Source organism: Schistocerca piceifrons, chromosome 5 (genome assembly GCF_021461385.2).
Source record: "Schistocerca piceifrons isolate TAMUIC-IGC-003096 chromosome 5, iqSchPice1.1, whole genome shotgun sequence".
Lineage (NCBI taxonomy): Eukaryota > Metazoa > Arthropoda > Insecta > Orthoptera > Acrididae > Schistocerca > Schistocerca piceifrons.
The window spans coordinates 469152872-469297050 of record NC_060142.1 but is presented as its reverse complement, the minus strand read 5'-3'; positions in this window follow the sequence as shown (position 1 = coordinate 469297050).

Here is a 144179-nt window from a genome sequence, read left to right as displayed (position 1 = left end):
GTTCAGCATTCAGCACTACTACACGGTATCGGACATCACGGCTCCCCTGAGGGGACAACGTACGCAGTGATCTGGGAGGAATCGAGAACTCCCCAAAATTGCGGGTGAATCAAAATACACTCATCATGGTCACCACCATCTCCTAAAGCAGAGCTATCGGCGGAACCTTCCTGCCTCGTCAGCGGGCGGCAGAACTGTCGCATTGGAGAGTCATCCACCGATTTCCAATCCAAATTAATGCAGCACCTCCTGCAGCCGTGAGTCCGCTACTGAGTCAGCGCAACCTTCTCCGTATTGTGTAGCCACCAGTTAGCGCAGAAGAAGCAGCAGCAACTTGTATTTTCAGTAACACATGACATAATTTTGAATAGTGTTCTACTGCGTCTAACGATTCCACACAGGTCATCGGTCTAGGCGCTTCAATCTGGAACCGCGCGACCGCTACGGTCACAGGTTCGAACCCTGCCTCGGGCATGGATTTGTGTGATGTCCTTAGGTTAGTTAGGTTCGAGTAGTTTTAAGTTCTACGGGACTGATGACCTCAGATGTTAAGTCCCATAGTGCTCAGAGCCATTTGAACCATTTGAAGTCATCAGTCGGCATCTTGAGGAAATAGTAGGGGTTTCCAGACTGGCAGAGTGTAGCCCATACACTGCTTTGTTCTATACCCTTCTTTTCAAGTACCGTTGCGTATTAACCTTTTCAGGAGATAGGACTGCTGCGTGCTCCAGAAGATACAGGAAACAACCCATATAGAAGAGTGATTAGTTGCAAACGACTCAACTGTAACAATTTGTCACATTGCAGAGAGGGCGCACACAATAACAATTATGTTATACTTCCGCCTTACCTCACACAAACGTCTCCCAAGGGGACATCTATCCTCCAGAAGTGAATATAAGCAGTTCCACTCAGCAGTTAATACCTCAAGACACTAACACAGAACAGCTTCATTGCGAGTGACTCACAACTCATCTACAGTCGCTGCCAAAGTACAGCCTATAACAATCCACACCCAACACAAAAGCTTCGTTCTGTCACGGGAACAGAGCAATACAACGGTTATGCTACTCCTGTGAAAGCATACTTGTCTGTCCTTGATCGTGCTATTGGAAAGTTATCGGACTTACTTTGCTTCTCTTAAGATTTCTACAGAAAGCAAGCAGTAGCAGAACAAACGGCAATCGAACCGACGACCTACTAGTAATCAAGTAACTTGTAATTACATAAAAAGAAACAGTCTTCATCCCAATAAGGTAAAGTTGTACAAAGGTCTAGGATGATTCATAAAGAAAGTTAACTATTTAGATTGACTTTGCTTGACACTGAAATTTTGTTTTGCTGATAAGATACAAGACAGTAGCGCAATTTAGCAAGTAATGTAGCAATGAATTGACATGAACTACATAGGAGGAGCAATAATTCGTCTAGGCAACAACTGGCTCTCAATAACATTTACTATCTGTACATTACAGCAGGAAGCTAATGATTATTGTCGGTAAATGATTACTAATGGTGGAGCACTACTTACTTGGACCAGCGGTTCTTTTGTCAGTTTCATTATTGGAAATTATTACCACTGATATAATTATTAGGTAATTGTATCTTTTGCACTCATTATTACTTGTATTCTCAAACAACTTTCACTTCCTTAGCCGATTTAGCTCAGATGGAACAAGTGATACTTGAATCTAGTATAGTTTGAATAGTTGTAGCCATTTTACCTGGCTCAGCTACTAGGATGGGGTGCCAGAAACTAGTCTATCATTAGACTCGGATATAGGTTGAAAATTTTAGTGACAATACAATATTAGAAACACTATTAAGTATATAGCACATGGTATGATAAACATTGCCGTCTAACTAAGAATAATCTTTAAACTGAATACTTGAAATCTTCTCTTAGTAATTGTACTTTTATGAAACTTTAACTACCCTTTAAAGAAAATTACGGGGAGCATTACAAAACTTCTGCTCACTAAATAATTATTTACTTAACAATTCCACAAAGTTTATTAAATTTTGTTAAGGAAGATAATTCCTTTTCAATACAGCACAGTAGTATACTCAGAATTATCGTGGCACTTGGGATAGGACCTTGTCTAGGTAAACTACTAAGGATAAAATATGGTGGATCATCACAAAGTTTACAGATGACAGACTTGTTATTGATAAAGAAACCGCATAACTGGTCCATGCAATTATACAGTACTCAATCGTTAATCTGAGATTAGGGTGCTATTGTAAAAACAGTGGCAAAAGTATCCGTGACTCTTCTGTGTAACAAGCTCTGAAAATTCTTTTTTCTAGCGTCGTGTTTTCGTAGTACAGAGCTAACCAAAGTACGGCATAAATAAGAAGCCAAATTATTTCCATATCCAAAGCTGTATTACATAATCTTGCAGTTCTTCTCGCCCCCTTCAGTTCACAAGATGCACCAACTTTATCTGCTAGCCACCGACTGACTCATGCAGCAAAGGAACTTTGCAATTCAACCACCAGATCCACCTTTACTATTCCCTCCAAGCGAGTTTCGTTGCAGAGAAGTACAAACGGACAAAGAGGTTAGATGAGACCGTTCATCTACATCTACATGGATACTCTGCAAATCACACTTAAGTGCCTTGGCCGAGGGTTCATCGAACCGCCTTCACAACAGTACTCTGTTATTCCAATCTCTAACAGCGAGCTCTGGTTTCCCTTATATTATTATGATGATCGTTCCTCGCCATGTAGGCCGGCGTCAATAAAATATTTTCGCAGTCAGAGGAGGAAGTTTGTAATTGAAATTCCGTGAGAAGATTCCACCGCAACGAAAAACAACTTTGTTTTAATTATGTCCACTCCAAATCCTTTATCATGTCCGTGACACATGCTCCCCTGTTTCTGGATAATACAAAACAGGCAGCTCTTCTTTGAACCTTCTCGCCGGCCGGAGTGGCCGTGCGGTTCTAGGCGCTACAGCCTGGAGCGGAGCGACCGCTACGGTCGCAGGTTCGAATCCTGCCTCGGGCATGGTTGTGTGTGATGTCCTTAGGTTAGTTAGGTTTAATTAGTTGTAAGTTATAGGCGACTGATGACCTCATAAGTTAAGTCGCATAGTGCTCAGAACCATTTGAAAGATTTTTTGAACTTTCTCGATGTACTCCGTTATTCGTATCTGGTAAGGATCCCAGACCGCGCAGCAGAACTCCAAAAGAGGACGAACTAACGTAAGTAGGTAGTCTCTTTAGCAGATCTGTTACATTTTCTAAGTTTTCTGCCAATAAAACGCAATCTTTGATTTGCCTTCCCCACAGCGTTTTCTGTGTGTTCTTTCCAATTTAAGTTGTTCGTAATTGTAATTCCTAGGCATTTAGCTGAATTTACGGCCTTTATATTTGACTGATTTATCATGTAACCCAAGTTTAACGGATTGCTTCTAGCTCTCATGTGGATGACCTGATGCTTTTCATTATTTAGGGACAATTTCCAATTTTTGCACCATACAGATATCTTTTCTACATCGTTTTGCAATTTGTTTTCATCTTCTGACGACTTTACTAGGCGATAAACGACAGCACCATCCTCAAACAATTTAAGACGTCCAGTCAGATTGTGTCCCAGATCGTTTATATAGATATGGAACAACAGAGGGCATGTAACACTATCTTCAGGAACGACAAAAATTACTTATGTTTTACTCGATGACTTCCCGTCAGTTACTACGAACTGTGACCTCTCAGACAGGAAATATCGATAATAGGGTTACAGGCCGGCTGGACGTCACAGTTTAAAGATGGACCAGTGCAAGTGAAATTAAGCTCAGTCTACACACTCTGGTGTGCTGATATATATATTTGCCGTAGCCGTTGCCTTACCGTTCTTCAACCTATGACTACTCAGTATACTTGCTGCGTGCAAGCAAGCCATTTCATAACAACAATTACTCGGTGGTAGAAGGGTTCTCTTCCTCCCACATTTTTATATTTAACATCAACTGAATTTGGTGAATACAACAACAACGATCAGCGATGCTTACCGAAAATAATACCTAATTTATGTTTTGGAAATCGATAAGAATCCACTGTCTCGTGTTCCTATTTTTTTTTTTGTAACTTTTCAAGGAAGCTGCATATTCTGATATGAATAGAGGTGTATGATCTGCAATGCTCATCACCAGAGCCCCGATTTTATGGAATTATATATACTGTTCCTTTATACGTAGTCATAACAAAAACTGTCGGCAGCTCGTGGTATCGCGGTAGTGTTCTCGCTTCCAGAGCACGCGGTCCCATGTTCGATTCCCGACGGGATCAAGGACTTTATCCTGCCCCGAGATTTCCAGGTGTTGTTGCGTCATCATTATTATTTATACTCATTACGGTCGGAGGAAGGCAACGGCAAATTACCTCCATTAGGACCTTGCCTAGTACGGCGGTGCGGGCCTCCCACCTCGTTTCCCTACCCTCTGTCACGACGTATGGGACTTCATTTCCATTCCATAACAAAAACTAAAATTTCGACGAATTACACTGAAAGGATCCCTATTTCAAAGTTTTTAATTGTATATTTTTACATGGTTTGAGATAAGACACATATTTCACACTATATCATGTAATTTTACAAATTTTAATATTATCGCGGAATTATTATATATTTTCGTAAGTCTCAAACATTTTCGTTGTATAGAAAGAAAGACAAAAACATTAAATTTTGTTACTGTGTTTCTTATACTGTCGTCAGTCCCGTCACACTTGAAGAGGAATTGCACAAGTTCGAGACGAACTACAATGACTTGTTTCAAGCGCTTTCCTTTCTTCTTCTCAGATGCTTCAGAATATGTAACAGTCAATTTAATTTAAGTTAATTACTGCACCAGTTGCGTCTTCTTTGTCATCAATTCTGAAAACATGTATTTCTATAAACAAGTGATTCAACCGTTGATGGTAAAATAGTCCTTCGTCAGACTTGTGATAAACGAATAGTATGTACGATGAAATCTCAGACTCAACAACTTTTACGAAGCAATCAACACATTTCTTTAAAGAAACAGTTTCTAATTACATAGTTGCAGGGACCGCCTACATCATCTAATTGTGAATTTTACACAGAACTGTGATTTTCATTGGTTGCAGGGAACATATCCTGCAACAAACTACAGGCACTGAAGTTAAACAATTCATACAGAAATACTGGAACCGCAATATTCCCGACGAGTCCACTCTGAGGAGGGATTACGACGATTCTTGCTGTGTTGACACATAACAAAAAATCGTGGCTCACATTTTAAAATCACGTATAAGGTTTTATCTTAATGAAACGACGGATTCTATAGGCCAGAGCCGCCACTGCGTGCCAAATTTCACAGGTGTAGCATCTGCGGGCCTGCCACTTGACTTTGCTCGGTCCTTCTCTGGAGTACACAGAACAGCGCGACATTTAATTTAGCATTTCGGGGCCGTATTTTGCGGTCTGCACAACTCTTTGAGTTGGGCAGAATCGTGGTGTCAGTGCTGTTTACCCTTCGCTGTTTGTTCGTGGTATGAACGACGTTCACAGGTCCAGTAGCTGTTATCACAAAAAGAGGCAGTCTAGCGATCTATCCTCACAATCATTTAAAGTGAATGAATATAACAGAAGAGAAGGATGAGAATTCTCAATTCGCGTAAGCGACATGTACTGCTTATTTGCTACTTAACAACATCATAGTATCAAACAGAAAAAATTTAAACTTTTACATGACAATGAAAGAGCAAAAATTTACAGCGATCGATGAATGGGATTCATTGTTATGCCAATTGCAACGTTTTCAATGGAAATGAACAAAGGGTGTGGAAACTTTATCTATTACTTCAAAGTGCGCTGGCTAAGTCAAGGGGCATGCCTGGAACGATTTTTCGATTTACCTCTCACTATTGCTGAATTTATCAAGGAAAAAGGAGTGGAGAAACGAAAATTAGAACTTCCTGAATGGTTTACAGACATTGCAACTTCTTTCTGGTTGGATGTGACTTTATTTAGAAAGAAAATCGCGTTGTAGAAGGGACACATTCTGACAAGGACAATCCAATTCCCTAAGCTCAATGGCGTTAAAGAAAGCACGAGGTTTGAAGACTTCAATGTGGCCTTGCAAGAATTATAACTATAGTTTTATAAATGTTTTGAGGATACTGTCACTCATATATCTGTTTTCGAGCTGTTTTGGGGAACGTTTGGCATTTCAGTTGGAAGCGGCGCCCCTGTACATCTGTAGATGTAACCGATTGACCTGCAATGCAATCCAGTTTTAATTACAAATATTTTTACGTTGGAACCTTCTACAGGACGTCTACAATGTCTTTCTAAGGTAGAATTTCCGGTTCTCCATATTGAGGTTGCATATTTGTGCGAAAGACCTTTTTTTCGATTATGAAACTAAATAAGTCACAATTACGTGGCAACTTCAGTACGAAACTCTGTGAAAGTGTCTGCGTGTGTTCGTATGCCGATCGTTTGTGCCACATAAAAATTACATTATGTTTTCACATAATAAATAATAAAATAATTAATTGATACTGAAAACTTGTTTCCTTAGTGATACGTGTTGTTGACAAATGCGAAATATAAAATCAAGTCATATGCAGTATGACTGCACTGCCATTTAAATGCGGCACGTTTGCTGTCCCCCCCCCCCCCCCTCCCCCCTCCTCCGTATTCCCTCTCCTCGCCCTCAGACAACGAAGTATGGCCGAGGGGTAATGTGAAGTAAAGATGAGTGCTTCGGCACTCGGGCCCGGGCGTGGCCCACTAGCCGAAATTTTGGCCATCTCTGCTATAGGTCGTTTCATTGCTAATCTAACTGTGGGCAAGTTGACTCAGAAGCTGCATCTAAGCCCTATTTAATTTATTGTATACCATTAGGGGCAACAGATAGTTCAATAATTGAAAGATTCATTAATGATAGACATACGTTGCTATGGCCAAATGACATAAATAAAGATAGGGTTTTACTGATATACACAGATGCAACTCCATCATATTGAAAGCGGGGAAATCTCTCAACATATTTTATCCAAACTTAGTGTATATCATATGGAAAGCTCATGAATTACAACGAGTGGCAAAGACAGTTAGATTTCAATTCTCCGAAGAAATTACACTGATGTCAGCAATAAAGAATGTTTTCTTGAAATGTCCTTATCGTGTACAACGCTATAAGGAGCAGATACCTCGTGTACCTCTGCCACCTAGAGTCAGTTCAATCCCTGTGAGCAACATGGGCTAAAGCTGTGGTTTTCTGCAATAAGTACTTTGAAGCTGTGAAGTCAGTGATGTAGAACTTTTCTTATGATCCTGCAGAGTCTGTGAGTGAATCCTTATCAGCATTCAACAGTTCTAAAGTGCTCAGTTCACTTTCATATATGGCAAGTCACTTCAGCTGGCTTCCCTACAGTATCAAGAAACGTTTGCCTCTACAAAAGTCCGTGGGAATAATGGAAGCTACAGCTCGTAAGGTCAGTGTTGTACCAGGTGATGTAGGTGGCGTAGTTTACGGTAAACAGAAGTCAGTGCCGAATAGGAACCCTGTATACACAAACCTTCTTTTTGTGTTGCTCGTTTAACGGTGAAATTGTAGAACCCCTTGAGAATATTATTTTTAGCACAATCGCTGCGTATAAATGTGCGACGTTGACTTCTTTCAAAGCTGAGCGATCTTTCCCTATTTACATAAACATAATGTCAGACAGAAGATTGTGCATGGCAACAGGATATTTGGAAAAGTATATTACAATAAACTCTCTCCCCCGTACAGTGTGACTAAAATACTGGAGTAGGAGAGACTTCTACTTCAGTACTTGGAAGAAGGAGTGAACTCGTTGAGAAATAAAATAGAGATTTCACTAACGTAACCTGTGAACTTATGTTTTGTAACAAGAGAATATAATTTTGTATTTTACGTATAATTGCTTCATTACATATTTATTTACATATTTCACCAATTTTGGTTACATATTTATATTGTTGTTGTTGCTGTTGCGGTCTTCAGTCCAAAGACTGGTTAGATGTAACTGGCCATGCTACTGTATCACATATTTAAGTTGATATTTTTTAATTTGATATTACATAAAATCCAGGCTCTACTTATCACTGTTATATCAGAAAGTGAAAACAGTGGGGTACCACGACAGCCAAGAAAGCAGACATGAAGTAATATTGGCAACGCTTGGCATATGTTTGGACACAAATGGGTTGTACTCGGCAGGAGACAAGCACAAATTGAAAGTAACTAGAACGTAAATTAGCAGCATCAAGTTATTGTTACACCTGGTTCAGTACTTTTCCAAAGGAGCATATGAAGACACTTAAAGTAGATTGCTTGCCCCTTCCCTCTGAGTTGATGGATTTTAAAGAGACTCATCGCAATTCAAAACCGAAGAATGCTTATTCGCTAATGCTCTATGAAAAAAAAAAGTTTCTTAGTAATGAGACCAGAATCGTTTCTTGAATGTCAGAATGTGACGGAGATTTTCTTCTTATATAATTGCTATGTGTCAGTTTGACAGTACTATCTGCTTTGTTATTGTAAAGTTACTCCGTGAGTGTTCATCGATTTTTGTTAGTCAAATGTGTAATGTAAATGTACTCCTTTTATTGTACTTTTGTGTAATGTTATGGAATGTAAATGTTATGTTACACGTAATCAATACTACGCCGTCAAAGTTAATTTCTTCGTTTTTAATCGAGAGAGGAGGGGGAAGAGTTAATACTGAGTTAATGGTGAACAGAGTTTGATGAGAGTACGTTAGTGGAAGAATGAGAGAAAAAGAAATATTTTGAAGCAATGTCGAGACTTCGAAGTGTCAAAGAGACTGCTGAAGGAAATACTGCAGCAAGAAGAAGTTAAAGCGAAGCTATTCTCAGAAACTGCGTACTTATTGAAGAGTGTCGTTGTGGACGGTAATGGTGTAGAGTTAGTACAAAGTGATATTCTGTTAGCTGTCCGAAGCGTACGTAGAAATCATGTAAATAATGAGGAGGCCGTTTCTACATCTTCAGCTACATGTATATTCTGCGAACCACTGTTAAGTCTCTGGCAGAAAGTACGTCCCACTGCACCGGTTATTTAGGGCTTTTTCCGATCCATTCACGAATGGAGCGAGGGATAAATGATTGTTGTAAATGCCGGCTGCTGTGGCCGAGCGGTTCTAGACGCTTCAGTATGGAACGGTGCGACCGCTACGGTCGCAGGTTCAAATCCTGCCTCGGGAATGGATGTGTGTAATGTCCTTACGTTAGTTAGATTTAAGTAGTTCAAAGTTCTAGAGGACTGATGACCTCAGATGTTAAGTCCCATAGTGCTCAGAGCCATTTGAACCATTTGATAGTTGTAAATGGTTGTGTTCATGCTGTAATTATTATTGGAGCGATTTATAATGAGTTGTAGCATATTCCTGTAGTCAAAAGCCAGTTCTTGGATCTTTGTTAATAGACTTTCTCGCGATAATTTCTCGCCAACTTGAAGAGTCCGCCAGTGCAGTTCTTCCAACACTTCAATGATATTCTCCCCCTAGTCAGCCAACCTGTGACTATTCGTATTGCCCTTCTCTGTATATATTTTCAGTATCCCCTGTAGTCCTATTTGGTACGGGTCCCACACACTTGAACAATATTCGAGGACGGTTCACACGAGTGATGTGTTTGCTATCTCCTCTGTAGACTGACCGCATTTTCCTAGTATTCTACCAATGAACCGAAAACTGCTACCTCCTTTAACCATGAATGTGCCCACGTGATCGTTCCACTTCATGTTCCTATTAAATGTTACATCCACATATTTGTATGAGTATACAGATTCCAACCGTAGATTGAGAGATGGAGGAAGAAGATGAACTGATTTGTTTGCAGAAGATTTTATCAAAGAGAAGAACAGAGGAGATCAAGAATTCTTAATGGTCGACGACAGTTTGTCGAGTTTGAAGAATTTTGAGTAAGTATTCGGACTCAGGAAACTAGTGGGTGGGAGAGGTGAAAGAAGACTATAACGGCGAGCGTAGCCAATGAAAAATTTTATTTGGCAACAAAGCGGAAGGTGTGCGAAGACTGCGTCAAGTAGATGGACTGCGAGAACTGTATGGACTGCATTTGTGAATTAGTGACTGTGATTGATCTTTTATGCGGAATTTCGTATTGGGAAAACTAATTAGACTTGGCTTTATTATTTATGAAGGCATAGTACAGATATTGTGGAAGGTGAAGTACAGAATAAACGTGTACCGCGCCAGTCAAATACATATAATAATGTGGGTGCTCACTGTTGCAAGGAACGTTTGTATTTCTACAATATACTTCATCAGGATCAGTCCTGAAGTTTTCCTTGGTTTATTCAAGACAATTAATGTGCACGAACTATTGTTTGGAGCGGGATATTTACATCTACATCTACATAGACGCTCCGCAAACCACTGTACGTTGCGTGACGCAGGGTACCCAGTGCCACTACTAGTCATTTCCCTTTCTGTTACACTCGCAAATACAGCTATAGAATAACGACTGTTTATATGCCTCCGTATGAGCCGTAATTTCTCGTATCTGATCTTCGCGGTCATTTCGCGCTATGTATGTTGGCGGCAACAGAAACATTCGGAAGTCAGCGTCAAATACCGATTCTCTAAATTTTCTTTATAGTATTATTCGAAAAGAACGCCACCTTCCCTCCGAAGATTCCCATTTGAGTTTCCTAGGCTTCTCCGTAACACTTAATTGTTCTTCGAACCTACCGGTAACAAATCTAGCAGCCCGCCTCTGAATTGCTTTGATGCCCTCCTTCGATTCGACGTGGCAGGGATCCCAAACACTCGAGCAGTATTCAAGACTAGGTCACACCAGCGTCCTATATGCGGCCTCCTTCACAGGTGAGCCACATTTTCCAAAAATTCTCCCAGTAAGCCGAACACGACCATTCACCTTCCCTATATAATTCTCACATCCTCGTTCAATTTCATATCACACTTCAACGTTATGCCCAGATACTTAAATGACTTAACTGTGTCAAGCAGGACCATTAGTAATATCCGAACATTACAGGTTTGTTTTTTCTACTCACCCGTGTTAACTGACATTTTTCCACACGCAGAGCTAGCTATCATTCATGAGAAACTAAAAAAGTCATCTTGTATCTTCCTACAGTCACTCAACTTCGACAACTTTCAATTAACCACAGCTCATCAGCAAGCAAACGCATACTGCTGCCCATCGCGTTCACCAAATCATTTATGTATATGGAGAACAACAGCGGCCGTGTCACACTTCCCTGGAGCACTCCTGATGATACTCTTGTCTCTGATGAATACTTTCCATCGAGAACAACATACTGAGATCTATAACTCAAGAAGTCTTCGAGCCACTCACGCGTCTGTGAGCTTATTCAGTATGCTCCTACAGCCGTTAACGGCCTGCAATGGAGCACCGTGTGAAATGCTTTCCGAAGATCTGGAAATATAGAATCTGCCGGTTGCCCTTTATTCATGCTTCGCAATATATCATGTGAGAAAAGGGGAAGCTGAGTTTCGCATGAGCGATGCTTTCTAAAATCATGAAATTAAGGATATTGGTCTGCAATATTGCGGCTCGGGTTTTTTACCCTTCTTTTATATAGGAGCCACCTACACTTTTTTTTCAGTCGGTTGGGACTTTGTGGTGGGCGAGAGATTTGCTATAAAAGCAGGTTAGTAAGGAGTCAATGCCGTAGAGTACTCTTTGCAGAATCGAAATGGGATTTCACCCTGATCTGATAACTTATTTGCTTTCAAATCTTCGAGTAGTTTCTCTACGCTAGTGATGCTTATTACTTTGTCGTCCATACAGGAGTCTGTCCGATGGCCAAATGATGGTATGTTTGATAGATTTCCCTGTGTGAAAGGTTTCTTGAACGCGAATTTAAAGCTTCGGATTTCGTTTTGCATCTTCAACTGACTGGTCAACGAGGAACTGAATGGAAGCCTTAGAACTTCTGTCTCAATATTAAAAGGATTTTGTATAATTGAATTGTATACTATTTTTTGCCGACATCTCAGCTCAGCGATAGTAAAGCGATCCAGCGGTTTGATGTGACAACCCACTGCCTTTCAGCCAGAGGTAGGAGCTTCATTCAGATACATCTACGACAGCAGCCGGATCAGTAACGAAAAAATATTGTCGGCGACTCCTAACGTCGTGATCAGCACTAAATTATTTCAGATAAGTGACTTAACTGAACTTCAAAATGCCTGTATGAAGCAAAAAATGAGACAACAAAATAAATTAAAATTTGCCGTGTAAAACATTGAAAATATACTCAAGTTAAAGGAAGTCAGTCCAACTTAAGTTTAACACAGGCTCACTATCATTTCGCCTCCTGTCGAGCACCTTCACACTCTCCTATATGTATATCCAGTTAAATTCATGTTACTTGTGAGAAGTTCTGGATACAGTTTTGACATTTTTCATCTTGTTGTAGATTAAAAAACAAGTAATAACGCTACTATTTCTCGATTTAACTTTGACATCACGATAACTTAAACTGGCTATAAATGATACGAAATAATAAAAGACCTACACATAACATATGTTCTTACTTGACGTTAATGCGTTAAATTCAGGCATTGATTAGTAAATGGTACACACTATACGATCAAAAAATGGCTCAAATGGCTCTGAGCACTATGGGACTTAACATCTGAGGTCATCAGTCCCCTAGTCTTAGAACTATTTAAACCTAACTAACCTAAGGACATCACACACATCCATGCCCGATGCAGGATTCGAACCTGCGACCGTAGCAGTCGCTCGGTTCGGGATTGAAGCGCCTAGAACCGCTCGGTCACAGAGGCCGGCCCACTGCCTTCTTAAGATGATTGCTTAGCCTATACCAAAGATATTGAGCTGAAATTTTCAGGGTGGGTAATTCAAATACGGAGGTATCGATTTAGCACTTTGACGGAAAAAAGGGCTTACATCCAATTACGCCCATAGTCCATCACACTCCTCAAGTGAACACCTTTGGGATGAGTTAGAGCGTCCACTTCACTCCAGACTAAAAAGTTCCTTATTATTTCTATTTTTCTCTAGTTTCTCTGTATTTCATTGATGATGTGATAATGTATAAAAAGAGAAAATAATTTTATTTATATAAGAAAAGGTAAATATCTGGTGAAAGACAACAGTCACCAAATATCCAAAGAATATATCTGATACATATTTCCAGAAACTGTGTGGGTGGTGAATGTAAGTATATTGAAAAAGCTGAAAGCGTTGTAGCTTTTTGCCAACTTCTTAACTTGTCTCTTGGTTGTGCGAGCTCAAGCTGAGCATTAGTAAGTTGTGTAATCCTTAAATGTTTGGTCGATTAATGTTATTTATATCTGTATATTTTGTAGAGTCCATTATTAAGCAAAGCCAGCACTTTGTCTCCTTACCATTTATTCAGTTTACGTTGTTATTTAAAAATGTTTTAAGGACCAAACAGGCGACGTAGGAGGCGGATTGTTCAAATACGAACTATGGGACATTCTTGGTGTTTTTTCGTCAGTTGCTTTTCTGTTAAGAGCCAGAACCGCCTGATCTACTTTATCCGATCATTTTTCTGCTGCACGCTGTATTTTATAGCGAGACTTATGCCGGTCTGATCGGTTACCATTCACGAAAAATGATTCCTCACAGCCTACTCATTCACCTGGTATAACGAAAACGAGTGTGAAAAGTCAAAGGATGGGCTACAATAAGGTAATCCATTAATAAAAATCACTGAAACTTCGATGTGCTGCACTGCGGCGTCGTTTTCATGCACAAATTGTCTGTCCTCAATGTGGGCTGCCTCAGTGTCGCAAATCTCGTAAAATACTGAGTCACATTATTTGAAAATTGTTAAATTAATGTTGCACCTTTCAGAAAACTTTACAGTAATCTTCTCAGGAGGTTTTAAAAAGCACCACAAGACCCCAGTGTCCAATTTCCTTATCTTCTTTGATTTCTGCTCTTGAGGAAGAACGGACTGCCATTCCTCAACATACAATCAAATACCTTCTTGAAAGAGTCCCCTGCGGAGTTCAAGCGGAGGTAAAGGGAGGACACAGCCCATATTGATGTTCAGTAATAGATGTTGTTACTGTTGTGGTCTTCCGTCCAGAGACTGGATTGATGAAACTCTCCATGCTACTCCATCCTGTGCAAGGCTCTTCATCTCCGAGTAACTACTGCAACCTCCGTCCTTCTGAATCTGCTTACTGTATTCATCTCTTAGTTTCCCTCTACGATTTTTACCCCCGCACACCATCAAATGCTAAACGTGTCCTATCAACGGATCCCTCCTTCTGGTCAAGGCGTGCCACAAATTTCTTGTCTCTGCAGTTCTGTTCAGTACTTCCTCATTACTTAAGGGATCGATCCATCTAAACTTCAGCATCCTTTTGTAGCATCATATTTCGAATGCTTCTATTCTGTTTTTATGTGGACTGTTTATCGTCCATGTTTCACTTCCATATACGGCTGCACTCCAGACAAATATCTTCAGAAAAGACTTCCTAACATTTATGTCCATATTCGATGGAAACAGATTTCTCTTCTTTTCATTGACAGTCTACATTTTATATCCTCTCTACTTCAGCCATCATTAGTTTTTTGCTGCCCAAATAGTAAAACTCATCAGCTACTTTAAGTGACTCGTTTTCTGATATGATTCCCTTAGCAGCACCTGATTTAATCCGGCTACATTCAGTCATCCTTATTTTGATTTTGTTGTGTTCATCTTATATCCTCTTTTCAAAACACTGAGCATTCCGTTCAACTGATCTTCCAAGTCCTGTGCTGTCTCTGACAGAATTACGATATCATCGGCAAACCTCGCACTTTTTATTTCTTTCCCCTGAATTTTAAGTTCTTCTTCAAATTTTTCTTTGGTTTCCTTTACTGCTTGATCAGTGTACGTATAATAACATCGAGAGTAGGCTGCAACCATGACTTGCTCAATTCTCAACCACTGCTTCCCCTTCATGCCCCTCGAGTCTTATTACTGTTACTACTGTTGCAAATAGCCTTGAACTTACTGTATTTTATCCCTGCTACCTTCGGAATTTCAAAGAGTGTATTCCAGTCAACATTGTCAAAAGATATCTCTAGTCTAAAAATTCTATAAATGCGGGTTTCCCTTTCCTTAACCTGTTTTCTAAGATAAGTCATATGGTCAGTACTGCCTCGTGTATTCCTACATTTTTCCGGAACCCAAACTGATCTTCCCCGAGGTCTCCTTCTACCAGTTTTTCCATTCTTCTGTAAGGAATTCGTATCAGTTTCTTGCAAACATGATTATTATACTGATAGGTCTGTAATTTTCACATTTTTCAGCAACTTCTTTCTTTGGTATTGCAATTACCACAGTCTTCTTAAAGTCTGAGGGCATTTCGCTTGTTTCATATCTCTAGCACACCAGATGGAAGATTTTTATCATACTGGCTCTCTAAAGGCTCCTAGCAGTTCTGACGGAATGTCTTCTGCTCCCGTGGCCTTGTTTAGACTTAGATCTTTCAGAGCTTTGTCAACTTCTTCTCGCAGTATTATATCTCCCTTCTCATCTTCAGCTACGTCCACTTCCCCTTTCTATAATATTATTTTCAAGTTCATCTCCCTTCTATAGACCCTCTACATACTCCTTCCACCTTCCGGCCTTCCCTTCTTACCTTAGAAATGGTTTACCATGTAAGCTCTTGATATTCATGCAGCTGCTTCTCTTTTCCCCAAAGTCCTCTTTAAGTTTTCAGTAGGCAGTATCTATCTTTTCCTAGTGAAATATGCTTCTAAATCCTTACATTTGACCTCTAGCCATTCTTGCTTAGCAATTTCGCACTTACTGTCAATCTCATATTTTAGATGTTTGGATTCCCTTTCGCCTCCTTCATTTGGTGCATTTTTAAATTTCCTCCTTTCATCAATTAAATTCAATTGCTCTTGTTTTATCAAGCAATTCCTACTAGGCCTTGCCTTTTTACCTATTTGATCCTTTGTTGGCTTCTCTATTTCATCTCTTCTGCTGTATTCCTTTTGCCTGTTGTAATCATCCGTTGCTTGATGCTCCCTCTAAAGGTCTCAACAACCTCTGGTTCTTTCAACTTATCCAGGTCCCATCTCCTTAGGTCGTAATCTTTTTTCAATTTTTTCGGTTTTTATCAGCAATTCATAACCAATAAATTGTGGCCAGAGTCCACGTATGCCACTGGGCACATCTTAAAATTTAAAATCTGGTTTCTGACTCTCAGTTTTATATAATGAATCTGAAACCTTCCGATGTCTCCAGGTATCTTCGACGTATATAGCCTTCTTTTAGGATTCTGAAACCAAGTGTTAGCGGGGATTAAATTATGCTCTGTGCAGAACTCTACCAGTCGGCTTCCTCTTTCATTCCTTTCTGCCAGTCAATATTCACCTAATACGTTTTCTTATCTTCCTTTTCCTACTATCAAATCCCAGTCCCGCGTCACTATTACATTTTCCGCTCCTTTAACTATTTGAATAATTTCTTTTACGTATCACACATTTTTTCAGTCTCTTCATCATCTGCAGAGCTACCTGGTATGTAAACTTGTACTACTGTGGTAGGCGTGGCCTTCCTATCTATCTTGGCTACGATAGTGCTTTCACTATTCTCTTTATTGTAGATTACCTGCATTCGTATTTTCTTGGTTAAACCCACTCTGCATTACCCCTATTTGAGTATGTATTTATAACGTGTATTCACCTGACCAGTAGTCCTGTTCCTCCTGCCACGAACTTCACTAATTCCCATTATATCTAAATACAACATAATCATTTCCATTTTTAAATTTTCTAACCTACCTGCCCGATTTAGGGATCTAATATTTCACCCGCTGATCTGCTTTGTTTCTCCTGACGACGACATTCTCCTGAGTGGTCGCCGCACGAAGATCCGAATGGGGGATTGTTTTATCTCCGGAATATTTTACCCAAGAGGATGTCATCAGCATTTAATCCTACAGTAGAGCTGCATGTCCTCGGGAAAAATTACGGCAATAGTTTCCTCTTCCTTGCAGCCGTTCACAGTACCAGTACAGTGAGGCCATTTTTGTTGATGTTACAAGAGCAGAAAATTAAAGAGGCCTTTGAGGAAAAGAGAAGCAGCTGCTTGAATACCAAGGGCTCAGATGGTAAACCAGTTCTAAGCAAAGAAGGGAAAGCTGAATTGTGGAAGGAGTATGGAAGGAGTATGTATGTATGGTTGTACCTACGGAAAGGCTATCTGTATCGCTGAGGCACACAAGCCACCCCATCGACGGCAAGGCCCATGGTTCATGGTGGGGATACTTTTCATCACATCGTGTATAATAACATAAACAGTAAATGATAATATATTGTAATTATTATTATTTTTCTGGGGCCATCTGGGACCACATTAAGTCTTGTTACATTTGGCATTGAACTTTACTCTCTTTGGAATCCAGATTTCCTTCATTCTTTGTGAGTGGATTAGCTTGCACTCCTCCGTCCAACGAGCACCGTGTCTTCTTTTTGGTTGTTCATTCCGGTGTAGCCCACTCGTAATCATCGACTTATGGAAGAGATCCCAGTCACAGACGTCTTCGGGTTTGATTCGTAGAAGATGTAGGTCTCCTTTGGCATTTATAAACCAAGGCATTATGGTTTTGATTTGAATAAAAAAAGGTATAAAATCTTCTTAGTCAACCAGATCCCTGCCATACGTTTTAGGTAACTGTCAAATCGTGCATTTCTTTTGCGGAATGCGTCTATAATTTTTTCTGTTTTGTCAAAGACTTTCTTGTCTTTTTTTGTGGTGGGTGCCATTCTTGTAATTGTATCCCACGATTGCCCTGATACTACTGCGCTCTTTTTCCTGCAGTTCTTCGAAGAGCCCTTTGCTTGCATTTATGGACAATGTTTCGGCTGTATATGTAACTTCTTGTTTCAGAATTGTTTCATAGTAATGTATCTTAGTATTCTGTAGCAGACATTTTATGTTGCATATCGTGCGTGACGTTGGAGAGCCCACTTATGTTTTATGTATTCGTTCATTAAGTGCTTCCTTGTTCAGTCAGTTTTCCTTTATTATCTCACAGAGGTACTTAATTTTTTCTCGTGGACTCATATCTCCATAAATTTGTCTGGGGTGAGAGGCATCTTTGACGTTAGACATTACTTCCGTTTTTTTCAAACGATATTTGTAGGCCAGATTATTTGGCACTTTCCTTTAACAATTCAATTTCAGTCGTAGCAGTTTCTACGTCATTTGACAGAATGCCTGTAACATGGGCAAAAGCTAGACTGTCTACCATTATTCCCTTGGATTTAGCCCCAATTCTCAGCAGGCTATGGTCGGTTTGACATTGCACAACGCTTGTCGTGGAAGCCCAGCTAGACCGGTCAACAGACTGCCGAGCGAACCGCAGTGAGACGCTTGGGTACACATATATTTCAGAGGGTGTCCGCCCCTGGAAGTGATACCGAGGGCGGGAGGGACAAACCCAAGACATCATAGCCAACAACACGGCCGTACTCCCACGATTCCTCCCAAACGGCACCAGCTACCAGTATCGCTAAAACCACCTTACTTATGCATGACAGTAGCTAAGATAGGCCTAGTACAGAGCAAACAATAAAACCAAGACATGCAAGGTGTAATACAACTGTCAAGAAATTAAAAAAATGGTAAAATGTGTGATGAAATTGTAAAGAAATGAAATTAACAAACCAGAGTACAAAATATATGTGTACTCAGGCATCTTATTGCGGTTCGCGCTGTAGTCTGTTGATCGGTCCTGCTGGGCTACCACGACATACGGCAGGCTGGACAGCTACTATTGAGGTTCACAAACTGTCATTTTACAGCTTTTATGCCTTTATTTTAATTTCTGAAGCCCTTGCTATGTGTCTAGTCGTCTGAAGTTGGTCCGTAGGTTACATTAGGTTGTCTGTGTGTGCTTCTTTGCTGTTACATTCATTGTTTTTTCGGTTATGTCCCGTTTATCGGTGCTCCAGGTCCACTTGCTCCCCAGTGCTGCTTTGAGGTCCGTCAACCTTAATGCCTGACGGTCATTACTCACTGCATCTTAGTAGAGCGCGCAGTCCCACAATGTGTATTCCGCTGTTCCCACACTGCCGCAGGCGTAGCTATCATTCCTCTGCATTTTGATTTTGTACAGATACTTACCATGCGGCCCATGTCTAATCAGGTAACGTGTCAGTCCACTCGACGGATTAAGAAATCTCATTTTTAGCATGTTCTCCTGCCTGTGCCTTAAGTGTGCCATTCATTTTGCCTCAGCTGTAAACGCGATCTTTTGTTAACTTTCGCGTACTGGACTCATTTCCATGCACCCTTCGAGCTTCCATTTGATTACATTTGTTTAACCAGTTAAATTTCCTAATTTCCAATTCCAGTAGGCATATCCCTAGAATAAATAATAAAACATCATTCAGGCTAGCAGCAGGCGCCCGTTAATCTTAATAGCACTCCTCGTTGAACCGTTCTCGCTATGAAGCTGACTTCACTAGTTGCAATCTATGAGTCTAGATTTTTGCACCATATACTACTGCTGATGCTCACATAGATTGGTGGTATGCTCTGATTGTTTTCAAGGGAAGCCTATATTGCCTGTTTGCAGCGGTTATAATTTTATTCATCACGTTTGTAGCTTTTCTGCCTGTTTCCTCTATAAGATGTGCAACGTTACCACATTCGTCCAGAAAAATCCCTAGACTCCTTACAGCACTTCTTCTAATTGTTACGTGATTTACATCGTAGTAGAGTTTGGTTTGCTCTCTTTCTCCACCTTGTTCTTGATAATTTGCAGTGCGCCACTGGGAGCCACACAGGTTTAAAGTACTGTGTGCGCTGAGTACAACACACACTCCAAAAGTAATTACTGTGTCCCAAAGTGCGGTCGTGCATGTTCCTATAGATCTGTTTTAATGACTTGTTCGTAAGATTTAGCATTATATCGAAGCATTTCATTGTTTTGGACATAAGTCCCTCATTGGCCCTGCGACCACGTTTGGCTCTTTAATACGGTCTTGCCTTGGTCACTAAATTCTTTTTATTGCTGCTCTTTATAATACGTATCTCTTCAGGGCATCATCAGATCTGTTTTAGTAAGAACTAACTTCAGAATGGATGTAACGAACCTTTATAAATTGACTATATTAGGGTAATTATGTGGCACAGAAGCTGAATACATAGCTAATGGGTACACAGTGACTACTCAAAGCTAAACATCTTACTCAACATCAGAGGCTAAACTTGCTCTCGCCGTGTGCAACATTGCAAAGCAAACATGTTCGTCCACCAACTGGCTGAAACGAACGGCGTATATTGACTATGATCTTCCACATAATTTTAGCGTCACACAATTATTCTCTACGGTAAATATTATATTTACATTCTAACACACATTATTATTTAATAGTAAACGTTATTGCGCTTCATAAAATGTGTAGCATGAATGTCATTTTCTTAAAAGTAACCAAACCTGGAGAGGTAAATGACTGCATTATAAATACGATAAACCGTAGCTAACGGTGTTAAATGTATAGAGGATAAACGGACGTTATTTTGAGACCATGAGAAGATTCACTTCGTGGTACTAGATTTAATATCCTGTGAACCTGAACCTGGTCTAGAAGAGTCGCAGATGTTTCAGGTAACTTTTGAAAAATGCTCCGAAATAACTGTTCGTATTATCTAGTACTTATCTGACAATGATAATCTGCACCGCCTTTGTGCCCAAGAAAATACAAGCACGGATTTTGCACGAACTCCTCTTCATTCTCATGTTTCCACTGTACAATTATCTCTCTAGAATGGGACGTAGTTTGGATCCACGTTTCCTGCCAGTACATTTTTTAACGCTTCCCTAGTGATAATCACACGTATTATTAACACATAAATCATATTTTGTTTTCATCGTCTTAATTTTCTGGTACAATTCCAAATCTCATAAGTGTAGTAAATAACCTATAAATTTTTCGGAAGTTTGTTATTTCCGGTTGGCGCTCCTCTATTTTTATTTACTGTTCGATTGTTTTGCACCATGACTTGCTTTTTGTTGAATGTTCTGTATGTGAAGCTCAATATCTGAATAACATGCTATCGTTTCTTACTTACACTTCATTTTTAAACTTCTTCAATGCACCAGCTTATCTTGAACACTGCTTTTCCGCAAACACATGGAATTCTTGAAGTTTCTTTCTTACGCCACCCAATGTAAGCACAATCTCTTTTTCCGTGATACTCTCAATATACTCTTGAGATTAGGTTCACCTTACTTTCGCTAATACTGAGATAACCATCAGTTCTCTTAACTGGGTTTGAGAATTAACTCTTTGCGCCATGCATCTCTCTTCTTAACCCTCAACGTCCCAGGTGCGGTCTCACAGACCGCTAGCGTTTATTGCTACTCCGTTGCTAATGCATAAGGATGGGGTAGAAGATGACAGCCTTGTCAAATTGTTCGTCCCCAAAGATGCCGTAGTTTCCTTTGTCAGTAGTTACTCGAATGTGAAGTAGACCTTACTATTGATGCTTCTTTCGTGCTAGCGGTATTGAGACCGCACCTGCGACTTTGCGTTATGGTTTCAGTAGCCAAGTTTTTATCTGCTGACCGTTTTGAAATTATTTGAGGGCAGTTTAGGAAATGATGTCAGATTAGACAGTGACAACGAAATTGAAAGTGAACATAATTGAGAATATGAACAGTGCGAAAGTGAAGACGAATTTGTCTTGGCACCTGTGAATAGCTTGAAAGAAACAGGTGATCAAAGTGATAAAGACAGAAGTGTAGAGACAGAATTTCCAGCTAAGGGCTTTGCTACAGATATATTTAGTTGAAACAAATATCGCTGATCGTCGAAGCTTCTTCCGACAATGGTCAATGACATTATTTTTCCACATGTTGGACATACGTGGGGTGAATGCGTTTGTCTTTCACAATTCAGACAAAGACGATACTCAGATGAGCAGCATTAATTTTCTGAAGAAGGTTGCAAACTCATACGCACACATAAAAAGCGAGGCAATAACTATCACATACCCTGCGAACTTCGTGCAACGATTCGCGGTGTTTTCGGTGTAACAGAATCCAGAATAAAAGTCGTTGCAGAAAGATTGAAAAAATGCAAAACATACTCCACATGTGACCCAAAAAAGAAAAGTAAGACCCAATGTATTTTTCATTGTTGCAAGAAGCCAATCTAACTTGATTTATCTACAAAAAAGTTTAGTGAGTACGAACAAAACCTCTGAGAAGGAAACTGAAAACCTGAAAAGTGCTAGTATAATTTTCATTTTTTAAAATGTTTTAGGGGAGATTTTTAGTTTTTTTATTGTTACATGTATGATAAACAATAAAGATACAGGGAAAGTAAAATTTGGACTACAGAGTATTTGAGTTTGAATAGCATTAACATTATTATGCAATATTATGTTGATTTTGTGCATTTCTTGTTTAAATACTTGTTTTCCTAAAAATAAACTTTAAAATTTAATTGGATATATTTTTTGTCTGATAGTAACGTAAAACATCACATAAAAAACTAAAACGTTTCACTGAATTTACTGAATGCAGTTTTTATGGCTATTTAAATATAGCGGTCTATCAGACAGCACCTGGGACGAGTGTAATAAAAATAAAAAATGGTCTCGAGCGAAGGGTTAAGCACGAAACTGATCAAACGGCATTTTTACACCAGAAGGAAATACAATTAAATAAAAAATATCCAAGGCAGTACATTTGTCACTCAAGTGACGCCAAACGTCGACGCAAGGGAGGCGACAATTATTAGAGGGAAAATACAGCTCTGAGATTCGTCATCATAGCATCCGATAGCTCGCGTTCAAGAGTACGCAAAACAGCCTCATTAAATACCTTATATTGGCGCCTTAGACAGGGTTATGTCCACACAAAAGTAACAGCTGTGGAAGACAACAGGAGATCTCGCATTAACACTTCTCATTTAGTTTTATACGTTTTAATATAAAGCGAATAATAACAATACACATCCGCCATTATTACGGAAGAACGACTAGCAGGAAAGCAACGAAAACCCGGTTGTAAACAGAGGAGCATTATATCTTTAAACTGTGCACTTGACATGCTTCACGAAAATACTGTCGTAAGTCCGTGTCTCTCCGGAAATGACTGTTGCCAAAAACTGCCCGCAAAGCACGTCTGTATCCACGTATGTCGCCACTCTTCATTCAAAATATAATATACATATAAGAAAGAAGACATTTCCAAGATTCCGGACTGGTGCCACATTTCATGTTATAGAGACATAAAAGGAGTAACGGTCAAACATTATGCCTTGGATACTGAATGGAGTCCCTTAGTTTCGCCAGTGTCATGTCGCGCGTGGTCTCCAGTTTACAAGGGAGATTACGTCTTAACATTGTGTCGACGACAAGGATTGATCAAGGAAATTAGCCAGCATTCACCTTACGCGATTTAGGAAATCATGTAACCTAAATCAGGATGATGGGGTGGTAATATACACTGCCGTTCCCCCCAATACGTTCCGGTGATACAACTGCGCCGCCTCGCTTTTGATTTCCCGTCTACTCGCAGTCCACTGCTCCGGCGCCAGAGTGCGTTGCAGGCAGCTCCAACACCAGACGCCTCTGTCGCTGAAGCGGCGAACTATTTCCACTTTGCAGCCAGCTGATGGCGGGGAAAGGCGCGAATTTCGAAAAATGCGAAGTATGTTGAATAACACGAAACACGAAGACAACATTAATTGAAATTTTACAGTTCAGTGAAAATCGGTGTTCTATCAAGAATCAATACGACAGGAGCTATCGCGAGACTGCACATGCAGTATCCTATTTAACTGTAATGGAAACTGCATTACAGAAGCCCATGTTCTTCGTGTAGAGTAAGGTGGGGCTAAACAAGTCTTTTCAACATTTTGAGCCCCAAATGAGTGGTAAATATTTTATCAAGCATGTTAAATTGTAATGGTGAGTAGATTGTAATTGTAATAGCTGTATTTTTTGTGATACAGATACATTGCTTCCAGATCTATTCTTCTTCATTGTAGAGAGCGAACTTTGATGTCGAAATAACGGAAAAGTTACAAGTTTTTGTGGTTATTTGAATCGTTAATGGGGCTACGTGAACCACCGAAAATGTCATACAACTATACACAATATGGAAAAATTCACTTTTTGACTGCTCTGGTAGTTGTTACATGCATTTCCCATAACGGAACTGATTACGACCAGCAGCCCGCACACAACTTTCCTGAAATCACACCTTGTGCTTACTACACCCGATCCATTCGGCTTCCTTCGCAGACCTAGGTTCGTAATATTTTATACTGTAGAGGCCCTAAGTTATGGTTTATTCCTCCGACTCAGCTTCAGGTGATGATGAAGATGAATCCTCCTCTTGATTTGAAGGTTTCTCTTGAGCATCCACCGCATTTCTGCAACCCTTGACCTTCTTTCTCTGGTATTTGTAAAATGCAATTTTCTCTCCCCTCTTGTAAGATTGAGATGAAATGGTAAAGACAGATGGTAAGCTGAACTTTTCTCTTTTCTAGTACGTGGAATACCAGTGGGCTTGGTTGGGGTTAGCAAAATAGAAGAAAGTGATGATGATGTTGCTGACCTCTGACGTCCCGACTTTCTTGGAGGATTAGAAGGAGTTGCAAGACTTGGGTTTACTTCTGATCCTGAGGTAACAAAGGAGGGCTCATCATTCATGAATGTCGACGAAGGAAGGAATTTGTATGATAGTACTATGCTAGAATTCAAAGGAAAAATTCCCGTACACTCAAATTTTAACAGAGCATTTTCTACATTAGCTCCACATCCCTAGACGACGTCGATAATTCTACGAAAAACAAATTTTGTTATGGAGGCTAACTGATTAGTGTGTATAATTTGGATACACAAATACTTCAATAGAGAAGAAATAGTACACGTTATATTCCGATTCAGAAAGCCCCGTGAGGATTAATTCACATAACACTGTGCCCTTATTATTTTTTAAATGTAAGCAGTTGCTCAAATTTATAACAGATGTCTCTAGTTGTTCTGTTGACGGATCTGGTGGATGCTGTACAATTGGTACTGGAAAGGATTCATATATTCCAACAATACACATAATTTTAAATAGTCTTAATATCGCATGGTGGATTGTTTATGCTCAACATCGTCTTACCTGTTCTGTTTCCTTGTGGGTTGCTGTCTGGAATAAATATATCTGGAAAAAGCGTGTTGCCGCTTGTGCACAACTTGTCTAGCGTAACTCCTGTAACACAATGATGTCCGAGTTGCGCATATGTGCTGAGCTGCAGAATATATTCTTATTTCTACCCAAGTAGCCAGCCCCACGATTCAGAAACCTCCACCCTACCCTACCAGCGCAGATCAAATCAGTGTCAAAATTCTTTAAGAGCTGTTGGTAGCGATGTTATTGACATTGAGTCAAAAGCCTCCTCGGAATCTATGACCCTACATGAAGTGTTACCATGTGAAAAGTCAGGCTTTCATGGAGAAATTCTTGTGAGCCGAGCGGTATCGCCGCCTTAAAAAATTTTCAGCTTCTGCTGAAGGTGGCTGATACGAAACTCTTTGAAATCTTATTTCAAGACAAACCATTAAGGCTTCAGTTCTACAGCCAACTTGTATCTTTCGCCCAATCGGTATCAAGTATTCCGTCTATGTTGCGATGTTCGTTTTAGAAAAAAAAAGTGTTCGGAACAGACAGGTGTCTGATGGGTGTTTAGTGCTATACGTCTTCTCCTTTCTTATGTAGGAGATTGTCTGAGAACCTGAGCATTATAGCCGCCACGAAAATACCTCGCCTTTGGCAGACAGCCTCTTCATCTCAGAGCATGAATCGCCCCCTAAGTCCTAAATTATATGTTGGATGTATTCCAATCTCTGTCTTCCCCTGCAGTTAGTATCCTCCAGTAACATGGAAGTTAATTGCCTGTGTCTTAAAACATGTCCAGTCATCCTGCAGCTCCTTCTTGCTAGTGCTTTCCTTATATTCCATTCTTGGCCGATTGTGCGGAGAACCTCTAAATTCCTTATCAGTTCATAGAAGTTTCAACATCTTTCTGTTGCACCGCACCCAGTGAATACAGTGCAGGGAAACCACACTCGAGAAATGAGAAGTAATCAAAAAAGAAATGATCTTCATAGGAACTTTATGTCACACAAGGACACATTCAGCATATACAGCATCCCAGGAAGAATTGTCAATATTCAGGGATGTGACAGGAACGAGCATTGGAAGCAGGGAAGTCTAGTAAACATGGACTCTAAAATACATACCTTAAGAGCTATGAGTACTTGTTCATCTTCGCTACTTTCTCACCCACCTTTTAACGAACAAGTGCTGATAGCTATTAAGGTGTGCATTTTAGAGCTCATTTTTACTAGACTTTTTTGTTTCGAATGTTCGTTCCTGTCACATCCCTGAGTATTTATCATTGCTCCTGGGACACGATACATATTACACTGCAGAGGAGATAGTGGATAGATGGACAGAGGGGATAGAAATTGGATTATTTTATTTTCCGGTTTTCTACAGTGCATGACTGACACCGTAACATCTTGTGCTCCAAACGTACATTATCAGAAACTGATTCCTCTACTTAAATTCTGTGTTTGATACTCATGGACTTCGATTGGACAATTGGACAGGATGCCCTGTTTGCATTCCTTTTATGTTTGTTATACCTTGTCCGTCATGTGTTATTTTGCTTCAAAGGTAGCACAATATCTTGACTTCGTCATCTTTGCAATCGCAAATTTTTATACTATGTTTCTCGCAAATCTCACTTATGTTACTCCTCATTATTTCCGTGTTTCTTCTCTTTGCTGTCAATTCACATTCTTTACGCTGCAGAGTCCTCATTCCATTCATAATGTCGTAATTCTTCATTTTCACTGCGGGTAGCGATGTCATCAGCATATCTTTTCAGCGATATCTTCTCACCCTGAATTTTAATGCCACTCTTGAACTGTTACTCCCTTTTTAATCCGAGTATTTTGCTTTTCGTCTTCCATTCTTATTCATCCTTCTTGGTTCTTGTACATGTCGTGTATTACATGTTTACTAAGTTTTTGTCCGATGTGTGTAACAACTAGTACTCAGAATAACTGCTTTGTAATCATATACATTCCTTTTTAATACGCTGCGTACAGCCAGTAATAGAGACTGTCTGACAAAAAAAGGGGAACACACAGAAGACATGATCGGATTTTGACGCAACCTCGTACATGTACACACTACAGGGTGAAAAGTATTTAAACCGACAAACTCTGGGAGGCTGTAGGGGACATCAAAACAAATATTTTTCCCTAATGTCATTTTTTCCTATAAGGAGTATTTAAACCGGTAGAGGAAGATTTCTCTGGCGGCAAATTAATTAAACCAACAAACACTTCACTTTTTTCTGACCAAGAAACAAAAATTTAGCACAACCCAAATTCAATTACACTAGATTTTCAAAAATGCCTCCATTGACACGTAAACAAAGGTTACACCGTCGGCTCATGTTCTGTCTGACACGGGCAAAAACTCAAGGAGTATCCTGAATTGTTCCTGCTTCTGCTACTATCCGAGCAACCAGAACCTCTTCTGATGCAACAGGGGTTGCGTAAGCAAGGTTGCGCATCTCTCCCCACACAAAAAAGTCCAGAGAGAACATATCTGGGGATCGAGCAGGCCACGGTACAGGACCACATCTGCCAATCCACGTTTCTGGGAACCGTCGGTCCAGGAATCGACGCACACGACGACTTAATTGTGCCGGCGCCCCGTCATGTTAGAACCACATGCGTTGTCTTGTAGGGAGCGGGACGTCTTCCAGCAATTCTGGCAATGCTCTGGCGAGAAAAGAAAATTGTAATAGTGTCTGCCATTTAATGGCCTAGGTTTCAGATACGGCCCAATTAAACAGTCCCTAACAACACCGATCCACACATTAACGAAGAACCGCACTTGAGCGCTAGTAACTGTGGCATGTGGGTTATCCTCACTCCAAACATGCGAACTGTTATGTTGGAGACTCCATCAGGCCCGAACGTTGCTTCATCGGTAAAGAACACAGAGGGAAATGTAGGATGCATTTCACACTGTTCCAGGTACCACTGCGGAAAGTGTTCTCTGGGTGGACAATCAACTGGTTCCAGATTGTGGACACGCTGTAAGTGAAATGGACGTAACAACTGCCGTCGAAGGACTGTTCTTACATTCCTCTGATTCGTTCCCATGTTACGTGCAATTGCACGAGTGCTGATTGAAGGATCCCGCTCCACATGCTGCAAGACAGCTTCCTCAAATTCCAGCGTTCTTAACCGTGCGACGGCTTCTCTGTCCAGGTAATCTGCTAAATGACCCGGTCTTACGCAGACGTTGGTACACAGCAGCAAAAGTCGTATGAAGCGGGATACAACGATTAGGATATTGTTGTTGATAAACGCGCTGTGCAGCTCGTCCGTTGTGGTGCGCTACGTAGTACGCACCAACCATATCAGTGTACTCACTCCAGGTGTATCAGTCCATTAGTAAACAAGACAATGCACTACTACACGAGTGGACCGCAGTTGCCTACAACTGAAGAGCGTAATACGCCCGCTAATAACTGAAGATCGTAATCCGGCCTCTAACAACTGAAGAGCGTAATTCGGCCTCCACCGGTTTAAATAATACTCATAGGAAAAAATGATATTAGGGAAAAATATTTATTTTGATGTCCCCTACAACCTTCCAGAGTTTGTCGGTTTAAATACTTTTCACCCTGTATACGTGGGTATGTAAATGATTAGAGCCGCAATTGTCTGTAACAGGTGGAACGGCCTCGGAAGTTCATCAGTGTTGCTCGTGATTAGTGTTGTTACCATGCTTCGTAGGGTCTATAGAGGGCGTGAACAGCATCAGACGTCGAGTGATCAGTGTGAACGACACGGAAATTCCGCGTACGCCTGTGAGACAGCGATATTAGCACCTGACAAAATTTGAGCGGGACCTCATAGTAGATCTCCCTTTGCCGGCATGTCAAATCCGACAATGTGCAAATATCTGGGGCATTCGTATGTGACAAGGCCCGATAGTGGACTGCATGGGAACGCGAGGGTAGACATACCCGTAGTCACTGTACCGATTGAGCAATCTGACCGCCATGTGGCAGGATCGTGGTATAGTGCAGCAAGCACTTTGTAACCACTTCACATCTGCGCCTGCCATCGGAGAAGAAGTAAAGAAACTTAATGCAACTTTCTGTGTCGTCCCACACCTTGTCCCCAGATTGTTAATAGCCCGACCAGCTCATTACTGCATGCGTAGGCTGCTGTTTATACCACTACACAACTTGCTGCATTTTGGGCTGTGCTGTGACCGGGAAGCATCGACTACTAATGAATGGCGTCGCATTGTGTTAAAGCCAGGTTCTGATTCAAATGTGCAAAAAGCAGGCAAATTTTGTACTTTTTTATTTTATTTATTTGTTTATTTATTTTATTTATTTATTTTTTGAGGCAGTGGAAAGACATGCAAATGATCTGTTTGGGGATTATGATTGATCATACTTTGAAATTCGTTTTAGATTTTTCATACAAAAAAATGACACCCACAATTATGGTTTGATCAAGGACATGCGAGTTTGAAGTAAACAGACTGCTTACGATGTAGCCATTCAGGAGCTACTTGAAATCAAAAATGGATAACATCAGTCGATACTTCATTAAATTTACGGGAGCTTATATCTAACCACAATCAAATAACCTGAAATCTAAATATATGTTGCTAACTCGATTTTTAGCAGTTTTGTTTACTCTTTATGGCTTTATGAAAGACAGTTAATATTTAAAAAATCATATATTATTGGTATAAGCTTCCAAGAAAAGCGCTTACTTTTCATGGGTCAAAGGTAGAAGTTAAGACTTTGAACCGTTTTTACTTTATGCTGCACACAATTTTGACAAGTTGTAAGGTGTCCGGTTTTTATGGCCCTTACATGAGCTTGATCCATAATGACAGTATGATACAGTATGAGATACTCAGAAAAAATAATTATATCAGCTAAAGATAATTGCAATAATCTCATGTACCGAACACTAACAAAACAATAGCTACAATTATACGGACAGGGGCATGAAAACAAGCTAAAGTGAAATGAATTTTCGAGACAAACAGAGCAGGTGGTTAATAGAATTGGAAAACCCCACTTAACAATAGAACGGCGAGCTTCAGTGCAGACAGGGATAAGGCCAGAACAACACATTATTCCTTTTAATGTAAATATGGCGCCGGCCAAAGTGGCCGAGCGGTTAAAGGCGCTGCAGTCTGGAACCGCAAGACCGCTACGGTCGCAGGTTCGAATCCTGCCTCGGGCATGGATGTTTGTGATGTCCTTAGGTTAGTTAGGTTTAACTAGTTCTAAGTTCTAGGGGACTAATGACCTCAGCAGTTGAGTCCCATAGTGCTCAAAGCCATTTGAACCATTTTTTGTAAATATGGCTGGGACCAAGGGTAAGTGGCTGTATGGCAATAACAGGGTTAGGCTGTGAACCAGCGAGAAAAATAAAATTCACCTCTAGTGAGATGGCGATTGGCTGAAGCCTTACTGGGCGATGCAGACGCGACACAGTGGGGAGATCCCCATAATATAAAAGAATTTTGAGAACTAAAATTGCTAGATATCTCTCTCGTCTTGCGGCGGACCGCACATGGGTGTGAAAAATAGCAAGGGCATTGAGAGCTTTGCTTTCTGTGAAGTGTGGACGATACGCCGTGGCGACAGATAGCAAAGAGATAGTTAATTATTCCTGTGGGAATTTTCGTGGACAAAGAAATTGTGCAAGTCGCTCCAACCCTTAGCGGGTGTGCAATAGATATTATTTCGACTAGGGAAAAATTAACATTCTACAGAACATAGGAAAGTTGAGACTGAGTGAATTGAGTCAAGTCCAAAATAGGGAATTAGCGTTTCAGATCCAGCACCGAGACAACACTGTTGCAGATGCCGCTTGGTAAAGTACCATTGTGCATCACGCCACAGTAAATGTTGAGTCGAGAGTTTTCTCACTACAGCTTGCATACGGTTTGACCATTGAATATCAAAAGCTTGGATACCAACCTACCCTCACATTGCGTACATGAGAGTTTTTCATTGGTTCAAAAAGTAAATTTACTCTCCACCAACTCAGTACATTGACCAGCTATGATAATGTAGATATAAATGAGCCGACGAAGAATTTTAATCATTCATTGCTGTGATAAATTTTTTCATATGTAGAGATAATAATTTATAATCGTCAGTTCAATACATCCGAGAGTTAAATATTTTGGTACTGAGTGTCAAAAGTAATTGAACATGATTTTTGTGTAGCACTTGACCCATGAAAGCCCAGTTGATAAATTACATGTACAATAAAAACGGGAATAGTTGTTTTGTTTTTCTAGAATAGATCCCAAACTTTCACTTTTGTTAATTTATACATTCTAGTTACGTAACAGCAGCATTTCTAACGACTTTTGTTACCACGTGCTCCTAATATTAGCTGCCTTATAGGGCAAGGTTCATATTTATTTAGAATATCTGTCTATCACCCTGGGCTTGAGAAGACAGTTCAGATGTTTTATCCATTTGAGCGCTAAGTGGTAAGCTAAGTTGGCACATATTTGTACACTCACTGTGCAGACACAGAAAGTGCAGTTGCTGACAAAATCGTTTCTCAAGAAAAACTTGTTAAAGTTCATGGAAAATTTTTATATGTATTATTACTCCATTTTGCACAAAAAGTGCTTGTTGTTATATATTTTTGATGTCGCCGAACACAAATACGAAGTTATATTTTGGAAATTCAAAGTATCTAGTCCAATATGGCTGGACTAAATATTATTTTTCGACCAATTTTGACCAAAATTTAAGAAGAAGTGTTGTAGTTACTTACATTCAGTCTGAAATCCTGGGACCGTGTATAGACCTTCCTCTAGCTCGAATTGTTCTGGGAGAGCAATTCCCTCTTTCTTCTTGGCTATAAAAACCGATCTGGGTGAGGTGGATTTGCTGCATTCGGCAGCCTGTGCACATTGTTCGTCACCTTTTCCTGCAGTATAAACCATTCTATTGAACGTGAGTCACGGCCCAACAAGTTTCCAGTTAAGCCGGACATCTCTGGCTGAGAGCGTTCCATGGCGGCCATGATACTGCTTCGAACACTGGGCCGCAGAAACTTTTGAAACGCACTGGTTAAAAATCCTTATCAGCCCAACGTTCCAGACACATACACCTTGTAAAAAATCGAATTTTCAACCATTTTCAGTGGGGATCCGTCCTTAAGAGATGAATAATCGTTCTGGACTACTCCGCATGACCGTCCTCGTCGGCTAGCATGGCGGCTACCTGGTCGGAGATCCGATTCTTGGAATGTCGTGGAGACACACAGAGGTCTTACACTTGGTGTCATGCCATTGAGTCACGGCTGGCAGTGACTGAGGGGACCTTTGATGGCAGTACGGCACGTCATGCACATCTTGCGTCCTCATGTCTTGCCTCTCACGCGACGGTATTGTGGTACCACCTTCCCACAGACCGACACTCGTGCACATATGGCACATATCTGCATGGTCTCTATGTGACGTCCTTGAAAGAATATGTGGCGGACCAGCTCAAACTCCGTCCCAGTGCCAGTATCGAGGATATCAACAACCAGTTATGATTGCCTCAAAAGGGAACACAACGGTGCCGTGACACACTTTTCAACCGAAACAGTACCTGCACCAAGGTCAAAGAAGGTACATCATCATAATGATAAGTGGCCTCATACAGCCAAGTTCTTTGTACTTTGACTAGATATTTTTAATCACTGAAATGACATCTTGTACCTTGTCATCACACGAAGTTTCCTTTCGTTTCCTCCTGCACTTGAGGATGTTTCACTGTTTTTATCACGTAGTGTGTGTAGGAAGACGTCCTCTTAGGTATTTTAATTTGTTGTTTCTTCTGCACATCTGTGAAATATCGAACAATTCCGACCGATGACAGAGCCGTAGTATACTATAGTAATGGCGTCTAAGGAAGGTACTTTTTACAAGCAACGTGCTGCAATTGTATTCTCGGTAGCGAAAAAGTGGTATACCCTGTAAACGTTTGTGTGCAGTGTATGGTCATATACATAGTAGACAGTATTGGCGTGTTAGCTGTCGTCACACATCAACAGCAAAATGAGACGGTGTCCTGTCACTCCGGTGCCTTGTTCCCCGGCTAAGTTTATATTTCAGATACATCAGTAATACGTAGAACAATATTTTATACTGAAGTCAGCAGTGGCTCATAACAAGACACTTGCAATGTTGCAAACAGCACGTTTGAGGATGCATGTTAACCACAACGTTTTTGTTTTTCTTGTCGTGTGATTTCAGCTAGTCAGTTTTCACTATTCATTTGGTTCACCCTGTAGAACGTTCTTATGTTACTTTCATGTTAATTACAGGATAAGACTATGGAAACAGCAGAAACGCACTCTTTATACAATAAATAGATGTATATTAAGTGGTCTAGACAGTACTATTCCAAAACGAGTTTATAATTGTCATAGATTCAATCAATGAATTTATTTCCATCACTAATTAGCTTAATAGAATATGAACCACATATTTGGACAATGCGGTCTCCTGAAGACAACCTGGGGTGATGAAACTCATCGTTATAAAAGGAAGGAAGATTAGGGATTATCGCCCCATCGATAACGGTGTCATTAGAGATGGATCACAAGCTCAGACAATTTCAAGGATGGGGAAGGAAATCGGCTGTGTCTTTTCAAAGGCATTTGCATAGAGTGATTTGGGGAAACATGAAACTTTAAGTCAGGATGGTTGGACGCCAATTTGAACCTGCACCCCCCAGAATACGAATGAATCAAGCGAGCTGAACACTGCGCTACCTAGCTCGGTCTCATCATTATAGAGAGCCACTGAAAGTTTAGTCTCCATAAATACAAAGAGCCAGCTCTCCCTCGTTCAACAGAGAACTCACAACGTGCAAATAGTTTTAGACAGGGTGAGGCAGATAAGACAGGCCACTCCAAATCTATCTGACAGCAAGAAAGAGTAGTGACCCAGAAACAATCAAACATTATAAAAACTACAGTGCTATATTAAGAAAAGTTATTAAAAAATCCAAAAGTATGTGTATCATGTCTGAAATCAGCAACTCTGATAAAAAAATTAAAACAATTTGGAATATTATTAAAAGAGAAACAGGTCAACCAAGAGCACAGGAAGACAGTATTACCATCAAATTGAATGAAAAATTTACGAACAAAGTCAGAAGTTGAAAATATTTTTAATAACCATTTTCTAAATGTTGTGGATATAGTAGGATCCAGGTGTTCATTAGAAGATGCTAGGCTGTTAATGGAAGGGGCCATACCTATGCAATTTGATACAATTGAAATGTCACCCACTTCTCTCTCTGAAATTAGGAAAATAATGAACTTGCTTAAAAGCAAAAACTCACATGGAATTGATGGCATTTCCAGCAAAATACTAAAAGCTTGTTCTCAACAGATAAGTAAGATTCTCAGCCACCTGTGTAATAGCTCTCTGGAACAGGGCATTTTCCCTGATAGACTGAAATATGCTATTGTTATACCTTTGCATAAACAAGGGGATAGATCTGATGTCAATAATTACCGTCCAATCTCCCTTCTAACAGCTTTATCCAAAATTTTTGAGAAAGTAATGTATTCAAGAGTAGCTTCACATGTCTGTAAAAATGAAGTACTAACAAAATGCCAGTTTGGTTTCCAGAAAGGTTTTTCAACACAAAATGCCATATATGCTTTCACCAATCAAATGTTGAATGATCTGAATAACCGAACACCACCCATTGGGATTTTTTGTGATCTCTCAAAAGCTTTTGATTGTGTAAATCATGAAATTCTGCTAGACAAGCTCAAGTATTGTGGCATGAGTGGGACAGTGCATAAATGGTTTAATTTGTACCTAACTGGAAGAGCGCAGAAAGTTGAAATAAGCAGTTCTCATAATATGCAAAGATCAGCACATTCCTCAAACTGGGGAACTATCAAGAATGGGGTTCCACAAGGGTCTGTCTTGGGTCCTTTGTTGTTCTTAATATATATTAATGAGTTGCCATTCTATATTCATGAAGAGCCAAAGTTAGTTCTCTTTGCTGATGATACAAGTATAGTAATCACACCTGACAAACAAGAATTAACTGATGAAATTGACAATAATGTCTTTCAGAAAATTACTAAGTGGTTCCTGGTAAATGGACTCTCACTGAAGTTTGATAAAACACAGTACATACAGTTCCATACAGTAAATGGTATGACGCCATTAATAAATATAGACCTTAATCAGAAGCATATAGCTAAGGTAGAATATTCCAAATTTTTAGGTGTGTCCATTGATGAGAGATGAAATTGGAAGAAACACATTGATGATCTGCTGAAACGTTTGAGTTCAGCTACTTATGCAATAAGGGTCACTGCAAATTTTGGTGATAAACATCTTAGTAAATTAGCTTCCTACGCCTATTTTCACTCATTGCTTGCATATGACATCATATTTTGGGGTAATTCATCACTGAGGAATAAAGTATTTATTGCACAAAAGCGTGTAATCAGAATAATAGCTGAAGTCCACCCAAGATCATCCTGCAGACATTTATTTAAGGATCTAGGGATATTCACAGTAGCTTCTAAGTATATATACTCTCTTATGAGATTTGTTATTAACAACCAAACCCAATTCAAAAGTAATAGCAGTGTGCATAACTGCAATACTACAAGAAACGTTGATCTTCACTATTCAAGATCAAATCTTTGGCACAGAAAGGGGTGAATTATACTGCCACTAAAGTCTTTGGTCACTTACCAAATAGTATCAAATATCTGACAGATAAGCAACAAGTATTTAAGATGAAATTAAAAGAATTTTTGAATGACAACTCCTTCTACTCCATAGAGGCATTTTTAGATATAAATCAAGAAAAAAGTTGTTATATTAACTTAACCATGTTGTTAAATTAACTTAATTATGTCATGTATTGGAAAATTTGACTCGTTCCACATCATTACGAAATATCGTATTCATGACCCATGGAACTACACTCCTGGAAATGGAAAAAAGAACACATTGACACCGGTGTGTCAGACCCACCATACTTGCTCCGGACACTGCGAGAGGGCTGTACAAGCAATGATCACACGCACGGCACAGCGGACACACCAGGAACCGCGGTGTTGGCCGTCGAAAGGCGCTAGCTGCGCAGCATTTGTGCACCGCCGCCGTCAGTGTCAGCCAGTTTGCCGTGGCATACGGAGCTCCATCGCAGTCTTTAACACTGGTAGCATGCCGCGACAGCGTGGACGTGAACCGTATGTGCAGTTGACGGACTTTGAGCGAGGGCGTATAGTGGGCATGGGGGAGGCCGGGTGGACGTACCGCCGAATTGCTCAACACGTGGGGCGTGAGGTCTCCACAGTGCATCGATGTCGTCGCCAGTGGTCGGCGGAAGGTGCACGTACCCGTCGACCTGGGACCGGACCGCAGCGACGCACGGATGCACGCCAAGACCGTAGGATCCTACGCAGTGCCGTAGGTGACCGCACCGCCACTTCCCAGCAAATTAGGGACACTGTTGCTCCTGGGGTATCGGCGAGGACCATTCGCAACCGTCTCCATGAAGCTGGGCTACGGTCCCGCACACCGTTAGGCCGTCTTCCGCTCACGCCTCAACATCGTGCAGCCCGCCTCCAGTGGTGTCGCGACAGGCGTGAATGGAGGGACGAATGGAGTCGTGTCGTCTTCAGCGATGAGAGTCGCTTCTGCCTTGGTGCCAATGATGGTCGTATGCGTGTTTGGCGCCGTGCAGGTGAGCGCCACAATCAGGACTGCATACGACCGAGGCACACAGGGCCAACACCCGGCATCATGGTGTGGGGAGCGATCTCCTACACTGGCCGTACACCACTGGTGATCGTCGAGGGGACACTGAATAGCGCACGGTACATCCAAACTGTCATCGAACCCATCGTTCTACCATTCCTAGACCGGCAAGGGAACTTGCTGTTCCAACAGGACAATGCACGTCCGCATGTATCCCGTGCCACCCAACGTGCTCTAGAAGGTGTAAGTCAACTACCCTGGCCAGCAACATCTCCGGATCTGTCCCCCATTGAGCATGTTTGGGACTGGATGAAGCGTCGTCTCACGCGGTCTGCACGTCCAGCACGAACGCTGGTCCAACTGAGGCGCCAGGTGGAAATGGCATGGCAAGCCGTTCCACAGGACTATATCCAGCATCTCTACGATCGTCTCCATGGGAGAATAGCAGCCTGCATTGCTGCGAAAGGTGGATATACACTGTACTAGTGCCAACATTGTGCATGCTCTGTTGCCTGTGTCTATGTGCCTGTGGTTCTGTCAGTGTGATCATGTGATGTATCTGACCCCAGGAATGTGTCAATAAAGTTTCCCCTTCCTGGGACAATGAATTCACGGTGTTCTTATTTCAATTTCCAGGAGTGTAGTATTAATCTAATCTAATCTAATCTAATCTATCCAGAATGAACAAATATATCCAGGTGTGGTATATATTATCACTGCTGTTATACCAGGTGCTCAAAATGTTGACCTTAAGAATATATAAAGTGAGTCCTGTGTAACAATACTGCATGTACACTTTCCTATGAAGTTTAGCGCAGCACAGGCCCGTTTTATAACGCATTTCATGCCTTCGGTAGTCTCCGCTGTTCCCTGATACATCTCTTGCTTTAATTTTTTCCATAGATAAAAGTATAGAAGAGTTAAGTTTGATGCGTGTGCAGACCGTTTTTCGTCTCCTGAAGAACCTTTCCAATGCTCTTCAAACGTTCTCATAAGGGGGGTCTGCCTTTTGATATGCGGTCTGGACATCCGTCATATTCGTACCGCAGTGATTGCCTTATGTCCAGTGGGATGTTTTCCGATAACAGAGGCAGCAGCATACACTGAGGCGACAAAAGCCTGACAGCAATATGCACATTTACAGGTGGCAGTAGTATCGCGCACGTAGGGTATAAAGGGCAGTGTTTTGGCGGAGCTGCCATTTGCACTCAGGCGACTCATGTAGAAAGGTTTTCAGCTGGCTTATGACCGCACGACTGGAACTGACATACTTTAAGCGCAGAATGGTACTTGCGGCTAGAATATGAGACATTCCATTTTGGAAATCGTTACGGAATTCAAAATTTCGAGATGCACAGTGTCAAGAGTGCCGACAATACCATATTTCAGGGGTTATCTCTCACCTCGGACAACGCAATGGCCCACGGCCCCCACTTAATGATCGAGAACAGCGGCGTTTGCGTACAGTTGTCAGTGCTAACAGACAAACAATAGTATGTGAAATAACTGCAGAAATCAAACACGACATCGTCTGCAGCGCCTTTCCTGGGATCGTGACTCTTTCGGTTGGACCGTAGACAATTGGGAAACCGTGGCTTGCTCAGATGGTAAGAGTTGTGGCTTGCTCAGATGAGTCCCGATTTCAGTTGGTAAGAGCGGATGGCAGGGTTCGAGTGTGGGGCAGACTCCACAAAGTCATGAACCCAAGCTGTCAACAAGGCACTGTGCAAGATGGTGGTGGCTCTACGATGGTGTGGGGTGAGTTTATGTGGACCGAACTGGGTACTCTGGGCCGGCCGGAGTGGCCGATTGGTTCTAGGCGCTAGAGTATGGAACCGCGCGACCGCTACTGTCGCAGGTTCGAATCCTGCCTCGGGCATGGATGTGTGTGATGTCCTTAGGTTAGATTTAATTAGTTCTAAGTTCTAGGGGACTGATACCTCAGAAGTTAAGTCCCATAGTGCTCAGAGCCATTGTGCTCAGAGACTCTGGTCCAGCTGATCCGATCCTTGACTGTTGGCTACTTGGAGGCCATTTGCAGCCATTTATGGGCTTTATGTTCCCAAACAACTATGGAATTTTTATGGATGAGATGCACCATGACACCGGGAGACAATTGTTCGTGATTGGTCTTAAAAATTTTCTGGACAGTTAGAGCGAATCATTTGGTCAGGTATCGAACATTTATGGGACATAATCGAGGTATCAGTTCGTGCACAAAATCCTGCCCCAGCAACACTTTCGCAATTATTGACGGCTGTAGACGCAGCATGGCTCAATACATCTGTAGGGGACTTCCAACGATTAGCTCAGTCCGCGTGAGATCGAGTTGCTGCACTACACCGAGTAAATGGAAGTCCGGCACAATATTAGGAGGTACTTCATGACATTTGTCATTTCAAATCAAACGGTTCAAATGGCCTAAGAACTGTAGGACTTAACATCTGAGGTCATCAGTCCTCTAGAACTTAGAACTACTTAAACCTAACAAACCTAAGGACATCACACACATCCATACCCGAGGCAGGATTCGAACCTGCGACCGTAGCAGCAGCGCGGTTCCGGACTGAAATGCCTAGAACCGCTCGATCACAGCGGCCGGATTTTGTCATTTCATTGTATATGTATACACAGGGTAATTCTCATCAACGTTTGAAAATCTCCGAAGCGACATAGATGACGGTGAGACAAGTAATTTAGTATAAGAGACATGGGGCCGCAAAAGTTGGGAAATACCCGGAAAGTGGAAGAGAAACGTCGAATGTGTGATGTCACCAGGTGGCATACCTCGCAGCACGTGCGGTGGTTGAGACTATCGGTCTGTCGTATCTTATCATCTTAACTGAAGTATTTACGTCGGTGTGGCCCTGGACCCACTTGCACGACTGAAGGCCGTGGGCTTTACGATTCTAATTTTATGCCCGGCAACCATTATTTTTTTCTTTGCTTTAGACAGTTATGTGCTTACATTGTCCCGTCTTACGGTTTCCGCTGCTTTATTGAAAAGGAGAACACAACAAATACCTGTCGTACTGCGTCACAAGTAAATGCGAAAATTACCTACGTTCTCTTTACTAAATAATGTCTGCAAACAAAATAAGAAGGGACAGAAGGAAAGAAACACAAACTAAGAACAGCTTCTGCTTGATTACAGCGATGACAATAATTTTGTAAATTCTATTTACAAAACGTGTTCGAAATTTGCAGCGTTTTCTCGAATGCAAGTAGTGTACGCTATCGCTCAACCATCCGTTCACTCCAGAGCCCAACCGCGGTACATATGGCGACGTAAGTCATCTGGTGACGTCACATGTCCAACATTTCTCATCCATTTTTGGGGTATTCCCCGAATTTTGCGCCCCTATGTGTCCTATATTAAATTACTTGTCTCAGCGTCATCTACGTCGCTTCGGGTGTTTTTAAACTGTAATAAAAACCACCTCGTATATCATATAGTTACTTGAATTTCATATTTTATTGTGGTAGTGCATATCGCAGTTGTATTTTTTGTTGAGTGTAACGTCTGAATTCACTTACTTACCTAAGTTTTTTTGTGAGAGCATATCTCCAAAAACTTAACACCGTCTTCTTAGCAGATTCGAATGTTGGTCGTCGAAGAAAAGTTCATCACAAATATTTGGGCGGCAAGGGTGGGGGTGTGGAGGAGTATAGTTTCTGAGCAATAGACTAAGCTCCAATCTCTAGACTGAGAATTGAAGTCTCTCCTCACTGTCGCATGATGTGAGGACACATTGCAGAGTGTGTGTGTTTGGGGGGGGGGGGGGGGGAAGGGGAGGGTCAGGCGTCATTCGAGGGGGGTAAACGAAGTGGCGGCTCTGGGTTCAAAAACATGGTTCAAATGGCTCTGAGCACTACGGGACTTAACATCTATGGTCATCAGTCCCCTAGAACTCAGAACTACTTAAACCTAACTAACCTAAGGACAGCACACAACACCCAGTCATCGCGGCTCTGGGTTTCGCCTCCTCCTTTCTACAGTCATCATACAATTCAAACATGTTATCGCTCTGTACATCGGCTATTGAAGACACGTATACTCAAGATACAACCACGTGGAAAGAGGCCTTTGTGTGAAAAGGAAGAAAAGCTTTTCCGGTTAAGAAGCTGAACAGACCTTCGGAATCGGTTAGCCCAGTACCGTAAGACTTTCCTTTTTTTCACGGATATTGGTTTTTGAGCTTTCAACAGGAGTCACGGAGCACAGCTTGAATCGTAGTAGTAATATAGGCCTAAGGCTGCTAACGTGTGGTAAATAGATCGGGCAGATAAGGACGATAATAGGGAAGGCGAATGCTTGCTTTGGTTTAGTGAGAGAATTATAGGAAAGTGTGCTTCATCTGTAAAGGAGACCACCGGCCGGAGTGGCCGAGCGGTTCTAGGCGCTACAGTCCGGAACCGCGCGACCGCTACGTCGCAGGTTCGAATCCTACCTCGGGCATGGATGTGTGTGATGTCCTTAGGTTAGTTAGGTTTAAGTAGTTCTAAGTTCTAGGGGACAAATGACCTCAGAAGTTGAGTCCCATAGTGCTCAGAGACATTTGAACCATTTTTTTGTAAAGGAGACCGAATACAGAACACTAGTGCGACCCATTCTTGAGTACTGCTCGAGTGATTTGGATCCAACTTGGTCGGATTAAAGCAAACTATACAAGGAATTCAGAGGTGAGCTGCTAGATTTCTTGCCGGTAGACTCGATCAACACGCGAGTATTTCGGAGATAATTAGTGATCACAAGTAAAAACTCCTGGAGGGAAGACGGCGCTCTGTTTGCGGAACACTATTCAGAAAACTTAGAAACCTGGCATTTGAAACTGGCTGCAGAACGATTCTACTGCCGCCAACATACTTTTCGCGTAAGGACGATTAAGACAACCGACTTAAGGACTCGTACGGTGGAATATAGACAGCTGTCTTCCCCTCGCTCTATTTGCAAGTGGAACAGGAAAGAAAATTACCAGCAGTGGTACCAGGCACCCTCCGCCATTGACCATACGGTGGTTTGCGGAGTTTGTAAGCAGATGTAGATGTGGACATGGTTTGACTAATTTAGATACTCGATATGCAGTAGGAAGTTTATCCTGCAAATACTCAGTTCTTCTCAGGTGCTTCCCTACTAGGTTGAATCGATTCTGCACACATTTCCGAAAACGAGACTTGCGTCTTTTTACTTACTCGCTCATCTAAAACAAGCTTTGCAGAGCAACCGGCTCGTTACTATCCGCAAGAAAAGAAAAAAATAGTCGCTGCACTCTTTCATTCAACAATTGCGACAGTACTATCTACCAAAACTTGGCAGTGATCTTACAGACGTCCAAAAACGATACAGACCGGATGTTTGGAAACTTACTGTAGTGATTAGAATGGTATTTGCTGTGTCATGCAGTACAGTGTCAGGTGAGTCCTTAGGAGGACATCGCAGTGTTTTCTAGTGAGGTACACAGATGGCTGGTGTCATCTGTGGATGTCGTAATCAACCAAGCGCGTGCAGTGCGACATCTTAAAGCAATGTAAGTTGCAAGGGCGGTCTGTTTGATCCAAAAGATATGGACCTTCCGTCATGTTGCTCCAGATGTCAATGTCTCTCCTCCATCTGTCATCCACAGGCTGTAGACCCACTACAGGGAGAAATGTCCGTACACGAGGCAAATTGGACAAAGTTGCCGACGCATTACAACCCCATGTGATGGTCAATGGCCAGCCATATCTTCTTAGCGGCTTCGCAAGGATACTGCCAGAGCACGGAAGGACCGTCTCAGAAGGGGCACTGGAGCCTCTGTGAGCGACCAGACCCGCCTGACACGACAACATCTTGCAGCCTGCCTTCCTCATGTCAACTAGCAACTTTGTCACTGGCGAAACCTGCTATTCACTGATGAGTCCAGATGTCCTCTGGTGCATGGTGATGGCCGTATTCGTGAGTAGAGACACATGGTGAATGGTAACTTCCAGATGTTGTCCACAGAGGTCCTAGTTTCTGTGATTCTATGGAGAGGCATCGTTGTTGATAACGATGCAGATAGTGTCAATGTCCATGGTCGCCTTGCCGCCACGCAATAAATCAAACAGATCCTGTAGGACCATGTGGTGGTGGCCCTGAATTCCATCTAATGCCAGAACTCAATCTCGGGCGTCAGCAGGGATGTGTTGTGAAGTCTGGGCATTGACGTAATGGAGTGGCCGACCATGAGTTCCGACCTAAATCCCATCGTGCACATGTAGGACATGCTTGTTTGTGGTCATACTGTTCCACAACTAACTCTCCAAGAATTCTCATGGGCTCTCATTGAGGAATGGGAATGGGTAGCACAGGGTGATCACTGTATACTTATATGGAACATTCCACGAAGGTGCTGGATAGTGATAAATACTCTCGCAACCTCTCAGAGTCCAATATCTCAAAGTTCAATGAAAAGCACCCGGAACAACGGACTGATTCTTTGCACTTATGTTTCGACACCTGTCGGACGTTGCACTTCTTTTCATGTAAACAATCGAGCGTGTAATGATGTTTTGTTGTGTACTTAGTTTGTGAAAGGTAAATATATAATGTGGTATCATACTCAGTTCTCAATTATTTATCAATGGAATAAGGCAGGCGCCGTAAGTCATGTCCCCCTTTTCACTTCAGCAGTGTAGCTTATATGAGATGCATGATTGATTGTTGAGCTAAAATTATGAAGCATGTGTACTGAAACCAGGTGGAAGATTAAAACCAGCGAACTTGACGCTGGGATCTAAGCCAAAAACCATTGGACTCTGTTAAGGGAAACTGCCTGTTTTGTCAGCTTCTGTAAATCGTTCACATGTTCGGTTTACACACTAATTTTGGAACCATTAACCTATACTTTAAAGAGCTCTCGTTGTTTTAAAATTGTTGAGCTGCGTTTTTACTATCGAGAAGCTTGAGTATTATTTGTAAGTCTTGTTTTTGCTGTGACAACGGCCTTGCCGCAGTGGTAATACCTGTTTCTGACAGATCACCGAAGGTAAGCGCTGTCAGCCTTGGATCGGTGACGTCCGGTCTGCCGAGCGCAAGAGGGTACACTCAGTCCTTGTGAGAAAAATTGAGGAGCTAGTTGCCTGAGACGTTGCGGCTCCTGTTACGAAAGCTAACAACAGCTGGGAGTGCAGTGTGCTGACGAGTACCCCTCCAATCGGCATCCAGTGAAGCTTATCTGTGAGGATGACACGGCGGTCGGTCGGTTCCGTAGGGCCTTAGGAAGCCTGTACAGATGGAATTTAGAGTTAGTTTTGTTATTGCTGTAGTTTTAAGGTATAGTTACTTGAACTGAAATTACGTGTTTCACAAGTTGTGTCGGTGTTTGACAAAAATCTGAAATTACAATGAAATGAACACCCTGCTCATAGGCGTTGACATACGTCAACGGGGACAGATGAAAATGTGTGCCCCGACCGGGACTCGAACCCTTACATGGCAGACGCTTTATCCATCTTTATTTATTTACTTTTTTTTGCATTTTGTTCGTCATGGCTCGTTGTTTTTCGCCGTTGCGGACGTCAAATGACATCCGTTGAAGTTCGTTGTTGTTCCTTTTACTCAGTTTTTTTATTACAGAGGGCAGCTAACCCTCTGACCGAAGACGCTGAGCTACCGTGCCGGCGTCCATCTGAGCCACCGAGGACACACAGGATGACGCGACTGCAGGGATTTATCTCTGGCGCGCCTCCCGCGAAACCCACATTCTCAACGTATTGTCCCGCACTACATTCGTAGTGCCCCCGCCCATTATACTCATTACTCGCAGCGCGTTGCCGATTCCCGTAAGAGTTCAGGCACTGTTTGCGCATTCGCACAGAAGAAGAAAATGGTCAAGTGGCCGGTGAGCCTTAACGATATATATATACTAACAAGGGAACATCCCCATCGCACCCCCCTCAGATTTAGTTATAAGTTGGCACAGTGGACAGGCCTTGAAAAACTAAACACAGATCAATCGAGAAAACAGGAAGAAGTTGTGTGGAACTATGAAAAAAAAGCAAAATATACGAACTGAGTAGTCCATGCACAGAACAGGCAACATCAAGGCTAATATCAGCTCAGGAGCGCCGTGGTCCCGCGGTTAGCGTGTGCAGCTGCCGAACGAGAGGTCCTTGGTTCAAGTCTTCCCGCAATAGAAAAGTTTAATTTTTTTCAGATAATTATTATCTGTTCATCCGATGCGATCACTTTTTTTTTTGGGAGTGGTTATCACATCCACAAGAAAACCTAAATCGGGCAAGGTAGAAGAATCTTTTTACCCATTCGCCAAGTGTACAAGTTAGGTGGGTCGACAACATATTCATGTAATGTGACGCACATGCCGTCACCAGTGTCGAATAGAATACATCAGATGTGTTTTCCTGTGGAGGAATCGGTTGACCTATGACCTTGCGATCAAATGTTTTCGGTTACCATTGGAGAGGCACGTCCTTTCGTCTACTAATCGCACGGTTTTGCGGTGCAGTCGCAAAACACCAGACACTAAACTTATTACAGTGAACAGAGACGTCAATGAACGAACGGACATATCATAACTTTGAGGAAATAAGTAAAATTCTCACTCGAGGGAAGACTTGAACCAAGGACCTCTCATTCCGCAGCTGCTCACGCTAACCACGGGACCACGGCGCTCCTGAGCTGTCATTAGCCTTGATGTTACCTATCTCCCATGGACTACTCAATTTGTGTATTTTGCTTATTTTTTTCATAGTTCCACACAACTTCTTCCTGTTTACTCGATTGATCTATGTTCAGTTTTTCAAGATCTATCCACTGTGCCAACTTATAACTAAATCTGAGGGGGGTGCGATGGGGAGGTTCCCTTGTAAGATGTCCGAAAGAACAGATACCATCTTACTATATATATAAAAATATGAACGGTTTGTAATTGATTACTTAACTATTTTAACTCGGTCCTAACCTTCTTCCACTCCTCTCAGTTCCGCCACAGCTGTTGACATTAAACAAAGTCCACAGTCGAGAATGAACTAAACAAAATTGAAATTGCGAGCGTTGACAGCGCAGGTGTAATTGCCCTCCGAGGTTTTCTCCTGACGCTTCCTGATCTTTCTTGCGCTCGTGCTATTGCTTTTTTTTCTGTAGGTGAGAACTCGGCACTTGCAAAAAAGGGAGCATTATGCAAGGCGTGATGTCACCTTCTCCACAGAAGGAAATCTGCCGCGCCGTGAGTAATCGTTGACGCAAAGGAAAAGAGAAGAAGCGAACTCTGGTTGCAGTCAGGCCGCGGAGACCGTTACGGCGCTGAGGTAAACAACCCTCTTGGCGCACAGGTTACAGCTGGTACAGGCGCCACAAATAGCGCGCACGAATGTGTTTTTGTGTTTATGTAAGTGTTCGCCTAGCTGACGCAATTGTGGCCATTAGCTGCACTTTTCTGAACGTTCTCGCTGCCGTTAGGCTGACGGCATCGTGCGGCGAGAGCACCTTCCCTCTTGCAAGTGACGTGTTCCCTTTGTACACTGCAAGTCATTTTTTACGGCTCTATGACACGTCTATTTACACTGGAGCATTCATTGAAACTACGAGAATGCCAATTTCCTACCTGCGAAGCGTTGCTATCTTCTCTCCCAAACAAAAATATGAGTTGCACTTCTTCTGACTCATTGGCGCAGTGGTTAGCACACTGGACTTGCATTCGGGGGGACGACGGTTCAAAACCGTGTCCGGTCATCCGGATTTAGTTTTTCCGTGATTTGCCTAAATCACTCCAGGTAAACGGTTTCTTTGCAAGGGACGACCGATTTCCTTCCCCATCCTTGACACAACCCGAGCTTGTGCTCCATCTATAATGACCTCGATGCCGACGGGCTGTTAAGCCCAATCTTCCTTTCTTCTGACTTATAACCCTAGCACTATCTCCAAGTTCCTTAACACTGTGCACGCCACCTCTATTCTACACCCGCTTAACCTACCCTAGCTGTTTCCTTTCCCACCATTACACTTTTGTCTATCGTCGCCAACATTGACCATTTATATACAGGATATCATCCATAATTAAAATTCCAGTTTCAAAATACTGTAGAAAAATGGTTGAAATGGCTCTGAGCGCTATGGGACTTAACATCTGAGGTCATCAGTCCCCTAGAACTTAGAACTACTTAAAGCTAACTAACCTAAGGACATCAAACACATCCAGGCCCGAGGCAGGTTTCGAACCTGCGACCGTAGCGATCGCACGGTTCCAGACTGAAGCGCCTAGAACGGCTCGGCCACAGAGGCCGGCCACTGTAGAAAGGTAACCACTGCTCAGAATCATGTCAAATTTAAACTGTGTACTACTGATGCAGAGGAAAACGTTATGAAAAAAAAAAAAAACGAAACTTTTACCAGCAGCTTATGCTGTAAGCATCTTAACGTAAATGGGATCGACTACAAACGACAGACGAATCGCAGTACGCCGGCTATGGCTGGAGATGCACAGTGCACCATCGGTACTGGTCAGCGTGCATTATTGCACGAACTCGGCAGTCAACAGTTGTGGCACTGTTAGTTTGGCAAGCCCATCCACTACGGGAAGGTCGTACCATATCGGACCGCAAAATTCGGTTTTTTATTGACTAACAGATGGCGCTGTAAGCGTCGAAATATGCACGCCGTCAGACGCTCGACTTAATGGGTGTTCCTAAGTTTGCGTCCGAGATGTCCAATACGACTCTCTCCATGAAGGATTGCGCGCTGCTTGTAAAACTCTCATACGAGAACGGTGACTGTGTTCCAGTAGCCTTATAGAAATTCAGGAAACTCATGAGAAAAAAAAATGCCTAAAAAACAAAATAACATGGTGTTTTAACTTTTTTGTGGCTAAACACAGCATAAAAAGCTAAATTACATCTATTTTTAGCTTTCGTGGCACTGGCGCAAGCCAGAAGCTGAAATCGAGAAACAGCATGTTCGACAACGAATCGGAATGCCTCGGGGGTCACTTTCAGATCGCGTTGCTCAATGCATACCCTCAATTAGGTTCAAATGGTTCAAATGGCTCTGAGCACTATGGGACTTAACATCTCAGGTCATCAGTCCCCTAGAACTTAGAACTGCTTAAACCTAACTAACCCAAGGGCAGCACACACATCCATGCCCGAGGCAGGATTCGAATCTGAGACCGTAGCAGCAGTGCGGTTCCGGACTCCAGCTCCTAGAACCGCTCGGCCCCAGTGGCTGGCCAGCCGTGTGCTGCGAGTCTGATGGCGTGCATATTCCGACGCTGACAGAGCCTATTGGTCAAATTTTCGTTGATTTTTTATTTATTTTATTTTTTTGTTCCATGACGTGTCCCCCTGCGTCAATATTATCAATATTATGCTGTCCAAATCTGACGTCATTCTGTGTAGTGGTTCTCTTTTTGCAGCGTTTTGAGATTGAAAATTTATTTACGGACACGATGTGTATTTAACACATCCAAGAACGTGGAATCACCACCACCACACTTCTCCTCCCTAGCTTCTATTTTCTAATCCTGGCACACTGTCACCTCTCGATTCTAGCCTGCAAACACTCCACATCGTCCTGAAATACATCTTCGACACAGTGCTTCTCCCACACTATGACATAACCTCTGATACGCATTCTCCATGTCACACCCCGACCCATTTATTCTCACTAGTCAACAGTACTTACAACTTTGATCCCCTTCTTTTCGATATATTCTTCATGGTCCTTCAGTGTTTTGTGGATGCGTACTGAATTTTACACTTGCTGATGCTGATGCTAGTGCACATGATAGTGGTTGGGTTACTGTGGCTCTAGTTCGTGGTGGTAAAGTGGAGACTGTATCAGGGCTGGAGACTTTTATAAGCCGAGAAGTTATTGCTTATCGTACATTTCAGATATGTGAAGTGTATAGCAGAGATCGTGGTTCATCTTACTATATGTCTATCATGCCGTTGGTTCACAGGACAAGGAATCGTCGTAAAGTAAATGAATCAAAGTCTGTGTCCGTATGGGTTAAAGGTGCACCGAATTGTGTTAAGATTGAAGTTGTTGGTGATGTGACACATTTCTGTAGAAACTGAAATAAAGTACCTGTACTCTCCTTGAGAAAATAAAAAAATAATAATAAATATCACACAACAGCAGAAAAGAAACCTATTGGGTCATGGTAAATGACCCATCCCAAGTCATTCAGATACTGATTCACCAACAGACACTGACATCTCAGAGGGGGGAACCATGTATATGGGGGGGAGGGGGGGCGGCTGTGTTCCTATCTTTGATTATATATATATAAATATTCATTTGCTGCCACTTGCTACGACATATATCTTCGATATTCTAGTGTACTATGTGCGGCGTTCTAGGTACTTTGCTGGGTATGCCAGCGGGAGGGGCCGCGCAATCCGTGACGTGGCGCCTCTAACCTCGAGGCACTCCGCGCAGCCTAACGTATGAGTGCTCATCTCACAAGCCAGTAGCCAGCCTAAAGCAAACTGAAATTTATACAGGACAGTGAAATAGCAATTATTCTTTTTATTTCGCAATAAAACGATTACAATGTAATAAATAAAAAGGACAGAGGAAGGCGATATTTGAGCTTCTACCCTAACGAAAATGTGTTAGTTTTAGGCGTTTCTAAGTAAGGGATTTATATCATTGAAGGAACTTCTATTACGTCGCTGCAACTGTTCATTCAGGATGAAACCGTCATTAAAAGACACGTTTTTAAAAATTTCTAATTATTCGAGGCTGTTGTCTCAAGCGTTTCTTCTCTGTGTGCAGGATTCTGACGTCATGAACTTCTTTAGGCTTATGGTCTGTAATTAATAAATGATCAACAAAGGACTAGTTATTTAAATTTGTACCTTTTTTTGCTAAGGGAATTTCCTTATATCTAAAAGAAATTGCTTGTCCTGTTTGTCCTATACTAATTTTATAGGAAGCTGAGTTTTGTAAGGGAGAATGCATTGGTTTCAAATTATGAATCAGATTAATTTTCAAGTTATTATTAGCAGAAAATGACAGTTTGCAGTGGGGAAGACGCTGGATGTTTAAGATACCTGGCAGAGGGCTTATCGAACCATCTTCACAATTCTCTGTTATGCCAACCTCGTACAGCGCGCGGAAGGAATGAACACCTATATCTTTCCATACGAGCTCTGATTTCCCTTATTTTATCGTGGTGATCGTTCCTCCCTATGTAGGTCGGTGTCAACAAAATATTTTCGCATTCGGAGGAGAAAGTTGGTGATTAGACTTTCATGAGAAGATTTCGCCGCAACGAAAAAAGGCCTTTCTTTTAATGATGTCCAGCCCAAATCCTGTATCGTTTCTGTGACACTCTCTCCCATATTTCGCGATAATACAAAACGTGGTGCCTTTCTTTGAACTTTTTCGATGAACTCCGTCAGTCCTATCTGGTAAAGATCCCACACCGCGCAGCAGTATTCTAAAAAAAGACGGACAAGTATAGTGTAGGCAGTCTCCTTAGTATGTCTATTACATTTTCTAAGTGTCCGGCCAATAAAAAGCAGTCTTTGTTTAGCCTTCTCAACAACATTTCCTGTGTGTTCCTTCCAATTTAAGTTGTTCGTAATTGTAATACCTAGGTATTTAGTTGAATTTACGGCTTTTAGATTAGACTGATTTATCATGTAACCGAAGTTTAAGTAGTTCCATTTAGCACTCATATGAATGACCTCACATATTTCGTTATTTAGGGTCAACTGCCACTTTTAGCACCATTCAGATATGTTTTCTAAATCGTTTTGCAGTTTGTTTTGATCTTCTGATGACCTTATCGGTCGATAAACGACAGCGTCATCTGCAAACAACCAAAGACGGTTGCTCAGATTGTCTCCCAAATCGTTTATACAGATAAGTAACAGCAAAGGGCCTATAACACTACCTTGGGGAACGCCAGAAGTCACTTGTTTTACTCGATGACTTTCCGTCAATTACTACGAACTGTGACCTCTCTCATAGGAAATCACAAATCCAGTCACATAACTGAAACGATATTCCATAAGCACGCGATTTCATCACGAACTGCTTGTGTCGTACAGTGACAAGATAGTATTAATTGATATTTGTTAATGACGACTGTTGTCGATAGTTGAAACTGTCACCTTCTGTTCTTCAAAAATTTTGTTGTAAATCGTGTTACGTTATGAGTTCATCACTCATGTCATGTCGCCATTATCGTGGGGAGTATACATCACTTTATACATAGGTTTGTCAAAAGTAAAACTATTCAGATACAATAGGACATGTATATGGGTCTACTTTCGACAAGCCTACGTATAATGTGCTGTATATTCTCCACCATAATAACGACATTGGATAACTGATAAACTCATAATATAACAGGATTTGTAACAATTTGTTTTGGAAGGTGAGCCATCGAAACCAGTCGTCCATAATAAATACTAATTAATGCGATACTTTCTACATACATTTTTCCGAATTAAATACAGGTCGCTCCTTCCATTTTCTCAGTATGAGAGACATCTGTCAGTTGTATAAAACTATAGCTCTTACAGCCTTTCTTCAAGGGAGGGAATGCTGGCTATATAGATACTATTAGTGCAGAAACGAAAATTGTAAGAAGATCAAGAAAGCGGCTCAGGAACGCCACATAAAGAAAGGACGAAACAGTGCGACAAGAACTAAAAGTAGAGTGCATTTGATACAGAATGATCAAATACCACAACACCTGATACTAACAAGTACAAGGGACTGACAGTAACCGACTTCCCAAACTAGCCTTAGTTTACGAACCGGTAGGAAGAAGAGCTGTTTGGAGACCTAAGAAGAAATGGACACACAGTGTGAAAAGACGAAATAGGTTCAATATTGAATCCGCGAAGTATCGAAGAAGGAGAATAAGACTCTCCCGCTCTCGAAAGAGGATAAGTCGAACCAATCACGTGCCTTCGGAAAAGTCTGTTCTGGTCGGTGGTGGGGGACGCGGTGTGCTCTTGCAGTTGGCGGTATGCCTGTCCATTCAGTCTACTGGCTGCGCCGCTCTTGGCTGGGAACGTTCTAGCGGCTTCTGCTAACTGCAACCTCCCATGAGATTATTTGCGGGAAAGCGCTAATCGGGTTGACAAAATTTCGCTTACTTTTTTACACAGCACCTCCTGGAGCATAGAGTCCCAGACCCCACTGACAATACGGACTTACTCTGCCAGTTCATACAAAACACGGGTTCTCCGTTGTTACTGTGCTCTGGAGCTGCAAACTAGTGTGTCTGGTTCAGGCGAATGTCTCTTAAGCGATCCACGCATTACTGTCAGATGCAGCACCGTGTCTGCCCAGCAAATGACTGTCACAGTCGCACGCATAACTTTAACCGCCATGTGATGGTAAGCGTAGTTGGTCCTAGAGGGAGCCCAGCGTTTCCTTACTGTAACGTGATCGGCTGAGTATGATTTTTACGTGCTTTATCTACAGGGTCTACAACGCCAGACTGTTGATGTCTTCTTTCGCCTTCTTCTCGTTCTTCATCTTATGTATGTTTTTACTGCCTGCAAATGACTAGTAGGAACTTATCGAAAGCCGGCCGCTGTGACCGAGCAGTTCTAGGTGCTTCAGTCCGGAACTGCGCTGTTGCTACGGTCGCAGGTTCGAATCCTGCCCAGGGCATGGATGTGTGTGGTGTCCTTAGGTGAAATAGGTTTACGTAGTTCTAAGTCTAGGGGACTGATGACCTCGATGTTAAGTCCCATTGTGCTTAGAGATATTTTGAACTTATCGAAACAATGCTTCAAAACGACTGTATTATTCGGCTCGTAATCCAAGATATTTTCATTGAAATTTTCCGAGAACGCCTCTATTCTTGTAGATTCATCTTAAGATATTCTGAAAAAAAGGAAGATTGCTCTTTAACATCCGCCGATGTCGCGGCCATTTACCCTGATTGGGGAAGCACAGGGAAGGAAATCGGGGATATCCTTTGCAAAAAAAAACATCACAGAATTCGTCTCGGATTCATGGGAGCCATGGAGAACCAGAATCTGCGTCATCTTGTGTGGTCTAAGCTTCTATATACGATATTGCAGTGCCTGTGTTGTTCATAATTACAGCGCAATGTTTCTCCGGGCGCATATGCATGTCCGAAGGAACAGGTGCTGTAGCGACTACATCTGTTATTAAATACTTGAAATGTATTCGCAGTTGCGAATATGGTCAACCATCAGCTGTATAATGAAATGCCGACAAAGAAACTTTGTGCCAGACAGGCACTCGAACACGGATTTCCCGTTTATCGGGAGCGGTCGCCTTACGTTAGGCTACTATGCTGTAGGGCAGGCCCCAAACTTCCATATGTCATCAACCATGTGTCTACAGCCTGCACTCGTACATCCATTTATGTACGGGGGTTGGAACTTTAATAGTGGCAATTATTTACACTCCTGGAAATTGAAATAAGAACACCGTGAATTCATTGTCCCAGGAAGGGGAAACTTTATTGACACATTCCTGGGGTCAGATACATCACATGATCACACTGACAGAACCACAGGCACATAGACACAGGCAACACAGCATGTACAATGTCGGCACTAGTACAGTGTATATCCACCTTTCGCAGCAATGCAGGCTGCTATTCTCCCATGGAGACGATCGTAGAGATGCTGGATGTAGTCCTGTGGAACGGCTTGCCATGCCATTTCCACCTGGCGCCTCAGTTGGACTAGCGTTCGTGCTAGACGTGCAGACCGCGTGAGACGACGCTTCATCCAGTCTCAAGCATGCTCAATGGGGGACAGATCCGGAGATCTTGCTGGCCAGGGTAGTTGACTTACACCTTCTAGAGCACGTTGGGTGGCACGGGATACTTGCGGACGTGCATTGTCCTGTTGGAACAGCAAGTTCCCTTGCCGGTCTAGGAATGGTAGAACGATGGGTTCGATGACGGTTTGGATGTACCGTGCACTATTCAGTGTCCCCTCGACGATCACCAGTGGTGTACGGCCAGTGTAGGAGATCGCTCCCCACACCATGATGCCGGGTGTTGGCCCTGTGTGCCTCGGTCGTATGCAGTCCTGATTGTGGCGCTCACCTGCACGGCGCCAAACACACATACGACCATCATTGGCACCAAGGCAGAAGCGACTCTCATCGCTGAAGACGACACGTCTCCATTCGTCCCTCCATTCACGGCTGTCGCGACACCACTGGAGGCGGGCTGCACGATGTTGGGGCGTGAGCGGAAGACGGCCTAACGGTGTGCGGGACCGTAGCCCAGCTTCATGGAGACGGTTGCGAATGGTCCTCGCCGATACCCCAGGAGCAACAGTGTCCCTAATTTGCTGGGAAGTGGCGGTGCGGTCCCCTACGGCACTGCGTTGGATCCTACGGTCTTGGCGTGCATCCGTGCGTCGCTGCGGTCCGGTCCCAGGTCGACGGGCACGTGCGCCTTCCGCCGACCACTGGCGACAACATCGATGTACTGTGGAGACCTCACGCCCCACGTGTTGAGCAATTCGGCGGTACGTCCACCCGGCCTCCCGCATGCCCACTATACGCCCTCGCTCAAAGTCCGTCAACTGCACATACGGTTCACGTCCACGCTGTCGCGGCATGCTACCAGTGTTAAAGACTGCGATGGAGCTCCGTATGCCACGGCAAACTGGCTGACACTGACGGCGGCAGTGCACAAATGCTGCGCAGCTAGCGCCATTCGACGGCCAACACCGCGGTTCCTGGTGTGTCCGCTGTGCCGTGCGTGCGATCATTGCTTGTACAGCCCTCTCGCAGTGTCCGGAGCAAGTATGGTGGGTCTGACACACCGGTGTCAATGTGTTCTTTTTTCCATTTCCAGGAGTGTATTTACAGTTCGTACAAAATAGATAAGTGTTTCAAAGTTTTGTTGACATTCAAAATAGTCACAAGCATTGTGTAAAACCTAACCCGTTGCCAGCGATGTGGAAGTCGTAGGATACTCTTAGCAGTGACAGTTGTGCTGACAGTTCGAGCGGTGCGGTCTATTGCCCGACGAATTGGAAGCAGTTCTGAAGCGAATGACGTGAAATGTTTCCTTCAGTTTAGAAATGGAGATGAACTTACGGGGTCTTAAGTCAGGTGAGTGCAGTAGCTGGTGTAGGACTTCGCAGCCCCACCAGTCAAACAAATCAGTAACAGCTTGCACTGTACGTGCTTGAGCATTGTCCTGCAAAATGATGGTCAGGTACTGCAGAAAGTGTCATCATGCCTGTCTGTATGCTGGTCATTTTTGGAACACAACCTACGACCTGCTTAGAGACTGAAGGGATGACACTTTCTGCAGGACCTGACTATCATTTTGCAGGACAATGCTCAAGCACGTACAGTGCAAGCTGTTACTGGTTTGTTTGACTGGTGAGGCTGTGAAGTCGTACACTACCTACTGCACTCTCCTGACTTAAGCCTTCGTGAGTTCAACTAGATTTCTAAACTGAAGGAAACACTTCACGGCATTCGCTTCAGAACTGCTACAAATTCGTCGGGCAATAGACAGCACAGCTCGAGCTGTAAACGCAACTGCCGCTACTAAGAGTATCCTAATGTTTCCTCATCGCTGGCAACGGGTTATACACAACGCTGGTGACTACTTTGAAGATCAGTAAAACTTTTAATCGTATCTATTTTGTACGAGCTGTAAATAAATAGTTGCCACTATTAAAGTTCTAACCCTCGTATATTCCTACACAGGAGAGACATTTTAATTGATAGGCGCTTGCCCAGTGCTGGCGGATAAAGTCGATACTGAAGTGCCAGTATTGTTCAGAATTACAACACAGTGTTCCTTCGGATATGCATGCACCAGGCAAGTGACTTGCAATTAAAATATCTCCATTTTATAAGGACAAAGGCTTCCTCAGTTCGACATTTGCATGCAAGATCGATATAGAGGTGGATGAGTAATAAACTGAGATTGCTATAGAACACCTGAATCAACGCAGAATAGACGATGAAGAAGAATACTAGGTAGAAGGGGAGCGTGATCACCTGAATGTAAGCTTTAAAATTATCCGCTGTCGGGAGATGGACACACCCAGGTGTAAAGACTGAAACAGTGTCTTCGAAGACGTCCTGTTGCTGCGAAAACCTAGCTTACAGTCACATCTATCACTCGCAACAGGTACTAAACACAGCTGCCGCTATGATATATTTCCCAGCTGTGATGTTACTTCAGGCGGTTCGGAACGACGGAGTTTAACCGCGCGATCTTAGGGACTGAGGACAGCTTGAAGAAAGCTCCGTCGTTAGAGGGTCAAAGAACCAACGGCAGACATGTACGAGAAGTGGTAGACAAGGCATAACCGACACATCTGGTACTTGTGCGTGAGAATGCACAAGGTATCCCCATCTCCTGCCGATGTAAGTCAGCCGTCACCACGCTTACAATATAGATTTAGTTTTCATTCCACTTCTCGAAAACTCAAAAGCAATCTACAACAGAATATCCTACCGATAACATCAAACAACGGACCACAGGCGTAGCCTGTAGCAGGAGATCATAATGGGTGTGAGCATCAGCGGAAAAGTTTCGAAATTGGATTCATAAGAAATACATAAAAATTAAGATGATGATTTTAAGGCTTCAAGTATTCTATATAGTTTGCACTCACTTGACCGTAATTACCAAAACGTTCATACAATCATGTCAAACTGTCAGAAAAGTCCTTGCTTGGATGTTGTTCAATCAGCGCGTCACACTGCCTTGACGCCCTCAACATCATCAAAGCGTCGACGCTTCAAGGTTGATTTCTACATTTTGTCGTTTTGCGATAGGTTCTTATGCATAACACCAAGTCTCGTCGACCGAAGTGATTATTTCCGGAAAAGAATTGTCCGCATTCCGTGTTCCAGTCACGTCGTAGCAGGCGTTGATACATTGTTGATTTTGTTCGGGAGTCAACGTGTAAGAGACAAATTTCCCACACAATTTTCTGATCTTCAAAATATTCTGGGGAATGCCTTGTACACCTGATTTAGAGATGTTGTTCCACTGCGATTTGTGACATAACAACTTCAACACAATACGTTCACACGTCCACTACTTGACACTGTCAGCTCACAACTGACTGGTCGAACTCACATCTGTTGTTTACAGTTGAAGTTGCCGCCGTGTTTACTGTACTGTTATCGCTTATATGCCAGGAATAAAATAAGTCTCAGAACTACTTGAACGGATGATGTAAATTCACGTCGTGTTACTCGGAATCAATGAATGCGACTGCATGAAACGACAGCGAGCGCGAATAAAAAGATGGTCGCTGTCGACTTACATGTTCTTATTGCACGAAATGTATATTAGCATATCAATATATAAAATACTGAAAAGAGGGAATGAAATTTCTTGTCATCAAAAGGCCATAAAGATGAACATTAAATAACAGATGCAGAATGAAATTATTTTAAATTTTATGTGGCTGACACTGAAGTTCACACAGTCGGTGATCCGCAGCATAGGTTCAAAACCGAGTGCGGCCCTCAGCAACGAAAATTACGGCCGCATGCAAGCCAAACCTCAGAACTGCGGAATGTTCAACGGGATAAAGTAGAGGGTATCAAGAAGAATCATCAGATTTGGCATGTCTATATTTATGAAACTAATAAACATATACAATGAATTTTTTTGATGAACGGAAAACTCAAAAGTTTTTCTCCATACCTTTTCAGTTCATAGGTGTTCAGTATGCCCCCCCCCCCACCCCACACCCCCACCCCCCGCCACCTTGAAATGCACGGCGTATGTCATGGGGTATTCAGATTGTTCCAACGCTGCAGCGAGCATGTCTTGAGTTACATCTTCCACAGCTGACCATATGCGATGTCTCAGTTCATTCATTGTTGTTGGTAACGGTGGCACATAAACAGTGTTTTGTAAGCCCCAACAAGACATAATCATTTACAGTTAGGTCCACTGAACTTGGAGGCCAGTAATGTCATGCTGAATCATTTGGTTCAATGCGACCATTCCATCGTTCAGTAATCCTTTGGTTTAAAAATTCCCGCACTCCCAGATGCCATTGCGGCAGTTCCCCATCCTGTTTGTAAATGAAATCGTCCGAATTAGTCTTCAATTGTGGGAAAAGAAAGTTCTCAAGCACGTCGAGATATGCGCTTCCTGTAAGTGTTCTCGGTAAAGAAAAATGGATCATACACCTTTTCCCGTGGAACTGCACAAAACATATTAAATAATAGAGAGACCCTCTCAAGTGTACAACTTCATGTGGTTGTTCCGCACCCCATATTCTCATGTTATGATGGTTCTCCTTTGCACTTAAATGGAATGTTGCCTCGTCAGTGAACACTAAGCGTCCAAGAAAACTGTCATCTTCCATCTTTCCAAGAACGAAATCACAGAGCTCCACATGTCGTTCTTCATCACCTTCACGAAAAGCTCGCAGCAGCTGAATTTTGTATTGTTTCATGTGTAAACGTCGGTGCAACACACGCCAGACTGACATCGGGGGCATGTTTCGCTGTCCTGCTGCACGAAAAACGGATGTCTGCGGACTCCTTGTGAAACTATGGCGGATGCATGTGTCAGACACTCGGGGACGGCCTGGCGATTTGCCTTTACACAAACAACCTGTTTCTCGGAATTGTTCATGCCATCTTCTAATGCTCTGTGCTGTAGGAGGATCCACATCATACCTAGTACGAAAGTAACGCTGAACAGTTGTTACTGACCTGCACTACGCAAACCATAGGACACAAAACGCTCTGTGTTGTCCCGACAACAGTTTTACTAGAACTGAAGTGAACGCAGATTGCTGCTACCTAGCGGGAACCATATAAAACTCGGGAGTTTGCTCTTTCCAACAGTACGTTGTTCATGCACATGTCTCAAATAACATAACAGTTATGATTTTTTAAATCTGATGATTCTTTTTAATATACCCTGTACTCAGCGAAACTTCGATGTCTGCGAATGTGGCAAAAATGTCTGGATGCCACTGGCGATAGCATTTATGCTGTCCATAAATTCCTATCTAAAGCAGCTTAGGAGAGAAACGTATTTCAAGTCTTATAGTTCCGTCTTACGTCTTGCAAATGCAGAATGTCATTCGACTTACGTAGAGAAGCAAATCGAAAGCGTGGCTTGCGATACGGAAAGGTCCATCTTCTCTGAAGAACCTACGTTCTTATACACTCAATCGGCTCAATGCTGCCAGTAGATTCATCGGTTTTATGACAGAACCGTCATTGTATGTGGCCCGTAAACACTGAGGGTCGACTGATTTAGCGACGTAAGCTTTCCCAAAGTGGTTGACTGTTTGATACACTGGTAATATCCCGCTCTCGGCTCGTGACATACCAGGACCAACTTTTACACGACTATGTCGTCAGAAATGCCTCGGCGATGACTGCAGTTGCGAGGATAGATCCAGGAGTACCTGTCCAACGGGACGCTCAGCGAGACGAATTTTATCCGCTGCCTGAACGAGGCCGGCGTCGAGGTGCCACTCCGCGTCCATTAACCTTTCGTTTACGGCGCGACAAGCGGCGGAAACGCAGCCGTTGTCAGCTCCGCCTCACACGCCAGATCCGCGCGGAGACTTAGCCGAAGTAATAACAATAAAGGAGAAACCCGAGAGCGGCCTCTCGCCGGGGTCCATTTGCATAAAGTGTCGTCGCGGTGCTGCGCGTTTCGGAGCAGCGAGTCCGCCGTGCGGCGCGCGATCCGCTGCGACGTGGTAATCCCGGAAGCGGCTGGCAGAGCAGAGTAGAGTGCAGATGACGGCAGATGGGTCGAATTATCCAAAGGCCAAGGTGAGCCGCCGTCGTGTGATGAATGGTTTCTCCCCCTCCTTCCGCGAAGCGCTCTCGCCCGCCGCGGTTGCCGCTGTCGTTTTTAGAGATCACTTGCGAAACGCGGGCTGCCGTAACCCTCGCCCCGAAAAAGGCGTAATGATGCGGCAGGCGTCCTGTGGGAACAGGGACACCTCCCGCAGCGTCGCCTGAGGCACACGGGCACTCGACTGCCGCCACAAGGCCGCCGTCTTACGCCGCTCTGCAAACAAAGAAATGCGACTCCAGCCAGACGTGGGAAACGATCTCAACGTAGCTTGTATGATCGCGGCTTATTATTTAGGAGCGCTGAATGATTAAGCATTAGAATAAGACGTCTCTCGATGTAGCTATGGCGTCATAATATAGCTGAAATATTGCTGGTTATTGTAATTTTGTCATATGATGACACGGTTGGAGACCGTGGCAGTTATTTGAAGACAAATGTTAGTGTTTGGACAGTAACCAGGCACAAATTTACTTTCACTTCCTTTATTCAAAGGGTACCGTTACCGGTTTCGAATCGTTATGATTCATCTTCAGACGGTTTACACGCTTTCCTTATAACATGTGGTGCGTTTTTTACAGATTAATTGCCCTAAAATATAAATAATACATAATTATAAGCACGCCACACACAGATGGTTGAGTTACAGATCTTCGTTGGATGTGACTTACGTGAAATGTCGGTTTGGAGTGTTTGTTTTCATAACATTCGTCCAACAGATGTGGATACATTCCCACTGCATTCTTATTGTTGCACACGTAAATTTTTCTCACTGAACACTTTAGATTTGTCACTGAAAAGATTTCTACTACGCACCACATGTTTTGATACATACAAAGAACTTACAAACAAATGAGTATCAAAGATGCTATGATATATCGTAACATTTGAAGATGTCCTATGTTTGGAAAAGGATCATACATTCACTTATGCAACCGAAATGCTTTTTACACTAGTACAGAGACATTGATACTGTTACATTAATTATAAAGTTGTTCCGCTTGTTTTCCTTTTTCTTTTTTTTACTGTATAGATGAACTAGTGCATTATTTAATTACATTTAACATCATGAGGATTATAGTAACATATAAATTTGCTACTTGATCTGCAGATAGGCGTAGGAATATTATTTGCTTTGGAGGTTGGAAAACAATTTTTGGAATTTTTTCAGGAAAGGGGTGTTAGCTAACTCTGTTTGTTCATTAAGGATATAGTCTGGGGTGCTGTTTTTGTGTGCGTGTATTTCTATTTCTTCTAATATATTCATAGTGGCTCCTTTTTCTGCTAGATGTACAATTTTTAAGTTTTTGTCAATTTTTCTCACTGAATGGTTTTTTTCAGCAATATCGGCTGCAAATGCAGATTTGTTCAAATTTCCAAGTCTTAAAGCATCAATGTGTTCTTTGTATCTAATTTCAAAGGTTCTGCCTGTCTGTCCAATGCAGAATTTTGAGCATGTATCACATTTGAGTTTGTATATTCCTGATTTACGGTAGGGAGTCTTGGAGCTATTTACATCATGGATTACTTTTTGTTGTGATTTATTATTTGTGGAAAAGCTGACTGTGATATTTTTCTTTCTAAATAAGTTTGCTATTTGGTATGATGGTGTCCCTATGTATGGGAGAGTAGCATATTTAGGTTCGGTTTCTGTGGCACACTGATTTGGCTGGAGTTACTGCTGTGAAGTGGATCTGTGGTTTTTGTCTTCATTTTGTTGTGGAGTTTTTCTATTATTATGAGTTTATATCCAGTATTATGAGCATCTGTTTTAATTATATTGATTTCATTTTGTTGTAAATTTAATATTTTTGTGCATTTTGCTTAGCTCTGCTGCTAATGTATCTACACTCCTGGAAATGGAAAAAAGAACACATTGACACCGGTGTGTCAGACCCACCATACTTGCTCTGGACACTGCGAGAGGGCTGTACAAGCAATGATCACACGCACGGCACAGCGGACACACCAGGAACCGCGGTGTTGGCCGTCGAATGGCGCTAGCTGCGCAGCATTTGTGCACCGCTGCCGTCAGTGTCAGCCAGTTTGCCGTGGCATACGGAGCTCCATCACAGTCTTTAACACTGGTAGCATGCCTCGACAGCGTGGACGTGAACCGTATGTGCAGTTGACGGACTTTGAGCGAGGGCGTATAGTGGGCATGCGGGAGGCCGGGTGGACGTACCGCCGAATTGCTCAACATGTGGGGCGTGAGGTCTCCACAGTACATCGATGTTGTCGCCAGTGGTCGGCGGAAGGTGCACGTGCCCGTCGACCTGGGACCGGACCGCAGCGACGCACGGATGCACGCCAAGACCGTAGGATCCTACGCAGTGCCGTAGGGGACCGCACCGCCACTTCCCAGCAAATTAGGGGCACTGTTGCTCCTGGGGTATCGGCGAGGACCATTCGCAACCGTCTCCATGAAGCTGGGCTACGGTCCCGCACACCGTTAGGCCGTCTTCCGCTCACGCCCCAACATCGTGCAGCCCGCCTCCAGTGGTGTCGCGACAGGCGTGAATGGAGGGACGAATGGAGACGTGTCGTCTTCAGCGATGAGAGTCGCTTCTGCCTTGGTGCCAATGATGGTCGTATGCGTGTTTGGCGCCGTGCAGGTGAGCGCCACAATCAGGACTGCATACGACCGAGGCACACAGGGCCAACACCCGGCATCATGGTGTGGGGAGCGATCTCCTACACTGGCCGTACACCACTGGTGATCGTCGAGGGGACACTGAATAGTGCACGGTACATCCAAACCGTCATCGAACCCATCGTTCTACCATTCCTAGAGCGGCAAGGGAACTTGCTGTTCCAACAGGACAATGCACGTCCGCGTGTATCCCGTGCCACCCAACGTGCTCTAGAAGGTGTAAGTCAACTACCCTGGCCAGCAAGATCTCCGGATCTGTCCCCCATTGAGCATGTTTGGGACTGGATGAAGCGTCGTCTCACGCGGTCTGCACGTCCAGCACGAACGCTGGTCCAACTGTGGCGCCAGGTGGAAATGGCATGGCAAGCCGTTCCACAGGACTACATCCAGCATCTCTACGATCGTCTCCATGGGAGAATAGCAGCCTGCATTGCTGCGAAAGGTGGATATACACTGTACTAGTGCCGACATTGTACATGCTCTGTTGCCTGTGTCTATGTGCCTGTGGTTCTGTCAGTGTGATCATGTGATGTATCTGACCCCAGGAATGTGTCAATAAAGTTTCCCCTTCCTGGGACAATGAATTCACGGTGTTCTTATTTCAATTTCCAGGAGTGTATTTCATTGTTTGTACCATCAAAAAGCAAGATTGTATCATCAACATATCTTCTGTAGTAGATTATTTTGTTTGAGATGTGCTAGTTCGTTTAGGGGCAAACAGAAAGACGAGGCACGCTTACACTTTTTTTTTCTTTTTTTTGTGTCATCTTTCTTCTGGATGGTCTGATGCGACCCGTCACGAATTCGTGTCGTGTTCCAACCTCTTCATCTCACAGTTGCACTTACAACCTACGTCGTCAACTATTTGCTGGATGTATTCCATTCTCTGTTCCTCTACAGTCTTTTCCCTCTACAGCTCCCTCTACTACCATGGAAGTCATTCCCTGATGTCTTAAAAAAGTCATATCATCCTGTCCCTTCTTCTTGTCGGTGTTTTACACATATTTCTTTCCTCTACAGCCGTGCGCGGTAGCCGCGAGGTCTGAGGCGCCTTGTGACGGTCCACGTGGCTCCCCCCGTCGGACGTTCGAGTCCTCCCTCGGAAATGTGTGTGTGTGACTGTATGTGTGTTGTCCTTAGGGTAAGTAGCGTGTAAGCTTAGGGACCTCGGCAGTTTGGTCCCGTAAGACCTTACCACAAAGTATAACACTATAACTTTCCTCTCCGATTCTGCGCAGAATCTCCTCATTCAGTACCGTATCAGTCCACCTAATTTTCAATATTCGTCCGTAGCACAACATTCAGATGCTTCGATTGTCTTCTTTTCTAGTTTTGCGACAGTCCATGACTCGCTACCATACAATGCTGTGCTCCAAACGTAATTTCTCAGAAATTTGTTTCTCAAATTAAGGCGTATGTTTCTTATTAGTAGACTTCTTTTGGCCAGGAAGGCCCTTTTTTGCCAGTGCTAGTCTGCTTTTCATGTCCTCCTTGCTACGTCTGTCATAGATTATTTTGCTGCCTACGTATTGGTATTCCATAACTTCATCTACTTCGTGACTGTCAATCCTGATGTTATGTTTCTCGCTGTTCTCATTTCTGCTACTTCTCATTATTTTCGTCTTTCTTAGATTTACTCTCAATCCATATTCTGTACTCATTAGACCATTCCATTAAGCAGATCACGTAAATCTTCTTCACTTTCACTCGGGATGGTAATGTCTTCAGCGAATCGTATATATCGTATAGATATATCGTATAGATATCGTATAGATATATATCGTGTATATCCTTTCACTTTGCATTCTAATTCCACTTCTGAACCTTTGTTTTATTTCCATCATCGCTTCTTCGATGTACAGATTAAACAGAAGGGCGAAACACTACACCCCTGCCTTACACCCTTTTTAATCCGAGCACGTCGATCTTGGTGTGCCGGCCATCTTGTGGATGGTTTTTGAGGCGGTTTTCCATCTACCTCGGGGAATGCGGGCCGGTTCCCCTTATTGCGCCTCAGCGACTGCTGCGCAAACACTGTCTCCACGTAAGCGTACACCATAACTACTCTACCACGCAAACATTTGAGGTTACACTTGTCTGGTATGAGACGTTCCCAGAATGGTCCACTGGGGGCCGAACCGCATAATAACCCTGAGTTCAGTGTGGGGCGGCGGTGGGGTTGGTGGACTGCTGTGGCCTGTTGTGGGGTTGTAAACGACTGAGGGCTACGGCGGGACGAAGCCTCTTAGTCGTTTCTACGCCCCGGTTTCATACACATTTTTTAATACAATACACAATTCTTATTATTCCCTCTTGGCTCTTGACCATATTGTATATTACCCATCTCTCCCTATAGCTTACCCATATTTTTCTCAGAATTTCGGTCTTGCACTATTTTACATTGTCGAACGCTTTTTCCAGGGCGGCAAATCCTATGACTGTATCTAGATTTTTCTTTAGTCCTGCTTCCGTCATCAACCGCATCGCAGAATTGCCTCTCTGGTTCCTTCATCTTTCCTAAAGCCAGACTGATCATCATCTAACACATCACGAATTTTCTTTTTCATTCTTATGTGTATTATTCTTGTTAGCAACTTGGATTCAGGAGCTGTTAAGCTGATTCTGCGATAATTCTCGCACCTGTCAGCTCTTGCAGTTTTCGGAATTGTGTGGATGATATTTTCTCGAAAGTCACATGGTATGTCGCCAGACTTATACATTCTACAGATCCTTTGCTGACACTTCCCCCAACGATTTAAGAAATTCTGATGGAATGTTATCTATCCCTTCTGCCTTATTTGATCCAAAGTTCTCCAAAGCTCTCTTAAATTCTTATTCTAATACTGGATCCCCCTACCTCTTCTAAATCTACTCCTATTTCTTCTTACTCTACTGGCCTTAAAGTTGCAACCCTGTGAAGGCGTACGCCAAATTGACAATAAATGTACCGCATACACTTCTGATCAGTAGTATTAGGGGCACCCGTTGTATTGCGGAAATGAGCAGTAGGTGTCACGAACGGCGAACCAGCCAGTATAAAAGGAGGCGGGGAGTATTGTCAGAAGAGAACTGTAACAGCAGAATGGTTCGCTCACGAAAGCTCAGTGACTTGAACGTAGACGAATCTGTGGATCTCACCTGAGTTATAGATCCACCAGAGGCATTATAATTCATCTAAAGCTGTCTAAATCGACTGTTGGTGATGTGACTGTGGAGTGGAAACGCGAGGAACAACCACACCTAAACCAAGACCATGCAGACCTCATGTACCGCCGAAGAGAAATCGTCGAGCATTGTGGAGTGTGGTTGTCAAAACCCGCATGAAATCTGCGGAAGGAGTCACCCATGAGTTTCGTAGTTCAACCAGCAGTCCAACTAGCCCAGTGACTGGGGATAGGGAGTGGAAATGTATCCGATAGAGTGCTCGAACAGATTCTCATAACTAACACATTTTTGTAGTTATTGCCCGCAGCTAGTGGTCTTCCGGTAGCGTTCTCGCTTCCCGTGCTCAGGGTCCCGGGTTCTATTTCCGGCGGGGTCAGGGATTTTCTCTGCCTCGAGATGACTGGGTGTTGTGTGTCCTTTATCATCATTGACTCGCGCAAGTCGCCGAAGTGGAGTCAACTGAAAAGGTGTTGAGTACGGCGGCCGAACTCCCTCGCATGGAGCCTCCCAGCCAACAATGCCATACGACCACTTCTTTTTTTTTTTTTTTTTTTTTTTTTTTTTTTTTTTTTTTTTTTTTTTTTTTTTTTTTTTTTACAGTTAGTGCTAAGAGACACTTTAGGTGGTGTAAAGAGTGACACCACTGGACAGTGGATGACTGGAAACGAGTGTTTTCGAGTGATTCGCGCTATACCCTCGTGGCAATCCGATGGAAGCGTTTGAGTTTGGCAAATGACTGGAGAATGTTGTCTGCCGTCATGTTTAGTATCAACAGTGAAGTACAGAGCAGGTGGTGAAACTGTATGGCGGTGGTTTTCGTCGTTAGGGTGTTGTCCCCTCATTCCAATTAAGAAAACGCTAACGGCTGAAGAATATGAAATCATTTTACGGCATTGTGTACCATTTACAGTTCTGAGACAAAACTGTTCAAAGACGATGATCTCATTAGCTTCATGATGTACCCTGCCATAAAGTAGCATCGATGAGGCAGTATTCTGTGGACAATAACATTCCCGAAATGGACTAGTTTCCCCGAGTCTCGACCTGAACTCAATGGAACGACTTTGTAAAGAGTTATAACGACTTCACTCTCGATCCCAGGGTCCAAAATCACTGCCTTCTCTGGGTTCCGTTCTTGAGGAAGAATAGGCTGCCATTCCTCCACACACGTTTAGGTACCTAATTTGAATGTGTCCCCATTGTAGTTCAAGCCAACATAAAGGCGAAAGCGGGACACCCTCCGTTTTAATGATTAGTAGCAGAAGTCCGAAAAAATTGATCAGATAATGTATTTAAATATTCAAATGATAAGCCTTTCAGCGCAGCACCACAAAATAGACAGGCACATCTAAATTATATATGTAAGAAAATATTACTCAGCGGATATTCATTCAGAAATCACATTTCAGTGTTGCCTGTTTGTGAGACGACCGTCTTATGAGCCACGCAAGAAGGAGAAACATCCACCAGCTATAACACTAAAGTCTACTTCTAAATCAGGAATATATCGATAATGTTATGTCTGTGAAAGGAGTTAGATTTTACCGTGAGTGGGTATAATGCTTAAGGCATCGGACTATTTTCATTTCTCTAAAAATTTCTACAGGAAGGAAACAATAGCAGAACAAACAGGAATCGAACCAAAGTTCTTCTAGTTGTAAAGTAACTGATAAGTACGTAAAAGGAAACGGTCATCAGCCTAATTAGGCGAAGCTGTCGAAGTACTAGCACTATTCCTAAAGAAAGTTAAATGATAGAATTTACTTGGTACTAAAATTCTGTTCTGCTGATAATATACCAGGCAGTTGCGCAATTTAGCAAGCAGTGTGTCAGTGGTTTGGCGTGGACAACACATAATGAATGTTCACCGTTTCTGCATCAACTGGCTCTCAGTAACACTTACTATCTGCATATTAAAGTAGAAAGCTGATGATCATCTCAGGTAAATGACTACCATTGGCGAGGCAATTCTAACATGTAAAAGAGGTTCTTTGATCAGCTTAATTATGGGGGAATAGTGTCACTGAAATGGTTTTCCAATAATTATGTTTTCTAATGCAATTGTTATTTCTATCCTCAAGGAGTATTCACTTCGCCGCGCGGGATTAGCCGAGCGGTCTGGGGTGCTGCAGTCATGGACTGTACGGCTGGTCCCGGCGGAGGTTCGAGTCCTTCCTCGGGCATGGGTGTGTGTGTTTGTCCTTAGGATACTTTAGGTTAAGTAGTGTGTTAGCTTATGGACTGATGACCTTAGCAGTTAAGTCCCATAAGATTTCACACACACTTTTTTGAGTATTCACTTCTTTGTACTATATGTTTCGAATGCAGCATTGGGTTCCAAGATCTATTACAGTTGATAACCTGGTACCAGTTCCTTATTATAGCACACATAAGTTATAAGAATGAAAGTTGCATTTCATTGTTATTGTAATTTATATTGCATAATAAGTTCAACAACGGGGAACCAGACACTATTCTTTAAAATGACTCAGATCAAAACTAACATTTTAGTTAATATACAATATGACAAACACTTATATATATATGAAAATATAAACACTATTACTAACTTGTACAATAATTACACGATTCAAGTTTATTTGATAGTAAACTATTGTGAATTATCCCAGTTTTTATTGATGTAGCCCTGGGATTTCAGCAAGAAGAACATTGAATCAAAAAGCTTTAGATTATCTCTTCGCAATTATACTTGGTAAAACTGAGAGCCGGGCTGTGTGGCCGAGCTGTTCTAGGCGTTGCAGTCTGGAACCGCGCGGCTGCTACGATCGCAGGGTCGAATCCTGCCTGGGGCATGGATGTGTGTGATGTCCTTAGGTTAGTTAGGTTTAAGCAGTTCTAAGTTCTAGGGAACTGATGACCTCAGATGTTAAGTCCCATAGTGCTCAGAGCTATTTGAACCATTTGAAACTGAGAAATAGGTGTCTTCTTTCACTACAGTCAAAGGATAGTCAATATCCTTCTACGTGCATTCCTTGAAGTTCTTCAGATATAAGGCTCATTGAACGATTATGAAATTTTCTACTCCACCAAGGCTATTAACTGTAGTGACAGAAGACAATTATTTTTCAGTCTAAAAAAAATCTGGATACTCGGAATTATCGTAGCACTTGGGATAGGATTCTGTCTAGGTAAATGATTAAGGAAAAAAATGTCGTTGCTTAATACCAAGTTTACAGAACTGAAACTTATTGTTGGATAGTAAAGGAGGTAACTGTTCCAAGCAGTTCTCAACTGATTCTCCGAAATGGAGGTAGTGTCAGAGTCAGTCTCCTATGGCTATTGGAAAATGACGGCAAAAGTGTCCATGACTCTTGCTATATAACAAACTTCGAAAATTCTCTTTTTAGCGTTGTGTTTCCGTATTTCAGACTTAACCAATAAAAGCCATGAACAATAAATCCAATTTTCTTTCACATTTGAAGCTAAATAAAATAATCTAACTGCTCTTCTTGCTTCACTCCACTGAGAAGATACGAAAAGACTACATGCTAGCTGCCGACTAACTCTTGCCGCAAAGGACCCTTTCACTTCGATCACCAAACCCACCTTTTCTATTCCCACCAAGATATTCCGTTATGGAGGGTCTTCCCTCCAACTTTCACATCATTTCAAACCTAAATAAACCAGTATTATAAGTGAAGTTTTAACATTTACGTTATTTCGTAGAACACCACTTTTAAAATTACATCCAAAGTTTAATTGCACTGACATAAATGGACAGAAGTAATGAAATCGACATTTAAATTGATGTTACGTCAAAGAGCTTGGCTTGGCGATACGAAGTCACATTGAGTAAAATCAGACAAATAAGTTAGATAAGATAATATAGGTAATATTCACAGTACTGTTACACAGCAGTTTTCGAGAACGACAGGATCGTCGTTTATCGAGACTGTGGTTAATCGTTGCGCGAAATTGCTGCTCCCGTTGGTCGATATCCCACGACTGTCATTCATATATAGAATCGATGGATTCAGGAAGGCCATACTCAGCGCTATGCAGATCACAGTGGCCCAGCGCAACTTGCGCTCGAGAGGACAATGTATCGGCTGCTCGGCCTAGGGATAGTGATTATCGCTTAAACAACCGGTTTCTGGTTATAGCGTTCTTTTTTTTTTCTTCAAAGCAATTTTTTTCGGGCTGTTAAAAGAACTTCGAGTTACCAGTTTCTGATATAACTGATTTTCATTTGTTTCTGTTACTTCCTGTAAAAAAGTAGAAATCGGACAAAGATTGAAAAGTATTGAGTCCCTCAGGTTTAAGATACACAGAATCCAAACATTAAATAAAATAAGCTAACAAAAGGAAAATTAGTTCATCGTTCGCCGCTTTGCTCGAAAAGTGATAATTGGTTGAATATTACAAAAAAAGTTGCCAGTATTCTCCTATTGTTTCCAATTTTTTGAAACTCTGCTTAAAATCATGTTGTAATCGGGAGTCATATCACTAATTAGATATTACGAATAATCGGTATTAAAGAACGAAAACGGAGGTTGAAGAACTCTATTTTTCGTGTTATTTTATCGGTTTTCAAGGGCTACATGCACATAAAGGCATTTTACGTAGACACAGGTAGCAGATCAGAAGATTTCTATTCTCATTTTAACTATGAATGAACTGTCACCTGCCGGCCGCGGTAGTCTAGCGGTTCTAGGCGCTCAGTCCGGAACCGCGCGGCTGCTACGGTCGCAGGTTCGAATCCTGCCTCGGGCATGGATGTGTGTGATGTCCTTAGGTTAGTTAGGTTTAAGTAGTTCTAACTTCTAGGGGACTGATGACCACAGATGTTAAGTCCTATAGTGCTAAGAGCCATTTGATTTGAACTGTCAACTTTTAAGTCTTCTCGTCATATTACGTCACAAGTTTGTTATGGTTTCTCCTGTTTCCAATCTTTTAAGGCAAATGGAGTACACCGTACTTCGTTAAATACTTCCACACTAGGGATGTTGTTATTCTATAATCCAACTGACGTCCGACGACAGTGCGAAACTATCATATGAGGTGTGATCAATAAGTAACGGAAATTTTTTAATTTTACTGGTTTTATACATCCGATTTTCAATTTTTTTCATCTTGTTGGTACATATATTCCTGATTTATGTATTTTCAGAGGTTTCGAGTATATAGTTTATTGTGTTAGATACGTTTTCGAGTGCTCGGAAATTTATACTTTCTAAAAACGAGCATCAAACAATTTCCATTATATTTTGCCTTAAAAATGGAATAGAGTACAGCATAGCATTCTAAATGTTAACTGTGGGTTTTGGCGAATGAGCTGTCAAATTTATGAATAACACAAACATTTCAAAGAGGGCTGAGAACACGCTTAAGACAACGATCGCCCTGGACGTCCTAGCACATCAACTACTGACGACAATGTGGAAAAAGTAAAGGAAATGGTTCTCGTAAATCACCGAATCACCACCGTCGAAGTTGCTAATGATGTCGGCATATCCTTGGGTTCAAACCAAGCAGTTTTCCGTATGTTTTGGGCATGAAAAGTGTAGCATCGAAGTTTGTTCCAAAACTTAATTTCCATCAAAAACGACGTTGGATAGACACATGCCACAAATTGCTAAATGAAGTCGACAGCGATCCAGAACTTAATAAGCAAGGTTAAAACAGATGAAGAAGCATGGGTATATGGGTGTAACATTGAAACCAAGGCCTAGTTCTCCCAATGGAAACTGCCTGAGGAGCCAAGACCAGAAAAAAATTCGACAAGTTCGATCACATGTCAACGTTCATCTCAGTGTTTTCTTCTGTTACAATGGGGTAGTGCATCACGAGCTCCTGCATTGTGGTTGTGCGATTAATAAGGAATACTGCCTGGCAGTTATGCGCTGTTTGCCTGAAGCAATCCGAAGAAAACGACTAGAAATGCGCCATAACCACTCACGAAAATTGAATCACAATAACGCCAACGCTCATACCTCAATGTTTATTCATGATTTTTCTGGCAAAAAAGGGAACCGTTATGTTGTTTCAGCCACTGTATTCGCCGGACATGGCCCCTGCTACTCCTTTCTATGCCGAGGCTGAATAGAACCATGAAAGGACATCATTTTACCACCATCGATGGGATAAAAACAGAATAGGTGAAGGAGCTGACTGCCATAACGGACAGTGAGCTCCAGAAGTGCTTCAGAGATTGGAAAAAGCGCTAACACAAGCATATTGTATCTGAGGGAACTATGTTGAACAACAAATAAAGATTCTATAAGGAAAATTAAAATTTCCGTTAATTTTCGATCACACCTCATATACACCAGATGGGGCAAGTCTTGCACATTGCATGTACGTACACGCCTACCATCTAATAGCCCACGCCCCATAATAACAAGTAGATTATTGTTCAGCAACGATGTCTCAATTCTTACATCATCTGTATGTTGCTCGTTTCTGTGGGCGTTTTTAATAAAATAGCACTGATTGCTTTTCCTATTTTCTGCACTAACGCAATATTTCAAAGCAATGCAGATTTTTCGAATAAAAATTACTCTTTCTTTAAAATGGTTTATTTAAAAGGGAAAAATTTTAACTCTGCTGCTATAACTAATTGATATTTTGATTTTTATCCGGTTATAGTAAAAATTCGAGACACTTCTCATAACTGAGACCAAACAAATATCGAAAAGAGTGTGTATGTCCATCTTTTCATCATGGTTGGGGTATCTAGGCTGTTCAGTAAAGAATGTCAAATCAAACACCTTTCAGCCGTCTAAATTTCCGAACTGTTACTTGATTGGGCTTCCAGTCTCGGCGATCTATTACGCCATCTTCAGGCCCCCTGCCCTACTTGTAGGAAGATTCTACATCTACATCTACATCCATACTCCGCAAGCCACCCGACGGTGTGTGGCGGAGGGTACCTTGAGTACCTCTACCGGTTCTCCCTTCTATTCCAGTCTCGTATTGTTTGTGGAAAGAAGGATTGTCGGTATGCCTCTGTATGGGCTCCAATCTCTCTAATTTTATCCTCATGGTCTCTTCGCGAGATATACGTAGGAGGGAGCAATATACTGCTTGACTCTTCGGTGAAGGTATGTTCTCGAAACTTTAACAAAAGCCCGTAACGAGCTACTGAGCGTGTCTCCTGAGGAGTCTTCCACTGGAGTTTATCTATCATCTCCGTAACGCTTTCGCGATTACTAAATGATCCTGTAACTAAGCGCGCTGCTCTCCGTTGGATCTTCTCTATCTCTTCTATCAACCCTATCTGGTACGGATCCCACACTGCTGAGCAGTATTCAAGCCTACTGTAACCTACTTCCTTTGTTTTCGGATTGCATTTCCTTAGGATTCTTCCAATGAATCTGAGTCTGGCATCTGCTTTACCAACGATCAACTTTATATGATCATTCCATTTTAAATCACTCCTAATGCGTATTCCCAGATAATTTATGGAATTAACTGCTTCCAGTTGCTGACCTGCTATTTTGTAGCTAAATGATAAGGGATCTTTCTTTCTATGTATTCGCAGCACATTACACTTGTCTACATTGAGATTCAATTGCCATTCCCTGCACCATGCGTCAATTCGCTGCAGATCCTCCTGCATTTCAGTACAATTTTCCATTGTTACAACCTCTCGATACACCACAGCATCATCTGCAAAAAGCCTCAGTGAACTTCCGATGTCATCCACAAGGTCATTTATGTATATTGTGAATAGCAACGGTTCTATGACACTCCCCTGCGGCACACCTGAAATCACACTTACTTCGGAATTCTCTCCATTGAGAATGACATGCTGCGTTCTGTTATCTAGGAATTCTCCAATCCAATCACACAATTGGTCTGATAGTCCATGTGCTCCTACTTTGTTCATTAAACGTCTGTGGGGAACTGTATCGAGCGCCTTGCGGAAGTCAAGAAACACGGCATCTACCTGTGACCCCGTGTCTATGGCCCTCTGAGTCTCGTGGACGAATAGCACCTGCTGGGTTTCACACGACCGTCTTTTTCGAAACCCATGCTGATTCCTACAGAGTAGATTTCTAGTCTCCAGAAAAGTCATTATACTCGAACATAATTCGTGTTCCGAAATTCTACAACTGATCGACGTTAGAGATATAGGTCTATAGTTCTGCACATCTATTCGACGTCCCTTCTTGAAAACGGGGATGACCTGTGCCCTTTTCCAATCCTTTGGAACGCTACGCTCTTCTAGAGACCTACGGTACACCGCTGCAAGAAGGGGGGCAAGTTCCTTCGCGTACTCTGTGTAAAATCGAACTGGTATCCCATCAGGTCCAGCGGCCTTTCCTCTTTTGAGCGATTTTGATTGTTTCTCTATCCCTCTGTCGTCTATTTCGATATCTACCATTTTGTCATCTGTGCGACAATCTAGAGAAGGAACTACAGTGCAGTCTTCCTCCGTGAAATAGCTTTGGAAAAAGACATTTAGTATTTCGGCCTTTAGTCTGTCATCCTCTGTTTCAGTACCATTTTGGTCACAGAGTGTCTGGACATTTTGTTTTGATCCACCTACCGCTTTGGCATAAAACGAAAATTTCTTAGGATTTTCTGCCAAGTCAGTACACAGAACTTTACTTTGGAATTCATTGAAAGCCTCTCGCATAGCCCTCCTCACACTACATTTCGCTTAGCGTAATTTCTGTTTGTCTGCAAGGCTTTGGCTATGTTTATGTTTGCTGTGAAGTTCCCTTTGCTTCCGCAGAAGTTTTCTAACTCGGTTGTTGTACCACGGTGGCTCTTTTCCATCTCTTACGGTCTTGCTTGGCACATACTCATCTAACGCATATTGTACGATGGTTTTTAACTTTGTCCACTGATCCTCAACACTATCTGTACTTGAGACAAAACTTTTGTGTTGAGCTGTCAGGTACTCTGTAATCTGCTTTTTGTCACTTTTGCTAAACAGAAAAATCTTCCTGCTTTTTTTAATATTTCTATTTACGGCTGAAATTATCGATGCAGTAACCGCTTTATGATCGCTGATTCCCTGTTCTGCGTTAACTGTTTCAAGTAGTTCGGGTCTGTTTGTCACCAGAAGGTCTAATATGTTATCGCCACGAGTCGGTTCTCTGTTTAACTGCTCAAGGTAGTTTTCAGATAAAGCACTTAAAAAAATTTCACTGGATTCTTTGTCCCTGCCACCCGTTATGAACGTTTGAATCTCCCAGTCTATATCCGGCAAATTAAAATCTCCACCTAGAACTATAACATGGTGGGGAAATCTACTCGAAATATTTTCCAAATTATCCTTCAGGTGCTCAGCCACAACAGCTGCTGAGTCAGGGGGCCTATAGAGACATCCAATTACCATGTCTGAGCCTGCTTTAAGCGTGACCTTCACCCAAATTATTTCACGTTTCGTCAATTTCCTTCGATACTATTGCACTTCTTATCGCTATAAACACGCCTCCCCCTTCACTGTCCAGCCTGTCTCTGCGGTATACATTCCAGTCTGAGATTAGGATTTCATTACTGTTTACGCCTGGTTTCAGCCAACTTTCTGTCCCTAGTACTATATGGGCATTGTGACCGTTTATTAATGAGAGCAGTTCTGTGACCTTTCTATAGATTGCCACCGTTTGTCCAATCAAAACAGGGGCCAGCATTCAATGACTGGTATCCGTAGATTTCTGAGACAGCGACTGTTGGAACAGTCGGCGGGTCATGTTTGAAGTGATCACTGTCTAAAAAATCTACGTATACCACTCATTGAATGCTGGCCACTGTTTTGACTGGACCAAAGGTGAGAAACATCCTATAAGTCGGTCAAGGGGCCTGAAGATGGCGTAATATAATGCCGAGACACGTAGCCCAATAAAATAACAATTCGGAAATTTACACGGCTCAAAGGTGTTTTATTTGACATTAAATACCGAAAAATACGGATTATTCAGAACTAAAATACCGGTATCGGCCATGCCGGATCGTACAATCACAAGACCTATCCTGGATAAGATACTGAACTTGTTTTAAGGAAGGAAAGTGCGTCGACGTCCGGAGTACCATGGACTGTCAGCAGGGCGACGATTGTTGCGGCCTCCCTTGACGCGGCAGTGGAGACACGTAAGACGGCAACGGTGCGTCCAGCCACAACGCCGCACGCAGCGGTGACACCCCGTCCTCTTCCAGGACGAGTTCCGTTTCTGCGCGTAGCATCACGGTTCACGTATCCCTCAGTGATGGATCGTTGACAGATTGAATCCGTCATCGTCATACGCACCCAATATGTTGCGTGGTAATATGAGGCGGCATGGGGTACATAACACAGTGACTTCTGGATGAGATAGCCAGTAGGCTAATCTGCAATGAAGGTGCTGCATTTATAACGTGTTGACGCCGGTGGCAGATATTCTTGGCATATTTCGAGAAGATGAAGTAGAACCGCTTGTTCTCCGTTGTGTCGATACGGAAGGTGTTCCTCTATTGCCATGCCCAGTAGGCTCACGAGGCCCCCCACAGACTTGAAACATCTGGTATCTGGTCGCCGAGAGGCAGGCACGTCTCCACTCGGCATATTCTACAACTGATGAATTCTGGCACAGAAGTGAAACAACATGGAATGACGTATCCCCGTTTGCCATTTATGCTCAGTTCGACTCGATGACCAGCCGGTTTAGACACGTTGTTAATGCTAGAGGTGGGAGCTCTGTGTTCTAAATTCCCCAACTACAAGTTTAATAATTCATTCTTCCTACTATAATGAATGCAACGTAAATAAAATTTCGTTATTTGATACCCCTTCTGTGTTTAAACTATGTGGCATGGCTACAGAAGTTCAACACTATTCCTGAAATCAAATTATATCTCTCTCTTTCATTTATTTCCGCTTAATGAGGGTCGAGCGAAAATTCACTGCAGTATGTTATGTATTTGCTTTGCATCATCCAGTAGCGATACTTTCCTGTTTCCAATAACATCATCAACGAATGACTTTTAAGTGCTGCTAACCCTTTTGTAAGTTTGTACTGTTTGCCATAAATCCTGGTAAACATAGACTCCGCTCAGCGATCGCAGGCAAGTAGGAATATGTTTTACAATTTTGTATTACTCGCAAAGATAGGTTGAAGTTAGATATAGTGGGAATTAGTAAAGTTCGGTGGCAGGAGGAGCAGGACGTCCGACCAGGTGAATACAGGGCTGTAAGTACAAATAGGGATAATGCGAGAGTGGGTTTTATAATGAATAAGAAAATAGGATTGGGGATAAGCTACTATAAACAGCATAGTGAATGCTCACCGTAATATTACAAGTCGGTATGCCATCTAGCTCTAGAAATTATGAAGACATCGAAGAAATATATGATGAGATAAACGAAATTTTTCAAATAGTAAATGGATAGGAAAATTTAATTATGATGGACTGGAATTCGATGATACGAAAAGGAGGAAAAAAAGTAGGTGAATATGGACTGGGGAAAAAGAAGAAATTTTCCACAGAACATAATAAAAAAAGACAAAAAATAAAATAAAGAAGGTGTTGTATACGTGAAAGAGACGTGGAGGCATTGGAAGGTTTCAGATTGATTATATAGTAGTAAGACAAAGATTTCCAGGGGCTGATGTGAAGTCTGAACACAGTTTATTGGTTATGAAATGTAGATTGATATTGAAGATATTTCAGAAAGGTGGGAAATTAAGGATATGGGACCTGGATAAGTTGAAAGAACCAGAGGTTGTTGAGAGCGTCAGAGGCAACGTTAGGCAACGGTTGAATAGAACAGGTGAAAGGAATACAGTGCAAGATGAATGGGTACCTTTTGGAGATGAAATAATGAAGGTAGCAGGGGATCATAACACATGAGATATTGAATTTAATTGATGAAAGAAGAAAAAGTAAGATGAAGTAAATGGGAAGCAGGCGAAAGGGAGTCCCAAGGTATAAAAATGACATTGGTAGGAAATGCAAACTGGTTAAGAAGGAATGGCTAGAAGACAAATATATGGATTTAGAAGCATATTAAAGAGACCTTTGAAGAAAAGAAAAACAGCTGTATGAATACCAAAGATTGAGATGGAGAACCAGTTCCAAGCAAAGAAGAGAAAGATTAAGGGTGGAAGGAGTATGTGGAGAGTCTGTACAAGGGAGATCAACTTCAAGGCGGTATTATAGAATTAGAAGAGGACGTAGGTGAAGATGAGATGGGAGATATGATACTGCAAGAAAAATTTTACAAAGCACTTGAATATCTAAGTCGAAACAGGGCCCTGGGAGTACACGGCGTTCTGTCAGGAATACTGATAGCCTTAGGAGAGCCAGCCATGACAAAACTCTTCCATCTGGTGTGCAAGATGTATAACTCAGGCTAAACCCCTCAGATTTCAAGAACAAAGTACTAATTCCAAAGCAAGCAGTTGCTGACGGATGTGAACATTACCGGACTATCAGTTTAATAAGCCATGGTTGCAAAATATTAGCTTGCTACATAAGTTCGTAGTGTTTCTTTTTTTCTTTGTGCATATTGGTGTTCCGGTTGGTAACGGCTTATTTATCGATTACGAGCTTTCATTTGTAGTTATCTGTTGCTATTTCAGTTTACATGTTATCGTTTTGTCATTTGGATATCGTAACAGGAGCTGTTCACGCTAGGAGATGGAGTGCTAATGGAGACATCGGAACAATTTAGACATATTCTTCTGTTTGAGTTCAGTAGAGGGGTAACAGCAGCGGACGCAGCCAGAAACATATGGGATTTGAATAGGAGTAATGCCATTGGACAGAGCACAACAAGAAAATGGCTTTCTCGTCTTAAGGAGGATCGTTTTTACATTAGTCATTCTCCACATTCAGGACGGCCTTCGGGTTTCGATGAAGATTGTTTAAACGCATTAATTCATACAGTGGGGAAGGCTCAAAAATCGGTTGTGTAGCAATCGCATGCTCTAAGCCAAAATAATAAAAATCAGGCGGTGGCCATATGTGCATCTCCGCTTGCTAGTCACCAGTTTAATCGTAAACAACAACGACCATCCGTATTCTGGATCAGCGACGGTGTTGTGCACTACGAATTGCTTCCCCGGGGCGCTGACATTTATTATCAACAACTGAGACGTCTTCCAGACGCAGTCCAAGAACAACAGCAGGGAAGACTGCGTGAAGTGATGCTGCGCCACGATAAAGTCCGTGCTTATTCTGCATCCGGCCTGGTTCAACTGTTCGTACATCCCGTAGTTCTCAACCGTATTTTATAGAAATGTGCCTGTAGTAGCTGACAACCGAATCCAGAAATGTCAACTACCCTTAAGAGCTCTTTTTCAGAATGCACTCTTCCTGCTCAGTTGTTGTTGTTGTTGTGGTCTTCAGTCCTGAGACTGGTTTGATGCAGCTCTCCATGCAACTCTATCCTGTGCAAGCTTCTTCATCTCCCAGTTCCTACTGCAACGTACATCCTTCTGAATCTGCTTAGTGTATTCATCTCTTGGTCTCCCTCTACGATTTTTACCCTCCACGCTGCCCTCCAGTGCTAAATTTGTGATCCCTTGATGCCTCAAAACATGTCCTACCAACCGATCCCTTCTTCTAGTCAAGTTGTGCCACAAACTTCTCTTCTCCCCAATCCTATTCAATACCTCCACATCAGTTACGTGATCTACCCACCTTATCTTCAGCATTCTTCTGTAGCACCACATTTCGAAAGTTTCTATTCTCTTCTTGTCCAAACTGGTTATCGTCCATGTTTCACTTCCATACATGGCTACACTCCATACAAATACTTTCCGAAACGACTTCCTGACACTTAAATCTATACTCGATGTTAACAAATTTCTCTTCTTCAGAAACGATTTCCTTGCCATTGCCAGTCTACATTTTATATCCTCTCAACTTCGACCATCATCAGTTATTTTACTCCCTAAATAGCAAAACTCCTTTACTACTTTAAGTGTCTCATTTCCTAATCTAATCCCCTCAGCATCACCCGATTTAATTTGACTACATTCCATTATCCTCGTTTTGCTTTTGTTGATGTTCATCTTATATCCTCCTTTCAAGACACTGTCCATTCCGTTCAACTGCTCTTCCAAGTCCTTTGTTGTCTCTGACAGAATTACAATGTCATCGGCGAACTTCAAAGTTTTTATTTCTTCTCCATGGATTTTAATACCTACTCCGAATTTTTCTTTTGTTTCTTTTACTGCTTGCTCAATATACAGATTGAATAACATCGGGGAGAGGCTACAACCCTGTCTCACTCCCTTCCCAACCACTGCTTCCCTTTCATGCCCCTCGACTCTTATAACTGCCATCTGCTTTCTGTACAAATTGTAAATAGCCTTACGCTCCCTGTATTTTACCGCTGCCACCTTCAGAATTTGAAAGAGAGTATTCCAGTTAACATTGTCAAAAGCTTTCTCTAAGTCTACAAATGCTAGAAACGTAGGTTTGCCTTTTCTTAATCTTTCTTCTAAGATAAGTCGTAAGGTTAGTATTGCCACACGTGTTCCAACATTTCTATGGAATCCAAACTGATTTTCCTCGAGGTCCGCTTCTACCAGTTTTTCCATTCGTCTGTAAAGAATTCGCGTTAGTATTTTGCAGCTGTGACTTATTAAACTGATAGTTCGGTAATTTTCACATCTGTCAACGCTTGCTTTCTTTGGGATTGGAATTATTATATTCTTCTTGAAGTCTGTGGGTATTTCGCCTGTCTCATACATCTTGCTCATCAGATAGTATAGTTTTGTCATGACTGACTCTCCCTAGGCCATCAGTAGTTCTAATGGAATATTGTCTACTCCCGGGGCCTTGTTTCGACTCAGGTCTTTCAGTGCTCTGTCAAACTCTTCACGCAGTATCTTATCTCCCATTTCATCTTCATCTACATCCTCTTCCATTTCCATAATATTGTCCTCAAGTACACCGCCCTTGTATAAACCCTCTATATACTCCTTCCACCTTTCTGCCTTCCCTTCTTTGCTTAGAACTGGGTTGCCATCTGAGCTCTTGATATTCATACAAGCGGTTCTCTTCTCTCCAAAGGTCTCTTTGATTTTCCTGTAGGCAGTATCTATCTTACACCTAGTGAGACAAGCCTCTACATCCTTACATTTGTCCTCCAGCCATCCCTGCTTAGCCATTTTGCGCTTCCTGTCGATCTCATTTTTGAGACGTTTGTATTCCTTTTTGCCTGCTTCATTTACTGCATTTTTATATTTTCTCCTTTCATCAATTAAATTCAATATTTCTTCTGTTACCCAAGGACTTCTATTAGCCCTCGTCTTTTTACCTACTTGATCCTCTGCTGCCTTCACTACTTCATCCCTCAGAGCTACCCATTCTTCTTCTACTGTATTTATTTCCCCCATTTCTGTCAATTGTTCCCTTACGCTCTCCCTGAAACTCTGTACAACCTCTGGTTCTTTCAGTTTATCCAGGTCCCATCTCCTTAAATTCCCGCCTTTTTGCAGTTTCTTCAGTTTCAATCTGCAGTTCATAACCAATAGATTGTGGTCAGAATCCACATCTGCCCCTGGATATGTCTTACAATTTAAAACCTGGTTCCTAAATCTCTGTCTTACCATTATGTAATCTATCTGATACCTTTTAGTATCTCCAGGATTCTTCCAGGTATACAAGCTTCTTTCATGATTCTTGAACCAAGTGTTAGCTATGACTAAGTTATGCTCTGTGCAAAATTCTACAAGGTGGCTTCCTCTTTCATTTCTTCCCCCCAATCCATATTCACCTACTATGTTTCCTTCTCTCCCTTTTCCTACTGACGAATTCCAGTCACCCATGACTATTAAATTTTCCTCTCCCTTCACTACCTGAATAATTTCTTTTATCTCGTCATACATTTCATCAATTTCTTCATCATCTGCAGAGCTAGTTGGCATATAAACTTGTACTACTGTAGTAGGCATGGGCTTTGTGTCTATCTTTGCCACAATAATGCGTTCACTATGCTGTTTGTAGTAGCTAACCCGCACTCCTATATTTTTATTCATTATTAAACCTACTCCTGCATTACCCTTATTTGATTTTGTATTTATAACCCTGTAATCACCCGACCAAAAGTCTTGTTCCTCCTGCCACCGAACTTCACTAATTCCCACTATATCTAACTTTAACCTATCCATTTCCCTTTTTAAATTTTCTAACCTACCTGCCCGATTAATGGATCTGACATTCCACGCTCCGATCCGTAGAATGCCAGTTTTCTTCCTCCTGATAACGACGTAACGACGTCCTCTTGAGTAGTCCCCGCCTGGAGATCCGAATGGGGGACTATTTTACCTCCGGAATATTTTACCCAAGAGGACGCCATCATCATTTAATCATACAGTAAAGCTGCATGTCCTCGGGAAAAATTACGGCTGTAGTTTCCCCTTGCTTTCAGCCGTTCGCAGTACCAGCACAGCAAGGCCGTTTTGGTTAATGTTACAAGGCCAGATCAGTCCATAATCCAGACTGTTGCCCCTGCAACTACTGAAAAGGCTGCTGCCCCTCTTCAGGAACCACATGTTTGTCTGGCCTCTCAACAGATACCCCTCCGTTGTGGCTGCACCTACGGTACGGCCATCTGTATCGCTGAGGCACGCAAGCCTCCGCACCAACGGCAAGGTCCATGGTTCATGTGGGGGGTCCAGAGACAATAATTATTAATAGGCGCTTGTTTAAACAGACGCTGATGAATCTGGTCTTGAGCTGACAGTAAATAAAACTAGCCATTTACCTCAGAGACAGAGGGGCAAGCAGTGAGGCCACTTCGGGATCAGAGGATGTAAAAGGCAAAATGTTTCATTGCTTCGCTTCCAATACTGACAACTCACGGCGGTGCGCTACTCGCACAGATCTGCTGCTATGGTATACTTTTCAAACGGAAGTAAATTAGTTGATGAATGCACCTTACAGAAATGCTCATCTTCAAATGAGGTAATTATTTCTAGCAAGGAATATGATATTTCATTAAACGCCATTCAAAAATTTGGTAAACATTTTTATCGGGCCTCACATTGCATAATGCATTAAAATGTAAGTACAGTTACGGTGCCGCTTATAAAGTGTCTGTACCTGGGGCCCGGCGGCCAACTTATCACTCCCGCACAGTAGCTGGTACATACTAATTTATATAGGTTACCAATTAATAATGATATCGGTATATATGCAGCCCGAGGCGCCAACCAACAATGTCCGTATTGGCTCTTGAGCAAAACAGTTTGACGACCACTGTGCTAGACTGATACAGAACACTATCCCCGTGTTCGATTAAGAAATCATTCCGCATCCGCCATATTCACCTAATGATGGACCCTCAGATTTTCTCCTTTTCCGCTTTCTTTTGAAGATCCTCCAGAGAATTGGTAAGAAAAGAAATACATGTAGAACACTGAAAAGAAGATGAGACAGGATGATAGAACATCTGTTAAGACATTACGGAATAACTTCCATGGTAATAGAGGGAGCTGTAGAGGGTGAAAACTATGGAGGGAAATTGAAATTGGAATACATCCAGCAAATAAGTGAGTACGTAGGTTGCAGTGCTACTCTCAGATGAAGAGGCTGACACAGCAGAGGAATTCGTGGCGAGACGCACGATACCAGTCGAAAGACTGATGACACAAAAAGAAAAACCAAAGAATCTCTAAGGAACTTCCATTGTGGATGAAAATGTGCTCACAAGAAGCTTCGACGAGTTCTTCGCCTCAAAAGCACTTGATTTCTACAGTCACAGAATCGAAAAATTAACTCAGCGTTGACAGATTGTTGTAAATAGTGAAGAAGAGTATGACTAAAGTCACTTTTATGTGAATCTGTTGTTTTTATTAAACTTATGGAAAAACGCTGCGAACTTATCCACCAACTCAGTACTAATACGAATTCTTTACAGAAGAACGGAAAAAAAATTGCAGAAGCCGGTCTCGTGAAAGATCATTTTGGTTTTCGCAGAAATGTAGGAACTTGTTAATTAATACTTACCCTACGACTTATCTCAGAAGATTGGCTAAGGAAAAGCAAAACTACATTTGTAGAATTTGTAGACTTATAAAAAGCTTTTCACAATGTTGACTGGAATACACTCTCTGAAATTCTGAAGCCAGCAGGGGTAAACTACAGGGAGCGAAAGTTTATTTACAACTTGTACAGAAATCGGACGGCAGTTGTAAGAGTCGAGGGGCATGAAAGGAAAGCAGATTGAGAAGAGAGTGAAATATTGCCGATGTTATTCAATCTGTGCATTAAGCAAGCAGTGAAAAACAACCAAAGAAAAATTTGAAGTACGAATGAATGTTTAGGAAGAAGAAATAAAAACTTTGAGGTTTGCCAATGACATTGTAATTCTGTCAGAAACAGTAAAAGATTTGAAAGAGTGACTTAACGGAGTGAACAGTGTCTTGAAAGGAGGATATAAGATGAACATCAACAAGAGCAAAACAGGGTTAGTCTAACTAAATCATGTGATGCTGGAGAAACGAGACACAGAAAGTAGTAGATGAATTTTGGTATTTGGGCAGAGAAATAACTGATGATGTCGGAAGTACAGAGCATATAAAATGTAGACGGGTAATGGCAAGATAATCATATTGGAAGAAGAGAAAATTATTAATATCGAATATAGATTTAAATGTTAGGAAGTCTTCTCTGAAGGTATCTGCTGGGGTGTCGGCTCGTACGGAAGTGAAACATGGACGATAAATAGTTCAGACAAGAAGAGAACAGAAGCTTTTGAAATGTGGTGCTACAGACGAACGCTGAAGATCTGATGGGTAGGTCACGTAACTCACGAGGAGGTACTGAATAGAACTGGGGAGAAAATAAATTTGTGGCACAACCTTTCTAGAAGAAGGGACACGTTGATAAGTCACATTCTGAGGCATCAAGGGATGACCAGTTACGGGAGGGAGGTGCGGGGGGTAAAAATCGTAGAGGGAGACTCAGACATGAATACGAGTAAGTTAAGCAAATTCAGAAGGATGTAAGCTGCAGAAGTTATTCGGGGAGGAAGAGGCTTGCACGAGATAAAATAGCATGGAAAGCTGTATCAGATGAGTCTTCATACAGAAGGACACAAAAAGAGCAACAGATGCTGTATGTACTGATGCACCAAAAACGTTTGTTTTGAAATTGTATCATGAAGCACAGGCGATCTCGGCAAGATGATCCGCTGCTGTTGTGAAAACGCTGCAGTTGGTGCACCGGGCGCTACTGAATTCCAACCAACTGTTAGCGGGTGACAGACGACCTCGAAGACATTGTCGAGACGGAATTTAATTACTGACAATGGCTTGCTAATAAACGAAATGAGAAACTGGATTCACTATTACACCTCATGTCTGACTTTGTACATTAGAAGTTGTGTTCTATTAGATATGTGTCTGTTGGCTATTAACTGCACCTAAGGAGTACTCAGACGATATGTTACGATATCTCAGTTGTGAGAATTACTTAATACGACAATTTTTAATTTCAGTGTTTAGAGATGAAGGAAGAGAAGCCAACCAACTTTAAATGGAGATTCTTGTAGCTGAGAGGAAGTAAATGAAAATTTAAATTTAAGTTTAAATTAAAACGACCATTGTTACGCCTTCTATAGGACCGCAAGTGTAGCAATATTACGGACAATGTTGAGAAGATTTAAACTGATTATATTAGGGTAATCCCAAAAGACAGGTCTCCTATTTTTTTATAAGTGCAGAACTCTGTTTGTGTGGCAGTTTGTCACACTGTCATGAAGAGTGCTGTGCGTAAACATGTGCACGCCGCGCTGAGGAGCTCAGTCTTGGCTTCGTAGACGTTGAGAATGGAGCTCCCGTTGGATGTTAGCGCCAAGTGCGAATTGCGCGCAGTTATTCGGTTTTTGAACGCAAAGGGCACTGCGCCGATTGAAATCCATCGCCAACTGACGGAAGTGTATGGTGAGTCGTGCATGGATGTCAAAAATGTTCGTAAGTGGTGTAGAGAGTTTGCAGCTGGTCGGACCGAAATTCACGACGAACAAAGGAGCCGGAGATCGTCAGTTTCTGAGAAGACAGTGTTGATGGTTGAGCAAAGCAAAGATCGGCGGATCACCCTGGATGATCTCTGTACGTTGGTTCCTGAGGTTTGCCGCAGCACTGCTCACGGAAACACTGAACTACCGGAAGGTGTGCGCAAGATGGGTACCAAGCATGCTGACTGAGGACCACACGCGGCAACGAGTTGATGCTTCCCGCTCATTTCTTCACCGCCTTGCAGCCGAACAGGACGACTTTCTGGACTCAATTGACGCGGGTGACGAAACCTGGGCATACCACTTTACGCATCAGACCGAACAACAATCACACCAGTGGCGGCATCCTTTTTCATCATGGCGGCGAGCTGGTATGACAAGGGAAGGAAAAAACTGCCACAGCGTCAACAAAAATGCATCGACAGAAATGGTGATTATGTCAAAGTAGCTAAATGTTCAAGCTGTAAACTGACGTAAATCATTGTAGAAAAAAACAGATCTATGTACTAATAAAAAATAGGAGACCTTACTTTTGGTTCAACAGGTCTGTGTACTAATAAAAAATAGGAGACCTTACTTTTGGTTCAACAGGTCTATGTACTAATAAAAAATAGGAGACCTTACTTTTGGAAGTACCCTCGTATTACACTTCAGTGATTAATGCATACGGAACTTCAAGGAAGCTTTACGAAATGTGAATGGTTATTTAACCAAGATCTTATTAGTGGATAATTAAACAGAAATCAATCAACTATATATTACAACAGTTGTGTATTCAATGGATGTGGGTTACGCCGAGTGAGCTGAATAAAACTATTAAAGTCACTTACGCTTCGTTGAACGACTCATACGATTTAATTGTGATTTTCTAAGGTTTATGGTGTCTTGCAGGCCAGTTATAGCTAATATATAGTTATAGTTAATATATAGTTATAGTTAATATGTAGTTATAGTTAATATTGGAGTGACATTTTGACATATTTTATTTCGATTATCAATAAGTGTATATCTGACTGCAGTTCATAGCTGACTTGATCAAAGACTTTTAAATTCTAATAACGAAGTGCAGCTAATGATATCACCTAGAGAGAGTTAATCAAACGCATATGTACTGAAAAGAAGACATTGTTAAATACTTTTGTTATGAAAGTGTGTAAAAGAAGACATTAACGACAGAGATTATCATGTTGTTGGAGCATCGATGTATGAAGTCTCTCCTTGTTTCACGGTACTGCAAACTTTTCCCATGAACGTAATTCAACATTATACGTACAAATTATCCATGCGTCTACTCCTTGTTAGCATTGAAGAATCGTATTGAAATGCAGGAAGTTTCCACTTACGTGAGTAGTATTGTGGGTTCTTCTGGGTAGTGGTCATGCTACAATTTGACATGCAGCGTGGCGGCACACGATCACACCAGCAACTACACGTGATTTAAAATTCCTTATCAGGTCGTGTAATTGTCGTCAGGAGAGGTGGGACAGCGCAAGCCGAGCGCCATCGAACCGACGTTAGACGCTAAATATGCAGTGAATGGGTATTTCCAGCGGATATGTAAGAATAGGGTAAATTAATTAATTTCTTGTTTTCTGGACGCCAGGCACCAAAACTCAGAATAACTGAAAGGTGAACACAAATGGTTCAAATGGCTCTAAGCACTATGGAACTTAACATCTGAGGTCATCAGTCCCCTAGAACTTAGAACTACTTAAACCTAACTAACCTAAGGACATCACACACACATCCATTCCCGAGGCAGGATTCGAACCTGCGACCGTAGCAGCCGCGCGGTTCCAGACTGTAGCTCCTAAATGGCTCTGAGCACTATGTGACTCAACATCTTAGGTCATAAGTCCCCGAGAACTTAGAACTACTTAAACCTAACTAACCTAAGGACATCACACACACCCATGCCCGAGGCAGGATTCGAACCTGCGACCGTAGCAGTCCCGCGGTTCCGAACTGCAGCGCCAGAACCGCTAGACCACCGCGGCCGGCGTGAAGCTCCTAGAACTGCTCGATCACAGCGGCCGGATGGTGAACACAGATATCGATATCAAAACTGTTAATTAAGATAACAAGAAACTTCGTTAAATTACACCACATATAGCTCGAACAGCCCGTTTTTGAGCCAAAAATACCCTTTTTGAATCAGAAGAATTACCCCAAAAAATAATACCATACGACATAAGCGTATGAAAATATGCGAAGTAGACTACTTTTCGTGTTGAAGTGTCACTTACTTCAGATACTGTTCTAATGGTAAATAAAGCAGCATTTAGTTTAAGAACAAGATCCTGAACATGGGCTTTCCACAACAACTTACTATCTATCCGAACGCCTAGGAACTTGAACTGTTCCGTCTCGCTTATAATATGCCCATTCTGTCTGATCAAAATATCGGTTCTTGTTGAATTGTGAGTTAGAAACTGTAAAAACTGAGTCTTACTGTGATTTAGCATCAAATTATTTTCCACAAGCCACGAACTTATTTCATGAACTACATTATTTGTTACTGTTTCAATATTACACACAAGATCCTTCACTATCAAGCTGGTGTTATCAGCAAACAGAAATATTTTTGAATCACCTGTAATACTAGAAGGCATATCATTTATATAAATAAGAAACAGCAGTGGCCCCAGCACCGACCCTTGGGGAACGCCCCACTTAAAAGTGCCCCATTGGGACGGAGCATCACTACCACTCTCAATATTGCGAAGAATTACCTTCTGCTTTCTGTTCTTAAAGTAAGAGGCGAACCAATTGTAAGCTACTCTCCTTACTCCATAGTGGTCCAACTTCTGCAGTAATATTTTGTGGTCAACACAGTCAAAAGCCTTCGTTTAATCAAAGAAAACACCTAGCGTTCGCAACCTTTTATTTAATCCGTCCAAAACCTCACAGAGAAAAGAGAATATAGCATTTTCAGTTGTTAAACCATTTATAATACCAAACTGAACATTTGACAGCAAGTTATGTGAATTTAAATGCTCCAGTAACCTTGTATATACAACCTTCTCGATAACTTTAGCAAACACCGATGGCATAGAAATAGGTCTATAATTGCCAACATTATCCTTGTCTCCCTTTTTATAAAGTGCCTTCACTACCGAATACTTTAATCGGTCAGGAAACCGACCACTCCAAAAGGAAAAGTTACAGATATGGCTAAGTACTGGGCTAACATACATAGAACAATACTTCAGTATTCTGCTAGATATCCCGTCATATCCACGAGAGTTCTTGGTCTTTAGTGATTTAATTATTAACTCAATCTCCCTTTTGTCAGTATCATGGAGGAGCATTTCAGGTAACAGTCTCGGGATACTTTTTTCTAAGAGCGCTATATGATTCCGGTGTTGGGACTAGGTTTCTATTTAGTTCACCTGCTATATTCAGAAAGTGATTATTAAATACTGTACATATATGCGACTTATCAGTAACACTGACATTCCCACTACGCACTGATTCTATATCCTCGACCTGTCTCTGCAGACCAGCCACTTCCTTTACGACTGACCATATGGTTTTAATTTTATCCTGAGACTTAGCTATTCTATCTGCATACCACATACTTTTGCATTACAAGGGGCGACTCTATCACCGTAATGAAGTTTTCCATTAGGCCACAATGCACAGGTGTCACCCAAGGAATCGGATTTAAACCAGATGACTGTAATCATGGGAATGACACGCTGTCAATAGTGACAAGACTCAGATCAGTGTTGAAATCAGACGACTGGAGAGAAGCATCACGTGTGAGACAGAATGGCTTCAGAAAAGAAAAATTCGAATGCTCGAAGAGTAATTGCAATCACACCATCAAGTCTCTCGACATAATGACAACGAAGTGTCAGCCATCACTGAGTGACTCCACAGCAAACGTCCACCACATGTGATCATCGCGTATCATCAGCCCACCTAAAGAACACTAAAAACTTCCACTTGCCAGCTTGTCAGTTTTGATCCATGTCTCCCTCCTCTCGCATTTTCAGATTGTTCAGTTTTTGTTGTGACATCTTACGACTGGCTGACGATATATCAGTGCCAACTATCAGACGATTCCTCCTGCGCAGGCTTTTCCTTCTTGATTCCTCTTTTCAGTGTTCCAATTCCCAGGGTGCCAAACTTTCGCTGAACTTCACCAGAAGCTCCTTAAATATTTCACCAGTGGTCAGTTGTTGCTTGGACTTTGACATGCACGCGTCCGGTTTTCTCTCCTTGGGAATGCATGCTCGCGGCGTGTCACAATCTAGCAGTCTTCAAGTGGCTTCTCGGCGCTCACACACTGACAAGAACGTTAGCTTTACTGTGTTTCTCATGTAGGCGCACGTTTAGTGAAAGGATGTGTTTGCCTAGCGCAGTAAGACGGCTGACGGCCAGTTGTCATTGTCAGTCATAAGCCCCACACAGGAACGTTTCTCCAGTGGACTATGGTGCTCTTCTCTGCACGTCCGCCTTGACTGTCGCTCGAATTTCGACGAAGGGTTTCCATAGGCCATCAACAAGCACTCAGAATTTCCTTTTGTGTGTAAAGCCTTTGGATCCAAGTGCCATGCTTTCTGTTATACTTTGGCATCCACTATATGATAAGACACTATGTGATAAATGTTTTGTGTCAAAAGAGAAAAATGCTGCCGTATTAGCCTCCTTGGGGAAGTGAAAAATTCTTCAAGTCAGTCACATGTTTCTGCAAATACTCTATGTGATCATATCTGCTAGCTGAGCCTTTTGCGATTTATTTTCAGGGATTGACCTTGTTGGTCAATGGCTTGCTGTGCCTGTTCTATCACGATTGAGAAGCTGCGCCGTTTGCCACAGGATAGTCGTTGGCACTTCAGTCTCCGAAGAGTGCTGGGTGAGCAGTTTAAAGCAATTTTCGGGATACTTGTCTACCGTCGTTTTCAGAGAAAATTACCCGGTCTAATAGCTAGTTATCCCAGCCGATGAGGCAAAAATAACAGTCATTCACTGCTGTTATTGAATTTTGGCTGTATTTCAAGGCCCTCAAATTCTTTCGTTGATAGAGACGCCAGATAAAGTAAACCGGTTGTTATCTACCATTAATCCCACGCCATTCTGAAATTCAGCTATTCTATACGTGTCACTTAAAATATAAATAAACAGTCTTCAATTGAATCTACTACATAAAATATTACGGATTTTCGTCTTAAGCGAACTGAAATTACATAGTGAAGTTATAATGAAATCTAGACCTTTCGCTACTTAAGAGTGTTTCTCAACATAAACGTTTCGCTTTTATTTACGCTTTCATTTTACTGTAGTCTTAGGTGCTTTACTCCTCATTTTTTTACTTGTTCTCAAGTCGACTCTTTCCATCCGTCAGTCCACATATAGCCGCAGAGCGTTTCAGCTAAAGACTAGCGTGCCCCACATTGGACACGCATTCAGGAGGACGACGGTTCAAACCCGCGTCCTGCCATCCTGATTTAGGTTTTCCGTGGTTTACCCAAATCTCTTCAGGTAAATGACGGGATGGTTCCTTTGAAAGGGCACGGCCGACTTCCTTCCACATTCTTCCCTAATCCGATGGGACCGATGTCCTCGCTGTTTCGTTGATCGTTAACTTGAGCTGATGCTGTTAGCTTACTTACTTACTTACTTACTGCGTTGGCCACACAAACCGCAGTCGGTCTTTGGCCTCACCAGTCAGCCTCCATGTATTCTTCTTCAGACAGCCCCAACGTATTCATACACTCTCTGACCTGATCAATCCATTGGAGTCGTGGTCTTCCTCATGGTCTTTTGCTTCTACTATCTTCCTCCACTACCTGTCTGATAATCTGGTCTTCTCGACGCATTACGTGTCCATACCACTTCAGTCTTCTTCCTTTTATCATTGTCACGATGTCCATCGACTTGTATGGCTCCTGCAATACACAGTTCTTTCCTTCACTGGCCCAAAAATCTGTCTGAGAATGGCATTCTGAAATGTCAGAAGTTTTCTTTCCATCTTTTGGGTGATGTTCCAGGTCTCTGTTCCATATAAGACTACAGGTTGTGTTATTGTCTTGTAGATCTTGGTCTTTGAGGATCTCGATAGAAGCCAGGACTTTAACAGCTTTCCCAGAGCAAACCTTAACCTGTTTCCTGCTTGTGTTCGTGCAGTAATTTCCTAGTCTATCTCGTTCCTTTCATTGAGTATAGCCCCAAGATATTTAAAGTCTTTTACCCTTTCAAAGACTTTGTCCTTCACCTTCAGGAGTCTGTCATCATTTTCTCTGATAACTACGAGGTATTTTGTCTTACTGTCTTTTGTCTTGCTGCTAGTTATCGATATTGATTAATAGGACGGTTGTATCGATTGATTCTACAGGTGGGAACTTTCCGAAATTTTAGAAGTATGACTGAAAGTGTCTGTACTCCGGCGAAAGACTGCAGCAACGGGAATAGGGATGGATATCAAAGATTGGAAATAATTTAATTTTATTGCGCTTCTTGGTTTATTTTGAAGAATTAGCGCAGTGACGCGTTATTCAATTAGCTGAGTGTGGGTTTACGTTTGGTACTTGTAGCATGGTTACGAGTTTTCTGAGGACTATAAACCATGAATCGAAGAAATATTGCTCGACTTTAGCGGTAAAACAAAAGGTATTTGAGTGTCGTTCCGGTTATGGTGTGCATGTAGCACGCCTATAAAGTGGATACCGTGATTAATTGTAAAAGTTGACGAAGGCGTTCTCTGAGATACAGAGTAACGGCCGTGAATGTATTGGATGGATTTGGTTTTTCAGGTGGTATGAGAGTAGGATTTTGTGGATACTGAATTATTTTATTGTCGAGCGGAGTTATTGGTTTTTATAGTGATCTGAAAAATTTAATCGGAACACCGAGACATTTACCCCACTCAGACTGGCGATAGTAACGTTTCGTGTTGATCCAGACCCAGGGTGAACCACATTTAAGCGGAATTCCACTGCAACCATTATTCCTCTAGTTAATGCTTACAAGTGACAATTTCACTGAGGTTTTGTTAGTGGGATGGAGGATCGCTAACATCTGAAGTCGCTGAGAATCTGACAATTTGTTTTTTAAACTTAGTTAAAAAGTACTGGTAGGACCGAGGACTTTTGTTTCACTTTTTTGTACGACTTCATTTCGCTTCGAGTGGGCATTTAGTTTTGTTTGCCACTGGATCACTTATTGGTGTTTGTGTCTGTACATAGTTAGTAAAGAGAAAGAAATAAATTTTTATTTTTTTAAAAAGTCAAAACATATTTCCCGGTTTCTGATTTACACCGAATTAACTACATATTTGCTATTTGAGAGAAATCTTTCATTATGATATAAACTGGGGATATTAAGAAGCTGAAAAGATTTGTCGAAGTGAGAGATTTTTGAGTGACAAATGAACGCATGCTATATCATCCAAGATACTTACAAGTTAAAGAATTTTCACTTCAAGATGATTTAATTGGTAAAATCATATTAAAATAATTAGTGCCACTACTATTGTTTAAAAGGATGACGTCTACTTAAAAGTATGGAAAATACGAAAGACTGCTTTATTTTTTATCTAAAGTTGAAAGTCTACGAAGGAAGAAGTTTCGTAACATAAAGACAGAGAGGTTATTTATATTGTTGACGGGCGTTGCCGTAGAAACAAAATACATCGCTAATGGTATCTGTCAAAATTAAGCATTTCAGACATACTGTATTTTAAATTTTTGGTGAGGGTAGCACTCGTAAGTAAGAAGGTAGAAAATATCAACCTTTACCGTGAGTTTACTGAAAGCTCGGTAGGGAGTGAGTGCATTTAAGGTCTGTGAGCAGAACGACGTATATACTGGTAGTAGTGATTCTTGGCTACTCTAAAAGGTTATGAGTAAGAAAATTAAATTATTTCTATTATAGGAACAGTTCTAGAGTTCTTACGTACGTGTTTAGACAAAACAGTTTCAGATTAATTTCGATCAATTTATGGTATTTAATCTTTGGTATTACTGGTCAGTATACGGTACGCAATTACGTTTCTTTGTTAGTGTGTTGACGTCATTATAGGAGAAACTATCTAATAAATAAAACTGCTGTTGACCTTAACATAATAATCATAGCAATAATATAAATGGTGGTCCGTTGAAAGTGACCGGGCCAAATATCTCACGAAATAAGCATCAAACGAAAAAACTACAAAGAACGACACTCGTCTAGCTTGAAGGGGGAAACCAGATGGCGCTACGGTTGGCCGGCTAGATCGCACTGCCATAGATCAAACGGATATCAACTGCGTTTTTTAAAATAGGAACCCCCATTTTTATTACATATTCGTGTAGACTGTAGTACGTAAAGAAATATGACTGTTTTAGTTGGACCAGTTTTCTCGCTTTGTGATAGATGGCACTGTAATAATCACAAACCTATAAGTACGTGGTATCACGTAACATTCCGCCAGTGCGGACGGTATTTGCTTCGTGATACATTACCCGTGTTAAAATGGACCGTGTACCAATTGCGAGAAAAGTCGATATCGTGTTGATGTATGGCTATTGTGATCAAAATGCCCAACGGGCGTGTGCTATGTATGCTGCTCGGTATCCTGGACGACATCATCCAAGTTTCCAGACCATCCGCCGGGTAGTTACGTTATTTAAGGAAACAGGAATCGTTCATCCACATGTGAAATGTCAACCACGACCTGCAACAAATGATGACGCCCAAGTAGGTGTTTTAGCTGCTGTCGCAGCCAATCCGCCCATCAGTAGCAGACACATTGCGCGACCATCGGGAATCTCAAAAACGTCGGTGCTGAGAATGGTACATCAACATAGATTGCACCCGTACCATATTTCTATGCACCAGGAATTGCATGGCGATGAATTTGAACGTCGTGTACAGTTCTGCCACTGGGCACAAGAGAAATTTCGGGACAATGATAGATTTTTTGCACGCGCTATATTTAGCAACGAAGCGTCATTCACCAACAGCGGTAACGTAAACCGGCATAATATGCACTACTGGGCAACGGAAAATCCACGATGGCTGCGACAAGTGGAACATCAGCGACCTTGGCGGGTTAACGTATGGTGCGGCATTATGGGAGGAAGGGTAATTGGCCCCCATTTTATCGATGGCAATCTAAATGGTGCAATGTATGCTGATTATGTACGTATTGTTCTACCGATGTTACTACAAGATGTTTCACTGGATGACAGAATGGCAATGTACTTCCAACATGATGGATGCCCGGCACATAGCTCACGTGCGGTTGAAGCGGTATTGAATTGCATATTTCATGATAGGTGGATTGGTCGTCGAAGCACCATACCATGGCCCGCACGCTCACCGTATCTGACGTCCCCTGATTTCTTTCTGTGGGGAAAGTTGAAGGATATTTGCTATCGTGATCCACCGACAACGCCTGACAATATGCGTCAGCGCATTGTCAATGCATGTGCGAACATTACGGAAGGCGAACTACTCGCTGTTGAGAGGAATATCGTCACACGTATTGTCAAATGCATTGACGTTGACGGACATAATTTTGAGCATTTATTGCATTAATTTGGTATTTAAGGTAATCACGCTGTAACAGCATGCGTTCTCAGAAAGGATAAGTTCACAAAGGTGCATATATCACATTGGAACAACCGAAATAAAATGTTCAAACGTACCTACGTTCTGTATTTTGATTTAAATAACGTACCTGTTACCAACTGTTCGTCTAAAATTGTGAGCCATATGTTTGTGACTGTTACAGTGCCATCTATCACAAAGCGAAAAAAATGGTCCAACTAAAACTTTCATATTTATTTACATACTACCCGTATATGTAATAAAAATGGGGGTACCTATTTAAAAAAAAACGCAGTTGATATTCGTTTGACCTATGGCAGCGCCATCCAGCGGACCAACCATAGCGCCATCTGGTTTCCCCTTCAAAGTAGACAAGTTTCGTTCTTTGTAGTTTTTTCGTTTGACGCTTACTATATAAGGGAAAGGTAGTTAAAAACTATGTCGATGACAATCTACGCAAATAGCAACCTTTTGTATGCTGAGATGCAATTCCCCCTATTCTGAACTTCCGGGTAACGAGAGTTACCGCTGCTTTCCTTCACATTAAAAATCATAATTCTTAAGTCTATTTAAAAATATTTCTCGATTTCCTCTCTTATTGAGGCAGGTCTGCCACTAACAGTACTAGTTACGAGATGTTATGAGAACAATTCAATTCGCATTGAGGAGGACGACGGTTCAAACCAGCGTCTAGCCATCCAGATTTAGGTTTCCCGTGATTTCCTTAAATGTTTCCAGTCAAATGCCAGGATGATTCCTTTGAAAGGGCGCGACCGATTTCCTTCCCCATCCTTAACAGAAACCGGGCTTGTGCTCCGTCGTTAATCACTCCGATGTCGATGGGACATTAACTAAGATCTTCCTTCGTTCCTCCCTTCCATATTTCACTTAAGTCTTCTTCGTGGAAATTTTACCGTGGTTTGACCTGAAACACTGACAGCAATAGTATGCCCATCAGCAGCAGCAGCACAATGTCAGGAGGTCCTCTGAGATTAACGTAGCGGTACTACAGAAAAGTAGAAGTATCATTGAGCTACGTAAGCTAAATTTTGAGAGTTTTGTACGCCAGAGATGTGACTTAAATGCCGAACAGTAGGGTCCTTGGTAATTTGTTTTAAGAGTAGGCCGTGGATCAAGACATATTTCTCTGCCTCAGTTTCATCTTCCAGAGGTGAAGCCATGAGGGATTATAGGAACTCTGATAGCAGTGCAAACTTAAACAAGCTCGACAAGTCGAACTGTTTATATATATCCAGGCATTCCGAAAGAACAGATGCCATATCCATATAAGTCTATAGTTATGGCAATACCGGCCATGACCTTCTTCTTCTGAGCAGATGCACACATGTTACGTTACATGGTAAGAAAGTCTTCCACGAGTAATGAGTGTGTTGGGGTGAGAGACTACGAATGTAGTGTGTTAACATACAAGGTGAGAATGTGAGTCTCGCGGGAAGCGTGCTCTGTTCGCTCAAGATTCTTTGTAGCTACCAGATCAAGTATGTCTTCGCAACCATTTATACTTCGAATGAACTCCTGCATGAACTGTTCAAAATAATCTTCGAAGAAAGCGTATAGTACGATTTCGTACCATGTGTTATGCCTACCACCGACTTTAGACGTTTCTCTCAACATATAGAGGATAGTTTAAAGTCAGAACCAGCTATAATTGCATGAGTGAGTTACCTATTCGAAATTAGAGGCAAATTTTCTTTGATCCTCCCAGCAACTGTATCATCTGAATCGATGGGTCAGTAGAAGGAAAAAATTATTAATTTATAGTTTTCAGGAATAATCTCTACCCATACTAACGAACAGGAACTCTCTACTTCAGTTTCGGTAAAAGATAAACTACTTCTAACGGCAACAAACATGCCGCCACCAGCTATATTTCATCTACCCTTTGAGGACACTCTTAGGTGCTTTATCTAAATTTCGGCTAAACTTTTCTCCAGGTTTAGCTAGCTTTCAGTAAACTATTTGAGCTTCAGTGCTTTCTAATAACGTTTGGAGCTCTATTTCTTTCCCAACACAGCTACGACAATATACAACCATAATACCTAGGTCTATCCTCGTCCTGTGTTTGCCCTGCACCCTTTGAGATTGAATCGCTTTTGTACTTTTCCAAGATCTTGTAACTTAAAAAGCTGCCCACTCCGCTCCCCACAGCCCCCGCCACCAGTGTAGCCACCTAATGCGAGTTGTCTTGTGACAGCCAGAGCGAGAGCACCAGCAGCAGCGAGTACTGTTTGTATAAAGCGTTTATTTTGCATTTTGTTTACGACCTTCCACTAAGGAAGGGATTCTATTTGTGTTTATCTGCTCTGCATAGTAACTAACAGTTCTTGATAAAACTTTACGTAGTTTTCGTGTTAGATTTCTTAGTGTTTTCTTGATCGTTTAGAACAGAAAGCGCCCTAAAACCATCGTTTGTTTCTTTCGCGGCCGTTAGCCACTAGTCACTTGAATCAGCAGTTGTCTTGTGACAGCCAGAGCACCAGCAGCAGCGAGTACTGTTTGTATAAAGCGTTTATTTTGCATTTTGTTTACGACCTTCCACTAAGGAAGGGATTCTATTTGTGTTTATCTGCTCTGCATAGTAACTAACAGTTCTTGATAAAACTTTACGTAGTTTTCGTGTTAGATTTCTTAGTGTTTTCTTGATCGTTTAGAACAGAAAGCGCCCTAAAACCATCTTTTGTTTGTTTCGCGGCCGTTAGCCACTAGTCACTTGAATCAGCAGTTGTCTTGTGACAGCCAGAGCACCAGCAGCAGCGAGTACTGTTTGTATAAAGCGTTTATTTTGCATTTTGTTTACGACCTTCCACTAAGGAAGGGATTCTATTTGTGTTTATCTGCTCTGCATAGTAACTAACAGTTCTTGATAAAACTTTACGTAGTTTTCGTGTTAGATTTCTTAGTGTTTTCTTGATCGTTTAGAACAGAAAGCGCCCTAAAACCGTCTTTTGTTTGTTTCGCGGCCGTTAGCCACTAGTCACTTGAATCAGCAGTTGTCTTGTGACAGCCAGAGCACCAGCAGCAGCGAGTACTGTTTGTATAAAGCGTTTTTGTACTTATTTTCTGCGCTTAGCTTTTAAATAGTTTTTCTGGGAAAACCTAGCGTAGTTTTCGCGTCTCGTATTTCAGTGAGTGTTTCTTGATTATCAGAGTAGCTCATCAGAAGATTATCTTGGGAATTTGTCACCGTATAGAGTAGGGTAAACATAGTCATGTGTAGGGACTGTGGTTGTTGTGAGCGGACGCAAGGAGAATTGGCCACTCTTCGGGGGCAGGTGGAGGCTTTGTCTGTTAGGCTCATCGAGCTCGAGGCGCAGGCGTCGGCTCGTAGTGGCGTTGGGGCAACTGTGGTGAGACCTATGCCTACTTCGGTGGCCTTGGAATCACATGGAACCCCTGATGTCGCTGCGTCTTCCGGCAGTGAGCATCTTACCGGTCAGCCATCACTCCAGGGTGAATGGCGGACAGTGGTGGGCTCGCGCGTGCCGGGCCGAAAGGCAAAGGTGGGATCTGGCCGCGTGGCAGCTGCCTTACCCCTTTCCAACAGGTACGGGGTGCTTCCTAGTGGTGATGACATCGTTTCCGAGCCACCACAGGATGCCTCGCCTGTTGGGCCAGTGGCCGATTCTCCGGCAAGGTCCCGACAGTCACAGAGGGCGGGCCTATTAGTTATAGGGAGCTCCAACGTTAGGCGGGTTATGGAGCCCCTCAGGAAAATAGCGGGTAGGTCGGGGAAGAATGCCAGTGTGCACTCGGTGTGCTTGCCGGGGGGTCTCGTCCGTAATGTGGAGGAGGCCCTTCCGGCAGCTATTGAACGCACTGGGTGTGACCGGCTGCAGATAGTAGCACATGTCGGAACGAATGACGCCTGCCGCTTGGGTTCTGAGGCCATCCTTGGTTCCTTCCGGCGGCTGGCTGATTTGGTGAAGACAACCAGCATCGCACGCGGAGTGCAAGCTGAGCTTAATATCTGCAGCATAGTGCCCAGAGTCGATCGCGGTCCTCTGGTTTGGAGCCGTGTGGAGGGTCTAAACCAGAGGCTCAGACGACTCTGCGACTATAATGGTTGCAAATTCATCGACCTCCGTTATTGGGTGGAAAACTGTAGGGCCCCCCTAGACAGGTCAGGCGTGCACTACACACCGGAAGCAGCTACTAGGGTAGCAGAGTACGTGTGGCGTGCACACGGGGGTTTTTTAGGTTAGAGGGACCCCCCCTTGGGCGAAACGATAAAATACCTGACGGCTTACCAGAGAGGACATTATCATCGTTGATAAAGAACGTCCGTCCTCAGAGACCAAAAACAGGAAAAGTTAACGTAATATTGGTAAACTGCAGGAGTATCCAGGGCAAGGTTCCTGAATTAGTATCTCTTATTGAAGGAAATAGTGCGCATATAGTATTAGGAACGGAAAGTTGGTTAAAACCGGAAGTGAACAGTAACGAAATCCTAGACACAGAATGGAATATATACCGCAAGGATAGGATAAACGCCAATGGTGGAGGAGTATTTATAGCAGTAAAGAATTCAATAATATCCAGTGAAGTTATTAGCGAATGCGAATGTGAAATAATCTGGGTTAAGTTAAGTATCAAAGGTGGGTCAGATATGATAGTCGGATGCTTCTATAGACCACCTGCATCAGCAACCGTAGTAGTTGAGCGCCTCAGAGAGAACCTGTAGAACGTCGTGAAGAAGTTTCGTGATCATACTATTGTAATAGGGGGAGACTTCAATCTACCAGGTATAGAATGGGATAGTCACACAATCAGAACTGGAGCCAGGGACAGAGACTCTTGTGACATTATCCTGACTGCCTTGTCCGAGAATTACTTCGAGCAGATAGTTAGAGAACCAACTCGTGAAGCTAACGTTTTAGACCTCATAGCAACAAATAGACCGGAACTTTTCGACTCCGTGAATGTAGAAGAGGGTATCAGTGATCATAAGTCAGTGGTTGCATCAATGACTACAAGTGTAATAAGAAATGCCAAGAAAGGAAGGAAAATATATTTGCTTAACAAGAGTGATAGGGCACAAATCGCAGAATATCTGAGTGACCACCATCAAACGTTCATTTCTGAGGAAGAGGATGTGGAACAAAAATGGAAAAAATTCAGAAACATCGTCCAGTACGCCTTAGATAAGTTCGTACCGACTAAGGTCCAAAGCGAGGGGAAAGATCCACCGTGGTATAACAATCATGTACGAAAGGTACTACGGAAACAAAGAAAGCTTCATCATAGGTTTAAGAGTAGTCGAATCATAGCTGATAAGGAAAAGCTGAACGAAGCGAAAAAGAGCGTAAAGAGAGCAATGAGAGAAGCATTCAACGAATTCGAACATAAAACATTGGAAAACAATCTAAACAAGAACCCTAAAAAGTTTTGGTCATATGTAAAATCGGTAAGCGGATCTAAATCCCCTATTCAGTCACTCGTTGACCACGATGGCACCGAAACAGAGGACGACCGAAGAAAGGCAGAAATACTGAATTCAGTGTTCCGAAACTGTTTCACTGCGGAAAATCGTAACACAGTCCCTGACTTCAGCCGTCGCACGGACGCCAAAATGGAAAATATTGAAATAAACGATATCGGAATTGAAAAACAACTGCTATCACTTAGTAGCGGAAAAGCATCCGGACCAGACGAGATACCCTTAAGATTCTACAGTGATTATGCTAAAGAACTTGCCCCCTTTCTATCAGCAATTTATCGTAGATCGCTGGAAGAACGTAAAGTACCTAGCGACTGGAAGAAAGCGCAGGTCGTTCCCATTTTCAAGAAGGGTCATAAATCAGATGCGAATAATTATAGGCCTATTTCGCTTACGTCAATCTGTTGTAGAATAATGGAACATGTTTTGTGTTCTCGTATTATGACGTTCTTAGATAATACAAATCTCCTTCATCATAACCAACATGGATTCCGCAAACAGAGATCATGTGAAACTCAGCTCGCCCTATTTGCCCAAGAAATTCACAGTGCCGTAGACACTGGCAAGCAGATTGATGCCGTATTCCTGGACTTCAGGAAGGCATTTGATACGGTTCCGCACTTACGTTTAGTGAAAAAAATACGAGCTTACGGAATATCGGACCAGGTTTGTGATTGGATTCAGGATTTCCTAGAAGAAAGAACACAACATGTCATTCTTAACGGTTCAAAATCTGCAGATGTAGAGGTAATTTCGGGAGTACCGCAGGGAAGCGTGATAGGACCTTTATTGTTTACAATATACATAAATGACTTAGTTGACAACATCGGTAGCTCCGTGAGGCTATTTGCAGATGACACGGTTGTCTACAAGAAAGTAGCAACATCAGAAGACTCGTACGTACTCCAGGAGGACCTGCAGAGGATTAATGCATGGTGCGACAGCTGGCAGCTTTCCCTAAACGTAGATAAATGTAATATAATGCGCATACATAGGGGCAGAAATCCATTCCAGTACGATTATGCCATAGGTGGTAAATCATTGGAAGCGGTAACGACCGTAAAATACTTAGGAGTTACTATCCGGAGCGATCTGAAGTGGAATGATCACATAAAACAAATAGTGGGAAAAGCAGGCGCCAGGTTGAGATTCATAGGAAGAATTCTAAGAAAATGTGACTCATCGACGAAAGAAGTAGCTTACAAAACGCTTGTTCGTCCGATTCTTGAGTATTGCTCATCAGTATGGGACCCTTACCAGGTTGGATTAATAGAAGAGATAGACATGATCCAGCGAAAAGCAGCGCGATTCGTCATGGGGACATTTAGTCAGCGCGAGAGCGTTACGGAGATGCTGAACAAGCTCCAGTGGCGGACACTTCAAGAAAGGCGTTACGCAATACGGAGAGGTTTATTATCGAAATTACGAGAGAGCACATTCCGGGAAGAGATGGGCAACATATTACTACCGCCCACATATATCTCGCGTAATGATCACAACGAAAAGATCCGAGAAATTAGAGCAAATACGGAGACTTACAAGCAGTCGTTCTTCCCACGCGCAATTCGTGAATGGAACAGGGAAGGGGGGATCAGATAGTGGTACAATAAGTACCCTCCGCCACACACCGTAAGGTGGCTCGCGGAGTACAGATGTAGATGTAGATGTAGAGTAGTGTAATTCTGACCTATGGCGCAAGTCGAGGAATCTGCAGCCTTCACGGTCGCTGAACCGACTCAGCCTCTGATTCAGACCCTCCACGTGGCAAAGTGATAAAGCCCCGCAGTCCGTCTCGTCGAGGATGCTACAGATGATGACCTCTTCTTTCACCTAGCAAGCAAGACAGTCTACTTCGGACAGCCGGCCGAAGCTGGAGGTAATCTCTCCCTATCCAAAGCGCTCCTGCACTTGCCTGCACCCTGTGTTCTTCGTGGTATTGAGATGCACCTGGGGCGACTCCCCCCCTCCCCTCCCCCCCCCCCCCATAAACACACAGAGTGCACAATGGATTTCTTCCACTCCTTGGCAGCCAGGCAGCCATACCCCTAAGAAGCCCTGTTACGCATCTAACACTCGAGCTCCAATTACCAATAACTTCGACCTTTGTGAATGCCCTGATGTTGCAGATCGGGGGGCTTTCTCTAAAAGAGGACAAGTGACTGTATGTGGCTCAGGATCTTTATCACCAACATTCCAGGGAAGCCTTTAGATTGGATTACCTTGCCACACCTTGAAGCGATCTCCTACTCTACCACAAGTGAGGTGTCAACCTCAACGCGGGCAATCACGAGGGCAATCACTGTAGTAGACTTATCAGAGACACTTGGGACACGCTGGATGTCTCTTGTATCCCCAAGTCTAGCTTCCCACAGTGAGGCCCATTGGCAACAGTCTCTAGCTGTATGACCGAAGCTAATGCCACCTGGAGTTGTGAGCGAAGTCTCACCAGCTCATCTTGCATCAAACACGGTAGTCACAGTCCCTATTCATACTAATGGTAACGGAACCCTACGCTACACAGTCATTAAAAAGCGAGACTGTGCCTAGAAAATACACAAACACGCAAGACATTTAAGAATTTATGCTACAAAGGACACAGGTAAATGAGAGTAAGTCGCTTCAAGTTAATGGGGTGTAAAACAGTTCACAAATGAAAGGAGTGCTTTTATGTGCTGCCAGAGAGGGAAGTGTGGATACTATTCTCGTCGGCTGGCGGAAGTCTACTAATAGCGGGTAACTGTCGGAGGGAATGGTTAGTAGGTGTAGTGTTTGGTTTTATTATAAATGTTGGAATATCTAGTTATACAGGCTGGAGGCAGATATTCTGATTTTACTGTGTGTTTAAATGGTTTCTGATCGAAGGTTACTTTCAATTTGTGCTTACTGTATTTTCGGACCAAGAGACCGAATATTGTAAAGTGTTTTCGTCTTGTTATTGTCTCCCAATTTTAGTGTTACGTTTTATTATTATGCTGACGTAATTTTAATTCATTTATTGTGTTGGTCTAATGACCAATACTTCAGAAATTATAACGGCGCCATATATTTGAATTCAATTTGCTAAACAGATGTTTTGTTTACTGTACAGAAAGATCGTTTAATAAATGTTGTTTGTCGAAGTTAAGCCCATGTCTGCACAGCCCCCACCCCAAAAATCACTCCACTCAAATTCTTCACTATAGTATTTGATCTGAGGGTCTAGTTACAATTAATTCACCAATGGGACATCCATTTTGGAGCGAGTGCTGCATATTATGCTTTCCTGTGAAATAACTTGTAAGCGGCTTTGCAGGTCATTAGAATACTGATGTTTTTCTTTTTAAAGTGGGAGACAGACGTTGAAAGGAAATTTAAGTTCTTACTCGGAGAGTGATTCTTTAGTAGGTTCAAGTTCGTTTAGTTCTTGTATCTCTTACTCGCTTCCTGTTTAAATTTGTTCCATAATTGTGAGGGTTAAATGTACCACATCTAAAACTAAGGGCAGTGAGACATCTTTCCCACAGTAGAACTATGACTTTCCACGAAGATGTAAGACATTCTAAATCTACAGCTGTCCCACATCATGACGGACAGAAATGCAGTGATTTGTATCTATTTTGGTTCTATGATTTCTTCTACCAACCTTGCATGTACACTCTGGAAGTGTGATCACTAATTTTTGAAACGAAGAAACTTGTATTTCATTTTTATGAAATTTATTTAGAATGTTTTTATGGTGTGGACTATATTATTAGCTCTTCATTTTATGATTGTGCAGATATATTAGTCTTTAAAGTTACATTATGAGAGCTAATGTTAACGTTACACATTATTCTGTAGTTGAATGCTGAAGTAAAGAACTGTATGTGAACATGAACGGAGGAATGGAGTGAGTTGGACAGAACGTGGAAACCGGGGCAGTAGGATGTGCAAAGCGCATACTGGCGAATTCAGACACGTAACGCAGGTCTTCCTGTTTGCACAGTTCTTGGTAACGCTTCGGAGAACCACGAGTGGTGGCTACGTTATTGGTTGACATTGCGACTGCCAGCTGCGGCTGCAAGGCGGTCAGTTTGCAGACACAAGCAGACAGTATAGGAGATCTGTTACCTTCGCTTCTGCAAGAGGCTTTCGTGGAGTCGAGAGGTTGACCCAATACTTTACGTGAGCAAACACTCGCCGTACGCTATGCACATGCGTTCCGTGTGGCATGGGAGAGGGATTTCTGGACTGCTCCTGCCTACACTCAGAGCCTGAAGCCAAACATTCAGCAAGTGACGCAACGGCTCGGCCATGCGTCACTGCAAAGAGAGAAGGCTCGATACCTTCACTTCTCTTTCGTGTTTCAAATAAATTTCTCGAGAGCTCTCTAAATTGGGTCAGTTATATTCTAAAATGGTACTAGTTTATATATTTTTAATCTTTCAAATGGCGCAATGGCATCTTGAATGACTTTAAATGTAATGTAAACGATTGAGAAAGTAGGGTACTCGGTGAAATGGGTCATGATCCAAACAAAATAATTTGATATATAACTCCAACAAAATTCAGTGCTTAGAATTTTTGACGTGAAACACTCGTAGAACAGATGCTTCATTGTTACAACGAATTGAGTCAAAAATACTAAATTCTTAAGACTGAAGATAGATATAAAGCTTTCCCGGAATGGTCACATTCAGGTCATGTGGAGAAGCTAAGATATATTCTCTTACCAACATGTCTCTTTTTACCCAAAATAGTGCAAAACATGATTATAATACCAGAACCAAAAACAATCTGTATAAGAATGAGATTTTCACTCTGAAGCGGAGTGTGCACTGATATTAAACTTCCTGGCAGATTAAAACTGTGTGCCGGATCGAGACTCGAACTCGGGACCTTTGCCTTTCGCGGGCAAGTGCTCTACCAGCTGAGCTACCCAAGCACGACTGACGCCCAATCCTCACAGATTCAGTTCTGCCAGTACCTCGTCTCCTACCTTCCAAACTTCACAGAAGCTCTCCTGCGAACCTTGCAGAACTAGCACTCCTGAAAGAAAGGATATTGCGGAGACATGGGTTAGCCACAGCCTGGGGGATGTTTCCAGAATGAGGCGGAGGTAGGAGGCAAGGAACTGGCAGAATTGAAGCTGTGAGGAGAGGACGTGGGTCACGCTCGGGTAGCTCAGATGGTAGAGCATTTGCACGCCAAAGGCAAAGCTTCGGAGTTCGAGTCTCGGTCCGGCACACAGTTTTAATCTGCCAGGAAGTTTCAATCTGTATAAGGACTATAAAAGCTTAACGTTAGTACAAAAAAGAGTCAAATACACGGGTACTCATATATTCAATAACTTACCAGAGCATATCAGAGGTCTTGTAAGTGATAAGGATCGGTTTCAGAGTGAATTAAAGAACTTACTGTTTGCCAACTCCTTCTACTCCATCGATGAATATCTTCACAAGGATTATAGCTCATAACTCTGTCTGCATTAGAATTGTACAATATCCATGTATCTGAGGAAAAAAAAAAGCCTTTGACTCTTTCCACATCCCAGAGACTACTCTCCAAGAGATCCATGGAAAACGATAAATGTAATGTAATGTAATTACAGTAGGACTTGATCGGCAACCGTGATGTCAAACGATATCAGATGTTTACGTTTGTTCACACATCAAATTATATTTAGTTAACTTATAGTGACCTGAAGATTTTGCACTAGGCGCTGCTTATCTGAGAGTCTCACTGTATTTGGTGGCAGATTTCTAACGTTATCGCCTCCATGTACTACAACGCATCGCCTGCAAATAGCCACGTAAGGCTACAGACGTTATCCATCGACAATATCATGTATGTGGATAAAATAAACAGTAGCGGCCCATCACAATGTGTTTAAATACGTACGACACAGCCTTCGATTCTGATCATGCCTCCTAATATGCTGACACCTTTTTCTGAGAAAATCTTCAATCACATAGCACATCTATTCCGATATTCTATATGAAAGCATATTGTCTACTAGTCGATGGTACTGAACAGTTGGGGAGGTTTTATGGGAGTTAAGATACACAATATAAATCTTATATCTCATAATGTTTTGGGAGTGCCTCGGGGACAGTATTATTTCTACAACAGTCATCTTCGAGTCTTCGGTGGCAGAATTAAAATCACTTGACTCAATACTGTGGAGTAAAGACACTTTCTTCAGAGATAATACTGTCACAAAAAAAGCGTAAATCATACATAAAAATATAAGCGTCCAAAATAAAATATAACAAGCGGACGCATACCTAAAAGACAGAACTTACGAATTATATGATTAATTATTAAAATGGATGGCACGTGTTGAAATTTCAGACGTGAAATGAACCGAGTCTGCGATTTCTTGTGCTGGAAACACTTGTCTCGCTTGTGCAGGTTGACTGCTGATTGGTTTCTCACAGCTACCTTGACCACTGGATCTCAATAAGGAGAGTCTGTGGACAATATCGTAGCTTTCCCGTGATCCAGTGGAAATACAGTGTTCTGCCACTGCAGATGTGTGGGACAGTGAAAAGCGGATGTGTCGCCGGTGTTCGATTCATCGTTCTTGTCCAATGCGCATTATTTATCCTATATACCATTCACCACCCTCACAAGGAATTTCATAAATATCCATCTTTCGTAAACACAAAACATCTTTCACATATCCTAGAAAAGCTGTCGCCTTGATTGAAGTGAAGAATATCGCTTCTACTTCATGCTTCTTCATTATTCTGGCAATTTTTGAAGAAACGTTAACCACACATTAGGCCGTAGACTTAATATCATTTTCTTTTTAGTATTCTTTGGTTGACTTGGCATTTTCCTTTGCAGAGCCCTCTGAATTTGATGTTTTGAGTATCCATTTTTACTGATTATCTCCTCCGGGTGTACCATTTCATCCCGTAGGTTGGAGAAGAAATGTATACTGAATCGCCAAACAAACTGGTATAGGCATGTGTATTCAAATACAGAGACACGTAAACAGGTTGAATACGGCTCTGCGGACGGAAACGCATATACTCGTATAAGACAACAAGTGGCTGGCGCAATTGCTAGATCTGTTATTGATGCTACAATGGCAAGCTACCAAAATTGAAGTGCGTTTGAACGTGGTGTCATAGTAGGCGCATGAGCGGTGGGACACAGCATATCCGAGGTAGCGATGAAGTTGGGGATTTTCCCGTATAACCATTTCACGAGTGTACCGTGAATATCAGAAATCCGGTAAAACATCAAATCTCCGTCATCGCTGCGGCCCGAGAAGACCCCACAAGAGCGGGGCCAATGACGACTGAAAAGTGCAACCCGTCCGCAAATTTCTGCAGATTTCAATGCTGGGCAATTAATAAGTGTCAGCCTGCGAACCATTCAACGAAACATCATCGATATGTGCCTTAGGAACCAAGAGCTCTCTCGTGTACCTTTGATGACTGCACGACACATAGCTGTACGCCTCACCTGAGCCCCAGCAACACCGACATTGGGCTGTTGATGATTGTAAATATGTTGCCTGGTCGGACGAATCTCGTTTCAAATTGTAGCAAGCGGATGAATGTGTACGCGTACGAAGATAACCTCATGAATTCATGGAACTTGTGTGTCAGCAGAGGACTGTTCAAACTGGTGGAGGCTCCATAATGGTGTGGGGCGTGTGCAGTTGGAGTGATATGGGACCCCTGATACGTCTAGAAACGACTCTGGCAGGTGACACGTATATAAGCATGCTGTCTGATCATCTGCATCTATTCATGTACATTCTGCAATCTGACGTCTAGAATTGCTATAGTGTGACTCCAGGAACACTCTTCTGAGTTTAAACACTTCCGCTGGCCACCAAACTCCCCAAACTACTTCAGACATTAGTCGAGTCCGTGCGACGTCGTGTTGTGGCACTTCTGCGTGCTCGCGGGGATCCTGCAGGATATTAGGCAGGTGTGCCAGTTTTTTTTAGGTCTTCAGTGTAATAGCTCCGGATGCACTCCCGAAAGATGTTGAGAGTGAGCTTCTATCTAGCAGCTCTGCAGAATATTCTAAGAAGTTCTGGTCTGATGTTAAATCAGTAAACGGATTGAAGCCATCCGTCCAGACACTACATGACTATAATGGCACTGAAACAGAGAATGATGCAGAAAAGGCCGAAATACTAAATGTCTATTACCACAATTGTTTCAAAGAGGAAAATCCCACTGCAGTTCCTGCTTTAAATCGTCACAACAAAATCACAGATAACGAAATAATGGATAGAAAAGACACAGAAAAGTAACTGAAATCGCTCAGCAGAGGAAAGGCCACTGGATCCGACAGGATACCAGTTCGATTCTACACAGAGTATGAGCAAAAACTTGCCACTCTTTTAGCAGCAGTGTTTGTACGTCTCTAAAAGAGTGGAGTGTTCCTAAAGATTGGAAAAAAGCACAGGTCATTCACGTTTCCAAGAAGGGTCGTCCAAAAGATGCTGTAGGCTTATGTCTCTAGCGTTGGTCTTTGTACAGTTTTGGAACATGTTTTATGCTCACGTGTTATGACATTTCTGGAGACCGAAATTGCCTCTGTAGGAGGTAACATAGGATCCGAAAACGACAAGACCCTGAAAGCAGCAAATGCAGGCATCCAGGTAGATGCCGTGTCCCTTGACTTCCGGAAGGGGGTCGATACGCTTCCAACTTGCCAACTAATGAAAAAAATACGAACGTACGGAATACCAACCCAACTGCGTAATTGGACTGGAGAGTTTCTAGCAAACAAAACACAGTATATCATTTTGAACGGAGTTGAGTCTTCAGCTGTAAAAGTAACTTCGGGTGTGCCCCGGGGTAGTGTTGTGGGGCCATTACTTTTGACAATATATATAAATGAAGTAGTTTGTTATGTCGGAAGTTCCACGAGACTTTTCGCTGATGATGCTTGTGTAAACAGATAAGTTGCAACTCTTCAAGATAGTAGCAGAGGATTGACACTTGGTGCAGTTGGCCCTCAGCATAAGCAAATGTGACGTACAGCCAATACGTAGGCAGAAGGACCCTGCCTTGAATGGTTACACAATAGCAGGACAAAACACTGAAAATAGGTGCCTCCATAAAGTGGCTAGGAGTATGTGTAAGTACCGATTTGAAGTGGAACGACAACATTTCATTAACTGCGAGTAAGGCAGATGACAGACTGAAATTCATTGGAAGAATCTTCAGGTAATGTAGTCCATCAACAAACCAATTAGCTTACAAAACACTTATTCGACCAGCACGAATATTGTTCGTCAGAATGGGACACGTACCAGTTGGGACTGATAGAGCAAGTAGAGAAGATCCAAAGAAGATAAACAAATTTCGTTACAGATTCATTTAGTAAGCACGAAAACGTCGCAGATAAGCCCAGACAATTCCAGCTAGAAGACTCAACCGATATACTGCTTCCTCCTACCTACATCTCAGGAAAAGACAAACAAGATAAAGTTAGAGTGATTCGAGCCCACACTGAGGCTTAAGAGCAACTGTTCCTCCTGCGGACCGTACGCGACTGAAACAGGAAAAGGGGAAAGTGACGTTGATACACAGAGTACCTGCCACCTCACGTGATAAGGTGACTTGCGGAGTATAGTTGTCGATGCAGGTTTTATCCATTGGGTAAATTTAAAGAAACCCAAAACGATACAAATCTAATAAGAACTATCTACCACAATCTGAATTTTATGAATGAACATAGCTAGTTGGAATTACCACTATCGGCGCCATGTGTATTCCAACAGATGTAAGATCTCGATAAAATTCCTCTCATGCGAGCAGTGAAATAAGGATACAACTTATTCACGTCACTGAGATAGGTGTGTAATGCAGATGTTCCTCTTCTACAGTGACCCTTTTACCTCTCATGCGACTCGTTTATTGTTTTAGCTACATACGATAGATAATTACTGGGAGAGAGATTAAAGTTCTCTATACCTGCATCTACATGCCTGGATGGCATGTCCCGCCTTTTCCATTACAGCCGCGAATAGTTGGTATGCCTCTTTGTGAGCTCGAATCTCTCTAATACACTATGTGATCAAAAGTATCCAGACACCTGCCTCAAAATTACTTACAAGTTCGTGGCGACATCCATTGGTAATTCAATATGGTGTTGACCCACCCTTAACTTGGTGACAGCTTCCACTTTCGGAGGCATACGTTCAATTACGTGCTGGAAAGTTTCTTGTGGAATGGCAGCCATTATTCACGGTGCGCCGCACTGAGGAGAGGTATCGATGCGGGTCGCTGAGGCCTGGCGCGAAGTCGGCGTTCCAAGACATTCCAAAGGTGCTCTATAGGATTCACGTCAAGACTCTGTGCACGCTGTCCATTACAGGGATGTTACTGTCGTGTAACCACACCGCCACACGCCGTGCATTATGAACAGGTGCTCGATCGTGTTGAAAGATGCTATCGCCATCCTCGAATTGGTCTTCAACAGTGGGAAGCAAGAAGGTGCTTGAAACATTAATTTAGGCCTGTGCTGTGATAGCGCCACACAAAACAACAAGGGGTGCAAGTTCCTTCCATGAAAAACACGACCACACCATAACACCACTGTTGGCAATACACACGCTGGCAGATGACATTTACTGGGCATCGCATCGCCACATTGTGTACCGTGATTCGTCACTCCACACAACGATTTCCCACTGTTCAATCGTCCAATGTTTACACTCCTTACACCAAGCAAGGCGTCGTTTGGAATTTACCGGAATGATGTGTGGCTTATGACCAGCCGCTCGGCCATGAAATCTAAGTTTTCTCACCTCCCACCTAACAGTCGGAGTACTTGCAATGGATCCTGATGCAGTTTGGAATTCTTGTCTGATGGTCTGGATATCTGTCTGTCTATTACACATTACGACCTTCTTCAGCTGTCGGAGGTCTCTGTCAGTCAACAGACGAGGTCGGCCTGTACGCTTTTGTGCTGTAAGTGTCCCTTCACGTAGCCACTTCACTATCACATCGGAAACAGTGGACCTAGGGATGTTTAGGAGTGTGGAAATCTCGCGTACAGACGGTATGACACAAGTGACACCCAATCACCTGACGATGTTGGAAGTCCGTAAGTTACGCGGAGGGCCCCTTCTGCTGTCTAATGACCACTGAGGCCGCTGATATGGACTACCTGGAAGTAGGTGGCAGCACAATGCACCTAATATGAAAAATGTATCTTTTTGAGGGTGTCCGCATACTTTTAATCACATAGTGTATTAAACTCTTTATATGAGAAGTATGTAGGAAGAGGTGAAATGTTGGCTGTTCGGGCGCTCTCGAAATTTCACTAGTAAATCACATCTTGATGCACATCGCTTGTAACGCCTTTCACGGTGACGCTTTCCCTTTGTTAAGTCTAGACCAAACGTCCGCTCTTCTTTGCATTTTCTCCATTTCCTTGATCACCCACACCGGGAACAATACCCGAGTATCGGTCGAACGAATTGTAAGCTTGTAAGGTACCCCTTATTTGCAGATAAGGGAGAATTTTGCTTTATTTCCAGTTTTGCTATTTGCCGTACGTGAAGCAAATGTATCAGCGAGCAGTACGTTCCATACTGGTTAGCAGAGGCGGATGGCCATCTGGAGCTTTCAAAGCCAGTGGGATGAGGTGTCGATGCAGGATTCGCTCGTGACGTCAGCAAACAGATACGTAGAGTAATTACATTTATTTTGGCGCGAATCGAGTAATTGTTATTAATAAACATTTGCTACCAAAAGTTGCCTTTTGCCACTCATACATTACGAGGAGTCTAAAAGTCATAAACACAATACTTCAGTAATTTTACAATGCCAGGAAACGCTGATATTAACAAAGAAATGAATAACCTTGTCATAACCAAAGATGTAGGCTCTTATAAGAACTACGCATATACCGATAGTACGCTCAAGTCGCGGATTATGTGTCATAGTCGGCAGCCGGCGATAGGATGTCTTTCGATCTAGTCATGCGGTAGACTGTGCTCTCGTACCGTTAATAGTTAGCTTATAATCGGTGTAAACAAGTTCATTTTATGGTGTTTCTTAAATAAACGCACAATAATGGCATCGCGTGTAAAAATTATTTACAGATAAAACTTCTTCCTCCTTCGTTATGTAAATTATGGACAGTGGTATTGCACTTCCAGAATCCGACGGCGCTCCTATGGCTCTGAAAGGGGACATAAAACTACGAGAGCAACTCCACGTAACAGGCAGGAAGAATTCCTATGCGGCGGCTCACTAAGTCAGTTCAAGGACGGACTGGCTTATTTGTCGCAAAACTCGCGGGGGGAAGCATGTCCAGTTATACTGTAGTCCCCTTATGCTACCGTCTGTGGACTCACCAGCTAAACTGACAGATTTCTGAGGGTTTAGCTCTAGTGGAGGGTTCTTGTAAGCTGTCTCCTGTTTGGGTGAACAACACTTTCTCACTTTTCTTCCAGTGGGTCTGTGTGACACCTAACTTTCCTACGATTAGTTTTATGTGGTCGTTCCCCTGTGAATCGCTCCGTACGCGTACTCCCAGAGAGTTAAATATGATTATTTCCAATGATTTTTCGAGTAATGTATAATCTGATCACAATTGGTCTTTCCATCTGCGCAATACGTCACATTTATGCTGGGGGTGAATGTGCTAATCCCGCACCAGGCCTCGATCCATTGCTTTTTTTTTCAGTTGTTCCGTTACTTATTTCTACATTTACTGTTTTCACATCCAAGCACAGGAACTGCTTTGCGATCTTCATGGTGAAGTAATTTCGAACGAAATGGTTGTTCAGACTTCATGTCATTATGAAGAATAAAGATTATTCTCTAGCATTTAATCTCCATTCGGTGTGTCATTTGCTTTTCATTAGTTTTATTTCATTTTCTGTAGATTCCGAAGCATTGGAAGCAATTGCGGCTTCATCTTCAAGCACTACAGCCCAGAAGTTGAGGTGCTCACTACTGCAATTATATCCGGATGACGTGCTCCTGCAAAGTCTATAACATCCGGTTACAGCTGCAGTGATGCATCACATCGATCACTGAGTTATTGTGGCTGAAGATGAAGCCATAGTTGCTCCGAAATCGGTAGGAAAAAAAACGAAAACAAATATGTTAGCTGAGTGGAGAATAAGTAGCATTAGTCTTATCCTTATTCTCCATAATAAAATATTTAACAGCTGACAATCACAATTTCCAGGACTATGGAAACAATATTCATTTTATTTTCTTCCGCTTCGGACACATGAATTTGTTCCATAGAGTAATTCTGAGTGCATAAGCCAAAACAAGTTGCAGCTCAAACGCAACTCAAGAACTCTAACCGAGGACGAAAGTGAGAGGGCTGGGTAGGATCATGATCTCGCATTCGAGAAGAAAAAGGGTGGAGGAGGGGCTGTAGTATCCCTCAAACCAACAAAGAAGATTTAGATTTCAGTAAACCACTGAAAGATAAAATTCCTTTCAAAAGGTGGCCTGTTTACTGTCATTTCCAATCGGAACTTGTGCACCGTTTCCATTAACCTCATCTTCGGCGGGAGGTTATATCCTAATTTTCCTCCTCGTTGTCAAGGAGAAATGTATCACAATCTCACGGATCGAAATCGTATGAGCTGCACAGTCAGACGCGCTCAGTAATCATTCATCGAGCGGTGTTACTACGGGGACCAATAATACGATAAGCGATAGTATCGGAATTACACGTGAAGGTTTGTTAATTTACTTCCCCTTCCCTGAGGTCTTGCTGTTTCTAAGGACTCTCCTTGTGTTGACAACGTAATGCTCCCCCTCCTCTTTTATTCAAAAATGGTTCAAATGGCTCTGAGCACTATGGGACTCAACTGCTGAGGTCATTAGTCCCCTAGAACTAAGAACTAGTTAAACCTAACTAACCTAAGGACATCTCAAACATCCATGCCCGAGGCAGGATTCGAACCTGCGACCGTAGCGGTCTTGCGCTTCCAGACTGCAGCGCCTTTAACCGCACGGCCACTTCGGCCGGCCCTCCTTCATTCACCGAATATCTTTTGCTGCCTTAGGTTTTCATTGTTTATTTTGGATGCTTATTTATAGAATGAGTGGTTTGCCGCGTTCATGTATTAAACACCTTTCGTAAGTATCCTTTTCTCCTCTCAGTCGTTTATTTTGATGCAAAGAGGTCTTTAAAACCACCAGCTGTATTTCCAAGACATTCATAACCGAATGAATGGAATCTCCGTTCCATGTAAATACATTGCAAACCATTATGGAGCCACCAACAGCTTGCACAGTGCCTTGTTGACCACTTGAGTCCATGGCTTCGTGAGGTCTGCGCGATAGTCGAACCATCGGACTCAGACTGCTGTAACTCGGCATGACGCTACGATATTTATTTCTTCTCTGAGAAGAGAAGTACTTGGTGTACCAGCACCATTTCGAAAGTCGTGACAGCGGGACATTGCGAACTGTGCACTTTTAAAGTTAATTCAAGTTTTTCGACATTACAGATTCAGTATATCCACAAACGGTATAACAAGTAATTATCCGATCTCATTGAACCTACAGATGTCTAGAACAGACGTGTTCGTAAACTCTGAGCATGTCTTATACCACTGATTTTTTAGGTCGCTAAAATCAACGAATCACTCGTTAGTAAATGAATCCAAAGCAGCTAACCAGTTGTAACCAACGTTGGTTTTATTGAAACCTTTAACCGCGATTTCGATGGATGTAAACCTGTCTTCTTCAGAAACACAGGTAACTAAAATTTCACGTTGGAAAATCCCCTGATAATGAAGCGATCTGACAGTTGTTCAGTGAAAATATGCTCCCAGCACACATAATGGTATACATTAATATGCTGACTCCTGTGATTAGGAATTCTCAAGTAAAAATAGTTAAAACTTAACCAATGCTGAAGTGCAGCCATGGTCAATAAGATCACTTGTTAACAATTGCATTTTCTGATGGTAGTCAGGCCTAGCGAGTCACCGACACTCCTGCGGAATGAAACATAATTGCCATGACATTACAAGCAAACGTATGCTTGACACACTTGACATACTATATTTTATATAGTTGGTACACTTAGTGTACCTACCATATAAAATATAGTACTGTGTCACATAATTACATTTTCATCATCTGAGCTCAACTGATGGCTGGCTGCCATTACCAAAACTACTAATGCCCGTCACCAGATTGTATAGCAGCATGTTTGCGGCGGCGTTGAAAGCGTACATTTAAAATAGACTGACAAATTAATTATAAGAAATGTAAAAATACAAACCTACGTCAATGAACCACGTGATTCATTTGAGAGGTGGCGGTAAGTGGTAAGGAAGGATACAGGGTAGTACATTGGGACAGTCACAAACTAACTGTATTTTATACGAATAAGAAACAATAAAATACAGCCTTATCGAATCGAACACATTAGAAGAGAGAATCACCTAAGAATATATCTGAAGCACTGTGCCGAAATCGTGTATTCATAACACTCTCTCACATGTGTGACTGTTTCCAGTGTTTAAACCAACAGGATAGGTACGTGAATTTCTGGAACACATCAAAAAATTTACGCCCGCCACTCGCCACAGCAGGAGTGAATAAAAATCCTTGCAAATGCGGTCAAGTGTATATAAGAACTATACTGAAGTTCCAAAGAAACTGCCTAATACGGTGTAGGGCCCCCGAGAGCACGCGGAAGTGCCGCAAACGACGTGGCATGGACTCGACTAATGTCTGAAGTAGTGCTGTAGGGAACTGGCACCATGCATGCTGCAGGACTGTCCATAAATCCGTAAGTGTACGAGGATGTGGAGATCTCTTCTGAACAGCACGTTGCAAGGCATCCCAGATATGCTCAATAATGTTCATGTCTGGGGAGCTTGGTGGCCAGCGAAAGTGTTTAATCTCAGAAGAGTGTTCCTGGAGCCACTCTGTAATAATTTTGGACGTGTGGGAAGTCACATTGTCTTGATGGTATTGCCAAAGTCTGTCAGAATGCACAATGGGCACGAATGGATGCAGGTGATCAGACAGGATGCTTACGTGCGTGTCACCTCTCAGAGTGGTATCTAAAAGTATCACGGATCCCATATCACTCCAACTGAACACGTCCCACACAATTACAGAGCCTCCACCAGCTTGAACAGTCCGCTGCTGACATGCAAGGACCATGGATTCATGAGATTGTCTCCATACCCGTACATGTTCATCCACTTGATACAATTGGAAACGAGACTCGTCCGGCCCGGCAACATGTTTCCAGTTACCCAGTCATCAATGTCGGTGTTGACGGGCCCAGGCGAGGCGTAAAGCTTTGTGTCGTGCGGTGATCAAAAGTACACGAGTGGGCATCCGGCTCCGAAAGCCCATGTCGATGATGTATCGTTGAATGGTTCGCACGCTGACACTTGTTGACGGCCCAGCATTGAAATCTGCAGCAATTTGCGGATGGGTTGCAATTCTGTCACATTTAATGCTTCTCTTTAGTCGTCGTTGGTCCCGTTCTTGCATGATCTTTTTCCAGCAGCAGCGGTGTCGGAGATTTGATATTTTACCGTATTCCTGATATTCACGGTACACTCGTGAAATGGTAATACGGGAAAAGTGCCCCATTCATTGCTACTCCGGCGATGCTGTATCCCACCGCTCGTGCGCCGGTTATTAAAACATGTCCACACTCAGTTAATTAGATTAATGTAATACCTTCAGCTGCTGACGGGCGCTGATATATATCAACGGGGACAGGTGAAAATGTGTGCCCCGACCGGGACTCGACCTCGGGATCTCCTGCTTACATGGCAGACGCTCTATCCATCTTAGCCACCGAGTGCACAGAGGAGAGTTCGACTGAAGGGACTATCTCGAGCACGCTTCCCGTGAGACTCACATTCTCACCTTGTATGTCCACACACTACATTCGTAGTCTCTCACCCCAACACACTCATTACTCGTGGAAGACATTCTTACCATGTAACGTAACATGTGTGCATCTGCTCAGAAGAAGAAGGTCATGGCCGGTATTGCCATAACTAAACACTTATATGGATATGGCGTCTATTCTTTCGGAATGCCTGGATATATATAAACAGTTCGACTTGTCGAGCTTGTTTAAGTTTGCACTGCTATCGGAGTTCCTATAATCCCTCATGGCTTCACCTCTGCAAGATGAAACTGAGGCAGAGAAATATGTCTTGATCCACGGCCTACTCTTAAAACAAATTACCAAGGACCCTACTGTTCGGCATTTAAGTCACATCTCTGGCGTACAAAACTCTCAAAATTTAGCTTACGTAGCTCAATGATACTTCTACTTTTCTGTAGTACCGCTACGTTAATCTCAGAGGACCTCCTGACATCGTGCTGCTGCTGCTGATGGGCATACTATTGCTGTCAGTGTTTCAGGTCAAACCACGGTAAAATTTCCACGAAGAAGACTTAAGTGAAATATGGAAGGGAGGAACGAAGGAAGATCTTAGTTAATGTCCCATCGACATCGGAGTGATTAACGACGGAGCACAAGCCCGGTTTCTGTTAAGGATGGGGAAGGTAGTCGGTCGCGCCCTTGTATCATGACAGATACAGGGTGTTTCAAAAATGACCGGTATATTTGAAACGGCAATAAAAACTAAACGAGCAGCGATAGAAATACACCGTTTGTTGCAATATGCTTGGGACGACAGTACATTTTCAGGCAGACATACTTTCGAAATTACAGTAGTTACAATTTTCAACAACAGATGGCGCTGCGGTCTGGGAAACTCTATAGTACGATATTTTCCACATATCCACCATGTGTAGCAATAATATGGCGTAGTCTCTGAATGAAATTACCCGAAACCTTTGACAACGTGTCTGGCGGAATGGCTTCACATGCAGATGAGATGTACTGCTTCAGCTGTTCAATTGTTTCTGGATTCTGGCGGTACACCTGGTCTTTCAAGTGTCCCCACAGAAAGAAGTCACAGGGGTTCATGTCTGGCGAATAGGGAGGCCAATCCACGCCGCCTCCTGTATGTTTCGGATAGCCCAAAGCAATCACACGATCATCGAAATATTCATTCAGGAAATTAAAGACGTCGGCCGTGCGATGTGGCTGGGCATCATCTTGCATAAACCACGAGGTGTTCGCAGTGTCGTCTAAGGCAGTTTGTACCGCCACAAATTCACGAAGAATGTCCAGATAGCGTGATGCAGTAATCGTTTCGGATCTGAAAAATGGGCCAATGATTCCTTCGGAAGAAATGGCGGCCCAGACCAGTACTTTTTGAGGATGCAGGGACGATGGGACTGCAACATGGGGCTTTTCGGTTCCCCATATGCGCCAGTTCTGTTTATTGACGAAGCCATCCAGGTAAAAATAAGCTTCGTCGGTAAACCAAATGCTGCCCACATGCATATCGCCGTCATCAATCCTGTGCACTATATCGTTAGCGAATGTCTCTCGTGCAGCAATGGTAGCGGCTCTGAGGGGTTGCCGCGTTTGATTTTTGTATGGATAGAGGTGTAAACTTTGGCGCATGAGACGATACGTGGACGTTGGCGTCATTTGGACCGCAGCTGCAACACGGCGAACGGAAACCCGAGGCCGCTGTTGGATCACCTGCTGCACTAGCTGCGCGTTGCCCTCTGTGGTTGCCGTACGCGGTCGCCCTACCTTTCCAGTACGTTAATCCGTCACGTTCCCAGTCCGTTGAAATTTTTCAAACAGATCCTTTATTGTATCGCTTTTCGGTCCTTTGGTTACATTAAACCTCCGTTGAAAACTTCGTCTTGTTGCAACAACACTGTGTTCTAGGCGGTGGAATTCCAACAACAGAAAAATCCTCTGTCCTAAGGAATAAACCATGTTGTCTACAGCACACTTGCACGTTGTGAACAGCACACGCTTACAGCAGAAAGACGACGTACAGAATGGCGCACCCACAGACTGCGTTGTCTTCTATATCTTTCACATCACTTGCAGCGCCATCTGTTGTTGAAAATTGTAACTACTGTAATTTCGAAAGTTTGTCTGCCTACAAATGTACTGTTGTCCCAAGCATATTTCAACAAACGGTGTATTTCTATCGCTGCTCGTTTAGTTTTTATTGCCGTTTCAAATATACCAGTCATTTTTGAAACACCCTGTACAAGGGGTTAGTGCCCTAAGGTCGTCGTAGCTAGACTGAGTACCGTAACATCCAAAGCCACCAAAAATAAATGAAAAATATATCTATTTACAAAGGCAAATAAAAATTAGCTTGACGCTAGCGTAGATATATCCACGCTTAGTAATTTATTGTAAAATATCCTATGGTAAACTGATTGATAATAAAACTGGTCGCCATTGCCTCAGTCTCACAAGTTCAGATTCCTAAACTCAACGCTAATCGACATCGTAAAGCCTTTCAGAATCATCTTAGAGATCGATCGTCGACTTTACTTGAGATTTAGAAGGAGAACTGCGTTCTTCAAACCGATCTCGTCATGTATCATCTTTCCGCTTACGTGACTCGCAAGGATATAAACTTACAGAAGCTTTTTTCCATGCCAAATTTACTCCTGAAAAGCCGCACATGGGAAAGGAGTAAAATGTTCCTGGGTGAATTACGTGTGCCCACCTCTTGCTATAAGAGGGTTGGTGCAGCACTGTCGAACATGATCGTTTTAGTGGTCCAGTTGTTGTGGTGTGGGGAGGCATATTGTTTCGTGCGCGACTGACCTCGAAATCTTGGTTATATTGTTACTGTACTCATTCCCCACAAGCATATGGGCGTCTTTTCAGGGTCTCATTCGGCTATGGGACTTAACTTCTGAGGTCATCAGTCCCCTAGAACTTAAAACTACTTAAACCTAATTAACCTAAGGACATCACACACATCTATGCCCGAGGCAGGATTCCAACCTGCGACCGTAGCGTTCGCGCGGTTCCAGACTGTAGCGCCTAGAAGCGCTCTCCCACTCCGGCCGGCGCGTCGAAATACACAGGTGTAGAAACATGTGGAGGAACTACTGCGGCGACAGGACTTTCGACGAACGGATGGCCTGTTCGTTCCCCCGATTTAAATCCCTTCGGGCACGTGCGTTATGAGATGATGAGAGGTATTGCAGTACGTCCACATGCAGTAACGACACTCCAACAGTTGTTAGACGCTCTGGTGGACGAATGGATTGCCTTACCACAAATACTCATTACCAAACTTGAGGCCAGCATGGCAGTGCGGTGCAGAGCACACAACCTATTGAGAAACAATGTTCCTCCTTTTTGTAATGACCCGGGGACCATAATGAATAATGATGACTTCCTTTTAACTATTGTCTTTGAATAAAAGTATCATTTCTGACCGCCTCATTGCGTATTTTTTTAAATGAAGATTAAACTCCTCCAGCTGTGTTTAAGATTTCATATTTATTTGGGTACTAGTAGCCAACACAGCTGGTTTACCAGCTGATGTCCCACCATCATCCAGTTTAAATATGGATGTACGAATATCATTGCGTATTTGTTTCATTTACCATATGTACCACGCTGTAGCAGTTCTTCTTATGTATGTTCCATGTTTTATCGAGCTCTGTTACTTGACAGTGACACGTCAGACGAATGTTTTGCACGCGAGGGTATTTATAGACCAGTCAAGGAGATTATCACGATTAAGTATTTGTACTATTATGGTACATTAGACGATAAAAGAAACAAAATGTAGAACACAAAGTTGGCTGCTATGTCGGGAATTTAGCTGTAATCGCAACTGTAACTGCAGCATTCACCGATTAATACGATTTATAACACAAAAGTCCAACACAACCGCCGGATCTTTGTCAACTGAAATGTATGTACTTTGCTAATGAGACATTCAATTTCATATAAGCACTACACAGCTCTGATAGAACCAGAAAGACTGATTGTGGGCTACTGATCACAAGAGTCTGCTGGAGGGCTTGTAAGTACTAAAGTTTGAGCCCGCCCTGTTCGCCGTGCGGTCTAACGCCCGGCGGATTTGTGTTGAGATCCGGTGAACCGGCCAGTCTGTGGATGGTTTTTAGGCGGTTTTCCATCTGCCTCGGCGAATTCGGGCTGCTTCCCCTTATTCCACCTCAGTTACACTATGTTGGCGATTGCTGCGCAAACAAATTCTCCACGTACTCTTGCACCACCATTACTCTACCACGCAAACATGGGGGCTACACTCGTCTTGTGTGAAACGTTCCCTGTGGGGTCCACCAGGGGGCTGAACCGCACAATAACCCTGGGTTCGGTGCGGGCCGGCGGAAGGGTGAAGTGGACTGCCGTAGTCGTCGTGGGGTTTGTAACGCCGGAAATGCATATCCTCCTATTTCCATCTATTGTACTATTATTTTTTTCCTTGTTTTGTTACCTCAAGATATGACATTTCTGTCTCTTTATATATTGTAATTGGTTTACTGTTTGTAAGAGCCCGTTTCGCCTGGTGACCGTGTCGAGAAGAAGGCGCGCCAACATCCAGCTTCTGCAACAGCGACGGCCGACAATGAGTGACTGTCGCCACCTCCTCGATCGACGGCTTCAAACCTTCAATCAACCAACAAGGAAGACTAAAAGCACGTAAAGTTTCAGAACTGTATGGCAGACCTCAGCTTTTCAAATTGTTCCATTTGCCTCGCAAAATTACAGCAACTTAGCATGAACCTTTGTTGCTCATTGTCCCAATTGCATTGCCAAGCAGGGTCCCTTCCTTTTCCGAAATGAACCCGAGTGTCGTTGAAATTCAAACGCCAGCATAATTCCATTTCACTGCTTTAATTTCAAAGTTCAATTTAAGTATTCATAGCTGGCTACAATAGTTAGATTACACAAGCACAAATTAAGAGTGCGAGTTTTGTTAGCGTATTTTAGCTTACCTGTGACTGCAGCTCAGCTTGGTACGTACTAAATTTTACTATTGTTAATTGTTCAGAATCGTTTAATTCAAGTTCAAAGTTAAATCTCTTCTTTCTAAGTTGTGTAGATTCAAGTAGCTTTAGAAATGTTTGTTGAGGTAGTCCAAGACTAACTGTATTTCGATGTGCTTCAGAAAGAAAGCTCACTATTAACTTCAGTCACTAAATTAACTTTCGATTTTCCGGTTTCATTAATTCTTTTGCTAAATTAAGTGTAGCGAAATTTATTACTTCTGACAAACTTTCAGTTTTCACACTACACGTGTCAACCTTCAGTTGCCACGCTTCTATTGCTAATTATATGTGTAATAACCTTTCTTTTTCAGTTATTATAGTAATTGTCCATAGGACTGGCGACCGTAATTTCCCCCAAATCTCAAATATCTAATTACCGCTAGTTGACTGTTAACGTAACGGCCGCACATTTACTTTCTTTATTAACTTTATCCCTATTTCAAAATTAATTTCCACCAGTTTCACTTGCATTTTTCCTTTGATTTAGATGCAACCCTTTCCTCCCTCTTTACCGACAGGTTAACTTCGGTGACGATTGCTTTTCCAAAATTCCCATTAGGCACACGCGGTTTCATTTTTCACTGTCATTAAGGTCGATAAGTGAGGGGGAGGTTACACGTGGCGACCGTGACAGGACAATCTTCAAATTTGAGGTTGTTCTGGACACGAATTTTGCATTGTACAAATCTCGTAACAAAGTACTGGTTACGAAATGGTCGATACGTCAGCGAGAATATTAGTGTGAGGAATCCTAATTAGATTTGAGATTTGGCATTTATATTGAAAATTATTGAAATGAGTGAAGGCAACAATTACCAAAATTTGGTAGGCTTGGATAAGGAACAATCGGTCGAACAGTGGAGAACGCGCGCCGCGGTACCCATTGTTCAGGGACAGGCGGCTAGCATGAAAGACGCGACCGCCGAAACGCAACAAAGAGCGGAAATGGAATTCCACACTTTAGAAAATGTTTCGGAGTCAGAAGTGAAAATCAAATGCGAATCCCTTGATGACGAATAAGGGAGGACAATTAAAGAGGAAGCCGCTACGGAAGTAAAACCGGTAGTTTCCGAGAATTTAACTGATTTATTGAATGTTTTGATTAACGAAATCAAGAGTCAATCGGCCAAGCAAGAAGCTCTGTCTGAAAAAATTGAACGAAAGCTAGACAGTCACAACAAAGCTATTAATGTTGTTAACAACAATGTTGGAGTTGTTAACACAAAAGTTGATAAAATCAAAGAAGATATTGTTGTGATTAATAGCGAAATCGGTAATCTTAAACAGGAAATGATAGGCGTTCAGGCGGAAATTGCGATCATAAATACTCGTTTTTATTCCGAAATTAGCAGAATCGAGAAAAGTGTAGGAGAATCAGTTGCTCCGATCATCGAGAATAAGGTGACAGAACAAATTCAATTAGTGAAAAAAGAGGATCAAAAGAAGGTGGAAACTTTAAAGGCTTTAGTATCCGAAGTAGATACCAAAGTGACAAAGCAGGCTAATACCTGCGAAGAGGAAAAAATGGAAGTAGAAACGCTTGCGACGACCACTTGCCAAGTAATTACGAGAGTGTCGGAATTAGAAAAGAAACTTGACGAAAAACAGAGCTATGTGCCAATCTATGCACATAGTTCGGAATTGTTGACGAAAGAGGAGCGGTTCGACCCCTTGAAAAAAGGCGGTATACACGCGACGGATTTCATTAAGAATTGTGAAAGAGTTTTACCCAGATCATGGACTAATGAGAGAAAAATTAATGCGATTATTGATGTGTTGGCTGGCGATGCCAAGCGTTGGGGCTTAAACCTCAACATTACGGACCTGACTTTTGACGAATTTAAAAATTTATTTCTGGCTGAATACTGGTCAGAGCAAAAACAGCAAAGTGTCTGGCGCGAATTTGTCGTATCGAGGCCTTTCGATGCGAATTCGCGCGGTTCGATGAAGGAGTTTTGTGAGGGCTGGATCCGCAAGTTGGAATACTTGCGTGATCGCCGCACGGAATCCGAAACAGTCTGGGAACTCTACAAAAAGCTTCCAGATGATACAAAACGCTACGTAGGGAGCAATTACAGAACAATAAATGATTTCCTGGAAAGAGTGGAGGACGAGGACAATTGGCGCAATAATCGCGACAGTGGTAGAGGCCGTGGTAACAACAAAGGGTACCACAGCAACCACAACAACGATAACCATGGGAATAATGCATACCGCAACCATGGGAACAATAACAATAATGGTTCGGATCGTAATAACAATCGGTACAATGCAAATAATAACAGGAATGACGGAAACCAGTATCACACTAACGTGGTACGGGCTTCACAGAATAGTAATAACGCCAGAGGGTGTGATCAGCCGCCTCAGCAGCGTCCGGGGACCGTATCTGCTGGGACGAGACAGGGAAACCATTAGCCGCGCCGGTGAGGGGCCGACCGGGCGTGGAGAAATTTTGGCGGCCCAATAACAGGAGAAAACCCAGGTGTCGTCGATATGAAAATTCCGTGTGGAATAATCAACGGCGGGAGAGTGTGCCAGTGTTAGGAGAAAGGAGTGCGCCCACAAGTAGTAGATCAGCTGCATACACGGCAGTAGGAAGTACATTCACTGTCAGTGAGAACAATTTAAGTAGTGTTCCGGAAATCGATTATAAAGTGGCAGCTGTAATACCCACAGCGGAACTGGAGATTGAGTTTAAGAATGATTCGTAAGTGTTGAGAGAAGATCAGATGTCGGATAAAACGTCCGTCATCGAGCGAGGGGGTGCAGAGAGGGAGGAGGTCTGGTTAAGGCAGTTCGGTCGCTTATACGACGAACTAAGAGATTATAGGGGCCTGTATGGGAGAAGTGTTTATGGGGAGCGCGTGCAGGATTTTCCGCGTCTCGTCCCGCAGGAAGATAGTGTTTGTGAAATGATAGAAAGTTCTGGCCCTAACCGGCAGACTTTACTAGAAACAGTTGATGTTAATGGGGAGCACGAGCAAGATTGGTCGTGTTTCGTCCCGCAAGAGTTGGATGTTGAAGTAGTAACGGAAAGTTCTGGCCCTAACCGGCAGACCTTACCGAAAGTTTCAGTGGTAGAAGTAGCCGACCCATCCGACGCAAACCTCCAGTTTAAACATTGCGAAAGTATTAAGGAGAAAGATTGCGAAAATTTTAGTGATAGGTGGACACGATTGGTAGAAAACCACGTAGATTACAGTGTGTATGAGGTTAGAGCTGACGTTATACGGTCAGACGATAACAGTGTGGGTTGCGCAGATCTAGAGGAAGTAATTGCAGATACTACTGGGCACATTTCTCCAGGTAGATTGGCAGATGAGATCAATCTGGCTAAAGAGGAATCAACGAAGGTGACAATTAGTGAATTGATAGCAAAGCAACACTCGCTAGTTGACGAGTTACAGGAAAAGGTTTCGGTATTGGAGGCGAAGCTACAGACAAAGCCTCAGGACAAACGTGTTGAAATTAAATCTGTATGTGAACAGAGGCTGAAAAAGCCGCCAGATAAGCCGGATTTGGGATCAAAGCCGGATGGTTTTTTCTGGAATGACCTGGATATAGACGAGGATTTACTGTGGGAAAATAAAGAAACAGTCGAGGACAAGTGTAGACGGGTAGTAGTGTTTGTTAATATGCACGACCTACAACTAAACGTGTTGATTGACACCGGTGCAGAATTGAGTGTTGTATGTAGGAAAATATTTGAGTTACTGAAAGATAGACCTGGCATCGTAGTTATGCCAGTAACAGGAGTGAAAATTATCGGTGCTACTGGGAAGGCCAGTAAACCGGTCACAAAACAGATTTTTGTCAACTTCGAGATATGTGGGGCACGATTTGAACAAGAGTTTGTCGTCGTGCCAGACTTAACTACGGAAGTAATTATTGGGTTAGATTGGCTATTAAAGTACCGTGCAGTGATTAATTGCGAAGGCAAAACTTTGACATGTACGTCACAAGATAAAACAATAGTAGTTAGTTTTGACGAGGCAGGAGACGGTGTGCATAGGCAATACCAGCCTATACACATTGTTAACTGGCCGGATGACATTGACGTAGGAATGAGTTTGAACTGCCGTAACATGAGGAATTTCGGCATTGACAAAAGTGTAGAAAGTGAATTGGAAGAGATAATCAAATTCCCTCCATTGACATTAGTATTGGTGTGAAAAAAGATCGTTTGCGAGAAGTAATGAAGCTAAAAGCCGATGCTCGCATACGTCGTCATGACGCTAAAGCGCGTTTTGCTAAGTTTACAATCGGAGACTTAGTACTTGTAAAAGCTCATGAGAAATCGAGCGAGATAGACAATGAAATCTCGAAATTTAAGTTTGTTTATAATGGACCATATAAGGTCATTGGTATACCTCACACAAATGCTTATTGCTTAGAGTATCCAAGCTCTGGAAAACTATTAGGTATACGGAACATTGTAGACTAGAAATTGTACCGGCCTAGAATCGATTAATACCACACAATGGGTAATTTATACAGTATGTAATATAGAGTGTAAGATTTAAGGATGTTCCATGTTGCGATGCTTTTGCCTGACCTAGAGGTCATTAAAGAACTTGTAATTAACAAGTAATTAATTTTTGATTAGACATTTTAACCAACTGAAAAATCCAAGCTGCTAGTTTAAGTTTTCAGCTAAGTCACAGTAGATTAAGGAATGTAAATATGCTTTTGTAACTAGCTGTCAGATTTCATGAATGTGTGTTTTATTAGTCATTGCCGATGTACTTAGACGCTGTTTTAAGTTTCAGGCTAGTACATGCGTGAGATGATGGACAGTGTTGAGTTATCCACTGTGATAGTATTAAGGGACTCCTTGAGATTACTCGGGAGTGAGTTTTACCGAAAGAATTCAGTGAAACGGACGTTCTGGAAATGCCGCTACAAGGGCGAGAGAGATCAAGCGTGCCGCACAGGCGGGCGCAACAATACTGGCGGGGCGGAACCGCTGTCGGCTCTTGTGCCGCTGTCGGCTCTTGTGCCGCTGTCGGCATTCTTTGTACTTGCGAGTACGGAAGGCGGAGTTGTTTTTCTTCCCAGACAGCTGATATGAAAGAATTCTGTTGTCAATATTTATGTTTTTGTCGATCTGCTGTATATTATTTTCTTGTTTAGCGTTAAGTGCACACTCATGACGAGAATATTAATTATGAAAAGGTTATATAAAATGTGTAGTCTATTTAATTATTTATTTGCGTATTTTGATCTACCTGTTTTTATCACCATGCACTCTTATTAATTTTGCAAATAGTATTCCATTTCTCATAGTGTTACGAATTTTAATGATTTTGGAATAGCTAAACCATTTTCTATATTTTTTATGAATTTTAATATGTTGTCAACCTGTTTTATTTTGTGCAAGGTGACAGAGTGGAATAAGATTAGGAGTGTCTCCACTCAATTATTGTGGTCTAAAAATTGATTTATGGTTAATTAGACGAATGCTAAATTTTGTTGATGTTTTGAGCATATGCATTTCCGCTGTTTCTTTTTTGGGACATTTTCTGAGTCTGTTTACGTTACACGAACATCCTCAGACAATGTGGGGCACGTGTAACGCCGGAAATGCATATCCTCCTATTTCCGTCTATTGTACTATTATTTTCTTTCCTTGTTTTGTTACCTCAAGATATGACATTTCTGTCTCTTTATATATTGTAATTGGTTTACTGTTTGTATATATATATTTATGCACTTATGTCGATGTATAATTGGTTTGTTTCGTAAATATTATTTGTATTTTTACGCTGGGTCTTGCCTAGGGAAAACTGCTATCGAACGATTACATCGATAGGTCGTGTGAAGACTCAAAGTGTGTAGGATCTTTGGTAGTGTTAACTCTGCCGCGTGGAGCGCGGGCAGAGCGGTGGGAGTCTGGCAGGAGTAGCGAGTGGAGCAGGTGTGTTGTGTGACGCTCCCGCGAGTTGCCGCGCTTTCGGGGTTTGGCAGCATGTAATTGCGCTCGACTCGCGATGATAGTTTCTGACATGGTGTCGCGGACGGGAAGCATTAGCTGGCGCACATCAAGAGCCCGTTTCGCCTGGTGACCGTGTCGAGAAGAAGGCGCGCCAACATCCAGCTTCTACAACAGCGACGGCCGACAATGAGTGACTGTCGCCACCTCCTCGATCGACGGCTTCAAACCTTCAATCAACCAACAAGGAAGACTAAAAGCACGTAAAGTTTCAGAACTGTATGGCAGACCTCAGCTTTTCAAATTGTTCCATTTGCCTCGCAAAATTACAGCAACTTAGCATGAACCTTTGTTGCTCATTGTCCCAATTGCATTGCCAAGCAGGGTCCCTTCCTTTTCCGAAATGAACCCGAGTGTCGTTGAAATTCAAACGCCAGCATAATTCCATTTCACTGCTTTAATTTCAAAGTTCAATTTAAGTATTCATAGCTGGCTACAATAGTTAGATTACACAAGCACAAATTAAGAGTGCGAGTTTTGTTAGCGTATTTTAGCTTACCTGTGACTGCAGCTCAGCTTGGTACGTACTAAATTTTACTATTGTTAATTGTTCAGAATCGTTTAATTCAAGTTCAAAGTTAAATCTCTTCTTTCTAAATTGTGTAGATTCAAGTAGCTTTTGAAATGTTTGTTGAGGTAGTCCAAGACTAACTGTATTTCGATGTGCTTCAGAAAGAAAGCTCACTATTAACTTCAGTCACTAAATTAACTTTCGATTTTCCGGTTTCATTAATTCTTTTGCTAAATTAAGTGTAGCGAAATTTATTACTTCTGACAAACTTTCAGTTTTCACACTACACGTGTCAACCTTCAATTGCCACGCTTCTATTGCTAATTATATGTGTAATAACCTTTCTTTTTCAGTTATTATAGTAATTGTCCATAGGACTGGCGACCGTAATTTCCCCCAAATCTCAAATATCTAATTACCGCTAGTTGACTGTTAACGTAACGGCCGCACATTTACTTTCTTTATTAACTTTATCCCTATTTCAAAATTAATTTCCACCAGTTTCACTTGCATTTTTCCTTTGATTTAGATGCAACCCTTTCCTCCCTCTTTACCGACAGGTTAACTTCGGTGACGATTGCTTTTCCAAAATTCCCATTAGGCACACGCGGTTTCATTTTTCACTGTCATTAAGGTCGATAAGTGAGGGGGAGGTTACACGTGGCGACCGTGACAGGACAATCTTCAAATTTGAGGTTGTTCTGGACACGAATTTTGCATTGTACAAATCTCGTAACAAAGTACTGGTTACGAAATGGTCGATACGTCAGCGAGAATATTAGTGTGAGGAATCCTAATTAGATTTGAGATTTGGCATTTATATTGAAAATTATTGAAATGAGTGAAGGCAACAATTACCAAAATTTGGTAGGCTTGGATAAGGAACAATCGGTCGAACAGTGGAGAACGCGCGCCGCGGTACCCATTGTTCAGGGACAGGCGGCTAGCATGAAAGACGCGACCGCCGAAACGCAACAAAGAGCGGAAATGGAATTCCACACTTTAGAAAATGTTTCGGAGTCAGAAGTGAAAATCAAATGCGAATCCCTTGATGACGAATAAGGGAGGACAATTAAAGAGGAAGCCGCTACGGAAGTAAAACCGGTAGTTTCCGAGAATTTAACTGATTTATTGAATGTTTTGATTAACGAAATCAAGAGTCAATCGGCCAAGCAAGAAGCTCTGTCTGAAAAAATTGAACGAAAGCTAGACAGTCACAACAAAGCTATTAATGTTGTTAACAACAATGTTGGAGTTGTTAACACAAAAGTTGATAAAATCAAAGAAGATATTGTTGTGATTAATAGCGAAATCGGTAATCTTAAACAGGAAATGATAGGCGTTCAGGCGGAAATTGCGATCATAAATACTCGTTTTTATTCCGAAATTAGCAGAATCGAGAAAAGTGTAGGAGAATCAGTTGCTCCGATCATCGAGAATAAGGTGACAGAACAAATTCAATTAGTGAAAAAAGAGGATCAAAAGAAGGTGGAAACTTTAAAGGCTTTAGTATCCGAAGTAGATACCAAAGTGACAAAGCAGGCTAATACCTGCGAAGAGGAAAAAATGGAAGTAGAAACGCTTGCGACGACCACTTGCCAAGTAATTACGAGAGTGTCGGAATTAGAAAAGAAACTTGACGAAAAACAGAGCTATGTGCCAATCTATGCACATAGTTCGGAATTGTTGACGAAAGAGGAGCGGTTCGACCCCTTGAAAAAAGGCGGTATACACGCGACGGATTTCATTAAGAATTGTGAAAGAGTTTTACCCAGATCATGGACTAATGAGAGAAAAATTAATGCGATTATTGATGTGTTGGCTGGTGATGCCAAGCGTTGGGGCTTAAACCTCAACATTACGGACCTGACTTTTGACGAATTTAAAAATTTGTTTCTGGCTGAATACTGGTCAGAGCAAAAACAGCAAAGTGTCTGGCGCGAATTTGTCGTATCGAGGCCTTTCGATGCGAATTCGCGCGGTTCGATGAAGGAGTTTTGTGAGGGCTGGATCCGCAAGTTGGAATACTTGCGTGATCGCCGCACGGAATCCGAAACAGTCTGGGAACTCTACAAAAAGCTTCCAGATGATACAAAACGCTACGTAGGGAGCAATTACAGAACAATAAATGATTTCCTGGAAAGAGTGGAGGACGAGGACAATTGGCGCAATAATCGCGACAGTGGTAGAGGCCGTGGTAACAACAAAGGGTACCACAGCAACCACAACAACGATAACCATGGGAATAATGCATACCGCAACCATGGGAACAATAACAATAATGGTTCGGATCGTAATAACAATCGGTACAATGCAAATAATAACAGGAATGACGGAAACCAGTATCACACTAACGTGGTACGGGCTTCACAGAATAGTAATAACGCCAGAGGGTGTGATCAGCCGCCTCAGCAGCGTCCGGGGACCGTATCTGCTGGGACGAGACAGGGAAACCATTAGCCGCGCCGGTGAGGGGCCGACCGGGCGTGGAGAAATTTTGGCGGCCCAATAACAGGAGAAAACCCAGGTGTCGTCGATATGAAAATTCCGTGTGGAATAATCAACGGCGGGAGAGTGTGCCAGTGTTAGGAGAAAGGAGTGCGCCCACAAGTAGTAGATCAGCTGCATACACGGCAGTAGGAAGTACATTCACTGTCAGTGAGAACAATTTAAGTAGTGTTCCGGAAATCGATTATAAAGTGGCAGCTGTAATACCCACAGCGGAACTGGAGATTGAGTTTAAGAATGATTCGTAAGTGTTGAGAGAAGATCAGATGTCGGATAAAACGTCCGTCATCGAGCGAGGGGGTGCAGAGAGGGAGGAGGTCTGGTTAAGGCAGTTCGGTCGCTTATACGACGAACTAAGAGATTATAGGGGCCTGTATGGGAGAAGTGTTTATGGGGAGCGCGTGCAGGATTTTCCGCGTCTCGTCCCGCAGGAAGATAGTGTTTGTGAAATGATAGAAAGTTCTGGCCCTAACCGGCAGACTTTACTAGAAACAGTTGATGTTAATGGGGAGCACGAGCAAGATTGGTCGTGTTTCGTCCCGCAAGAGTTGGATGTTGAAGTAGTAACGGAAAGTTCTGGTCCTAACCGGCAGACCTTACCGAAAGTTTCAGTGGTAGAAGTAGCCGACCCATCCGACGCAAACCTCCAGTTTAAACATTGCGAAAGTATTAAGGAGAAAGATTGCGAAAATTTTAGTGATAGGCGGACACGATTGGTAGAAAACCACGTAGATTACAGTGTGTATGAGGTTAGAGCTGACGTTATACGGTCAGACGATAACAGTGTGGGTTGCGCAGATCTAGAGGAAGTAATTGCAGATACTACTGGGCACATTTCTCCAGGTAGATTGGCAGATGAGATCAATCTGGCTAAAGAGGAATCAACGAAGGTGACAATTAGTGAATTGATAGCAAAGCAACACTCGCTAGTTGACGAGTTACAGGAAAAGGTTTCGGTATTGGAGGCGAAGCTACAGACAAAGCCTCAGGACAAACGTGTTGAAATTAAATCTGTATGTGAACAGAGGCTGAAAAAGCCGCCAGATAAGCCGGATTTGGGATCAAAGCCGGATGGTTTTTTCTGGAATGACCTGGATATAGACGAGGATTTACTGTGGGAAAATAAAGAAACAGTCGAGGACAAGTGTAGACGGGTAGTAGTGTTTGTTAATATGCACGACCTACAACTAAACGTGTTGATTGACACCGGTGCAGAATTGAGTGTTGTATGTAGGAAAATATTTGAGTTACTGAAAGATAGACCTGGCATCGTAGTTATGCCAGTAACAGGAGTGAAAATTATCGGTGCTACTGGGAAGGCCAGTAAACCGGTCACAAAACAGATTTTTGTCAACTTCGAGATATGTGGGGCACGATTTGAACAAGAGTTTGTCGTCGTGCCAGACTTAACTACGGAAGTAATTATTGGGTTAGATTGGCTATTAAAGTACCGTGCAGTGATTAATTGCGAAGGCAAAACTTTGACATGTACGTCACAAGATAAAACAATAGTAGTTAGTTTTGACGAGGCAGGAGACGGTGTGCATAGGCAATACCAGCCTATACACATTGTTAACTGGCCGGATGACATTGACGTAGGAATGAGTTTGAACTGCCGTAACATGAGGAATTTCGGCATTGACAAAAGTGTAGAAAGTGAATTGGAAGAGATAATCAAATTCCCTCCATTGACATTAGTATTGGTGTGAAAAAAGATCGTTTGCGAGAAGTAATGAAGCTAAAAGCCGATGCTCGCATACGTCGTCATGACGCTAAAGCGCGTTTTGCTAAGTTTACAATCGGAGACTTAGTACTTGTAAAAGCTCATGAGAAATCGAGCGAGATAGACAATGAAATCTCGAAATTTAAGTTTGTTTATAATGGACCATATAAGGTCATTGGTATACCTCACACAAATGCTTATTGCTTAGAGTATCCAAGCTCTGGAAAACTATTAGGTATACGGAACATTGTAGACTAGAAATTGTACCGGCCTAGAATCGATTAATACCACACAATGGGTAATTTATACAGTATGTAATATAGAGTGTAAGATTTAAGGATGTTCCATGTTGCGATGCTTTTGCCTGACCTAGAGGTCATTAAAGAACTTGTAATTAACAAGTAATTAATTTTTGATTAGACATTTTAACCAACTGAAAAATCCAAGCTGCTAGTTTAAGTTTTCAGCTAAGTCACAGTAGATTAAGGAATGTAAATATGCTTTTGTAACTAGCTGTCAGATTTCATGAATGTGTGTTTTATTAGTCATTGCCGATGTACTTAGACGCTGTTTTAAGTTTCAGGCTAGTACATGCGTGAGATGATGGACAGTGTTGAGTTATCCACTGTGATAGTATTAAGGGACTCCTTGAGATTACTCGGGAGTGAGTTTTACCGAAAGAATTCAGTGAAACGGACGTTCTGGAAATGCCGCTACAAGGGCGAGAGAGATCAAGCGTGCCGCACAGGCGGGCGCAACAATACTGGCGGGGCGGAACCGCTGTCGGCTCTTGTGCCGCTGTCGGCTCTTGTGCCGCTGTCGGCATTCTTTGTACTTGCGAGTACGGAAGGCGGAGTTGTTTTTCTTCCCGGACAGCTGATATGAAAGAATTCTGTTGTCAATATTTATGTTTTTGTCGATCTGCTGTATATTATTTTCTTGTTTAGCGTTAAGTGCACACTCATGACGAGAATATTAATTATGAAGAGGTTATATAAAATGTGTAGTCTATTTAATTATTTATTTGCGTATTTTGATCTACCTGTTTTTATCACCATGCACTCTTATTAATTTTGCAAATAGTATTCCATTTCTCATAGTGTTACGAATTTTAATGATTTTGGAATAGCTAAACCATTTTCTATATTTTTTATGAATTTTAATATGTTGTCAACCTGTTTTATTTTGTGCAAGGTGACAGAGTGGAATAAGATTAGGAGTGTCTCCACTCAATTATTGTGGTCTAAAAATTGATTTATGGTTAATTAGACGAATGCTAAATTTTGTTGATGTTTTGAGCATATGCATTTCCGCTGTTTCTTTTTTGGGACATTTTCTGAGTCTGTTTACGTTACACGAACATCCTCAGACAATGTGGGGCACGTGTAACGCCGGAAATGCATATCCTCCTATTTCCGTCTATTGTACTATTATTTTCTTTCCTTGTTTTGTTACCTCAAGATATGACATTTCTGTCTCTTTATATATTGTAATTGGTTTACTGTTTGTATATATATATTTATGCACTTATGTCGATGTATAATTGGTTTGTTTCGTAAATATTATTTGTATTTTTACGCTGGGTCTTGCCTAGGGAAAACTGCTATCGAACGATTACATCGATAGGTCGTGTGAAGACTCAAAGTGTGTAGGATCTTTGGTAGTGTTAACTCTGCCGCGTGGAGCGCGGGCAGAGCGGTGGGAGTCTGGCAGGAGTAGCGAGTGGAGCAGGTGTGTTGTGTGACGCTCCCGCGAGTTGCCGCGCTTTCGGGGTTTGGCAGCATGTAATTGCGCTCGACTCGCGATGATAGTTTCTGACATGGTGTCGCGGACGGGAAGCATTAGCTGGCGCACATCAAGAGCCCGTTTCGCCTGGTGACCGTGTCGAGAAGAAGGCGCGCCAACATCCAGCTTCTGCAACAGCGACGGCCGACAATGAGTGACTGTCGCCACCTCCTCGATCGACGGCTTCAAACCTTCAATCAACCAACAAGGAAGACTAAAAGCACGTAAAGTTTCAGAACTGTATGGCAGACCTCAGCTTTTCAAATTGTTCCATTTGCCTCGCAAAATTACAGCAACTTAGCATGAACCTTTGTTGCTCATTGTCCCAATTGCATTGCCAAGCAGGGTCCCTTCCTTTTCCGAAATGAACCCGAGTGTCGTTGAAATTCAAACGCCAGCATAATTCCATTTCACTGCTTTAATTTCAAAGTTCAATTTAAGTATTCATAGCTGGCTACAATAGTTAGATTACACAAGCACAAATTAAGAGTGCGAGTTTTGTTAGCGTATTTTAGCTTACCTGTGACTGCAGCTCAGCTTGGTACGTACTAAATTTTACTATTGTTAATTGTTCAGAATCGTTTAATTCAAGTTCAAAGTTAAATCTCTTCTTTCTAAATTGTGTAGATTCAAGTAGCTTTTGAAATGTTTGTTGAGGTAGTCCAAGACTAACTGTATTTCGATGTGCTTCAGAAAGAAAGCTCACTATTAACTTCAGTCACTAAATTAACTTTCGATTTTCCGGTTTCATTAATTCTTTTGCTAAATTAAGTGTAGCGAAATTTATTACTTCTGACAAACTTTCAGTTTTCACACTACACGTGTCAACCTTCAATTGCCACGCTTCTATTGCTAATTATATGTGTAATAACCTTTCTTTTTCAGTTATTATAGTAATTGTCCATAGGACTGGCGACCGTAATTTCCCCCAAATCTCAAATATCTAATTACCGCTAGTTGACTGTTAACGTAACGGCCGCACATTTACTTTCTTTATTAACTTTATCCCTATTTCAAAATTAATTTCCACCAGTTTCACTTGCATTTTTCCTTTGATTTAGATGCAACCCTTTCCTCCCTCTTTACCGACAGGTTAACTTCGGTGACGATTGCTTTTCCAAAATTCCCATTAGGTACACGCGGTTTCATTTTTCACTGTCATTAAGGTCGATAAGTGAGGGGGAGGTTACAGGTTGTGGACCACTGCTGCTGCGGCGGGGACGGAGCCTCTCCGTTGTTTCTAAGTCCCAATTAACATACAGTACGATAGTAAAGTTTTCTTACAACACTGTTACAATCCCATAAATGGATCATCTTAATAAAGAAATGAATAGCGTTTGAGTTTTCTGAAGAGAGACTAAGAGGATACAAAGTTACGAGAAATAAGGAATTGTAATAATTCGAAAGCTAAGTAACGTGACCACGGGCACGTCAATAGAATGGCGTAGGAGAGAACAGCTAACAGTGTCCAGGAACGCATGGAAGGCAGGAGGGCTGAAGTTAACTGGCTGAATGAACTAACGGAAGATATGGCAGAAATTTATAACGCGACTGGGCAGTAAACAGCAGAATAGCATATGCGACAGAAGGTTTCAAAGAACCAACGCTCTCTAAGAAACTGCCCGATCACAGGAACGCAAGACTGCCCATTCGGGAAAAAAAATTGATAAATACTTTACCGAATGCAAGTATGTGTACACAACAAATGGTTCAAATGGCTCTGACCACTATGGGACTTAACATCTATGGTCATCAGTCCCCTAGAACTTAGAACTACTTAAACCTAACTAACCTAAGGACATCACACAACACCCAGTCATCACGAGGCAGAGAAAATCCCTGACGCCGCCGGGAATCGAACCCGGGCGTGGGAAGCGGGAACGCTAACACAACAAATGACTGATGCTAATGGAGTGCGTAGTTTACATAATAAATTAGAGCTCAGTATAGGGGGCGCTAAAGATTTCTCTACCCGCAAAAGATAAAAGAGAATCATCAGTATACATTCCGAATTTAGTAGTAACATTATAGGACAAATACTGAAATATGAACAAGTAATTAGAGGATAAGATTGGTGTTATCCTGGAGATGATTTTTCGCATAGAAAACCACGACACCTGCAATATACCCTGTCGAGGTGGGCATGTTGTGACGCACCACTTCTATTGAAGCCACATTTTATTTTCATTATTTTCCGGTGTCACTGTTTTATATGGCGTCTGCGGATAGCATGTAGCATACATTGGCTAAAACGGTACTGCAGAATTCACAGTAGAGAGTAGGATTTCAGTTCCCACGCTAACTGAAGGATCCTGCGGACCATATGGCTTTGCTAGTGATCGGTGATGTGAGCTTCTGTGGCTAGACATGAGAACGTCCCTTACGTCAGCAGCGAGGTCAGCAGGGAAAGCACACTTACTCTGGAGGGAAGCAAGTAATCTTGCTTAATAAATGTATGCCAATAAAAGTTGTTTTTCCCAATACCTGTATTAGCAGAAGCCTACAGGTCAGAAGTACTGTCTTAATTCAATATTAAAATCCCAGAAATGGATCATCTTAATAAAGAAATGAATAACGTTTAAGGTAACGAAAATGAACGAGTGGCTACGGATAACACTGAGTGTAAGAACGAATTACAGCTACGATTCAGTCTCCAATAGGATGCGTTCTGTCATAAGACCATACTCTCAAGTTTTCATTTAAACATTATTAATTGATCGATATTATCAGTTTATGGTGTTTAGTAAATAAATAAACCATAAAAAACTCCATTTTGAACGTTATTCCGAGTAATAAAACTTTCTGCTTCATCACTTAGAACCACAGGAAGTAGAATTGTCTTGGAGAGCTTTTCGGCAAACCAGGTAGAAAGAATCCTCCGCGGCTATTCTCTAAGATAATGCATGGACGGATTGTTATAATCCCCGCTAAAATGGGACACAATAGCACGGCCATTCATGCTGTACGCCCTTTATAGCATCCTCTACGTATTCACTAGCTAAATTGAGACATTTCTGGAGGTTTAGTACAAGTGGGGGATTCTTGCAATGTCCCAGTTTCATATTACAGGTCATCTGCATCAGCTGCACTGTGGAATAAGTGAAAGCGTGTCATCCGTGAGAAACCTCCATCCTCCGCACTTGCGCAAATGAGGGTGACGTGCGGAGGCACTCCCACTGAATGAATGCTTCGACAGACTTTGTGGGCAGGGAGGCTCACCGCTTAGTAGGCGTGAGGCGTCTGTTGTGCAATGCGAAGAGCTCGCTTGACTGACTGCACTGCTCCATATTCTGCAGCTGTCTTACGTTCTGTGCTGGAGGACGAAGTTACCCCAACACACCTCATCCCCACAAATGGACCTTACATTTAATTCGTCCATTTGGCACTACTGTTATTTCACCGAAGAAAATTCCGTTGGAATTACTGGATGATACACCCAGAAGGGTTGGTTGGCTTGCTCGGATAGCGTAACGTGCGGGCCGCTGGTTTGCGGAACATGGAGCCCAGCCAAACCCGGTTCGCTATGTGCAGTGCGACGGATTAACAACTACTAGCTGGTTCACCGGCCAGCCTGCTTGTATTATAGTACAGAGTAGACGGTTTACCGCGCTCGTTTAGGCAAATGCTGCGTTGGCCTCCAAATTGCGCCTCAGAGGATACGATACATAAACAATTAAAATACGAGAACGAACAGAGTTTACAAGATTAACAGACAGATGGTGCACACTACTTCCATCTTTTATGTTACCTTGACGACTTTAATGCCAAGGCGGACGTCCGGCTACAAAGCGAAATAATGCAATGAAATTTTCCAATTACTGGAAAGCCATAGTAGACGGGATAATCGCTAGAGAAAATAAGACGCAGAGCCACTGCTTCAACTGCTTAACCTGAAATGTGTCTTTGCGGTCTCACATCTCGTGGAACAGATATTTCTTACATGCACAGTTTGGCTTAGCGAGTAGGGATGAATGTGTGAAGCACATACCGTGTTCATTTTATTGGTGGGGAATATAGCGTGCGTATTGTATTTCTCCATGTATTAAATGTGTAAAAGTGTGCTGCAGAAAAACTAACACTGTCGTATGAAACACAACGTGTTGCTAAACAGGTAATTGGCAAGCTGCAAATTCATTGATAAAACGCATTTTAACCTTCGGCTATTTTTAACTGAACCTTAATATCTGCTTGTAATTGTTTCTGTCTTGGAGCATTTGCACACGATATAAGGCGAAAACAGATCTCATGAACACATAGACCATTTCCTTTTCCGGCTGATAGAAAATCCACAACATCATAACAGGAAAGAACACAACATGTTTGACAAAAGTTTAATAGGTACGTACTCAGAGTAACAACACTTAATGTAATGTTCATTACGTTAACTGTTATTACATTGATCACATCTCTATTAGACTTTTGTGGAACGTGCTGTGTTCTTTTCTTATACTTGTTACGACGTTCTAGCCTTTAAGCTAGGAAGTTACAATGCTTCTTTCTTAGTTACTTGATGGCTGTTTAATGTCACCTAATCAAAATATTACAAATTCATTATCGTAAGTTAAAAACTCAGTCGGTTTTGAGGTTTCTTTTCTGACTATTTCACCTCTTGTAGTGGTTCGTGTATGTAGAGAACTATAAATTCCAGCTTGTTCTGGAGCCATTGTTAAGTTGTAGCCCCTGTCTATAACTGGATACATAAATAGTTCAAATTTTTGAAATAAGGCAAGGGTATACTATTTACGAAACGACCACGCCTAGTAACCCGCTGTCGTGTTCAAACCAATTTTCGGCTACTAGAAAAAAAATGTTTATTTCGATTAATACCGTATAAAAAATTTGCGCCTTAATGTAGTGCCTGTTATCTATCTGCTGACGTGAATAACTCCCGCTATGAAGAAGCTCACTTTGCAGCTTTTGTTTCTGAATTTGATGAACAGATAGAGCTCTCAATACCGCAGATATCCAAAATGTAGTTCCGCTGATACTTGAGCGAACTAAACGTAGTATTATTTATGACGAACTTTTGTCTGCAGTTATCATAGTGAGCAACTGTCACTAGAAAATCTACCGTGTTTTTGCAGGTTGAACACAGTTCTGTTGTATGATATTGCGCTATCAGTTTGCAACAGATGGGTACATTAACACATTTTAAAAACGCAGTAGTCCAGATTATTTACATCGTTTGTATGATAAATTCCATTACGTTAAATTCGCTTTGATTCATCCAACACCTCTGTAATAGACTATACTGAAGATCCAATCACGATGATTTCTGATTAAAATTTTCTTTCAGCCCTCTAACTGACCCGCCACGAATTCCTCTCTTGCAGCCTCTTCATCTCAGACTAACACTTGCAGTCTAGGCCTTGAATTATTTGCTGAATGTATTCCAGTGTCTTCTTCTACAGCAGCGGTTCCAGACCTGTGGGTAATTACCAACTGAGGGATGAAATAAAATTTTCTGATCTAAAACCAAGAGAGTTCAATTGCGTTTCAGTCACGACACTAAATAACTTTTAAACTATCATTGCCATTATCGCTGTTTCGTGACAGCGTAATACTGACTACAGTAGTTACCCGGATTTACATATTTTTTATTTCAAATGCGAGAAATAACGCGTGACGCTGTGTGGTGGGGTTTACAGCTTGTGTAACGACTCCATGGACATCTTATTCATATAGTTGACGAACTGCAAATACCGTGTAGTTTGTACTATGTAATAATGACAGTAAAATTTAAACATGTATATCAGATATGCTTAAATGTCTCATGATAATGCCATCTCTGACATATAGGTAGTTCTTGCAGTAGACAATAAATTGCTTCATTATTCACTTCGCAGAGATAAATGAACTCTCTGATAATACGATGTAAGAGTAATCATATAATGCTACTTCACAGCTGCACGGCCTGCATATTATTATAATTATTGTTAGTATTATTATTACTAATGAGAGTGGTGAGAGACAAAGAACTGACGGCCTGAAGTTCCCATTTCTGTCAGTTCAGCAGTGAGGAGTCCGGCAATTAAGTGATTTACAAACAGTAAGTATAATGAAACTTCTTGGTAGATTAAAAATGTGTACCGGACCGATACTCGAAATAGGGATCTTTGCCTTTCGTGGCAAGTGCTCCAACAAGTTTATTTTTTATTTTTATTTTTATTTATTTAATTTTTTTTGCATTTTATTCGTTGTATTTGTTCCTTTCCTTCAGTTTTTTCTATTACAGAGACGAGACCAGCCCCCTCTGACCGAACACGCTGAGCTACCGTGACGGCTTCAACTGAGCTATCCAAGCACACAAGCACCCAGCTATAGTGCACACATTTTAACTTGGCTGAATTTAAAAGGATGATGCAGAGAAATTCTACTCTCAGTATGCATACTTTTCTAAGGAGAGGTTGTAGGTAGCGCTCGCAATGCACTGAGAATTGCTTCAGCGTTGTATAAAAATAAGTTTTTAGAAATAAACAGTACCAATTGTATCAATGAGTGTATAGTTCATGGTTTAATGAAACACCTACAAAAACGGTATTATTAATCATACTGATAATGGTTGCAGAGGGGAGGGGGCAATAGCTAACATCTTACTGCATTCAGGGCGGTAATGGTCTCAGCAAGTTTGGGGACCACTGCTCCACGGTTTTTACACTCTACAGCTCTCTCTGGCTCTGCGGGAGTTATTTCACGATGTGTTAGCAGATATCCTACCATCATGTCGCTTTGTTTTTGTCAATGTTTTCCAAATATTTCTTTCGTTTCCGATTCTGCACAGAATCTCCTCGTTGCTTACCTGGTGCCTTTCCTAAAACCAAACTCAGTGTCACTAAAACAACCAAAATTTTCTTTTCCGTTCTTCTGTGTATTGCTCATGTCAGGAACTTGGATGCATGGGCAGTTAAGCTGATTGTGCGATTATTCTCGCGTTTTTCAGCTCCTAAATGTTCAAATGTGTGTGAAATCTTATGGGACATAACTGCTAAGGTCATCAGTCCCTAAGCTTACACACTACTTGACCTAAATTATCTTAAGGACAAAGACACACACACATGCCAGAGGGAGGACTCGAACCTCCGCCGGGACCAGCCGCACAGTCCATGACTCCAGCTCCTCTCTCTGCACAGATGGTCTATCGTTGGTGTTTATGGTTTGTTAGGTGGAGTGAAAGCCAGCTGGCACATACCTTTGAGTACTCCAATAGATGGACGAGTATGTCCGTGATATCAACAGCCATGTACAATTGTGCAGCTGACTGATTGTACCCGTCGATCACCTCGAATGAGAGTGTCCGCACGATCCAACATCGCAGGAGTCACAGCTGTGTGCGGCCGGCCGGCACAACGGAGATCGGACATGTTTGAGCGACCTTGTTGCGAGATGACAGTCGCCTCGCCCAACGACTCACAGTGCTTTCGTTCACTGTCAGGTCTCCACAGAGATTCTGCAAGTGTCTATGAATATCTGCGGTGCTGTGGTTTCCCGCCAAAAGAAACTCAATGACAGCTCTCTGCCTGGAACCCATCTCCGCTACAGTCGCGATTCCGAAGCCTGAGCGTAGCACCGCTGCCTGTCGGAACTTCGTGAAACCGTAGGGGCTGAAGCTGGAATATTCCACGATGTCCCACAACTAATTCCACATTATTTTCAACCAAAATCGGCAGAAAAAAACGATGTATTACTTACTGGACGCCCCTTGTATACAGTATTCTCATCATGCCGAAGGAGTTGAGGTCGCGTACGTCGCTGATCGAGCTGTTACGTGCCGTTTACATGAGCTGGGATGGCCTCGTGTCTAACCTGTTGCTGCTCTGAGGAGAAGTCCAACCAGATGGAGGCGGAGATGAGACCAGACGAGCTGGAGTTCACTCTCAGAAGCGTGGATGACTGCGTGAACCACAGTCTCTTCACAGCAAAATATATGGAGTATAAACAGCAGTGACGGCGGCGCCTTCATACTGCTTCCAGGTCGATCATCACGTTTGGTTTGAACGTGGGCACTCGTTTCCACAGAAAAGACTGGAGCTAATATGTGAGGTAAGTTTATCAAACTAAAACTTACGTTCGAGTACAATGTTTTTTTTCATTACAACAGATAGTTCCTCTGTTCTCATGAATTATTTAAACATTAATAACTGCCAGATAAGGATAAAGGTATGTTAGTAAACGTTATAAAATTGCTAACGACATTTTGGGATGCATGGTACAGTGTTGTGTTCACCAACTGCTCTTGGTGTCAAACATAGATATGTGGCAACAAGAGAACCCCGCACCACCGAAAGTAGTGGCTGTTGTGAGGTGGCTCGCTTGCACCCAACAATTATACAGCCTCGTCACGGTGCCAAGAAGGGTCAGCAAACAGCTACGGGATAATGGTGACAACACACATTAGCGACAGTTTACAATAATTTATTAATAGAACCTTTACAGATATTTAATAGTGGTTCGAAGATGACGTGAGGCAGCAGTTAAACGTTGACTCACACTGATCTGTCTTTAACTCTGGTCTAGTCAAATGGTTCAAATGGCTCTGAGCACTATGGGACTTAACATCTGTGGTCATCAGTCCCCTAGAACTTAGAACTACTTAAACCTAACTAACCTAAGGACATCACACACATCCATGCCCGAGGCAGGATTGGAACCTGCGACCGTAGCGGTCACGCGGTTCCAGACTGAGGCGCCTAGAACCGCACGACCACACCGGCCGGCTCTGGTCTAGTCCTGAATCCAGTGAACGATAACTATGATCACTTACAGCATCTCCAGTTGGGTGCGTTTGGCGACGACTGTAGACACGATCCTGATGCTGTTGACACTACGCGGTACTGCGCTAACAGGAGCCTCGTGTCTGTTTATATCCGTGTTTGAAGGATGGTTGTCCACTTGGAAACTGTTTGAATAGCCTATGGTGGAAGCATAAAACTGGCTTCGCTTTGTTGCGCCTTCTTTTAGATGAGATGATGTTTGCTTTGTGGGGTGCTTAACTGAGCGGTCATCAGCGCCTGTACAAAGTTCCAATTTTTACACAGTCCATTTTTTTTACACAGTTCAATCAAGCCACCCTTCACGAATGGTGATGACGATGATGGTGATGACGATTAAACGATGAGGACAACACGAACTCCCAGTCCCCGGGCAGAGAAAATCCCCAACCCAGCCGGGAATCGAACCCGGAACCCCGAGTCCAGAGGGAGCAACGCTAGCCACAAGGCCACGAGCTGTGGACACCTTCCTTTGGAGGCTACCTTAATTCAGTTGCACTTAACTACTAGGCAGCTCGGTCTCTTGTATGTGTGGCTGTGTTCCGTGTCGTCTGGATGAGACAGCATACTAAGCAGCCACTTACATAACAACTTCAATTGCAACATTGCACATTATCTACCAGTTACTGA